Source organism: Diaporthe amygdali (assembly GCF_026229845.1).
Source record: "Diaporthe amygdali strain CAA958 chromosome Unknown NODE_49_length_293705_cov_63_570957, whole genome shotgun sequence".
In the NCBI taxonomy this organism is placed as follows: domain Eukaryota; kingdom Fungi; phylum Ascomycota; class Sordariomycetes; order Diaporthales; family Diaporthaceae; genus Diaporthe; species Diaporthe amygdali.
Genome location: NW_026517069.1, coordinates 1 through 134,916, shown reverse-complemented (window position 1 = coordinate 134,916; position 134,916 = coordinate 1). Strand labels below are relative to the sequence as shown.

The following is a 134,916-nucleotide window of genomic DNA, read 5'->3' as shown; positions in this document are numbered from 1 at the left end:
GAGATTACTCGAAAGCAACTAAGAAACCACAAGGTGGCTGCGTGCAAAGCCCCCTTTCGGACGTGACTGCTTCAGCCTGGCGTTCTTGGCTACACTTCGAGATCACAGAAGGAAGCAGGATTCTCACCCAGCGTGTGAGAGTTAGTGTCATGAGGCACAATAAATGATCAGGTTCATGAAATCAGGGGTAAGCAGCTACTGTGAGATACTGGGCCACATGATTCAATGATGGTATGGCCGGCGATCGTCTACGATCTGTTCAAGTATATAAACCGTCAAAAAGAGCCCGAAAGAAGACACTTGATACCATGTGTTGTTCAGATTCTTCGAAAAGAAAAACAGATATCGATAACTTGCATACCTTTTGAAACATCCACATACTTGATCACAATCACTCATCATGGAATCTGCAGAGCCCTCACCTAAGCCAACTCTGATCAACCCACTCACTCGCTACGAAGACTTCAAGTTTGAGTTTCCCCCGAACACGTACCCTAAGCAGGTTCTTCAAACAAGTTTCAAGTACCCTCCGGACTGCGGAGAGAAGAGCTATGTTGGAAGTGGTCGTCTCAAGGGTCGCCGTGCTCTGGTCACTGGAGGCGACTCAGGCATCGGAAGAGCCGTTGTCATTGCTCTGGCTCGAGAAGGAGCCAAAGTAGCGATTAACTACCTTCCTGAGGAGGAGCCAGATGCGGAGGATCTCACACAATTCCTGGCCAAGGACCATCAGGTCAAACACGACCTGATTCGAATCCCAGGAGATCTGAGGAGCAAATCCTTTTGCTACGAGCTCGTCCTTAAAGCATTCGATAAACTGGGCGGGCTTGACCTCGTCGTGAACAATGCTGGGTAGGTAGACTTTCTCTTCTGGGAACCAAGCCGCCTTGGTGCTGACTCTGCAACAGATACGCTGGCGGCAAATTTGAGAACTTTGACGGTTTGGATCCCGAAGTGTGGGACGACATTTTCAAGGTAAATGTCTACGCCAGTCTGCACATCACCCAAGCAGCTGCACCGCTCCTCCCTCCAGGATCCTCCATTATATTCACTGTGTCTTCGACGGGCAATGATCCGCAGCCTGGGATAGCTGCCTACTCTGCATCCAAGGGCGCGCTCCGCAACTTTGTCAACGGTGCCGGATCGGAGCTTATCAAAAGGGGCATCAGAGTCAACGGCGTCGCCCCAGGGTTCACGTACACTCCACTGCTGGTGTACACCGGTTTGACGGAGAAGGTAACAGATGGGATAGTCTCTTCGCTCGTGCCAGAGGGACGTCTCCAGCAGCCTGCTGAACTGGCTCCCGTGTATGTGACTCTGGCGGATGATCAGGCATCTTATGTCTGTGGCAGCGTTTATGGAACTCACGGAGGTATCTTGGCTGTCTATTAAACTTTTTGAAGAGTTAAGAGGATTCGCGGTTCAAGGATATCAATGACCGTAAGCAGTTCACTTTATGGCTTTAAATTAAAAAGTTCAATAAGCAATTCTAAGATATTGAGCGTATATGAAAGGGCACCATCTGAGAGAGGGCAGTCTGGTAATCAATATTGTGTCGCACAGGTCATTGGTAAGCTGGTTTACCTCAAGGAGTGGGTTATCAAAGCGGCCAGCTACAAGCGACGCTCTGTCTTTCCCAAAGAGCTGGTCAATACATGCATGAACTCAGTGAGCCTTCTGAGCTGGTACTGGCAGATCATCCTGGATGGTGTTGAGGGCAGGGGTGCGCGTACGACCCGGACGAAATAGCTCCTCCTGTCAAGAAGCAGCAGACACAGTCTTGTTCTGATCAAGCCATGAGACATCTGATGCATGCAGTACTGAGGCGAACCAAAAAAAGATTCACAGCCTCTTGAGGGGGGGGGGGGTCGCAGTCGATGGACAGGATGGGGTGAGAAATACCTTTCAAGGCCTGTTGCCAATGACCTTTAGGCAAAGCCTTAATATTGAGATGGTCCCTACGTCGTCGTGGCACGAAGGCTCGATTTGACTAACGAAATAGGAATTCAGATTAGAGTCAGGGGTACGTCATTTAACAGATAGAACTCTGATTTACGACAGCGCGCTTGCGCAGACAGATTAATAGCGCTGAGATGGGGCAACTCCTACGTAGAAGTGTACTGAAGTATCACGACAGACAGCCATTACAATACTCAAATACTATATATAGGGATAGATGTCGGGGAGGGCCTGCCTCTGCCTCCACCAAGGCCCCATCCCACAGAGATCATTGTACAACTCCACGTACGACTGACACGAGGCCAGCATCCATGTCTCATCATTCCCACCATCCTCCTCAAGTATATCTTCATCCCCAATTTCCCTGAGCTCCTCCAAATCCTCTTCAGTGGGAGGCCTTGGTGGTGGGGCGAGACGATCCAGCCCGATCACCATAAAATACGGCTCTGACCAATTCGACTTACCCTTGTTCTTCTCCATCGAGTCCAGACACTCCTTATCAACCATTATGCACGCCTCAAACCGCGCCACAAGCCCCGCCTGACCGATCAGCTCGTGGTCCGCCCCAGGCCCGTCCCGCTCCACTGAGCGCGCCTCGCTCCACTCCCGAAAGCGCAAGCGGACCTCCCCTGTCGGCGCCGCGTCCAAAGCCTTGCGATCCTCCACGATGGTCCACTCGTGGTACGGCGCGAGCATGTAGTCAGACCCCATCGCCTTGAGACCCTCCTCGAGTTCGTTTTCTAGGTTGCTCACGTAGCGGTCTCAGGCGGCGTCGTCGTCGTATGTGCAGCGGTAGATGTGGAAACCCCCTCTGCGAAAGCCTGTCTTTTGCATCGACAGGATGGTGGAGGGCAGACCGTACGCGCCCAGACCATCATTGGGATCGGGCAGTGTAGGGAGTGCGGTGGTGCTCATGATGGAGGTGTTGCAGAGTGGCCGTGCATGGGTGGCCTGGGCATAAAATTTATGGCGTGTTTGTGGCTGGTTAAGAAAGAACGATGGAAACACAAATGTTGGCGGCAGCCATGTATTGTGAAGAGGTGAGACTGTATTGATGTTGCAGGCATAAAATTCGTACAACATGAATCGGGCCCTGAACGTTGAGAAGAGGAGCTTGGGTGAGGTCTGGAGGACCATGGGTGCATACAGATCAAATCCCTAAAAGTTACGAAACGATACAATCTCTATGAATAATACAACATTGACCAACCAATCAAGTCTTGTTTTCTTACGATATATACCATATATTTGTGCCGTAATGTAACTCTACGAACCAGCTACCCAAAATCTGACTGAACTTTGCTATACGGATATGTCTGCACTTGTTGATGTGCACAGAGTTGAAGGACGCCTTGAAAGTTACGTTTCATAACTTTGAGGGTTCAGACCTGTAAGTTCGAAGTTAACAAAAGAAAGCCCTACAAGACCGGAAGAATTGGGTCGCTGGCGCCATAACTTATAATAGACAGACCCAACGGGTTGCAGTGTGGAAAACCTGCATCTGGGCAGGAGATGAGCTTAGTCATACAATTGTAGGCCAAAAAGGCCAAGCATAAGGTCACTACATGCTTGATACTCTCTGATTCCAACTAACCACAAATGTAATGTAAGTGGGGTGGCGCACAATGGGTAAGATTCATGGTTCCAATGACAAAGCGCCGCTATTGGACGGTTTCGCCGAAGGCTTCGCCCGGCTCCCTAAGGTCCGACAGTTAGCAAGCCCGGATCTCCAAGGCACTTGTAGCAGAGATGGACTTGTCCCTCTCCCATTGCCCTGAACTGGTGGCTGGACGGATCGATTCAGCCTCATCGAGTTGAATTTCGTTAACGCCCAGCCCTCCCTAAACCTTGAGACCACTGCCCGATTGCCAATGACTAATATCCTGGCCGGGGCTCTCAATCTCTGAATACCCCGATTCGGCCAAGGCGTTCGTTTGCCAGTACCATCACATGCGTTATGACCATCGAACAGCCTCAGTCCCACGTCCCCCCTGAGGCGGAAACCCCCATATCTTCAACTAAACTGAAATTGAGTATGACTGCCCTAGTCTGAATCACCTTATCGAGGTTTCCGCTGCTCTGTATCGCCTCTGCGGGCGAATATCATTGTTTATCCATCTTCTAATTTCCACCAGGGACCAGAGCCTGCATCACTTGCCACCAACGCAAAGTCAGATGTGATATCCTAACGAAAGGCTCTCCATGTTCCAACTGCCTGGCTCAGAACAAGCCAAGCTGCCACATCTACAAGAACAAGAAGTCCCAAACTGCCCAGGCCCGAGCTGCCCGCCGTCCTCGCCGCATTATTGCTATCCAACCTCGAAACCACCAGACGCAGCAGCCAACACAAGCCGCAACAACATCTCAGAAGGACACCAACGGCCCCCAATGGGAAACTGATACTCCCTTGCGTCAAGTTTCTGAAGACACTTCGAGCCCTTTGACATCACGTGAGCCTCTCAATGAGCAACAACGAGATGCTTGTCGGAACTGGCGGGGCTCTGCGTCTCAGTCCGCCTCGTCTGGTGATCGAGACCAGCTCAACGAACAGACAACCAAGAATCTGGCAGATTTCCTAGACACATAGTGTAGCGAAAGCAAGCGAAATTGGTGCAAATCATCGAATCCACTTTATCGGGAACGAGTTCTCAAACTTGAACTATCTGGTCCGTCAACGTGCTTCGCATGTAAACCAAAATCAGCTTCACTTCGGAAGTCAACATTCTCTCCCGAGACTTAGTTCCGCACCCTCCGAGGCACTCAAACTGCCCGATAAGTCTCTTGCAGACGAGCTGATCCAAGTCTACTTCAGTCGCATCAACCCAGGATGGCCCATCGTTGACGAGGAAGATTTCATGGATAGATACAAGTCTACCGATCCTAGAAAATCGGTTCCTCTCCTGCTCCTCAACTCTATCCTCCTTGTGGGTGCTCACGTATCGGCATCACGGCGCAATGACTACAAGTCGCTCAAGGCTTGTTTCTTCCGCCGAGCCAAGATGCTCATCGATGTACAATTTGAGGATGACAGAAAGGTATACATCCAGGCGGCGCTCCTCATGACGTGGAATTGTGATCACCTCGAGGACATTGTTTCCAACTCGTGGTATTGGATTGGTTTCGCGGCGCGAACAGCGTTGGGTTTAGGCATGCACCGCGACACTTCGCAATCTCGAATGTCGGCCGTTACAAAACGAGAATGGGTTCGGCTGTGGTGGGTGCTGTTCCAGTTCGACGTCTTAGTGTCTGTAGCGCATGGACGACCTCAAGCCATGTGAGTGTTTTCTTCTGTACTGCCTTATTAGAAAAGACTCTAATCGCGCAGAAGACGGCTTGATGAGTCCGATACTCCACCTCTGCAGGAGTGTCACTTCGAGGGAATTCCCGGTGCCAAAGTGGCCTTCGTGACAGCGCATACTCACCTATGCGTCATCCTGTCCAAGTCAATGCGACAGATCTTACAGCTAAAGTCTAGTCCAGCAGAGAGGGCAGATGCGAAAAGGCAGGCTGGCGAATCCCTTGGCCAATTTGTAACGCATCTGCCTGACTGTCTTCGTTTGCCTCAGCCTCAGGCCGATACTTGGCAATCATTTCTCTACCTTACCTACAACAACTTCCTCATCCTCCTCCACAGACCTCCCGCTCAGCCCAGCCCCAACTCGTGTCTAGCAGCTACGTCAGGCGATTCGTCCATATGTGCTGATGCTATTGCGGTTATCACATCGACCTTTGACTTTATCGGAGCGACAAATGCGTTTGGCGAGTTGGCACTACCATCCGTCTACACTCTTTTCACCTCCTTGGTTCACGTCAGTGGCGAAATTGCATCAACCAATCCGCTAGTCGCAGCCAAGTCAAAAAGAATGCTCGATTCTCTATTGAACTCGCTTCGAGAACTCGCTCATTATTGGATATATCCACGAAGTATTCTCCGTGTTTTCGAAGGGCAAGCTGTGTGGGAAAGCCAACAAAGGAATCGGTGCGACGGCCAAGATCAATATTCTGCTGCGGATCATGAACATCACCAAACGGATGGTGTTGATGGGGATAGTCTTGACCTTTTTCTCACAAGGTGTCTCATGGACATATCGCCCAGCATCGGTTTCGGTCCCACAAATGGGCCTAACAACATGATCCTCACTCCGTCCTCCATCTTGTCCAGCCAACCATCCTCGTTCACTACTGCAGACAACCCTGGAGTTGACAGAACGCTTTCTCCAGTGGCAAGAGCCAGGGACATATCACAAGAGGAACAATATAAAGAAGGTTCAAACGAGAGTAATTTGATGGCAGACGAACCCGCCACGATATCCTTTCCATGGACTTTAGATCTCCTATCAGACGGCATGCCTGACGGGCACAACATCTCGTAAATAAATCATCTGATTACCGAAAGTCTTTGTATCACATGCGCTATTAAGGCAAGGTTGAATGTGGGTGTGTTGATTTGGGATCCACTTCTGGGTCACATACCTTGTAGATACCAACTACAACACGAGGTCCCTCTTCACCTGGAGAGCCAATGTCTTCTAGGTAGCGAGGCTTCAGGCGCCCGATATAGTTTCGATGATCCCCGCGCTACAACGAGTCAGTCTACTGAAAGCAAAGACAGCTTATCAAGGCAGATTTTATATAAAAAGACAATCATGCACAGTGTCATCCGTAAAAGATGTATCATCCAGTATGGAATTCAGCCCTATGCCGTTCCGCTAATCCGCTCTGGTTGTACCACCTGGCTCAAGCCCAGACGCCGCGTCCCACATTACTTGGGCTGCTGTCTCATGTATCAAGCTACCAATAGACTCTCTTGACAATTGTGCTCCTGATGAGGAACTCCATGTGAGACTGCTGGTTGTCGTCGATTTCCAATGTTTTACGGTTTGGGGGATTCGTCGGTCGTTGCTAATATCAGCTAGGTTGAGTCAAGTCTGGAGGACGAAGTCCCTGCTGATTGGCCGCCGTGTCCGAAACTATTCGAGAACCTCTTCTGGGTCTGGACCCTCATTGGTCGAGAACGGCCGAGAGGCGTCTTATACAGTTTTGGACTCTACGTCGGCGAAAGTAAGGATGCCGTTGTCGAAAATACCTCGGGAAGACCGTCAAGGAACCTCTTCAATTATCGTTAACTGGTATTCTAGTATTCTTATAAAGACGAGCTGGTAAGGAAGCCATGCCCAAGTACAAGTACTAACGATCAAGAGACCCAACTTCATCGTTTTCCTTTACTGATCGACAATGATATTTCAGAAGATCAAAACCGACCCCGGCCCTGCCCCTGATGGCGAAACGACGGCTTGGCTTCAGGTTGTCGCCGGGGTGCTCATAAATGCCCTTTCATGGGGATACTCGTCCTCCTTTGGCGTGTACCAGCTCTACTACACCACCGCCTTGTCTCTTCCGCCTTCGCAAGTCTCTTGGATCGGCTCTACCCAAGTCTTCCTGACCTTCTTTATCAGCGCCTTCTCCGGGCGTTCGGCCGACGCAGGATTAGCCCAGCAGACGGTGCTCCTTGGGTGCTTCCTGGGTGTATTCGGCACGTTCATGACGAGCTTGGCTACAAAGTATTGGCAGATCTTCCTGGCCCAGGGGATATGCACAGGGCTAGGAATGGGCTTGATGTACATGCCTACTGTCGCCATTATCAGTTCCTACTTTCAGAAGAAGAGAGGGTTAGCATTGACCACATCAGCCTCCGGAAGTGGTGTTGGGAGCATTGTGTTTCCGTTGGTGGTACAGAACCTGCAAGACAAAATGGGTGAATCAACAATGCCTCCGCTTTGATTGTGACTGAGCTGACTAGAAAAGGATTTTCTTGGGCTGTTCGTATCCAGGCTATCATTGCCCTCCTCTTTGCCGTCATTATTCTCACCCTACTACAACCCCGACTACCGTCCCGGAAGGCCGGTCCCATCATAGAACTGCGAGCCTTTCTTGAAGCCTCGTACTCCCTCTTTACGATCGGCATGTTCTTCATCTTCCTGGCTCTTTATTTTGCGTTTTTCTACATCAACTCATATGCCACGACTGTCATCGGCGTTTCCAGCGAGACGGCTGCAACATTTCTCGTCATTATCAACGCCATCACGATACCATCGCGCCCTCTACTAGGTTACTTCTCGGACAGATTGTTCAATGCCTTGCTCACGTTAGCACTGGCGAGCATATTTATGGCTTGTATGCTCTTCACCTGGATCCCGGTCAAGACTCTCGGTGGCATGTACGCCTGGGTAGCGGTATACGGATTTGCTACTGGAGGAACCCAAGGCATGTTTAGTGGTGCTCTGGCTTCACTCACCCATGACCCCGCGAAGATGGGAACAAGGTTCGGCATGGTGTGCTCTGTCCTTGCCTTTGCAAGTTTAGCAGGACCACCAATAGCTGGAGGTCTCATCGAGAGCATGAACGGCAGTTTTGTCGGGGCTCAGGCTTGGGCTGGGACAGTCACTCTCATAGGTAGTCTTTTTATCACCGCAGCACGGTGGTCAGATAGGAAAGCCGTTCACTAGATTGCAATCAAAATGCTTGGTAGATCAAGAGTCGTAATTATTGATATGTGCCTTGACCCCTTTGCCTTTTGTTTGAACTGGGACCTTCGAATATCTTCACACTATGATTGAAAAGACCTCAAATTCCATGTCTACATCGCAAGAAACAAATTTCTCTATCATCGCATGAATCGTTGACCAATCAGAAAGTCTACAGTATCTCCCAATCAAAGCTCAGCCAACGCCTCGCCCATGACCTTCTTCACATCCACGCTCCTCTCCGCCTCGCGTGCCTCAGTAATTACCCTCCTCATAGTCCCAGCCACGCCCTCCGCCTTAGACGCCGCGTCACCAAACACCCCCTTCTTAACAGCCCTCGCCAGCGCGACCGTGGCCTGAGCGCGCGCAATCCGCTGCGTCTCAACGCCAACATCCGGCTTGTCCACATCCAGGCTGTCAAAATACCTCTTGGCGACGTCTCCCCCCTCCTTGCCGGCGACACCATCGGCAGCAGCGTCCTTCATCAGGTCCTCGACAGCCTTATACCAGACCTCCCGACGAATCAGATCGAATCGCGGCTTCGCAAAGAAAGGTCCCAGGACGTCGAGGATCTTCCCAGCCACCTCGACAGGCTGCTTCTTCAACAGCGGGCGATTATACCCGCGGGCAACAACCTCCACCGCCCCGAGCGCGGTCTGGTAGACAAGCACCTCCTTCTCCTTGGCGACCTTGCCGCTGTCCCCATCGACATCCATCCGGTCCTCGTCAGCATACTCGTCCAGGAACGGCCGCACGATGCCCACCACCTCGTCCCACATGTCGACGTCCTCCCGCGCGGCAGCGCACCGCCACAGGCACTTGAACGCGGGCACGCGGTACGTCTCGTTATTCCGCTTCGCCTCGCGCAGGGCGACCTTCTTCAGCTGCGCCGCGATGGCGGCGTCGGCCTCCCAGAACGCCTTGCCCTTGGCGGCGACGTCGGCCAGCGCGTCCAGCAGCTTCTCCTTGCCGGCGAAGGTCTTGAGGGCGAGCGCGCGGTCGAACGCGGGCCACAGGCGCGCGAGGTGCGCGACGTTGACGGTGGACCCGGAGTGGTCGCCCGCGGCCGTGACGGCCGTGACGGCGCTGGCTGCAGTCAGCGCGCCCGCGTGCTTGAGGCTCCATTGTGGTGTGTCGAGTGCCCTCTGCACGAGTGCCTCCACCTCGGGCACGAAGCGCGTCGCCGTCCTGCTGCTGCCCGCATGGGTCTCCCACACCTCCTTGAATGCCTTGGTCACATACTCGTCCACGTCGTGCATCCCCAGGTAGCTGAATGGGAGCAGGCTGCCCTCCAGCGCGTTGAAGTGATCGGGGCTGATCTTGGAGAGCGACAACACCACATCCGCCACCTTTTGCCTGCGCGCTTCATCCTCGGCGTTGAAGTATAGCGTTTCGAACTTGGCGATGAAGCGCTCTTTGGCTTCTGATGGGGCGTGTCGCATTATGTAGGCTGCAGCCTTTGCATATCCTTGGCTCACCTCGTCGTTGCGGTCAAGGCACTGCTTCTCCAGGACCCGCAGGAAACGGTCTGCGTATGGCCGAAAGTCGTTGGTATGCCGTGTCGCCAGCGTGCCCAGCAGCCTCGCACATCCAACCTTCGTAGGCATTCCAAGGGCCGACTTGATGGTCTCTTCGAGGCCAGATGCCAGGTCCGGCATGACGCTCTCGTCGACGTTGCGAAGGCAGTTCTCGATGGCCTGGGAGATGGGGCTCTGATTGACCATCTGGCTGCGGATCTTATCAATCTTCTCCCGATCATCTTCGCCGAAACGCTGATAGTAGTAGTTGATTGCGTCTGGCTCGATGGTACTCAGCAGTCCCAGCAGGTGCGTCACGATTGTGGCGATATACGGTCTCAATGCACTCCCACCGGTCTTGGTGATCTTGATAACCGTGTCGATCGCGAAACCCTTGACCTCGTTCACATTACTCTCAATGCCCTTGTCGGAGAGCAAGAAGGGCAGTGTGGAGCTCATCATGTCCTTGGCGGACGCCGACACGCCACCCTCTTCGAGCTGCCTTGTCAGAGTATTTGCCATGCCCATGCAGAGCTTCAGCGCCTCGTTACGGACCGTCGCCTTCACGTCATCGAGCACCTTGAGCGCCTTGGTCCAGATCTCGCCGTAGTACTTCTCATACTTCTGGAAAGGTCTGCCACTGATAAGATCAGCTATGGCTGAGCAGCTAGCCTGCCGCACTCGCCATTCCTTGGTGTGGATGCTCTTCAGCAAGTCGTTCATTATAGCGTCGAAGTGCTCCTCAATGACCGCATTCGAATCCTTGACCAGGGCCTTCCAGATGTCGTTCATCGACCGCTGGACATTTGTGTTCGGGTCAAATCGGTATCGGAAAAGCTTTGGATAGAGCTTGGGGTCGACTTCGGATTCAGAGAGGATGTTGCTCAGGCCGAAGCGCCCAAACGCCGAACGGGTGGACCACGTCGCCGCGTTCGAGGCGAGTGACATGAATTTGTAAACGAGACTTTGGTCACCGACCTCGTTGGCCAGGTTCATAATGTCCCTGTACGAGGTGACAGATTTCCCTTCACCTGTAGGCAGTGCACCGGCCTCGAAAAGCTCTGTGTCCTCTTCAACCTTCAGCTGCGTACCTGTTCCTGTGAAAGCGCCAACAAGATCTTTGACCAGGCTCTCCTTCAGTGAAGGATCGCCCTTTTCGTAGACCAAAGACAGACCTCTTGACGCTGTCTCCTGCACGAGCTCGTCGCGCGCGCTGAGCAGGCGCATGAACGCAACCTGGCATTCGCGCAGGCGCGCCTGGATCTCGGGCAGGTGAGAGCAATGCTGAATGATCGAAAATAGCCAGATTCCGGATGCTTTCAGGAGGGAAGGCTTGGTGGCTTTGCAATCAGTGAGTATCTTATCCAGGACCTCCTTGATCTTGTCGGCTCGCTTCTCCAACCGGTACTTGTCCGTCTGTGATTCCACATCCACTGTGAGTTGCACGACATCTGAGTCCCAGCGCGCGATGGCAGCCGTGATGGCCTCCCCTATGGCGAAATGAACCTCGGGTTGCTTGAGCTCGTGGAGTTCGTAAAGTTTTGAGAGAATGGTATCAAGGGCAGCGTCGTCGTCTTTCAGGCCGAGCGCAAGACGGCCGAGAGCAGTGATGGCCCGTTCGTTGCCTTTCTTGCACTGTGGTACCAACACATCGATATACGGCGTGATCGAGGCTTCTTCGGGCACAATCAAAGCAGTCCACAGCTGTGTGAGAGTATCAAAAATAACTTCTTGGAAAGAGAGCTGAGCGCTGCCCAGGTCTTTGACCGGGGGTAGCCATTCTTCCGCTTTTGGTTGTGTCGTGTGCGGCGCGTCGCTTCCCTTGAGGTACTTGCTTCTAAGCTCTTGCAACAGGGTTGTGTCGCCAAGAGAGGCATTCTGTTCTCTGTCAGTGAACTATACTGGCTTCATGTGTGCTTCTGCAATTGACAAATCTCACCTCGTTGCCCGCATCTGGGCCATCACTGCCCCCCACAAGAATAGGATGTGGGTAATACACAGCGCGAGACCACAAGTGTCCCAACGCAACGAACGCTCCTTGAACAGCGTTCATCTCAGCACCTACAGCCGTTCGCCATGATTGGCATTGTTGGCGCAGCACGTAGTTGATGACATTGAACAATGACGAGGGGACAGATGGATGCGCAGCAAGGATGCCAAGAGCTCTCGCAGCAAGATTTCGAACTTCCTTCTTGTTCGAGGTAACCACTGCCAACAGCCTCGGTATGCCTTCCAGAATCAGAGGTGTCAGCTCCGACTTGGGCGCCAGAGAGGCAACTTCAACAAAGCTGCGCGCGCACTCTTCCGTGGTGGCCTTGTCCTCTTGGATTCCCTCGAGGGCGGCGTGCAAGAAGGATTCCAATGCATGTCCGCTCTCCTTTCCCAAGTATTTGCGGATGGATTCCCTCGTCTGTTTATCAGACCTCACAAGGGTGTCCAACTGCTGCTCCCAGCCCGGTTCGATATTGAACTCGTCCTTCAGCGCTGCGAGGAACAGCATCCGCTTGCAGTACGTGATGGCAGTAGGGAGCGCGCTCGGGGCTAGGTCGACAAAGTTTTGCGTGATGGACGGCCCGTCTGACATCATGGCGGAAGCACCATACCCAATAGACTCCCTGAAGAAGGTCTGGACCAGCTGTTGCCAGTCGGGTAGGTCATTGGTGACCGTCGCGTCGTTGACTCTGTATGTCCAGGGATCCAGGCCCTTTCGACCCTCTTCAATGACTTCCATCCTCTCCTCGCCACGGCCGTTGATAGCCAGGATATCGACCCACCTTGCTATAGGGTCTGAAAATGCGAGGCACTGGTTTGCCCATTTTGTAGCTGCGTGTCGTACGCTCCTCACAGAATCTCCGCCATCGGCAAGTGTCATGTATGTCAGGATTATGGTCCGTAGCCTATCGACTTCTCCACTGTCGGGTTTGAATATCGATGTCATGACTGATAAAGCGCCCTCAATGTTGACCACGACCTCGGGCGTTGGGTCCTCCGAGAGCGACCGAAAAAGCCAGGCGACCAATTCCAGCAGGTTGGCCTGTTCCATCGACGAACCCCTTGCCAGCACTCCAATGGTCTCGTATGCCCTTGCACGAAGATTTCTGTCGTCAAGGGGATCCAGCGCTCGTTTCTCCTGGCTTGGTTTCGGCCATCCTTGTTCCTCAGTGATGAAACCTCGTAACAATTCAATGAGTGTTGGGCCGATATCAAATTTCCCTTTACCTGGGCCGATGCGGGCAACCCAATTGATGTACTCGAAGAGTGCTTTGTGAAGCTTGGTCAGCTGAAGTCCGTCCACAGCTTCGTCCTTGGGCTTGATGTCCCGCCGTACGACATCCAGAATGTCTTGCGTGAACGTCGTTGACAGTGCTGACTTGGACAGTAAGCCCAGGATGCGTATCCGATACATAGGTGGTAACCGAGCGTGGGCCTCAAAGAGAAGCTTGGCCCTTCCTCCATCCTCCAAGGACACCTGATTTCTCATCAACATGGCGTTCCCCACAGAGTTGATGCGCCAATCGTTACTCGCGGCAGCATACAGTGCGGGCATGAAGCGCTCCTCGTCCGTGAATGCACCACTCTCCAGAAGCTTGGCAGCTTTGATCATGGTTCCGGGCCAGTCCACAACCAGAGTTCCCTCGGGCTTTGGCTCCCCTGGCTTGCCCAGCGTGAGGAAGGCCATGTCTTCGTCGGTCAGGCCTGGCGGCTTCTTATGCGGGCTTGGGGTCAGTAGAAGATTGCCGAGCCATTTTGCGATGAACTCGGCGTCCTTGCCGTCTGTCAGGCCGACCTCTTGTCGGAAGCCCTCGTCTTCCTTGCTGCCTCTGGGTGGGATGTTGATGTCCTTGAGGGTGTGCAGGAACATGTTGAATCTGGCGGGGGTGGTGTGAGTTGTTGCATGGATGCCGTTCAAGATGGTTGGCACGAGCTTCCTCCTCTCGTCGGCACTGATCCTCTCTATGCTGTGCTGGATGAAGGTAACGTCCAGCTGCCGGACGACGGGATGGCTGTTGCTGATGTACTGGTCCAATAGGGCTGCAACTGGCAGGACGACATCGGGAGATTTGATGAAGACCTTGAGCCGCTGGCAGATGGTGACGACCTTCGCGCGAACGGAGGCATGCTCGCTGCCAGCCTTCAGCAGCAGGGCCGGGAGGTAGGGCTTCAGCAGCTGAGTGAGTTTGGGGGCGTCGTTTGCGACATTGAGAATACGTAAATTGACCTTGTCCACGAGCTCGAGCTCTCTCTGTTCGGTGGATGCCATGTTATTGCCGGGCACCCTGATTCATAGACGCAGAGTCGGTGATGGTAGGTGGTTGTGAGATGGACGGCGGGGGGTGTGAGAGCAACTGTGAGCTGTGGAAGCTCGACAGCGATGCGATTGCTGTTGCAGTGTTCCGTCCCATGCAGCTCCCACGAAGAAGATCAGCACAAAAGACTGCCAAGATGATTGTTAATATAAAGAAGGAGACACAGTAGCTGTCGTCATCAGTTGGTTTGCCTTGAGTGGCACGCCTCCTTTCCATGTTCGCCCCCGAGTCGGCCACGAGACGGCGGCTCAGAAGCCGCGTCGAGCGGTTGCAGGCCTGAAATCTGCTTACGTCAGGTCTGGTAAGGTCAAGTCCCGGGCTGCCGGTGTCTTCTCGACAACGATACACATTCCCTCTACTTCTTTTTGCTTCTCGACATGAGAGTCAGCGATTTATAGGTATGAAAACATTAATTGGTGCGATGCAAATATTATAAGGTGACTACTGATTCTTGCAAGTCCACCATGTTCGGGTCCAGGTGTCTTCTGACCGCGGTGCTCTTGTATGCTCAATGATTACGAACGAAGGCACGCAACAGGAAAACAAGAGCCGAACTTCTACAATTTTGCGTGTAACGAGTGTCTATATGGAGTCATGTAGGGCTCTTTTCTATCTTGGGGTACCAATTGGCAGCCTGAGAGCTGAAATACTCCGAGACCCGACCGACTGACCTACAGGTTCTCAGTAATTCAACCCACTCGCCCATTTCACTCCCCTCTCCAACAACTTCGTGAAGAATTGCAATGCATTGATATATGGACGTCCTATTTATACACGGTATTCTTATCCTGCAGGCGCAAAATACCACCCGACGCCCACCATGCACCGTGTCATTCTACCGACGAGCCCTCGCCTGCGCATGCCTCGCGGCACTGCACACGGCCGCACACCCCTCCCAACTGGGCGTTCTGCCCTACTTCCAATCTGTATAGAATTTCGCAGTTGGTCTTATGATAAATCTTCTTTATGGTCTCTGGTATTCTCAGACCCGTATGGTTTTAGCCAGCTTACACGGTCTCCATCTTGTTCAGGATGGCCTTGGTGAACTCCTGCGTCGTGGACTCGCCGCCCATGTCGCGGGTGCGGACCTTGCCGTCGGCGATGACGGCGTAGATGGCCTTGGAGATGCGGTTGGCGTGGTCGTCGAGGCCGAGGTGGCGCAGCAGCATGCTGCCCGACAGGATCAGCGCCGAGGGGTTGGCCTGGTCCTTGCCCTGGATGTCCAGGCCGACGTGTCGGCAGCCGGGCTCGAAGACGGCGACGTCGCGGCCCATGTTGCAGCCGGGCACGATACCGGGGCCACCGACGAGGGCGGCGCCGATGTTGGACAGGATGCCACCGTACAGGTTGGGCATGACCATGACGTCGAACTGCTGGGGCTTGGAGACGCACTGCATGGAGGCGTTGTCGACAATCATGTCGTTGGCCTCGATGGTGGGGTACTCGGCGGCGGTGCGCTGGAAGGTAGATCGGAACAGGCCGTCGGCGAGCTTCATGATGTTGGCCTTGTGGATGCAGGTAACCTTCTTACGGTTGTTGGCCAGCGCAAAGCTGAAGGCGAACTTGGCGATGCGCTCCGACTTGGCGCGGGTGATGATCTTGAGCGACTCGACGACGCCCTGGACAGACTGGTGCTCGAGGCCCGAGTACTCACCCTCGGTGTTCTCACGGATGATGCACATGTCGACGCCCTTGTGGCGGGTCTCGTAGCCGGGGACGTTCTTGATCAGGGAGATGGAGGCGTAGATGTCGAGCTCCTGTCGCATGGCGACGTTGAAGGACTTGTGGCCGGAGCGCTCGAGGGGTGTGTGCAGGATACCCTTGAGGCCGAGCTTGTTGCGGCGCAGCGAGGCGACAGACTCCTTAAACATGTCCTCGGCCGACCTGCCGCTCACGCTGTTGTCGAGGCCGGATGCGTCGATCTGCTCCCACTCGATGGGCACGTTGTCTGCCTTGAAGAGGGTCTTGACGCTCTCTGCCACCTCGGAACCGATACCGTCACCGGGAATCAGGGTCACCGTGTACTTGCCGCCATACTTGGCAGGCTTGAAGACATCGTTCTGGATGGTCGCGTAGGATCGCGCGGCGACTGAGGGCTGGGCCTGCTTGGAGGCTGCTCGCAGGAGGCTCTGGGGTGAGGATACTCGTGTCAGCGACTGTGGCAGCTAGAAGACGGCGCGGACAGTGTTCGGCGCAAGTCTGTTGGGCGTGGCTCACCTGGGCCCCTCGGGTCGAGTTTCTGGAAAGCATCTTGGCTGAGGGGATTCGGCTGGACCTCGGGAGTGAACGGAGGACGAGTCGGCAAGTTGGCGGCTTCGAAGGAATGGACAGTCGAAGGGGTCAGTGACGTCGTCGAGCGCTGTCCAGCAAACAGATCAGGCGGGCGCACACACAAAGGAAACCGGCGGCGGAGAGGAGAGTGAGGAAGAGTAGAGTGGGGTGTGAAAGAAGAAGACGAACGGACTGAATGTAGAGTAGGTATGGGAAGACAAGACAGACAGAATTAGGCCTGCAAATGCCGCAGAGAAAACAAATTGACGATAGCTATCGGCCTGGTGGTGGTCGATGGCTGGCCACAGGGATCCACCAATTCGGAGCTGCTCGGCTTACTGCTCTGCGCCGCTCGCTCCAGACTCGGCCCAAAGGCTCTGCAGAACCCTCTTCCGAGCTGCTGGAGAAAAAAGCTGCTCGCGCCAAGTCATTAGAGCCGCCTTACCACGCTATCGCCTTTCCCGCTCTCAATGCCGCTCAGCTGTTAGTGAGTTAGCGATCAGCAACGCGTCAAGAGCCGCATGTGAATCTGTCCGTATGAACGACCTCATCCTTTTTCCAGGCCGTGTGGGTTGCCATTTCTCGAATGTTGGACAAGGAGGGAAGAGCCGACACGACTGTCATCTTTCAAGGTTAATTTATTTTGCTAAAAATTGCCTGTTCCACTGTGTTCTCACCTGTGCTGTGATCGAAAGAGTTCCTTAGACTCGAGACTCCAATCTCTTGTCTGAAGCCATCATCACCACCCAAACCAGTTGCCCTTGTCCAGGATCTAGGTATATTTACCATAGCTGTTTAGTACAAGTTAAATCCGCCTTGCCACAACAGCAGTCCTCCAATGTCATAGATCTATAATGTCCCATCCCAGGCCACACACTAGCGCCCAGCCTCGCTGCAACCACAAGACCTTTCATCCCATGTCAAGCCCTTGCCGCCCACTTCCTGCAAGCAACAATGCTGCCAGCCTCGTCCATGCTCCCAATGAGGAAGTTCCTAGCCTCGTGACCACATTGAAGCCAATCTAAGCGCGAAAATAAGACCAAGTCTATGTTTACTTCTGGTAGATATCATCTTCGCGGTCTCGCAAGGTCCCCTGGCCAGATACCGCCATCCGAGGATGTAAAGTGACCTCTGCCTACCTCCTCTGGCCTTTCGACTACCAATGCCCAGGATGTTGCCTTTGTAATTTTCTCTACATCAGATAGCATGTTGCATTCCAACCAGCTTTTGTCACCTCTTGTCTGGCTATGATGTTGCAACAAAAATTCTAAATCCAGACACCAAACTGTTAGAGCAACTTTGTTCACAAATTCTGCTGCTTTGCGGCCAAGGTTTCGTAAAGCGTAGAGAGCCGAAGCTCCGAGTACGGTCTCGCCGAATATCTCTACCGTCCTCACGCCTCTCTTTCAGAAATAGTCAGATCGCCTGAGTTCATCTATCAGACCGTACGGAAGGGCAAGAGCATTTTGCAGGACTCGCTCTCCTTTAGAAAACCTGCACCAAAACTTGCTCCATCCAGAGATTTATTCCGAAAGCTCGCTGCACTTTCTTTCTGCTTCCCGTCTATTCACGAATTGCAGCCGCATTCAAAGCGATAGCGGACGGTAATATCCTATATTTGCCTCTGCTATCCTGAAAGTCTTGTCCTTCATCGCCATTCCTCGATGAACTGGGGATCAAAGAGCCGCTGGGCTGCCCCCTCGACACATCCAAGCCGAGAATTGACTCCGACACAATCACAGACCCAATGTATCACCGACGCCTGAAAACCCGCGAGGCCCGCACGGTTTATGTAGTCAACGCCACTTTTTCCCCTCATCGGATTGCCAGGTACAATAACCCTATGCATCGTTCCGTACGAGATGCTCCTGGCACTCCGAGGTTTCAGCCAATGAATGACCGACCAACTTACGTGCCCCTTGAATCAGATTTCACTCCAGTCTCAGTGCAGCTTTTATACATGTTTTTCCCCCAGTCCAGAGAACTTTCGACCCAAAAGTCTACGCGCGCGGAACAAGAAGGAAAAGACCGCTCTGCGCTCTCTTGATCTACAGGATGGGCAGAGAGAAGGGATCGCTCAGTGAATCGCAAAGCTAGACGACACAGAAGAGCGCAACGGAAAGACGACGCTGGGGTATTGAGAAAAAGGGCAGAAAACAAGTCAAACGCACGCTACTTGACTCGGATCGAAGACATGTATAGAAAATCAGAACTCATCAATTTCGAGTCCATCGACGCAATTGAACGAAGATGAAATCAACGCCATAGAGAGCAGCTACACCGCCGCCCTCAACGCACTACCTGACTGAATGTGAAGAATAATACAAATCCCCCTAGAATATTCGCCTGCATGCCAGTGGCTGGTCCCTTTCCATGCGCGGAAAGAGCATTGGGAAGGGTCCAAGCTGCATAGACAATGCTTCGGAAAATAGAAAGATGTTCGTGCAAGGAGAGTTCTTTTTGTTTTTTCGCCTTGATGCCTGCTGAGCTGGAACGCCACATCGCCAACACTCCTGTCCTCCACTCCGCCCAAGTCATTGAGAAATCGTGGCATTGTGATGTTCGTGATCGATCGTGAAGACTTTCGAGTCAGGGGTTGTCGTGAGAATTCGTGTCGTCCAGAGGGGGCAAAGTGACCATAGAAACGATCGTGACAGCTGGAAGAACTGCTTTCAAGGAAGGAATGTCGAGAATCGGTTCAAGCATAACCAGAACGGCAGAACGCAATGAGCATCCGGTACGGTAACTTGCAAGAACTCAAGGGGTATCTCGACGCGTGCAGCAGTTGACGAAAGCGGTCCGCAACGAAAGAAAGGAAAACCGGTACAAGGAGTGTAAACTCCGGATATCATCGTGACTTTTTGTCAGCCGAAACGCCGCACGCCCAACGCCTTCTGCGATGCATCAAGGCAATGTCACGGCTGAAGCAGGACGCGATTTACTGCGACAGAATGGGTCAGCCAAGTATTCTAGTATAATGAGAAATGGGGCGAGGGGGCAGAGGGAAGATTCTCACCGCCATCGGGGGAGGAGGAGGATTGCCACCACCAAAGTGGTGAGGACCGTAAGGGCCAGGACCACCGTGAGGCGTCATGCCGTAATGAGGAGGAGGAGGAGCAGGACGGTAAGGAGTACCCACGCCAGAGTTGTTCTGCGAGCGGCCCCAAGAAAGGCGGACGCGAGAGTTCCCAATAGGATATCCCTGCATCTGATTGATCGCCATCTCGGCGGCGTGACGGTGGACAAACTGAACGAAGCCACAGCCCTTTCCGGGAGGGATCTTGACGTAGGTAATTTCGCCAAATCCCTGGAAGAAGGAACGCAACTCGTCCTCGGTGACATAGCCCGACAGTCCACCGACAAAGACAGTAGTGTTGTTCGGGTCAGTGAACTGGTTCATAGGAGCTTGTCCCATGCCAGCACCCGGGTAACCGCCGCCGCCACCACCATAGAACGGTCCAGGCTGAGGCATGCCCCAACCCATGCCAGCCTGCATTGGGTTCGCCATCATCTGGCCATGGCCACCACCGTTGTAGGGGTTTTGGTTTCTACTGAAGGGAATGACATTAGTAGATATTCTCAGCGATGGACTAAACCGGGCGAGACAAACCGCTGCTTCGGAGTCGCAGTGCTAATACGCATGGGCCTGTTGCCGCAGTACACGCCCTGCATCTCGTGCAAAGCTCGCTGCTGGTCTCCCTCGTCGGCGAAGCGCACAAACCCGTAACCGCGCGACTGTCCGGTGGTAGCATCCGTCATGATCTTAGCGGACTTGCAAGACGGGAAACGAGCCTGGAAGAGAGAGACGAGGACGAACTCGTTGACCTCCGGGCCGAGGTCCCCGACGAAGATCGAGAACTCTGGGCCGCGCTCATCGCTGAATTGTATCGGTCAGTCTTTGCCAGGTAGGAACAAGGGTTGCGAGAGGGGCAACGAACCGTCTGTCAACCAAGCCGCCGCCAGAAGCCCAGTTCAACTTGAAGTGTCGACCGTTGGAGCCGGCAATCGGAGTGCCGTTGAGGGTCAAGGCCTTGTTGGCGGATTCGGGCGTGGGAAACTCGACAAAGCAGTAGCCGGCGTTGCTGAAGCACGACAGTCAGTAATCAACTCAAACAGTTAAAGCACAAGGCTCCAATAGCCCCAAAGCCCAGCATTAACACCGATTGAAGGGCCAGATGTTGAGTGTCCGCAGAACGCGATAGGAAGTAGCCAAAATGCTGAAGGCAGGAGACGAAGGGAAAGTATCCCAGGCAAAGATGTCGAAACAGTTACGAATGTTGAGCAAAATGAAAAACATTGCATGATGAAACCATGGAAGTTATCGTTGGAAGTGGCAGGAAAAGAGACGAGCTTACCCAGTGCCGCGGTCGCGGATGATCTTCACGTTCACGACGTCGCCAGTCTGATTCTGGTAAAGGCTCTTAATGAACTGCTCGTCCATCCACGAGTCAAGCTCTCCCATCCTATTGTCAACGCTGTTAGTACGTCATCATCGCGTGTCAACGAAGAGGGGGCTTGCCAGAGGGTACGAGCAGATTCGCTCGCCTGGTTCTGACCAGAAGGAGGGCCTTGCATGGCAGGAGCAGGGGGAAACTGTCCGTCCATGCCGCCACCGTTAATGGGCGTGGAGCCGTCGGGAAGGCCGTTGTTGTTCTGAGGGAAGGACATATCTGCGCTAGTTAGCTTCTTGTCGATCCCCTGGTACCAGAATAGTAGAGGAAGGCGAGGATGGTCGTCTGTGATGGTAGAGCGTGTCGAAAAAGAGAAATGAACAAGCGTTTCGAGCGGCAAGGGGATAAATCAGAAGTTGTGGAAGGAGAGGCTGGAGGGTAACGCAAATGGAAGACCGTGACACCGATCATAAGAGGGTGACGTTGTTTTGATCTGTGGAGGGTGTTGTGCTGAAGGCAGTGAAAAAGTGAGGCTAGGAATGTCCCCGTGTGCCAGAACAGAAGAGCCTGCGCCAAAACTCTGACGAGGAATATTGTGCGAGTGTCGACGTCGTAGATCAGTGCTGCTGAGTAGGGCAAGGCAAGTTTGGTAGGAGCAGAATCACTACTCAAACTGCTGGGGAGTAAGGCAGGTAAGAGGTTCGAGTTCGAGATTAGGAGTGATTAAGGGCAAGAAGAAAAGAAGTTCCGTTAGGCAGCTGCCAGAAAAGCTCCTCAGTAAGTCCCCAGGGGGAAAAGATCTGAAAACTGGAAGCTGTGAGGGCTCAAAAGACTGGATGATAGCAGGCTGTCTGTCTGCAAAGCGCCCAAGAGTCTTAAGGGTTGAAAGGTGGAATGCGGAGCCGGGCGTGAAAGTGATGGGTAAATATTTTGTGATTCTGGAGGAGACGTCTGGAGACGTGGCAGCCGGTGTTGAGAAGGAGGCAGAACCTTCAAAGCAGTCTGATGGGCGGGTATAGAGCCGGATCCTCACTGAGAACTCCGCCCACAGCAGTGCAGCACCAGACTTATATTTGTCCACCTTGGAGCAACAAGACTGCTTCGTGAGCAATACTCCCACTTGGAACGGCAGAACCACCATGTAAATATCGGGTCACGAGTTGCGGAAACTTTTCCATTGTGATGGGCCTTGTTACTCATTCGACAGCCTATCACTCTGTCTCGTGCATTCCCAGGCCCAACCAATGCACACACGGTCATTGTCGACACATTCCGCGGACAAAGGTCAAGGATAGAATGAGAAGCCGCTTCACGAGATAGAAGTCATGGACCAAATTCAAGGACATTAAGCACATATCACTTACTGGCAGAGAAAGGGGGTTGATTGGTGATGTTAATCGAGGTTTCCGTCTGCTACAAAGTCAGTTCAAGTAGCTCAGAGAGGCAAGGAGTCAAAACAGTCGCCCACATACCTTTCAGGATCTTGAGAATTTGACTTATTAAAAGTGATGGTCGAACTTCAATAGTCCGTGTCGTTTCGGTGTCGGTCAATTGGGTTTTGAAAGCTAGAAATCAAAATTAACCTCTGAACGTCTTCAAGACATACAAAGTTGCCGCAGGACACCTCACGACCCAGCAGGTCCAGCAGGACAAGCAACACGACCAAGCCAGAAAGGACGGCCCCGAGACTGGCGATGAGCCATATTGAACCACTTAGCACTTGCCAAGCAAACATCCCCGGACGAGATCTCACACACACTCGCCGCGCAACGCGTCACGAAATCCAGCCCTCGCATGTGGCCGATATTCCAACGACTTTTACAAAATACAGAGTGTGATTGGTGTAAATCGTATGGCTTGCGGTGGGCGAATCGCAATGGCAGAGGAGAATGGAAAGGCTGTTACCTACCAGGGTAACAGGGGAGTAATTTCAAATCCGATAAGGAGCTGATGTCGAATGACTCCAGAGATACGAAATCAGCGACTTTTGAATACGGTGACGCCACACGCCTGGAAACAAAGTCTTGTTCGAAAGACTTAAGCGAGACAATGCTGGTAGACACGGCTCCAGAGATGAGGCTAGGGTCGAAGAAGACTGCGATCACTCCCGAAGAACGGTTTAGATCGAGTGTCGGCAGAGGGTAACTGAACCGCTTATGTTAGCTAAGGCACGCAGAACCACCCAAGATTCGACAAGACAATCGTAAGAAAAAAACACGAGTCCAGAGACACAGTCCGGCAACAGTCAGCAGGATGCACACGACCACCAGGATCGAGGCAGTCCGAGCCTCTGCATCGTCCGAGGAAGACGTCGCCGGCCGAAACGATCCGTGGGTTGAGCCCCGAGCCAAGGTGGTGGAAACCCCCCAACTACAGTAAAGGAGGCGGTGCGATCATTCAAAGGCTGTGGACTGCTAGAGAGGCTCCAATCCAGTCCATGGCTTGTTTCCCTTGCTGAAGTTGTCAAGTAGATGCAACCCTGGTTTCCGTTCCATCGGCGGCAGACGGAGAGTCGCGTCCCATGTCCAATCCACGGAATCGCATAAACGATAGACACGATGCTTGTACGTGGCGAGTCGCGAAGATGACAGCCAGTGCATCGGCAAGCATCAACTACTATTGACGCCTGAAGACGGCAGGTCCAACAGAGAGATATGTTCCTCATGCTGTGGTTTCTCGTGCTCACAGCACCTTGAGGCGAACCAACGCGGGGCACGGTAGCTGCGCATACCATCCGTGTGGTACGGTCCTGTCTTCGTGCCGCAATAACGCGCAGGCGCCCCGAGATCAGAGCCAAGCCCCGAAAGCCAACGAAGCCTTGGTTGCCGGACATGGACACATCTGTCAGTTGATCCATGTCGCCGTGGAGCGTTGAAAGCCATGAACTCAAATAGAGCATTCCATGGCTAGGTCGGCTTTTCAGATGTCCAATGCAAGACGTGCCCCGATCGAACTCCCGAGAATATCGCCAGAGATCCCCGTCGGAATCAGTCTTCACTTGTTCTTCAAGCTCTTCCAAACCTGTACTCAGGATACCGACAGCAGCAATGTCGGGTGTCGAGGCCACGTCTTTGTCCGAAGCCAAGGCTGTTCCGCTGTATCGCACAGCTCGTCACCGCCTCCAAGTCACATCGCTGCTATTCCGTGCGCTCGTGCCTAGTAGTGGTTGTCGCAGTCGGGGTTGTGTCTTGCTTCGGTTGTGCGCCGTGGTTGCCGAGGCACAGCTTGCGAGTCTTGTCATGCACTGCTGCCCCCTGATCCTGCTCTGCTTGCTGGGTTTGCCATCGAATTTCCCGCACGACAATTCTTTTTTAACGCGAAGTTGGCACTTGGCTACCAAGGTATCCAACTGTCCCCAAGCACCGCTACCGACACAATATCAAGTGGAGCCAGGCAAGTCCAGCCCAGCCGCAAATGTCGAAAACTATCCCTAGGTGCAGACACGAGGCAAGAAGTCGACATGGTCACGGTGTCGCAAACATGCGACCTATGAGTCGCGGATATTTCCTTGTCTGATGGGTCCTTTGGCCTCGATTTGCGCGATGAATCCGGGTCGGGTTTCGCGAATGCGCAGAGCTAAGCTCCACACGTCCAGGACCGAATCGACGAACACGGTCCAGATGTCCGGGATCTCGCGATGACGCACACACAAATGCGGGTGACAGACGTACAAAAAGAAAAAAGAATTGAAAACAATGCAAAGACTTACCTTGGCTGCAAGACAGCAATTCAAGCAGTCTGCCGCTTTTGAGAATGAGATTCGACGAACAAATGATTCAGCTACCGGTGTGGCAGACAGATGAGCGGGCCGAAAACGCCTCGGATATGTTGGCCAAGAGACGACAATAGCCTTTGTAATTTTTGATGGAAGGATATCGAATCGCGCCGAGGGACTGCGGCTCTCGGATGCGTATGCGCAAGTTCGAACGGAGCTAAGACTAGGAGAGGCGCGGAGGATGTGTCGCAAAAAGTAGTGCGGGCAGTGGAATGCGCCGGTCGGGGAAAAGGCTGGCGGTCGGATCGCAAGTCGTGGTTAGCCGCAGAACATAGGTTGTATTTTCGTGATACTGCGCGAAGATAGACTCGTACGATTCTGGATCGTTGTGTTGAGTTGGAATGGGCTGACAGCTCGGGGCAAGGTAGGATGGATGGTCACGACGAGCAGAAGCCTGGTCGCTGAGGAGGGCGCAAATCAGGGCACAACAAGAAGTGGATGATGATTTGATCTGATGAATTTTGCGCCAAGGGGATACGGTCGACAAAAGGCAACAATGACAACACAACACACAAAAAGGATGCTTGTACAAGCAACGCTCAAGGCGGGAGACAAGATCGCGAGACGAAAGATTGCACAACGAGAGGCGTTCGTGATGATGGGAGGTTGGAGGTGGGGGGGTGAAGAAGAGAGAAGGGGAGAGAAGGGCGAAGGCAGAGGCAGGAGCAGGATAGATCCGGATGGATTGGGAGGGGGAAGCGTAAGTCTGGTGGCAGTGGCCGTGTGCGAGTGCGTGTGCCCAGGAGTGCGTAGGTGTGTGTGAGAGCAGAGTGTGTGTACCTGGGATGATGGTCCTATCTGATCCGGTCTGGTCTGGTCTGGTCGTAGCCCAAGGGAGTGTGAGAACACGACTTCGAGTGACTGAGCAAAATTAAGCGCACGACGGAGGCTTTTGCGCGTGCCAGGAGCAACCAAGCACGGCCAACTAAACGTAACGGAGATCGCTAAGAGAGCCTGACGGGACAAGGAAGGGAAGGCACAGCTCGGCAGATGCTACCTAGGTTGTGCTTGTAAGGCAAGGCGCGAAGGAGAAAGTGGTCAAGGCAGCGCGAAAAAGACAGCCCAGAGCCCAAAAGAATAACGAAACAGTGCAGAAAAACACGAGCAAGTGCAAGCAAGTAGCAGGCAACGCACGCACGCACAAGCAAGCAAGAGCAAGCAAGCAAGAGACGGTCCGGTGGTGGGATGGTGGGAAGCCGGAGCGGAAGAGTAAGAAAATCTCTTGAGCTAAAAACTGGATGGGACATCTCCAGGATCATGGATGTGGATGGGTACCTACCTTCCCTGGCACGCCTGTCTCTGGCACAGTACCTACCCTGTCTGATGTCCCTGCCTTCCCCCCTGTCATACCCAGCCCTGCTGCACCTGCCCAGCTGCCCTGGGCCTACAATTTGGTCTACAGTGTATTCTGCACAGTGCAGGTCCGTATGTGTGCGTGTGTCTCTCAGTTTCTGTAAGTACACGGGAATGCGGGCATGGGGAGCTCCTGCAGCAGACTGTGCAGCAGCTGCCGTCGCAAGCAGCTGCATCTGTACAGTACTGTGTGTACATACATCTAGCTTTGCTGGCTTGCTGACTGGCTGGCTGGCTCATCTCAGCATTGTTTAGTCTCGTGGAGCAGGGGGTCAATCTCAATTATCGACTATCAACTGTCCATTCAGTCAGCCATCCAGTTTCCAAGTATTTGGTGGTATGATTCCAGCTATATGGTTCCTGCAGCCTGCAGGATGATACAGTATGTGCAAGGCAAGGCAAAAGCTACCACAGTAGGCATGGTAAGGCACGAGAATGATGCACAGCCGCACGGGTCCTGAGCCAAAAGGTGGGGACAGTGCGAGTAATGCGCTCGAGAGGAGGAGGGGAGGGGGGGCCGAGGTGATTAAGACAAGTCAAGACAAGACAATACAAGGAAAAAAGTGAAGTCAACTCCTCCTCGCTACATTCCTGCCAAAAATCAGACTTTGAGGATCGTCACTCGTGGGGCACGAAGCAGCAGGGTGGCAGGGACCAGGATGCAGTGAACCGGCATGGGAAAGGAGCCTTGACCACGGAGGCGCAATGACAGTGCGGCAGATCGGTACAAATGAGGGAGGGGCAGCTGGCCCTGATCGTTAACGGACACTAGGCGACCATTTGCCATATTCGAGTTAGCACCCTGTATACCGTGCCCTACCCTCTCGTTGTACCTGAGCAGGTCATCAACTTGGGACAGGCATCCAGCTAGCTGGCCCGAGGTCCCTCCCCACGGATTCCAGATGCAAACCAACGCGGTCTTCATCCATGATCACGATGCCCGCCAGCAACAACGCGAACCAACTGCAGGGCTGCTCTGAAGATTGACTCTCGACCTAGAAGCATGCCATCAAAGCTTCTCAGCCGCCCCAGCGGCCCAGCCTGCCAGCTAAGGCGCGTCAGTGGTCAGATTCGGATGCACGGCCGCTCAGCTTTACCACGATGATCCAAGTCTCGCGCGAAGCTACCGTCAGCGCCATGCCACGGCCATTCACCCCATTGTTCGTGCTGTTGCTGTGAAGACACCTCTCCGTTGCCTTGGCTGTGTCTAGGCATCGGGAGGAATCGATCATCGGTCTCGACGGCAAAACACATTAGTGGGAATTGGAAAACTAGGCCAGCTGGCAAGTCTCGACAGTCCTGCGATGCCCGTCCAAGGTTGCGACTCAGCTGACAAGACACTGTACGATGCTGCCCTCAAGAGCACCTCCCTGCCGACAGCACCCTTCTTCATAAAATCTCGCAACACGCACAAGGAAACAAAATGGAACTCTGGCCCTCGCCTCCGAAATGCCGGGCAACCTGACACACATGCACACTCACTCGAATGCGCAGTCGTGAGCTGCCATTTCTGGCTCGCTGCGCGGCAGGCACCAGACAGGCCGCGAGGCATGGAGGCAGTCTGCGAGAAGTGAGTGAGTAAAATAAAATAAAAATCAAAGCACACGAAATTCGGTTGCTTGCACACCAGCTGAGGCGGGCTGCTATTGCGAAACGACCCTGGGAAGCCGGATGACCCCTTCTTGACATTCCGACCACCAACTTTGCTCCCCAACGCCGCCGTCCCTCACGGCCGAAACCAACCAGATACCATGCCAAAAGCCAATGTGTGCCTCACATGCAAGTGATTGCCGTGCCGTCGATGATTCAAATCTGTTGGCCTAACGAAATGCAGCCACCCTTGCTCTACCAACCCCCCTGACTTGAAGAGCTCGGACTGGCCAGGCATCTTCTGCTAGCTAACATTGTCAATCCTATCGCCCTGCTGGGCCTGTCAAATCACAGCCAGATCTTGCTGGGCATCTGAAGGCGGGTCACGAATGGGGGATTTTCTTGGATTGCTGCCCTACGGCCTGCCCTGCGCCAGTGAGTGCTTGCTTTCTGCCCCTCCAGCGTCTCGGACCCGATGCCCGACCGGCCAGATTCCAGGGGCCAGGGCATGTCGTGCGTGTGTGGCATTGCATCATCTGACTGATAGCTGCCACAGCTTTGCCTTGTCGCAATGACCTCCCCTCAGATGCTTCGGCACGCCTCCCTGATAAGTGAAGGTTCACCAGCACACACCGAGACGAATTTGTCAATATCAGTACCGTGCAGCACCGCCTCGACGGTAGCTTCGCATGGCGCCAAATGTCAGCCTCAAAGGGGTAATCTCCGTGGAATAATGCGCATCCTTGCCCATGGCAACGACAAATAAGAGGACGTTCATCCAATGCCATTTGGCAGCGACAATGCCAGCCACCGACAGGAGAGCTGCTGGCCCAGTCCAGTGGAGTCTTCTCTGAATCGAGACCCCCCGGCTCAGACAGACAGCCCCTTTGCGTCAATTGTCAGACTTCACTAGCCCTGGCAGCCACGAGCAATTGCAGGATTGCTGACAATGTTCACCGGGCTTCAGGTTGTCAGAAGATCGTGCACTGTATTTGGAATGCCCATTGACTTCTGAGCCGTTGTGCAGGAGTAGCCAATGTTGCTGACGCTGTGATATTTACACAGCGGTGGGTAGGTGGACTTGCTACCTACCTGAGGTGCTCCGTCTATTTCAAGATACAGCCAGAAGCATCCAATCAGCTTGTCAACCTACCAACCCTCGATCTGGCTCTATCTTGCTCAACGTCCGGACTTCCCTCGGGCCCCAACAGAGGAATTTTTCCCACCGCGTGCCCGGCCACGAACGAGTCAGCAAACTTTGCGCTGCTTGGTGCACTATCGAAATATTCCAACTTTTTATGACACTAAGGAAAAAGATGTCGCCGGTCAATGCTGAGGTGACAGGCAGACCACAATATGCCCCCGAACTACAGTGGCTTTCAAGGGCCTGATGATTCAGAAAAGAATTGAAACGGACGTGTAGTCAAAAATCACGAGCTTGTTAAGCAATGGAGGGGTTCAGATCGCCCAAAAAATCCCCGCGACGCCAACAAGACGCGATGGTCCCGGATCGACGTGGATCCCAGTCAAATGCTGCTTGGGCCGTCCAATGGTATCTGCTCCAATTTGCTGAAAATTACTGGCCCTATAGCTACCACAACGAAGATGCTCGTTAGCAGGTGTGCCTGACGTTTCCAGATGACCAAGACCAAATTCGATGCGAGTCATATTGCCGAAGGTTCACGATGATTTGCTCTCGAAAAGCATGGGGATGCGTCAAACTTTTCCTCGGTGCATCTTTCCAACCGGTTTTTCTGTCACATCATCTCGGACGTGCAGGGCTTGAAGCTCCACGGACGAGGTGCCAGTTGACGCAGCGCGATTCATCTCGATCTTCGCCGATTGCCGGCTTGTCTGAGCTCCTGCACTGTGCTGTCGTGGCCTTCAGCGAACGACAGAAAAAAATCCGGCCAGATGGTCACACAGATGCTCAAATCCGATGAACGGTTTCAGCGTTACTGCATCTGCGAAGCCGGCGTCTTGCCGTCACCAGGCCGAACCCATCCCCGTGCCGGAGGATCCGGCGGGTAAGCGGACCAAAATGTGGGATCGACCTCGGTCCGGCGCAAATTGATCTCACCCAAGGCTGCTAAGGCAGGCTCTTCAGGGACCGCCCAGGCACATTTCTGAACGAGGGTCACCAAGCGACATCTGTTTAATTAAGGTTGTTTAGACGGTTCTGAGGATCGCTTGTATCACAGGCGCTGCTAGTTGCTCCAAGACATCGTGAAACTTGTCCAGCGCACCCCAGCCACATCGGAGCTCTCCATGCCAAAACACTATTCTGGCATTCGCCAAAAGCAGCGTCGTACTGGGAAAGGAACCACCCTTCCCAAAAGATCATTTGCCCCTGCATGCTGCAATCTGCACAGTGATCCTCCAGCTGCACGTGCTGCAAGTCGCACCGTGGATCTCTGCCCTTGTCCGGGCTGGTGTGTGCGGCAGTCGGCCAACCTTGATCAGGCCCCAAAATCATCGAGAGCTTCGTCGAGGTCTCGCAGAGCAATCCCGGGTGTTTCAGAGAGGACCTGCCTCAATTACATATGATCCGCAGTATAACGCAAAGCTGGCAACAACACGTGGCAGTTCGAGGGACCATTATAATTTTCCTATCCAAACCTCTCCATGCGCTTGCGCCCGTCGATTGCGCGTACACCGTTGTCTTGCGCGCACAGGGGCCTTCCTCGCTCTAAATTTGCCCGCAGGCAAACACGGATTGTCGGGCGCATCACCGTCCCATTGATGCGCTGTCTGATGGTTCAAGCGCCTGCTTCTGGCGATGTTAACTTATTCCAGGTCACGACTGCGGACACCGCGAGCTCCCCGGCTGGCCTCGGCCTCAGCAGCCCTGGCAGGTCACCCCCACAGTCACGCCCGGATCGAAGGCTCGACAGGCCGGAGCGCTCGAGACTCCCCGTACCCGAGTCTGGCTGTTCTGGCAACAGGGCGCGGGCGGTGCAGGTTTCCATTTTGCACACTGCCACCGTCGTATCCCAAGGGGCAGTTTCATCCAGCCCTTCGCCCTGTTTGGCGACAGCTGGCCATCTGGTCTCTTCAGCGCTGAGCGACATCCTGGCGCCCCTCGTCCCCTCGTCCGCTCGCCCCAGGGGACATCGCGGCGGTGCAACCTCGTCAACATATCATCATCGTTACGTAGCACGAGCAAACGGTTCCTTCGGATCCCACTACGACCGAAGCCTGGCCCAAAAGAGGTTGTCTCGGCCGGCCGTGGTAAGCTCCATGTACATAGACCAGACGATCCTTTTGGATGGCAGACCTAGATCTAATTGCCAATGGATTTGCCTCTGCATCTCGCAGGAATAGCAGCAAGTGGCTCACATGCTTAGGCGTGCAGGCAAAAAGTCTAGACCCAGACCTTGCCTGTCTAGCGCGACAGGCCGTCCGAAGCTTAACGCGCCCTTGCGCGCCCACATGCAGCATGCGAGACATCCACTCTATCTGATGCCCTCGCGCTGTCGACTAACGCTCGTAGGGCTCACCTGCAATGAATGAATATTAATGCTAGACAAGTGGAATGACAATGCTGGTCCCGATGGGCCCACAGTCCCTCGGTGCGGGTCAGCTCTGATAGCGGAGGTTCCACGCCGATCGAGGGGGGCTGCACTGGCAGACTGGCTGCGATGGATTGGGAAACGACCGGCGATGTGATCTGGCTTGTCCCTAGATGTGGGTGGGTGTCGTACACTCCTATGATGAGGCATTACTTGATTGTCTCAAGGCCTCACGGTGATGTTTGATCTCGGTAAGTGCCGGTGACAGTGATGATGCGGACACTGGGACGAGGTCACGATCTAGGCAACTGCCCACGAATTGAGATGAAGATGGGAAAGTGGTACGGCTGTTCCCAAGAAGGCTCGGAGAGGAAGCATCAAGGGGAGCTCTTGAGAGAATTAGCCCATGCCAAAAAGATGCAACAGTTTTTGGAATTATCTATGCCTAGCTTACCTGTGCCGTCCCTCAGTCCCCGTGCAGGCTTGGGCATACAACACATATAGATAGGAGTACAGGATGGGGGCACCGCATGGCTTGTGGCTTTTAAATGTGCGCCATTCCGCTGTCTTTAACGGATTTTCTTCGGAATGCTTTGAGCATGACCAAATTCGTCCAGAACTAACTGGCAAATTGTGTGTCGATGGTCCCTGATTTGCACAGCGAGCATGAAGCTTGAGCAACTGGTGCCACCCAGCATCCTGACATGTAATGCGTTCTCCTCTTCCCTCGAGAGTAGAGTCGGCCTCGCTCCTTGTGCCACGGCGTGGTGACTGTGCCAACCCTTCTTCCCTCTGAGCTATGTATAAACCATTCCTCTGGATGTGGTAAGCCTGAATAGAAACTCCGGCAAAGGACAAATAATATCGATCGTTGTTCCATAAATTGAGTTACTTTCGAGGGCAGGGGAATCAGAGGAAGCCAAAGCCTGTAAATCAGATGTGGGTCACAATAATTATCTAACTCCTCGGGCTAGTGATTTGAGGTCTACGGCTGTCATATGACAAGCCTTAAGTTTTATTTTGGCTAATAGCAAACGGTAGACACAAAATATGGCAATTGGAGCTTCCCTAGAGTCTCTACAATTTAGGAGCAATATTTGAAAATTTGCCAATAATCCCAACATGTCAGCTGCGTGATCAACGCTTATGCAAAGCTCCAGAGTCGAGCCCATCGGAATTCATTCCTACCCCATTCAGGCTCGGTACGGTCCCAAGAGACGAAGAGATTTTGGTCAAGTCCTCCGCCCTTCTCACCTGCTTCATCCTCAAACATTGAGCCTGATGAGCCGATGTGACGAAGACTATTCACTACAGACACTCGAATAGACCCAGTAGAGGTCATCTCTATCATGGAACTTTGACTTGCGAGTCACCCATTCATGGCAGCGTGAACGTTGTCGATGCCAGTACATATCAGCATCCTGCGATGTTTGCAACATGCTCTTTCACGATTCCTACAGCAGTCACATCATGTCAGCCGTAATCATATTCGCTGTGTCGAACACAATCAGGATCAGCCTTGATCAGTCGGAAGGGCAAGAAAATCCAGTTTTCGTGGAAGTTAAATCACCAGAGTCCGGATGAGATATGTTGGGTACAACTGAATTTCATGAATGAGCTAAAGAAACCTCTGAACAGAAAACTTAAACCTGATACATCTTTTGTCATCGTGAAAGCAAGAGAAATCGCCTCCGCCAGACACGGCTTACAACTTAGCAGATATGCCCCTTACAGAGCCTAAAGCCATGTCGGCTCAATTGTACAAAAGCTATCGATCTCTCAGGGTGCTCTCTAGCCATACTATTGCGCTTGATGTGTATCAAGCGCCGTAGCTTATTTCTCCTCCTCCATACCAGCATTGCCATGAGCTGAGTGGGCAGATTGAGTGACCTTTTGCGGGTAAGCATGCAGATCAAAGCTAGAATCACTGAAAATGATATTCGGCTCAGCTACACGATCAGGACTCACAATCACTGAATCCGCTGCAGAGCCGCTTGGTCCAAGAGGCTGGTCAATACCAACTATGTGACGCCAATCGATCGTTTCAAAGGGGTCATCATGACGAATTGGCGGTGGTGAGCTTGCCACAGCGCGAAGAGGCTGTTGGAAGTCGTCATCAGCCTGAAGAACAGCGCTGTCACTATGAATGGAACCGTCTGATGCGTTGGCCGTGGTTGACCACGAAGGAGAGTTTGCGGGCCTGGCATTGAACCATGGTTCGTTTTGCAAGGTCTGTTGTTGAGGGCCGACTGAAACAGCATGAGGACCATTGTGCCACTTCTGACTAGACTTCTGTAGATGAGGTGTCGCCATACTCGTAGCCTTCGGCTCTGTGGGCACCCTGCGGAGCGCTTTCGGTTCAGTGGGAACTTGGCAAGAAACCTGCTTGAGCGCTCCCGAAGCTTCGAAGGCACCACTCTCGTCGGCTGATCGAACTACATATTTAGATATCAGCGTGGCTACCTCATTTAAGAGCTTCTTTCTCGCTCTTCTGACAGAGTTTATGATTTGATGAGACGCATTTCGAATAACTTACGAGATTGAACGTCATCCAGGCGCTCCGTTTCACGAGCCTTCTCCTTTTCCACTTCGGGGCGTTCCATCTGCTCTCCCAGCTTGGCGTCGTTTACGGCAGCGTCCGTGAGACGTTGTGCTTCGGCCGTCGCTTTCGTGGCCTCATTTTCGGCTTGCTTTCTGGCCTTGGGCTTTGCCTGCTCAACTTCACGGCGTCTGTCCTCCTCTTCCATTTCTCTGATCATCCTTTCCATGTACTCATCCTCAGTCTCGATTGGCTTCTCATCAGCCTTCACAGCATCGGTATTTGTCTGTTTCTTGACCTGCTTCTTGGCCTGCTTCTTGACCATAATCCTTAGCTGCTCCTCTTCCCGGCGTCTGTCTTCCGCTTCCATTTCCTTAATCATCCTATCCATGTACTCATCCTCATTCTCGATTGGCTTCTCATTAGGCTTGGCAGTATTGGTCTTCATCTGTTCCTCGGCCTTGAGCTTTCCCTTTCCCTCCAGCGCTGCACTTCCGCTCGGTCGCTTCAATGTCATTGTGGTGTCCGGGGAGTCCTTTGATTCCGTAAAAAGCGGCTTGGAGCTTTCCAAAGAAGGTGCGTCCTGGCTAGAGACACCAAACGATACTGCGAGTGCTTCGTGGCTCTGGTAATGGCCGTCTTGTTGCTGTGCCTCGATCTGATGCTGGGCTTCGAGGATATTTTCGAATCGCCGCACCTTGTTTCGCAACTTTTCAATCTTCTCGATCTGGCCTCCGACAGTGCTCTCTTCGAGTCGACCGTCACTGTCCTGGAGATGCTTCTCAATTTTTTCGAGCTGTTTCCGAAGCTGGTGAAGTTCCCTGGCGGTAAATGCACTGGGCGGCGGGAGTGGGCCAAAAGCGGCAACAGAAACTCGCTTGCTCGAGGGTGGCGACTCAGCCGCGATGATTGTAGATGGCGAGACCAGATGCTTTTCTCGATCGGTAGTATTTGTTTCCTCGTCGTTCTTCAGCAGCTGGGCATCCAATTTACGCTCAAAACGGCTGATTTGGGCCTTTTGGTGCGTGATCTTCGCCTCCAGATCCTTCACATCAGCATGGTGCTTTGCGGATTCTAAGGTGTCCTGAAGTTGCTTTAGACCAGACCTGAGTCTGCCAAGGTGTTTCCGAGTAATCTCTCTGGCCCTCGTGGAGGGTCCCAGTTGAGCATCAGACGAGCCGTCAAGTGCCAAGTTATCCGAGGTATTGTGGGATAGCTGCCCGCCAACCCTAGTGGAAGGCTCAGGAGCTAAAAGCTTCGGTCTCTTCGCTAAACATAAACGATCCTCGTGATTGACTTCAGGCAGGTCATGTTTCTCTCGGCGGCCAAAAGCAACACTCTTCGGATGCCCGTCAAGCATAATTAGATCACTGCCTTCGCTACCATCCGAGTGGATGTCAATGATCTCTTGCTTGCTGAGCTCCACGGGCAGTACACTTGCCTCCATACGAAGTGCTAGATGTCGACTGATTACAGGTGTATCACGTTCCATTGCAGGCGAGAGAGAGCGCACTTCTCCGGGCTCTCCTCCCATTGCCAGCCAATCACGCTGAGTCTGAGATGGAGGGGAAATTCGGCGAAAGCCTTCCTCCAGGTGCTTCAGTCCATGACTAAGGGCAAGTGTCCGCTGGAACAGTAACGCTGGAGGTGATTCCACTCTCTTAGGTTGACTCGTGAGTGCATCAAAAGTTGAGCCAAGAGTGTTGGCAGTATTTCTAGGTGGGTTTTGGTACATGCTATGCCTTTGAAAGGTGCCTTGCTGGTCTTTTCCTTGGCTTGGGTCGCTTATTCTCGAATCATGGAACCCTTTCAGGATACCAACTGTGAAGCTGAAACGAAGCAATTGGGCAATTTGGTCGAGTGTGGTCCTGTCTTCAAACAGAATGATATCTTTTTCTATACTTATGTCAGTATTGAGTCACAAACTTCGAGGATATCTAAAGGAATTAAGGGTTGTAAGGATTTTAAGCTTGCTTACTACCACCCAGACTAGTTGTGCGCATATCACTTCCTACATCAAAGAAGTCAGCGGCATAGATTCTGCCGCCCTTGTCGAAGCAGGGTCGCCCGATCAACAAGTTGCGTCGAACTTGGTGAATCTGAGAAACATGTCTTTGAAGAGCAGCCTGCCCCTTCCCCTGCTTCTTCGAGATGATCAACTGAGAGATTTGCGTTTCTGCAGGCTTGGCCGAGAAATATTTGTAGAAACGCTCTGCGTTCCCGGGTCCAATCCCGAGGTCGGTAGTGGGAATGACCTGCAGAAAGCAATGATCCCTCCTATCTTTGAGGTAGCAGAACGCTTTCCCAAGGATCGTAACATTTTCTGGGGACAACTCAATGAAAATACAATGCTTGTGCGCGAAATTAGTCAAGATTGTATGAATTGCCATAAGCGGGCGGTACTCAGGGTCACCGTGCTCGTCCGTCGTCCTGAATATGAGCTGTTCGCGCGTGTGCACTTTTGCAACTTTTTGGAAATCCATGCGTAAGGGCCGGAATCTGGAATCAAGACCCCTTTTGTCGTGAATCCATTCTTGGCATTTGACTTGTGATTCCGAGCGAGCAAGCTCCGAGAGCTTGACATCGACGCACATTGCTCTTGCACCCGAATCAGACTCCTCTTTGAGTGCGTCTCGGGGCACCTCTCGGGGCACCATGTGAAACTCTGGATTGAAACCACGTCCAGTCTCCTGTGGACCAGGCCAATGCAAAATCTCTTGCTGATCTTGGTCGATTTCAAATTTTCCGTTTCTGACGGCGGTCCAGATTTCCTTGGTGGCATCCCGCCAGCTTCGAGTGTATTCCTCCAGCTCCAGCAAGCGCTGATTGTACGCGTGCTCCAGCTTCTGTTTGTGCTCCTCGACGCGAGTGATGCAAGCATTCTGGAACAGTCTGGCGACGGTTTCGTTCTTCATCAGCAGCAGCTCAAGAGCTTGGTCATCGTCGAGCTTGTCCAGGTCGATCGATGGCCGAGGGCGAGGCGGTGGCGAAAGGACCTTTGGGTCACTACCCACGCCGCGAGCTTGGAGGCGCGTGAAAGGAGACTGGCTGGTTGTGGCTTTGAAGTTGGGTGTGGACGAGACGGGCAACTTGCGGCTGATACAAGAAAGGGATCAGTCAATGTAATGTCAGGTGGACAATTGCATTGGGCATACTTACCTCGTCTGAGATGATGGCTGTCCAAAGATAGGCGCGTGTACCGAGTTGTTCCTCGCGAGCATCCAGGCTGGTATGCTAGGTTGGGTTGGGGTCTGGAAGGGGTTCGCGTAAGTCGAAGACTGGGGATCAGTCTGACCGGTGGCACCGTCGTCGTGGTCCTGGTTTTCATCCATGATAGGCTGTGGTTGACTGCGGTCGCGAGAAGGTTGGGCTTGGAGAGGCTGGGGGGGGGGGGGGGATATCGCAGAGGCGCCAAAACAAAGGCTACCAAGGTAGGTAGATGGGCGGGACAGAAGATTGGGTTGGACTGCACTTTACAGCGAGCTCAGGAAACAATTCGACCTGCTATGCTGCGCGCCACGAAGGGAAGGAACACCGACTTCTAAGGGGCTGGGGGAGGAGCAATCTAGAGCCTGTGCAGTTTGGATGTGTGAAGGTAGAAAGGAAGGTACCCACCAGGAAAGACTGTGAGCTGGAAATGGTGGGGGACAGACCATAGGCATCGAATGCACTCTGGAAAAGTTTTATGTATCCGAGCTGGAAGGCTGACTGACCTTGGGGGGCAAACACTGGTTTTCTGTTTTCTCGCTCTTGTTGGTAGACGTATGGCTCAAGTCTTCGAACTGCTGCATAGAGCGGAGGCGTGGCGAAGAGTACGAAAGGCATCGCAGCATCTGTGATAGGTATCGCCCTGTCTATACGATCTAGCTTCCTGAGAGAAGGTATGCTGAGGAAGAAACATGTGTGAACATCACGGGATAACCTCAAGTTCGGAGCCATAACACACTAAGGCGGGGCGTATCAAGATATATATCTTTCATTCTCAAAGCTTCATCAAGACTTGACCAAGGACACAGGCAGCGGCAGGTCACCTCGACGACAGCTAATCCCCCCTATTAAGGTAGCCTCCGACCACCACCTCGCAGTGCCAGAGAGAAGGCAGCTACCTATCTTGTACCCCGAAGAAAGAAAGCCCGTCAACCGAAAACCAGCACCAAAACATGTACCTTGGACCTCAAAAACTCCAAACGCCATGCTGCATAACCAGATCAACAGACAAGAGGACACTGATGCCGCCATCCACCTCAAGCACGGGGCTTGCCGTCCGCACCGAAGTCGAAGTTGCCGTAACGAGGCCGAGCGTGCTGACGAGGAGACTGCACCTGCTCATCACCGTGCCGAGGGCTGGCGGGAGAGCCGTCCAGGAACCAATCAGGCCCACCAACAGGGACGGGGCGACCGGCTTCCTGAAGAGGTGCGCTGGCAGGCCCGCTCTCGACATGGGCAGCCTGGGGACCAGTGGCCTCAGCAACGCTGACGAAGGCGCCTCCGGAATGACGACCCTCCAAGACAGCCTCATGATAGGCAGATCCGCGGTTGAGCGCTTGCTCGATTGCGGCGAGACGGGCGGCGCGGGCGCGATCTGTCGCGTCGTCGTAGAGCTGACCACGGCGGCGGAACTCGTTGGCATCGCTGGCCGCAGTGGAGGTAGCAGCAGCTGAAGCGTCGACATGGGAAGAGGGCGTGTCGAGACGAGCAATGCTGCCCACAACGGCGGGCAGGTTGTTGCTGGCAGTGTCCGAGACATGCTGGCCAACGGCCGCATCTGCAGAGGTGCCCAGCTGGGAGGCCGCGAACTGCTCGGTGGTGGGGGACTCGGCGGTATGGGTCGATTCGTTCTGGGAGGGCTGGCCGAAGATCTCCCACTCGAGGTCGGCAATTGACGACTCGGAAGGCATCTGGCTGCGGGTCGCGTGACCAGAGGCTGTGGCCTTCTGAGCACCGCGCTTGACAGCGGTGAATCTAGAGTCTACAACGTTGGATGCAGGCTCCCAAGAGTCGTCAGCCTTGCTGGTGGTGCTGCTGGTGTTGGCAGCTCCCTGGGTGAAGGCCTTGGCCGCGGGGTTCTGGTGGGAGACGAACTTCGATCAGTACCAGGTAACAAAATTCATTTCCCTTCACAGGGCGGCTCAAGTGATCATGGGGAAGAAGACATACCGGGGGAGTGACACCACAAGGCTGGCGGGGAGGGCTGGGCGGTCCATACAGCTCCTCCTCGCGTTTGCGATCGTCCTCGGCCACCTTGGTGGAGGTGAATGCAGGTCCGACTCCCGCGGCGGTGGCAGCGGTGGCAGCGGCCGCGGCAGCGCAGGCCTCCTCACGCTCCTGCGCAAAGCTCTATAGGGAGATATTCAGCATGCAGAGCCCACGATTTGGGGGAAGTTGTCCAAACGTGATGGTGCGGTGAAAATCACCATCGCTGTTTGGAGGGCTGGGGAGTTGCTAAGGAAAATCAACTCACCTTGAGGCTATTCTGAGTGGCGGCATGAAGGGCATTCATCTCGATGAGAGAGATGTCCTCGTCTTCAGAGCTCTCCTCATCAAGGTAATCCTCATCAAGGTAATCCTCATCACGAATGTTGTTTCGAGACATTTTCTGCCGATTCCACACATTTAGCGATACTGTTCCATGGCTGGCGTGTGTGAGTGGTGGACTGGGTGATGGTACTTACGATGATGGGACAATGGATCGAAAGAAGTAGTGATGCTCAAGGTAAGATTCAGCTTCAAGAGGAGTGATGGAGACAGTGGGGAGGAACAGAGAATGGTAAAATCAGAGGAAGGTAGAAGGGAGACCGAATTTAAGTATTTCAGTCAGCACTCAACTCAGTGTTGTGATTTTTGAATTTTTTCCGTCCGAACCCCAACCTCCAGTATTGTTCTGCTGTTGAAGCGTTTGTTTCTCTTTCTTAGCGCAACATATGCACCACTATGGAAACGAGCAACAGAGGAGGCGGTGCAGCTTCAAGCTTGGCCTCCTGGCCTTCTCACATCAAGGGTCTAGCTCGGTAGACACTATCATAACATCGTGAATGTTACAGGCTACAGGGAGCGTAGGCATGAGGAACACAGAGCGTATGGACATCGGTGACACTATTATGGCATGTATATAGGAGTAGACCATTGAGGTTCGAGTGAGAGGGCTGACGGCTAAGTGCTATATTAAAGGATAACACGCCGGTGAAGAAATGATTGCCAGACAAAGAGCACCGCCTCTATGAATTCCTTGCGGCATCTAGGCTGTTTTGGAGCTGGATAATGGGAGGACCGCACAAAGAGCTCTATACACTTGAATTTGGTGATATGATCATGGGAAGAATTCATCCGATGAACAAATGACGGTAAATGACAGCCATCCATGCAGAGCAAACAAAGCCTCACCAGCTAGTGTGAGGACTTGGCTGCGTCGACGTGCAGGCAAACTGCCCGTCTCCCATCATCTTCTGGGTAGCTTGGCTGCATTTCCAGAATCATATTGCCTGATGTGCTGGCATACACCCTTGAAAAGAGAGTGTCTTCAGCCCAGGAGAACAATGTTGTTGAGGATAATGCCACCATAGTTCCACGTATGTGCTGATCGCGATCGAAATATATATATGAGACGTGAGGAGTCACGAACCAAACAGAGAGAGTTACGAACCAAACAGAGAGAGTCACGAACCAAACAGAGAGAGTCACGAATCAAACAGAGGAGACAAGCTAGGGGGGAGCACGAGGAAAGGTCGAATCAGGAGAATAATTGAGGGTATCTTTGACATTGAAAGGAAGCAAGTAGTAAGCCAACATCCGATGACCATCTGAACGCCAAACCATGCAGAAGAAATATGAGCCATGATGTCGTGGAAGGATCGCAGGGGGCAATCAGAACTGCGCCCGCCGTTTCCTTCCAGTATACTTAGAGGTGGCCTTGACGATCTTGCCCTTGCGCTCCATCTGCTCCTTTTTCTTGACGATCCAAGCCTTGCTGCCCTTCTTCAAGTCACCCTTCCCGCTCTTGCCCTGCCTCCTTGAGTCATGGACGTCCACGCCGTCCATACCCTTGACAACTCCAGTGATGTCGCCGCCGACGCCGCCGACCGTAAGCACCAAGTACAGCTTAACGTTCTTGGTTTCTGGGTCGTCCTCGAGGAGACCGGCGCCGAAGCCCGCCTTGACCGCAGCCTGGGTGATCATTTGTTTCTGCTTGTCGTTCTTGGGATAGAACTGGCACACAGCCTTGCCGCCCCTCTTCAGACTGGCGTAGAGGCCGTTGAAGAACCTCGAAAGCCTGCCTTCGGGGCTTGTCTCGCTGCTCTCCGCATTGCAGAGCCACTGGATAGCGCTGATGCTGATCGCCGCGTCGAATGTGCCCGCGCGGAAAGGCACGCCCTGCCCTATGTCGGCTAGCAGGAGGTCGCCCTCGACATCACGCTGGAGCGCTACGTCCAGCATTGAGGCTGAGACGTCCATGCCGACCCAGATGTGTGGGCCGCCTTGGTCTTCGGGCTCGGAGGACAGGATCTCGCCAGACAGCCCGCTGCCGCAGCCGACGTCGAGGATGAAGGAGGGTTCTTCCAGGTCAAGGAGCTCCAGGGCTCGGCGCGTCATGGAAGCTTGGATGTTTTGGATACGACTGCTCGTGGTGTATTTGCGGGCCTCGGTGTCGTTATAGTGGACATCGGCCGCGCTATAGATCAGAGAAGACCAGTGTCAGTGACATTGTGTCTGGTAGTCGTTGGGAGGGGCAGAAGGGAACTCACAGCGTATCCTCGGGCCGAGACATGGTGGGCAAGTGATCACAGATGCGAAAGTATTGCTCTGTTGTGTATGGAGGGAGACTTTGCTCTTCAGGGAATAATATTGCCCGTTTCAATGCTTCAATTACTTCTTGTCACCGTTCCACCGACAGCGTCTCGTTGCCGTTGAAATTTCAGTGGGCTGTTTCGTTATCGCTATCGATAAGGCGTTATCGCCAGCCGAGCGTTCCTGGCTCCCTTGGACGTTTTGCGGTCCGTCGTCATCGGAGCTCGGGCCACATGCGGCAGGGAAGGGAGCAGTTGAGCTCGACGCGATTTGCCAGCCAGGAGATTGAGAACACGGTTGTAATGAGACGGGTGGCCAACGTCACTCGCCTTTTCTACCCAAACAACAGACTCAGATACTGTTAATGATTGTTTTCACCAGACCACCAAGATGTGGATCCTACCTCTAGTCGGCATACTCGGCTCCATCGTGGGCTTCTGCTTCCTGACGCTGGCCATCGGCAAGTCCCCCTCCTCCCGGAGCTTGGGCGCTGGCTGTGGTCTCGTGATGCTAACTGTGGACGGTCTCTGCAGCATCGGGACTCTACTATCTTTCCGAGCTCGTCGAAGAACACACTGTGATTTCAAAGCGACTCTTGACTCAACTGATATACGGCATCATCGGCCTTCAATTATTGCTATGCGTCGTGGACAGATTCCCCTTCTGGCTGACCCTGTTCGGAATCGTCTCCCATGTCGTCTACTTGGGTAACATGCGGAGGTTCCCCTTCGTCACACTGACGGATCCTCTATTCATTTCCTCATGCGGTACGAGCCAACAAAGTCGCGATCTCTCGCAGTCCACAGGCTGACCATGACCATCTGACAGTTCTCGTCCTGATCAACCACTTTGTCTGGTACAAGCATTTCTCCGCCCGACAGAAGAACGCCTACCAGAACATGTCCTCATACTACGAAACCCCTGATGACATGCCCACGTTTACCGAAATTGCTTCGTACTTTGGGATCTGTGTGTGGCTGGTTCCCTTTGCGCTCTTCGTTAGCCTCAGTGCCAGCGACAACGTCCTACCTTTCGAGAACCCGGCTGCGGCTGCGGCTGCGAGCGGCGACGGCAGTAAGAGGAAAGCGCAGGGCATGGCTAAGGCTCTAGTAGATGGAGTACGCAATAGCTTAAGCCAGGCTGGAGACTTGGCAGGTCTGAAGAAACAAGACAAAAGCTTCTGAAGCCCGGGAGCCGTTTGGTCCCCGAAAATATACCAGCTGTGATGGACTGGTTTGTCGGGTCCCTTGGCCCTGACAGCTAGCGAAATGGTGAGTACGAGAAAATCTTGCGCCTTTTATTCTGCTGTCGAACTGTGCTATGACGTTCAGGATTCTTTCCTAAGATAGTATTTGAAGAGCAAATTGCTCCATGCTATGAGCCTTTGACCTGATGGTACCCCCTTCGATTGATGGTCTCGTTATCGTGCGAAACATGATGGGCCATAACGCTGACATTGAGTCAGATAAGATACCCTCATAAATGCATTCACTGATCCTTCCAAGAATGTGCCCGTTTCAATCCTCAGTCGCAATACTGATGACCATCAGCGGTCCTCCGTGTGCCCTGATATGCAAGCAGTGCCCCTGCGTATGAACCTCTCGACTTGTCAGCGCCGCTCCAAAGCTTTCGACATCAGACGTAAATGCTGATTGGACTGACATCCATCACATGAAGCCTGCTGCTTATACTCCTTAGCAAAGCAATGCTAGACTGCATCCCCGCCAACTATGAACCGGACCTACTCAATGGCATTCAGCTCATCAGTGCGCTGTCATACTTCGCCTCGCTTGCGATGTTCCTGGCGGTTCTTGGCCACCGCCTGCCTCATTAAGGCCCTTTTCTTGTCTGACATCTTCCCGGGTCCAGATGCAGGCAGTCGCTTCGAATGCATCTCGACATAAGGCAGCCGTGCGGGCTTGGGAAGCTAGCTTGTACTGTGCCTGAGCGGATGATGGCGGGATTCTTGTCCTCGAGGTGACCCATTAGCAGGCGACGCATTTCTCGCCTTCTTCGCCAAGTGTTCACGTTACCTTCTCCATGGCGGCGGCAAGTAGTAGACAATTTCGATCGTTCGAGGTATTCACCGGATGGAGATGAGTCTGAACGTTTGGCTTGGCCAGGAGTCTGCAGATCTGGGAGCTTTCAATAGCTTTAACCTGCGGGTTCTGCACCGCGCTGGGTCTGGACTCTTGCTGTTGCCTAACTCCGGAACAGCCCCCACGAGCAGAAATTTAAGGATATGCTATCGGACATGTGCATCAGGTTGCACGAACACATGGCGAACAATTTAAACTCGTCTCCACAAGTGAGCTGCTTCGGTCTTGCGATCATGAAGTTAATGGCAAGCGAGACCAATGAAGTCGGGGTTCTATACAAGCTTGTTCGCTCTCCTGCAGGATCTGTGTGACGAATCCCACTGCAACAAGTGAAGTGGCACAACGTCCCATCTGTTAATGACGGCGCTTCGTCGTCTGGAGCAGCGGAGGAGCTCTTCAACAGCCACACCGCTCCTTACGACCGCGGCGAATCAGGGGTCCTCCGCACCGACAGAGTTCATGCAGTCTCGGTGAGACGCCGCCATCCGCAACCACACCCTCAATAAAAGCTTGCTATTCTAAACGCCGGCTGCGTTCCGTTTGGCAATTCGTCTCGAGTGTGTGTACAGATTTGGGCCATTTACTGTTATCTACTTGAGCGACACACCGCGAAGCAGGGCGGACGCTGTGCTTCAATGCCCTGTATGTTCGGAAATGACGGGCCTTTTTGAATTTTCCGCGTATAGCAAGGTCTTGGCATCGACCTATTCACTACACTATCCTGCTTCATAACCCCAAGACGAAGCGCATCTGAGGGACGGCCGATCAGCACCACCCTGGCACTGAGCTGCATTCGCTATCGTTTCGACGGTCTAGACCCAATGATACTAGACATTGCGACTCTTGATGAGCTTATCTTGATTGCCGTCAATGCAAAAGGAACCACAGCGACAAGCTTGGAAACTTGAGGCTACTGTACTACACCGATCTGGGAAACCGATGCGACTCTCAAGTCCTGGTCTTTGGCACGACATGCCGATGTGTGCTCATGTATATTGCACCATATCAAATCCATCTCAAGACACCGAGGAGGTATGTCAAGGAGGACAAACAGCCTCTGCTTGTACAAGTCGGGATAAGAGTCGCACGAAGATCAAATCCTCCGCTCCTGTCTGCACTACAACTGCCATGTGCGCCACATATTCCCGCCCAGCCGGCATGCTCAGAACCTGTTATTGACAGCATGGGTTGGATTACGGACAGATGGCCACGCAGATCATCGGCAGAGGCTGCAGGACCCGTGTGGACCTGCGGGAGACAGAATCCGGTTGCCAGCTGTCTCACATGTGGTGCTGTCGACTCTCAGCGAGTTTACCACAACGTGGATGCAACATGCCGTCAGTTCCACGCCATTACCGGCTTACGAGCTATAACAGCAACGTGCCTTGTTATTATAGCGACGAGTGACGAATGTTCCCGCATGTTTGTTGGACTAGGGCAAGGGGAGGCCTCTGTCGATGTTCGATCTCACAGGCCGGCTTGCCACTTGTTATACTGACGATCAAGACTGTCGGACGAAGAAGAGAAAGAGAAGGGGTCGCAACACGGCCATGTCGAGGCTAATGTTGAGCAATACTGCTTCAGATGGCTTGCTTCGGACAGCGAGACACTACTGGTCCCTTGGAATACCTTCTGGTCCCTGTACCCGAGACAACGACAACCTCAGTCGCAACCATCTTGACCTCAGCATGGGCCAACAAAACTCCCCGACATTGTTCTGGACGGCCGCAGGATCTTGTGCTACTGTACACAACATGAGGGTCCAATTGGACAATAAGCCCTGCGTCTCAGGAGCTTGACGGCACGGCGACCATTGCATGACAGTCACCCAATAGAATCGGCGAAGACCGTTGAAGCGAACGCATGCATGCTGCGGGTAATCATACAGGAAGCAGATCCCCCTCAGAAGGAGGCCGGTTGAAGTTGCCTCCCTCTCACCATGTTGTGAAGTGGCCTATACCATCTCATGGGACAACGGCCTCACTCGTCTACCTACGCATGCCTGGTGAATGAGGGGGCACAGGGGTTTCGGCGCGCGCCGGCTTCATCTGGACCAACGAATTGATGCCGATCATCGATCCACTGCCCTGAAAAGACGGAGGGGAGTGAGTCGATGGCTCGTTGACAAGCTCGCGGCCGCGGACAATCACCCACGATCGCCTCATCTTGGAGTATCACTGGCAATGTGGTGGCGACATCGAGATTCGGGGAATCCTGTTCTCAACCGATCGGCAATATCGGCGCTCGGCTCTGGACTGGAGCTGGCAAACGAACATACACATCATCATCTCAAGCTCCTTTGACCGGGTGGACCCGTGGCATGGCACAACAATGCAGGTCCGAGACATACACCATAACGGCAAAAGTCACTGGTGCATTTGGTTTCCCGGTCGCATGCCATCGTAACAGAAAAAAACCAGGACTCGGCTGGACTGTTCTCTGATGTCCAAGGACTTAAAAGAAGCGCCTTCAATTCTTCGATATAAGGACTATGGAGACTGATGGTACATTTGAGAGGAAGGTTCCACCCATCAGCAGACAACATTTCACCAGGTTTACATACAACAACCCTAAAACATTGATTCTCAGGCTTTGCCTCGATGTCTCACCCAAATTCCTGCTGCACATCTGATCGTTGCGGCAACCTCAATCGATCCGCCTCTTTTTCGCTGAAAACGAGCCTTCAGACAACCAACTCGATCTGTCAGTGAGTGTACAAGCAGCTTGGATGACCCGCATCCAACTTAATTGAAACACCGAATTGTACAAAAGAATTTCGAGACGGCTGCGCGGATGTGGTGCCACAGCATTACCGAAGTGTGGCTCAATGGACCTCGGTGCGCTTCTCTTCCCCTCCCGTCGTCGCGCCCGTGCAACTGAGCACGGCAGGCCACTGCCTGAGAGGGGTCAGATTATTTTGCCCCGAGGAGGCCGGTGCTGCAAGACCGTGCCACGGCCCGGCGCGTGGAAGCTCTCGGAGCCAGCGGGTCATCGGGTCGGGACCGAATTCCGGCGACGTGATCGACTCTCCGGCCTTCTGTCCAGGTGTGAGAAACTGGGGGAGCATCAGGAAGGCAGAAGTGCTGCTTTGCTTCGCAGCCGGGCCGTTTGCCTGCATACACATCTCGAAGTGTTTCGAAGTGAGGGCTTCACATTGAGAGAGACATTGACGGAGAACAGATTGATGGTCGAAAAAGCAATGCCAGACTAAGTTGTTGGGTAGTCTTATGCACTGTCACGTGCTGGTGAAGGCGATGATGCTGCTGCGTCTCGCCCTGGCCGAGAGGCGGGCTTCCGCACGAGAAGCTGGCTCTTTATACTCATGAATGCCTCCTGCGACTATACTGGATTCCCAACAATCCGGCCAGCACCTTCCACGATGTCAGACTTTGGCTGACAGCGCCGGACGCCTTTGAAACAGATCTTGAGAGATGTAATCATGCGGTATTACGCCTAGTCCCAAAACTTGACAGCTGCCGTGCGCCGGAGTGCACAATCCACTCAGCAGTTCATGTTCCTTACCGAGCTCGTCAGAGATAAGGGCTTTCCAAACAAACCGCTGCTGTGCAACAGCAGTGCCCAGCTGTTGATCCACTCGAACTTACCACTACCTGCCTCGTCAATCGCTTCTAAGATCTGCCAAGCTTTAGCCAGCATCCACAGGAAGACCGCTTGGCTGGTCACATGATGGATCTCGCGACTTACACATAGTTCATGCTGTATAGTGTCGATACTGCCAGGACTAATGGAGACTTGTCACGAGCGGGGTTTCCATGAGCTTTCCACAATGACCATGGAGAGGTCGGGAAATCCGCCAATCATGGAGTACACCCCTCGAGAGAACCGAGATGGAACGCGTAGACAAGAAGTGACTAGGACTCATTGGCTACTTGTGCCAATCGCCCTGTCACATCACAGTTGTGCCACAATCCACGGACGGAGGATTATGCCATGTAAGGAACGATGTTCAGACAAGCCAGCCGGTCAAACGTCGTGTGGCGGACTACCTGATGCTTTATATCAGGGTCGAACCGGGACGGTGGCCACCAACAGTGCAAAACACGCGAGGACCGGCCCGGCGGCTGCCGATAACATCCAAGACATGTCCGATAGGCTCACACATGGCTGCCGTCGGACTCTGCCCGAGGAGACACGGAAGGGGTCTGAAGGGTGGTCAAGACCACGCACGGACGGGCGCGTGTCACGCACGTGGTGCGCAAAGCAGTGGCTATCCGCGTCCCATTATTTTGTGCTTCTCAGCGTCAAGCTCGGTCGGGCAACTATCTGCGAGTGTAGCAGCACACTGAGGAACTCGGCGCTTCAGGGAGAAGGCCAAGCGGCGAGCCTCGTTCGTGGCAGAAAACACTATCTCGTCGGGAGGCCTCATATGCTACGTAGGACGTCGCCGACTACCTGAATTCTCAGACGAAGTATGTGTCACTGGTGCTACCTATCATCACTTACATGCCATTGGATGGACGACTGTGTTCAGCAAGGCACCGTTACGGACTGGAATATTTGTACACAATACAATTGTCTTCTTATGTCCTCAACTAAAACAAGATATTTACACTGAAAAGACGTTTCCTCGTCCCAGATTCCACGCTATGCAAGACCAAATCGTACACAGAAACTTTTGAACGGCTACCGTTCCTCTCCTCTATTTACAAGACGCTAGCTGCAAGCTGCTTACAGCTTCCTGGCAGCGCGTCTCCTCTTGCAGTTGGAGCCAGAGCTGCCGGTGGAGGGGCTGGAGCTGCTAGAAGAGGAGGCAGAGCTGCCAGTCGAGGTGGACGAGCCGGAGCTGGCGTTGGTGGAGGTGGAGGCGCCGGTGGTGTCGGCGAGGATGGCCTTGGCGGCGTGCTCGGCGGCGACCATGACGATGGCCTGTGTGTTGCCGGTGGGCAGGTCGGGGTGCATGGAGGCGTCGACGACGTAGATGTTGTCGGTGCCCCAGACCTTGGTGTTGGTGTCGACGACCGAGTTGCCGTCGTTGGTGGCGCCCATGCGGGCGGTGCCGACGAAGTGCGAGCCCGTCGTCATGTTGTCCTCGGCGATGAGCGCCGCGGCCGTCGAGTTGAGCGTGAAGGGCGAGTCGGCCGTGTTGACCATCGTGATGAGCTGGTTCATGAAGTTGGTGATGGCGCTCTTGTCGCCGGTCGTGGTCAGGTAGGGCTGCGTGGTGATCTCAGTCGCGCCCGACGAGGTGACGCCGAGGACACCGGTGGAGGTGATGCCGTGCGTCAGGTAGACCTTGACCTTGACGGTGTTGGCGGAGGGGGCGTTGATGGTGCCCTGGACGTAGTAGGTCTCCTTGTCGTCAGACTCAACGGTGGTCCAGATGTTGATACGCTGGCCAGCCTGAGCGAGAAGACCAGCAGACTTGTCGTTGAACTCAGTGACGGTAGTGTCGTTGGGGGAAGTGAAGGCAGTGGTCGGCAGAGCAGTCAGACCGTCCTTGACGTGGAGGCTGACGGTGAAGATGGGGTGGTCCTGCAGGTTCTCACCGACGGGCAGCTCGATCCAGTCAGCCTCGTCGGGCAGGGTAACCTTGACGGAGCCGCTCTTGACGGTCTGGATCTGCGCCTTGGGGCCGATGCCAGAGTTGATGAGCATACGGGGAGTGGACAGAGCACCACCAGCCAGGACGACCTTGCCGCCGGAGGTAAGGTTGATGATCTGGCGGTTGCCGTTGGACAGCTCAACCTCGACACCGGTGGCAGCGGAGCCCTCGCGGATGACACGGACTAGCTTGGTGTTCAGGGACAGCTTGAAGTTGTTCTTGGCCTGGGCAAGGGGAAGGTACGAGCGGATAGGGCCGCCACGGAGACCGTCTTGAATCAACCAGGGAGGGTGAGAGAAGACTTGCTCCTTGTCGTTGGGGCTCTCGAGTGCGTTGGTCTGCGACCAGCCCTGCTTCTCGAGGAAGCTGCTCATGACAGTCCAGGCGCCCTGGTCGACACCAGTGCCGTTCTCAAGAATGTATCCGGGGGAGCGCTCGTAGAAGGAATCAGCGGACGATGAGACGTCGGACCACTTCCAGCCCGTGGGCCACTTGTCGTCGAAGTCGTGTGCCGCGGGCTTCACGAACATCAAGGCGTTGATCATGGTGGAACCACCGAGAATGCAGCCGGCCATGGAGCCGGTATCAAGGCAGTACTCAGAGGTGTCACTGGCAGTGCTGAGGTAGTAAGCCATGGCGGGAACATCGTACTGGGTGATGGTATCGTTGTAGGAGACGGTAGCGTCACCACCGGTCGAGTAGGTAGAGGCTCCACCGCGCTCAAGGAGGAGGACAGAGGCGCCAGACTCAACCAGACGCTGGGAAACAACCAGACCGGCAGCACCGCCACCGGCAACAATGTAGTCGTATGTGGCGTTGCTGGTGGTTGTGGTGACGTTCTGAGCGCTGCCGCCTGTGGTGGAGTTGCTCGCACCGCCAGTTGTTGAACCGCTTGCGGTCGTGGAGGCCAGAGCAGCCCAGGTCGCGTAGTCGGCAGACTTGGCGTCAGTCAGGCTGTGGCTGTACTCACCGAACGCAGCACCGTGGTAGTTGAGGGTTGCGGCAGAGTCGCTGGTGTCGGTCAGGGCAGTCTTTGACAGAGCGTAACCGAAGACATCGGCCTCCTCATCGATGGTGAAGGAGGCAGTGTCGTTGGTGATACAGCCCTTGCAAAGGAAGGTGTATTGCCAGCCTGTGGAGTTGATGGCGGTACCCGTGGAGATCTCGTACATTCCCATGGAGGAGTCTGTGACAGGGCTGGGGTTGGTGTAACCTGTAGCCTTGCGCAGCGAGCCAACCATCTTGTCGCCATCGGCCCACGCGCACACGAGCAGGGAGTTGGCCATGGGTCCACCCAGGGAGACAGCAGCATAGCCATCGAGGGTGTTGGACTGCAGGATACCGATGAAGTCGCCGCCGGCCTCAGGGTTCTCGGGAAGAGCCAGACCGAAACCCCAGCCAGTCTTCTCGTAGTATGAGAACTTGATGCCGGAGCTCGCATCGGTGTATGTGGTGGATTGCTGACCCAGAACGCCAGCGACCATAGCGGCCGTGGCCAGGAGTGTTCGTGGAACCATTTTGTTATGTGTATCTGTGAAGGCTTGGATCCTAACTATTCTGTTTGTTTCCTGCTTTGATTTTTTCTCGATTCCAAGGCTTCAAGCTTCTCGGATATCGCTTTGGTGAACGGTTTGAGGAAGGAAGGAAGGTTGAAGGAATGAATGTGGCGCTGCCACTGGAAAGAATGTCTTCGAAGAAAAGAATGACTTCGAGGGGAAAAGAATGTGGTGGTTCAACCAAGCAAAGGAAGCTTGAGAAGGAGAATGAGAAGATGGACAGGAAGGAAAGTCTTGGCAGAAAGTCGACGACGGCCTGCGTTTCCTTTATTCTTCTTGCGTCTACCCCCTGATCCGAGCAGTCGGGCCCGGGTCCCGGCAGTGGATGGGGGAGAAGGAGGCGAGCATCCAGAAGGAGTGGCATCGTCGGCATTCTGCAACGGGTCAGGTCGGCCCACTTCACCAACCCTTCATCACAAATGATGGCGGCTGTCCTTGGTGACTAGAGACCCTTGACCATGAGGCTCCGGCCGACATGACCAAGTTGAGGTCCTTGCCTTCGAGGATGAACCCGAAGGGTGGATGGATCTACGAAGGGAAAACAAACATGCTGATGTTCCCAGGCCAATAGGGTGTTGTAGATTTGGGGGGAAGAGACCGAATGCGGTAAGAGAAGGCTGAGAACGACCCACAAGAGGATCGCCCACAGGGAATCTAGGCTTTTTCGGAACACAATTAATATGCAGTACCATTAGCAGAGCACCCGAGTAAGCACTGATCAGGCGCTGGAGGAGCCGAAGTGATTTTTGAAAGCGCCGAGCAAGCCCCGCCGAATTCTGGGTCTGGCGAGCCCCTGGAAACAACGTGCCAACATGACTCGTCGGCCAAGCTCCGAATAGTAATCGCGGCACCGTCAATTGGCCATGTGGCGCTTGGTGAACCCACTCCGGCGGCCATGTGGACGCAGCGCCTCGTCGCGTTTAAATTGAGCATTGGTCTTTTGTTTCAGGCGACTCTAGCTGGGGCCACCCCTTTCCCTTTCCGCCCATAGGCATCGCCCGGATGAACATTCTCGCCAGGCTCGCTCGCATGAACTGTTTCGAAACTTCGCCAACAGTGTGGGGTGCTGCAAAACAATCTATCAAGTCGAGAACCCATTGGCAAGGACAGAAAGGGGTAAGGGGCCGACGGGCGTTTCCTTTTGAGAGCGCAAGCTGGGTTCCTACCCTGGCTTGCTTGTTTGTCCAAATTGGAAGACGTCAGCATCTCCGAGAGGCCCTCAGTTCCCTATTAGCCGATGGGCCATTCCGACCAGATACGATCATAATGTCCCCATCGTGATTCGCTTCCGTGCTCGGACGGGGGTGGTTGGACTGGATCACCACTGTCAGGTCTGCAGGGCGGATGACACTCCTGTCGATCAGCCGCAACCTTGCTGGTCGACGCTCGGTTAAATGAAGATTGAGAAGTTTTAGCCTCGGTGATGAAGACTCGGTCCTTGCCGGATCGCCTGTTGTGTCTGTGGTCCCGACCCGAGGACATGGTGCTTCAGGGGTGAGGCTTACGTATGTCCATGGAGGTGTCTTCCAAAGAAACCCAAAGCAACGCAGGCAGATGCAGATACGCTTTTAGAATCAGGTCAACGAGTCGAGTCCCAGTCTATCTGGTACCGGCCCTACAGCTGCCGTCGGTTCCGGGCTCGCGGGTAAAATGCAACCATTAGGAGACAGTATTAATTTCCCACAATTCTCCTGGGTTTCGCTAGGAAGATAAGTCGTCATTTGACAACCTCCAAGGCCCGCTGCGAGCCGGCTTGTTAAAATCACGGTGCTCCCATTGCCTAGTTGCGAGGCACGACTGCAGATGCACGCTTCGAAGAGCCCAAAAAGTAGACCATTGGTGGTCCGAAGCCCTGTCATCAGTACTGTGCCCCGCGCCTGCTTTGGGCCTCTAGCTCGATCCGGCAACACTCGTCGGCAGCGGCGGCAGGATCTCGCAGATTCGTCTTGGGCCGACCACTGTAGGATCAGCAACAGGATCACTGCGGGGAGCTTCGGACCACAAAGCAACCCCAACCTGGATGAGAGACATGAGAGAACGTAGGATACAAGACTGAAGCCTTGACTTTTTCCCACCGATGATATCGTGAGATCACAAGCAACAGACTATTCACAATGCAGGCATTCAAGGCGACTCTTCTTAACGGCGCAACTGTATCAGGCCACTACTCCCGCCCGGAGACTTCGAGTCCGCCCCATGCGGCCTTAGACGACAGCAGGCGACCCTTATTCGTGGCCATTCATGGTGGTACCTATTGCTCAACCTACTTTGATGCCGATTCGAAACATTCAGCTGTCTTGTGCAGCAACGGCCTCGGGGTCCCAGTGGTTGCAATTGATCGCCCTCTGTACCAAGAAACAACGTCATTCTATCCGATTCCAGAGGGTAAGACTTACCACGAGGGGCTCGCTGTCCACCTTCACAAGTACATCCTCCCCACATTATGGAAAGAATATGGCAAAGGATGCGGCAGCATGGTACTCCATTGTCACAGTCTCGCTACGCCCAGCGCCGTTATCCTCGCGGGGTGGTACGCCCAGGAACAGGCAAAGGGGGAGACACCGGGGTATCCCCTCTCCGGCCTGACCATTTCAGGGTTTGGCAGCCAGAATAGGTCTACTATCGTCGAGGGCGGCAAAGAGACCCCAGACCCACTCCCAGAGTACATCGACATCCCTCTCGACGTCAAGGATAACCGCATGTTTGAAAAGGGAACCGCTGACCCGGCAATCTACGGGCAAACCAAGAGGCTGCACAACCGTATGCCTTACGCGGAGCTGGGTGACTACTTTGCGGTCTGGGCTGGTGACAAATGGCGAAAGCTCTGCGGCGCGGTTGAGGTCCCTGTCATGATCGGAATGGCAGAGAAGGATTCCCTATGGTTTGGCACTGAGGAGCACGTCAGGGAGTTTGCCGGCGGTTTTAGCAGCAGTGAGAGGGTCGATGCAAGCGTAGTCAAGGGCGCGCCGCATTGCATCGAGTTGAGCTACTGGGCCCAGGGCTGGTATGCGAGGTGTTTTGGCTGGGCTCTGGAGTGTGCCGCTGCGTACGCTGCGAAGGAGAGAAAGAATGAGGGTGCGTGATGTTGTGATTATGATGCTTTGTGAATTCCCTGTCGTATCTCAGTCCTCCGGGACTTGTTTCAGCCCGTAGCAAAGTCGCCTCTCCGTCAACCTTTGTGTGTTCGCATCCCGGAAATGCCAGGAGTCCTTACTGATTGATGTAATCAAGACCTCAGAGAGCCCCGAGAAAATCATATTGGATGTGGGAACAATGTTCTGTCTTTGTTGAACACTTCGCTCAATTGCCAAAAAGACCAGCACACGCCCAAGTTTAGACCTCTTTCCAGAGCATCTGCAGAATGTGCACTTACGCCGAGTCGAACGGCTCAATCCAAATCCAGTTTCCAGCCGAGTATCACCTCACTAGACTGCCTCTATTACGATTTCCCCCGGAAGATTGTGACACTTAAACCATAGCAGCGCGTGATGTTTGTTGGATAGATCAATTAACAAAGGGCAGGCGGCAAACTTTCTTTGTTCTTGCAGTTGTTCGGGTGCCCAGCTTGCTCCTGGAGTCCTTTACAATGCCTTTGTGTAGGGGTTGGTAGCACACATAAAGCAGTGCTGGCTGTAGAGCTCTACCTCTATTTAATGAGACCATCAGTTCGTTCCAGGGAAGACGTCATACCAACTGTGCCATTCCGTCGACAATATCTCATCGAGACCTCTATTGGTTATTTTCACCAGGTGTCTGAATAGAGACATCATGTCAATCGTCTTTGAGCATCTGCTGAGCTGCGGAAGCTGCAACAAGGCCCTTCTCGTGGCAGACTTGCGATCGAGCCGGACAAGGGACAAGGATATGGTTGGCCTGACAGTTCGGCACGACTTCAAATGGTCTGGCGGTAGTCTAGGAAATAGTTACTCCCAACTTGCAGTCGTTGTTGATGACGAGCTGTTGGAGGCACCGCCTGAGGCAGAGGCAGAGTCAACCACTTCTCGTCAGGTGCTCTATATCGAGGACTGTGCGACCCCGGAATCTCGTCGAAAGTTTTCTCAAGATTGGGGTTTACGTTGGCTGGCGTTCGAACAGCATTTCGAAACTATTGCCTCTTGGTCAGGCAGCAGCGTGGGTAAGTGTTGGTGCGACTGTCATCATGCTGAGGTTGCCGGTGTTACGGACGGCGGACCAGGATCTGCGGTCGATGCTTGTTCTTCAGCAGATAGTACGCTCGGTCTTATCGGCTTTCAACGCGGTTCTTCTTCCACAGAAATTAGAGGTCGAAAGCTTGGGAGCGGTATCTATAACCCTAGTGGGCGCCCCAGTGAGAGAGGTGGACGCACTCGAGGTGCGGATGTCTCGCTGATCGAACAGAACATTCTGTCTTGGAGAGAGCAGTGTCAGCGAGAAGGCCAATGAGTGGAAGCTGTGAAACTGTCTGATGATTGCGCACGTGTAAATCCTAAGTTTTAGATGGAAAAGTGCTATTGATAAAACAAACTGTTGAATGTTGTCCTGAGCTACTGTTGTGTTGATGGGCGCCTGGAGGGGCGGCGACGGACGCATTTCCACAAAAGGTGCAAAGATTCAACAAGTAACTTCAGGATCATTTGAATTATTTTGATTTTGTATTGCGGACTATTCAAAGCTTCCGAGGCAATGGCAGCTCTCACAGTTCTATTTTAAACGTACAGACAACAACGCTCAACACGCTACGGCAGCTGCCTAGGCCTTCTTATAATATCCGCTCCCCGTTGCCTGAGTCTTTGCTGGTCCAACATATTTAGTGATATAAGTCTGCCACTGCTTGGTAGCGTCGCTGCCCGTAGCATCGGGGAAATTGACACTACACCCTAGAGCCTTATACCCAGGTGCAAGCAACCCCGACACAGCATTCACCACCGTCTGAATCACGATGACTGAATTATACAGCTCCGAAGGAAAGTTGGCATAAATGGCGTTGTAAAGGAAGCAAGAAAGCCCCTGAGCGTTAGTCGGCACGTCAAGCGGGCCCACGACCCAGCTCTGGTCTGCACCAGAGCCACCCAGGGCGGGCAGAGCGTACAGATAGACATCGAGAATGCCGCCCACGGCCTCAAGGACCGTCATCGGCGTAGCCCGGCGGTACCAGTTATCTGGGATGCGCTCCGGCACGTGCGTGTAGGTGAGCTGGGGGTCGTCCCATGCGTTCGCGCGGCTAGGCTTGGCGCCGTAAAAGGAAGTGATGGAGGCCTCGTTGGCAACGCCACCGGCGCCGATGGTCCCGTTTGAGAAGAATCCCGGGACAAAATAGTACGCGCCCATTACGACTCCGGCGCTGGGCAAGTTGAAGTAGAACTGGCTGTTGGCGGCCTTGGACGCCGCGTAGCGGTTCTTGAAGTGCTCCTTGATGGCATCCACGTTGTATGTGCCGTTGCCCTTTGCGAGTGCTTGCTGGTGCAGCTGCTTGAAGAGTTCAGGCTGGAATGAGATATTGTCGCCGGTCAGGTAAAAGTCGTTGCGTGTGGCTGATGCATCTCCTTCGTTGAATTTGCCTTTCCGTTGTTAGTCTGGATTTACTCGCCAGGTCCCACGAGGGTTCATCTTACCGTGTCCGGCAATTCCTGATGGCGTGCCAAATATGCCATTCAGTGCTCCATTCAAAAGACCGACACGATTATCTGGCCCGCCAATGCTCATCTTTTGCGACAGAATGTCACCGCCGTCGAGAGCACCTCCGGTGGCCAACAGAGTCGATAAGTCGGCGCCCATATTGAAGACCCGAGCTGTGGCAGCATTAATCTGGCCGATGGTGGCAATACCGGTTCGGGGAATGTATCCATGATTCGCAAGGGTATTCAACCCGGGGCAAGGACCGCGCTGATCAGTAGAACCAGGTGCCTGGAAAGGGTAGTTGGCTGTGGATATGTCAATACAGAGTATCTGACGGCACAAATAATGAGAGGATTGGTAGAGCATACCCTCGGGAAAACGTTTCAAGCCGTTGACCGACTCAGAGGTAGGAATGAGACCAAGAACGTTGTCAAGAATTGCCCCAAGCGTCCCGCCAAGTAAGCTACCGACGCCACCCACCACTCCAGTACCCAGCTGGCGGGCTTCGTGATCCTCTGTTTGCTCAGGTACTCGGCGTTCCAGTTCTTTCAATCGTCGGTCAATTTCCTGGCGGGCCTCCGGGTGGTTGAGAAGAGTGTTCATCCCCTCCGGAGTCATCCATGGAAAAGCAATGGCAGGAGACGCGCACAGCGCAGCGTAGAACAGAGATGACCGCATAATGGCAAATGTAGAAACAAGGCACGCTTAGTGAATCTGAAGGGCGGAGTCCTCTGGCAATATTCGCGTTGATCCCGATTTTCCCAGATGAGGGTCTGGCGCGTGTATTTATACGGCTTTCATCGACATCTTTTAGTCGTGCCTGCGTCATAACGTACTAGACAGGCTATACGAACCCAGCAAGATGGAGTCTCCGAAGCAATCTTATTACTCCAGCCTGGTCTCTGTGCCCTCTGTGTTAAAGAAATAGTGCGTTGTCATCCTCGCTTTGCTATTGGCCGGTCTCCACCCGGGAAGTTGCTCTCCCGCCAGTAGTCTTTGGCCCGCATGGGATCGACGTAACAATAGCTAGGGTGGCTTATAGTGGCGGCGAGGCGGCGTGGGATCTGCAGTGCATCCCTTTCTCGGTATATACCGCGACAAGCCTCATTCCGCAGTGTAAATACGTTTTATTGTGTGGTGGAATGCAGTAAAGCTGCCTCGGTAGATGCGAGTCCTCATTACGCTGTGTTGACCTCAGCTCACTCCTGATAGCTGAACTTAGCTGAGAAACAAGATGTGGCTAGGTTCCTATTGTTCATTACCATGCATTTTCGAGCTGAAAGCAGACCCACCACAACCGAAAGTGGAGGCATTGGATCATCGAACACACAGCGGATTAGATTTGTCTCCGAAGCCAACCGCATTCGATCAAACATCAACTAGCACGCTCTTGACAGAGCGATGGAGCAATATGGGACAGGGTGTCGATCCGGTTTATGCAACCGATCGTCACAAGCCATGAGAAAAGCTTGATATAAGCAAGTCACCATTGGTTGGAATTATATTGAACGGAATGCTTTCAGCTCCGCACTTGCAATCTGAGTATCCATTCTAGCCTAACACTTCATAGCGACCTGTCTGATGACGAGGCTACTTTACATATCTTCCGTTTTGTCTTTCCAGAAGGTCTAGAATCAAGACACAGTGACCGGCTTGGCTGGCGCCTCAGGCTTGTCCGAGTACTGCAGTTTCGCCCGAAGCTTTCTGTAGTCATCTTGCAGGACTGGCGGATACTTTGGTGGGTTTTGTCCGCTAGCGCAGGCAGGGAGACACTCTATGATGGACGTTGGGTCTGGGCTGACGAAATAAGGGATTGAGTAGCGAGCTCTCGTCAGACCTTTGCCTCCTTCGGGCTGCTCTTTCATCAACGGTGGCAAAGTTACTCGGTGGAGTGTTGACTTAAGGTAGTCTGTTGGGGAAGTTCAGCCGAATTCACAGCAAGATTCAGTATTATGCTTCAATAACTCACCGTTACTCCAGCGCATGAGAAGGTCTCCAACGTTCATAATAAGAGCGCCCTTCATAGGTGTGGCGTCCACAAATTCGCCTGGCCGCTTCGGATGCTCAACTTGCAGTCCTCCACAGTCGTCCTGAAACAGCATCGTAATTGAGCCCCAGTCGGAATGTGCCGGCATCCTTGCCATGGCATTACTGGAGAGCTTCTCTGTCTCAACAGGCGGATAGTGCAGCAGCCGCAGCTGGTTATTCTCGCCGCTGTGGAATCTCAACAGGTAGTCCGGGTCATCAAGTCCTATGCCCATAGCCATTGCACGCAGAAGCTCTTTTGCGGTGTCGAAGCATGACCAGTAGAACCCCGTCATGAATTTCCGGAAACCAGGGAGGACTTCTTCAGGAAGCCACTGGTTGGGCTGCTGGGCAAAAGTTTCGCTGCCTATCTCATACGATTCTTTGCAGTCCTGCACTTTGCGGAGCTCGGCATCCTCGTTGTCTGAATCTTGGTCATCTTGGTGGATGTACTGAGAGACTTTCTCCAGGCCTGGCCAGGAGTAGCCGCGATGGACATTGGGGCCTAGAAGCAAGTGATTAAATAAACATGGTTCCAAAATGACCTACTTCGTAGCTATTGCGTACCTGGAGGGTGGGGTGCGAGCATCTTCTTCTCCTCCGGCAGATCAAACAGCTTCTTCGACCACCCGAAGGCTTCATCGAGAAGCTCGGGAGTAACGCCATGGTTGACGATATAAACAAAGCCAACACCCCGACAAGCTTCAGCTAGATCCTTGGCCACCCTTTTCTTCTCCTCCGGTGAGCCCTTCAGCCATATGCTGAAATCAATCACTGGCAGTGATGCAGCCATGTTTCATGCTCCGGTAAGCTCGGCAATAGTGCGGTATGCCGTGATTGTGCGTACTTCGGGTGTGTGTACTCTTTGCAACAGTATATAAAGACTCGCTATCTTGCGCGCTCTATCCTATCGGGGCTGCACACCTGTGTGTAGGTATATTGTAGCCCGAAACGCGAAGTGAGGAGTGGACTGACTGTCTTACGTGATGCTAGAATGGAGCTTGGCACTGATAGGGCGCGGGGACAGGGTGATTCCAAATGGTTGGCCGCCATCTCGCGTTGCCGATCTTGGAGATTGTCGGGCGTTCCCGACTGAGGATGTTATCTACGGGCAACATAGAGTAGACATATCGCCGCCATCTACGAGTCTTGGTCGCGGGCTTATCAATCGGCACGCAAATTATAGGAACATAGAAGGCCATCTGTTTCGGGCCGTTTGATTACCCAGGGCATGGGTGGTGCTGAGGATATTGGATGGCATTGCCAGTACATAAGCGCGACTGCCGGGCTCGCATGTTCTCTGTTACATCGGAGGTAATAAAGTGACGTTTCCCCAAACCTTCTGTTCTCCTAACTGTCGCTGGTGACAAAACACTCGCGATGACCGTTGGAACAAAGTCCCGCGCATCGTACTGGGCCAAGCGACTCGAATGCCCTGTCGACGAGAATGCCAACTACCGCAACACGTTTTGGTGCAACCGCGACTTGATCCCGATCCCTGAAGATAGGAGAACCTGGACGTGGCAAGGTTTCGCTGGATACTGGGTGATCTGCGGGTATGTAAGCCAGATCGGTCTCCTAAAGCATAATTATGCAGCGCGCTCAGGCTCACTGATCGAGTACAGCATCAACACGACAGCATGGACGGCCGGCTCAACACTGTTATCGCTGGGCTTAAGCGCACCTCAAGCCATAGGTTGCATGGTTGGAGTGGCCTTGATATCCGCTCTCGTCGCTGTCCTTGCAGGATGGCCGGGAAGCCACCTCTACTTAGGATTCACCGTTCTCTCCCGGGCGTCGTGGGGAATGAGAGGTGGTTTCTGGCCAGTCCTTAACCGTATTGTGACAGCATGCGTCTGGATGGGCATACAGGCGTACTGGGGTGGACAAGGTAAGCTCCTGAAAGTACGCAATTGGATCTTCAAGAACAAACTTGTCTGATGCTTTTCCAGCGGTCAAAATCATCCTCAGGGCCATCATCGGACACAAGTTCCGCGACTTACCAAACACACTCCCGGTGTCATCCAACACCGACACAGCCAGCCTGATTTCCTTCTTCGTCTTCATCATCATCTTCCTGCCCCTCCCCTTGATCCCGCCTGAGAAGCTGCAGCTACCCTTTCGGATTGTTTTCGTTATGATCACAGTGACAATGTTTGGCATGGTAGGCTGGTCCGTCCACGCCGCCGGCGGCGCCGGAATCTTGATGTCGACGCCAGCGACAGGCTCCGGCTCCGCGCTCAGCTGGGCTGCTGTCTTTGGCCTCCAATCTATTGTCGGGTCGCAGGCCAGCGGCTGCCTAGGCCAGTCCGATTGGACCCGTTATGCCAAGACACCCAACGCTGCGTTATTCGGGCAATTCATCTGCGCGCCAATCTTCATCGTGGTGACGTCTGTGTGCGGGATTATCATCACGAGCGCTGCGGCTACCATCTATGGGGAGTACATCTGGAACCCATTTGAGCTGCTCTTAACGGTGCAGGAGCACTCGATGACACCGGCAGCTAGGGCAGGGACGTTCTTTGCCGGTCTCGGATTCTTGGTTGACCAGCTTGCCCTGTGCCAAATGTTGAACGGCATTTCAACGGGTATGGATATGGCGGCCCTTTGTCCGAAGTGGATCAACATCCGGCGAGGATGTTACATCCTGACAGTGATTGCAATCGCGATCTGTCCTTGGAACTATGTGACCAATCCAGGGACTTTCATCACCGTGCTTAGTGGTTGGAGCGTGTTTCTCAGCCCTATGACTGGGATCGTTATCTCTGACTATTTTCTTGTTCGACGAGGTCAATACCACATCGGCGATATGTACATGGGGAACAGCCGTAGCGCGTACTGGTATGATTACGGATTTAATTGGAGGTGTTTCGTAGCTTGGATACTGGGCATGGCTCCACTACTGCGTAAGTGCGGATCTCAAGCTTTCCTTTCCCTCAGATTCACAGAGCATGACCCATTCTTCAATTGGTGAGGTACTTCATATTAACATCCCACTCAGCTGGCTTCGCACGCGCAGTACAAGGCGTCTCATCTGGTAGTGGATGGGACCATCTGTACCAAATATCGTATTTCTACGGGTTTTGTGTTGCCTTGACTATGCACTGGCTGCTTCATGCCATATTCCCAACGGCAAGGCAGCGTGGCAGCTCGCCCTTCGTGCTGGAGGCACATGCGGAGATGTTGCATACTGCGGAAAGTGACGCGGTCACAGTGGATAGCTCAGAGGAGGAGAGAAAGGTGACCACTGCACGCCGAGAACGTGACCTGGAGGGGCAAGAAACTTGAGCTTTCGATACCACGGTCTCGATTAGAGGGTTGAAGATCTAATCTAAGGTTTAGTAAGTAATGAAAGAGCCAGACATCATGTCAAGTGTGTCTAAATGGGAGCTTGAATCAATGCACGAAACATTGCGGATGGTCTGCTCCAGATGTCTGGTGCCATGGTCTTCCGAAATTGGAGGTTTGTTGCAATGATTTCGCTATGGGAGAGGCAAAAAAGTGTCTCAAAGATTCGGAACGCCGAATGAAAGCCCCCATAGACAGATAGAGGAATCAATCAAATCGAGTTGAAGCAGTGAGAGCTAACACATCCAAACGTGCCAGGTAGCGATAATCCATTTATGTTCAAAATCAACATTGCGCGCCTGTAACATCGGTGCTACGTCATTTTATGCCGAGCACACCGATCATCAGCTCACGTTTCCCACTCATTCGCGCGCGCGATGGCTTTGAGCTGCACGATGTGGATACTGACGCAAGGATTGTAAAACAGGGTGCATTCAACAAGAATCGTAAAGAACACCGACCCGAGCCCATCATGAGTCGTCCGAGCCATGAATCTCGTTGCTTATCTCGACACACCAGACAGCAGCCAATTGCACACATTGCACCAAAACAGCCCACCTGACTGAGCACATCCCGCCAGACCAGCATAAACTGCACACAACATGCATACAGGACCATATCAAAACCTCGCCGACATGGTGGTCATGCACTACCATAACTCATCCCTCAACGGCGGAGAGAGCAAAGAACACCGCCCCCGATGCCTCGTCGCGGTAGCCGGCGGGCTAGGTAGCGGCAAGTCCACGATCGCAGGGGAGGTGCGCGACCGGGTGGAGGAGCAAGGGCTCAAGTGCCAGGTGATCACAGTCGAGGGCTTCCTGAAGCCGGAGGAGCAGCTGTCGGAGGAGCAGCTCAAGCAGCGCGGGGCGATCGACACGCTGGACGGCGACGCGGTGCTGCAGATGGTGCAGGACCTGCGCGACAGCCGCACGGGCGAGGACATATGCGTGCCCGGGTTCGACGAGCACGCGCGCGAGCCCGTGCCGGCCGGCCAGGTCATCCGCGCCAGCACGCAGGTCGTCATCATCAAGGGGACGTACGTGCTGGCGGACGCGCAGCCGTGGCGGAAGATCGGCGCGCTGGTCGACGAGAGGTGGTTCATCTACGTGCAGCCTGAGGTGGCGCGCGAGCGAGGCGCGGCGCTGTATCTCGACAAGGGCATCGTGGAGTCGAAGGAGGAGGCGTTCAGGAGGTATGATGAGCTGGGTGTGTACACCAACAAATATGTCAACAGGCATTCTTGTCGCGTCGATATTGTCATTGAGAATAATGATGATACTGTACCGCTGGCGGGGTAGTCCATTTCACATTCAAATTACAAGCTTCAATTTCTGGTCATAATACTGATGGCCGCCAGGAATGTATCGTCCATGGGTGATTTACATGTGTGCTGATCAGTTGAGCAATATCGAGACCGGTGTGCCCGCGGATTGTTCAAGTGCAGCGATACAGGTTGGTGGGAAGCACTGCAGGCTTTCAATGTCAGATGTCTACCAAAAACATAAATAATTTGTCATATTATTGTAGGTACGGATATTGAACCTCGTGCAGTACCCATTTCGGTCGAATTTCTTCGGATTATTGGGAACCGCAAGATTGGTCAATCAAACAAATAGGAAATTGTGCACGATATCTAGCAGATATCCCAAGTAGTCCTTCCGCCGCGACCATGATCGAGTCCAGCCGAGAAGAGGCCCTTGGCTCAGTGATAACTCTGAAACCTCAGAGCTTCTTTAGCCTCTGCTAAGCTTCCCACCTGGTTGGCGTCAGGAGCTCAGGGGCTGGCTGTGTTGGCCCGGCAATACTGACATCCTGCATGATGATATCCGAGTCTCTTGCCGAGTCGCAGCGATGCCTGTACATGTTGGCCCTCCACTCTGTGATGAACTCATCTGATCTGTGGAAGTGGTTGACTCGCTGTTCGAAATGCTCGCTAAAGCCCTGATCGAAATTGCCTGTCAGCATCTGGATGGCATCCTGAATTTTGTCCAAAAGATCAATCATGAGATGCAGTTGAGGAAAGCCCCTGGCCGGAGTTTCTGGGTTCGCGAGCGGAAGCAACAGTGGCCGGATCTCGTGGATACCAAACCTAAGCAGTACGCAGAAGACTATCGAGAGATCTTCCGGCGTCCACACCAGCTCTATCCTCTCTTCTGCGAGATTAGGGGATGGCTGGGGAGGAGGAGATGTCCATTGCTGGCGAGATATTTCTGCAGCGGTCACAGCCAGAGCAATGTCGAGGTTTGGCATTCCGTCTAAGCAGAACAAATTTGCCATTCTCATAGCATCAATAATGTCGTCAATCGCCACAGGGTGGCGCATTGGCGGCCGAGCCTCGCAAGATGGCCAGGTGGCACAATTGAGCTTAGCCCGTATGTCGGTCACCAACACAACTCGGTACGCTGGTCCGTCCACGCAGCCGTAGACGAGGTACTCGCAGGGAATATTCGGGCCAATGTCGGGCATGTGGAAGATACGGAAGGGCCTCTCTGCGTCTGACAGAAAAACAGCCGTATCAAGGACGGCAATGGCCCCAGGGGGACTTGCCAACCGCCCGCCCCCGTTGTCGTATCTGGTCGCAAAATCTACCGCTGTCTGGAGGTTCGCAGACCAAGAGCTGAAGGGGGTCTCGAATGATGTGGTCCTCATGCCTGAGACATGGGCTTGGGCGGCCAGAGTAAACGCAGACCAGTCCATAAACTTCACATTGTGCATCGATTCGGGTCGTGTGAAATTCTCCAGGAAAGCATGAGGGGTTATTGCAGTTGCATTGTTGACCAGTTCGTTAAATTCCTCACCGCCAGACTCGTGTGTGACGCCACGGAAAAGAAATCTGGGAAGCTTCCTCCCGGCTTCTGTATCAAAGAGAAATATTGTTAGTCACTACTGTTCATCGATTGTGTCAAGCTGCTGACCTCTAAGATAAGAAAGATTATGGTTGTCCATGGCTTCAATTCGTGATTGAGAGCTGGTACTGGTATTTTGTATCGCTTTTCGTTTGATCGAGTGGAAGCAGTCGTCCAGAGAGCACTTCTTTGAGAAACTGTGAATGTTGTCCGATGAAGAAAATTCGAATATTATGATTGTCCACGATAAAGACCTCTTTCGAGTTGATGAAGATGTGCAGCCATCTATATATCGGGGACAATCGTCTGCATATACTCAACTTTTTCCAAAGCCTACTTGTCAGTTTTCCAGAGTGTGTATACCATGTAAATTGATTCATCCTGGACGTTGTCTCAATCGAAGCTGGCAAGGATGCAATAGAATGGACCTGAAAATGATCTTTGTTCGGGCTATACCAGATCATTTTCAATATATGTGACAGATAGTAATCGCTTGTCTTTCCGAATCTCAAACAATGCTTCCCAGACGAGGCCAAAGAAATACAACAGCGGTTGAACGGAAGCGATCTATCATAGCTGAGTTCTCGTACAGATCTATTCTTGAACGTCTGCCTTAGAGCTTGAACACGGTAAGAAGCAAACGGCATGTCCTCGAAAAGGTCACCGATACATTGGGCCGGTGCCGAGAATCACCACGCCTTTGTAGCGGTGAAACTCAAAACAAGTTTGACAGGGTGACCTCGATCTCATATATCTGAGTAGTCTCATGGATAGGAGTAAGTGTGGTGGTGCAGATTTGCGAGCAAGAGTTGGTTTGACGTGGGCTGTTGAGGCTGAAATACGTGAGCCTGCATTGGTGAAGCCAAGTACATTTAGTGTCTACGACACAGTGGGAATGTAGATTCGGTCATGTTCTTCGGACTAAGAGATTAAATTAGGTTCATCAACCTCGCAAACTTTTTTGCAGCTCGGCACTGTGGCGGGCGGGGCGAAATGGATCAATCTCATTGAGAGGGAGGGCACCGTCACTCGGATTGGAAGCAGCTTCACGCCTTCCAAATAGGGAACATTTCTCTCTTCAACTGCGCTGCTATTTCATACCACAAAAACGAAAAGTCTGATATGTTTGATTGCATGTCTCGGTCGAAATCTTATTCAGCTTCGTTCTTCCCGTTCAGCCGGTGACGAGTGTTCAGAGACGTGTACAAGCTCCTTTCTGCACCTTCTGTGAATCCGTTGTCAAGCGTGCCTTCCACATTTGGGCAATGGCAGGTCCAGTTTTCAAGATGCTGCCAGTACATCAGTTCCTACCCCAACTGAGAGTATGGTTGCTAGGCAGCCATCAAACCTGTGCACACTGCCTGCTAAGAATGAATGCTCGAGGTGTCTCCTAACTTCTTCGATTTTGATCATTTCTCCTCATTCATTGAACGTCTGCATATTGCAGGAAACCCTTCTTGGCTGCTTCAATTGAAATCGTCCACCATCACCTTCCCATCTCAGCATCACCAGCCGGCATGCCGTCCAGGAGCGATCGCCCGCAGATGGAGGCCTTGCTCCAAGCACTCCAGCACCAGTACGGCACCACCAACGTGCTCGAGGTCATTGCAATGCAGCAGAACCCCAACAGCGACCTCCATGCCCCAAAATGGGTCTGAGGCCACAAGCTCCTTCGTGAGAACCCCAGCAAGTGGTTCAGAGGCAACCCCATTGACGACAGAGACCTCGCTCTCATCAACGCCACACCCGTGCCCTGGATCAATATCGGCCGACAGTCTTACTTGAAGCACATGGTACGTGGCACAACCTGGACATAAATCCAAATCACACTCGTGGTGCCAAAAATCTGACTCTCAATCCAGCACCATAAGGTCAAGGGCCAGCCCTTCCAGACAGTGAGTATCCCTTCCTCTGGTCCAGAGATATCTCCACCTTTTCTCACAACATTCCATTCCAGACCAAGTGGACCGTTGAGAATGATCAGCACCTTCGTGCTATGATCTCTGAAGTCGGCGCCGGATTCATCGGCTTCGCCAAGCCTCCCACCAATTTTCCTGCGCGCGACTGGGAGTCCATGATGGGTAAGCTCCTAATCCATTTTCTTTCAGGCTTGAGGAGTAGTATTAAGTCGCGTGTAACAGTCAACATCAGCATCTCCGGCAACATCGCCCCGGGTGGTCACATGGGGTCTGCTTTCGGGACGACCTTCCAAGGTTCGCATCCTGGCAGGACCCTGTGAGACCTGCAACAAGCATCCTTGGGACATCATGATCCTCCGAGACTTCCACACGAATACCTCGCGCCTCGATGACGTTGCTTCCATCGCCTCTCGTCAGTTTGACATCCTCCTGATGAAGATATGTGAGGATTTTGATCGTAAGTCAATTCTCACTACCCTCGCTCCGCAGGAGTGCAACTGATCCACGACTTCAGAACCCTGGGTCGTCCTCGCCGTCAAGGACTCCGGCCCCTTGAAGATGGAACCTTGCAGCTCCGATGGACAGTGCAACCACAACTGTCTAGGTTTCTAAAAAGCTTCGTGAAGAGACCATGTACCGGAAGAAGGAATCAAGTAACGTTGGAGCAGTCAGGCCGGCCATTCCGCTCAAATCATTTTCTTGGCCGTCAGTCATCTCGTGGATGGTAATGAGGGGAACTAGGAATCGATGCTTTGCTTTCAATATTTTGAGCTCTTAGGGATGATCGCATCGTGTTTTGGACCAACTACTTTCGCTTAACAGTCTATTGCTCAGTTACCCAGCATAAATTCATTTGTGACTTCATGAATCAAGTTTATTTGCATCAATCCTCAGCCATAGGACCCATATTTGGCCATATTTGGGGACAGAATTTGTTCTTCAAAGTCTCATCACCATTACCACCAGAGCTGCCGTCGTCATGCAGGACTTTGGTCCCAAGAGTGGCTCGAAAGCGATCACTTACTGCGAAGAGTGGACAGTGACCGGACAATCATCCCGCTCTTAACCCATAATAGCAAGAATATTTTCGTGCAAGACTATGTCTCTCGAATTGAGTTTGAGGTGTCTTTATTTGAATCGAGTCTGCATCCGGGGCTTGCTCGCCCTTTGCCTCTGTGATTATGCAGTCCACCCCTCTAGACAACCTGGCGTCTGGATTTCATGTCGATGACATGTCGATTCAATCTCCTTGGTTCTCTCAGCTCCCTCGTGCTGGTTGTTACAACAAGGTGAATCGATCATCGAGCCGAAAGATGAGCCCGGGCCTTCCCACTTCCACCACTTTCGCTGTCCTTTCAGTATACTTCTAATTCGATCTGGGGTATCTCTTCTAGCGCTGCTTCATGTAGTCTGTATGGTCACCTGTGACCTGTTGGTAGGTGCACCTGTGCATCCTTGCACGCCGGCTGTTGTGCGTTCATTAAGGCTTTGCGGTTCATGCCCTGCAAGTCGCAGCCATTATCGCTTTGGCTATGCGTATGAGTGGTCACAAAAGCCCAAGTCTTCGCAGCCTTTCTGACAAAATATGTCGTCGACCATGTGTGTATTCTTTGGCCGAGTAAGTCGTTCATTTGCTCTGTACTTTGATGGCATAGTACATGTATCCGCCGACGCCGAAGACGATCGTGAGGACTAAGCTAGGATTAGCCAATTTGGCCAGCACAAAGAGGCATGTTCGAAAGCCAGGACTTACCAACTGCGAGAGTCTCTAGGGCTCGATGATCTACAGATCTTGCCACAAAATAGTTGAGGTGCTCGCCCAGCTCCTGGCTGATGGCGCGAGTGTCGATGGCGATGGCAGGCATTATGGATTATTCGTGTAGGATTTTAGCTGTCTTGGCATACTAGATAAAGGTGTGTAGATTGACAGCAAGGTTGTCCAGCATATGCACGATTGGCGGGAGGAAAATAAAAAAGAATGGGTTCGCCGCCGATCAAATAATAAACGAAATCCCTTATCTCCTAGGGCTGCATCTTACAGAAGGGGGTAGAGGAAGCCCGGCCGCCAGGGAGAGAAAAATCCCAGGTCGCGCCCCCGTCGGCGGCGGAACTCGACTCATGATCAGCTGACGGCCAAGCAGCCAGTGTCAGAGACTGTTTCTGACACAGGCTGCGAGCGCCCAGGAATGAAGCCATATCAACCCATTTCGGGTTTCATGGCTTATGTGTATATGTTTCAGTCGCATCCTGCCGCCCCACCGGACTGCAACGCAGGCCCGGCCTCTCGGCTGCTTACTGGACGCGGCGCACGTGCAGGCAAACAAAATTGATACGCATGTAAGCGCGGCCCGCCCATTTTGAATATGTCGTCGCTAAAGCTCGCCGGGCTGGCCCGATGTCCAATGTTGGTATCTCACGATGTTCATGGGTCTGAGGGACAGCCCGCACCCCGAGGTTGACCCCGTTTGCCCCGTGAGACTTCAGATGGGTATGGGCGGCCCCAAGGGCCCCAAGGGGGAAAAGGATGGGGCAGGGGAGGCAGACCGGGGGTAACCAGCCCTGGCATCGTGGCTTGACTTGTCAGAAATCCCGTTGCAGGCGGTGCATCAGGGCTGTTCTGGGCAGGACCTCATGAAAAGCAATGCTGAATCCAAAAAAGCAATTCCAAGGGCCTACGTATGTTGGCGCACTTTTATAAATTCCGTCCGGGCCCTTCAACTATTTATGCTGCGCTGCTCACTGGTCGAACATGCTAGCAGACGGACAATTGGCTTTTGATGCAAATCTGTGACAGTCACATCTCAAGAGATGTGCGGCTCATCAAACGTAAATCGACACTGCAGCTCGTTAATCTCGCTGGCAGTTTTGATGCACTGATGCGAACCGAACGGCGGGAAAAAATTATCTAAAGGCTGCGGGCCGTGACATCGAAGCAACCCCACCACTTCCTTGGGCTCCTACCTCAAAAATGTGCAAGGTTACTTTTGTGGCACTAGGCATTCTTGACTGACCTTTTCAGTATAGATTGGAACTCCGTACCGATGAACATTGATCATGAGACCGATGCTGGCAGAAACGTAGTGTGGGATCCCGCTTCTTGTCGTACATGCCTACCACTAGAAGAGGCAGAGCCAAGTCCTATTCACGCCAACCGAGAACCCGCAGACATTTTCATACAGCTTGGTAAACTGCAAAGTTGGCGCCTCATTGCAAGTGCAAAGTGATGCCAGAAGCTCGGCTTGTTTCATTATGGCCATGAGATAGGGGCGATGTTGCCAACCGCCCTGGGGTGGTCTTGGAGTCTTGGTAGTCTCTTGTCCTACCAGCTTGGCGTGCAGACCATTCCCATCATCATAATTGTGGATCAAAATCCACGACCGTCCTTATGTCGCTCCATTGTCATGGAGCTTGTCAAAGCATACAGTCTCCAAAGATGGTGGCGTGTTTTAGTATCTTGCAAATATTTTACCTGGTAGGCATCCATGGGTGAGCATGCATGTATGTTCAACTTCAGAGGAAATGGGGAAACATCCCCCAATGGGAGCTTGTTCAACTCATTTGGGGCTGTGCCTTTTGTTACACGGCATAGCCCCTGGTGACGGATTACGTGATAGGGCTGCAGGTTGTGGCGGGGATTCACTGCAGTATGACGCGGGGCTCAAGTCTTGATTAGATTACCAAGCACTCAGCTAGCTGAAGCTGACGAGACGCAGCTGAGCGTGTAGGCAGAGAGCCTGTCAGTCTTGTTGTGTGTACTGGAGAGCATCAGCAAGCCAGTCCCAAATACGCGTGCTCAGAGAGTGTTTCTTTCTCAAGACCTTCGTGCTAGAACAGGCGCAGTCTGGCCCTGATCATGGATCCAGTCACTGCAATTGGGCTAGCATCGGCGATACTCACCTTCGTTGAGTTCTCCTGGAGCCTTGTGCGAGGAGCTGGTGATGTCTACAGGTCACCAACCGGTGCTAGCCAAGAGAACACATCGATTGGCACCATCATTGCTGACCTGGAGGACGTCGCAGACAACATCAACACCGACATACAGGGGCGAGGAAAGCACGAGAACGCCCTCACAGCTCTGGCCAAGGGATGCGAGGATCTATCAAAGGAGTTGCTTCAGGTCCTAGAGAAGCTAAAGAAGAGAAGCGACTCCAAACGGGAGGCATTGAAGGCGACCCTAAGAAGCATGAGGAAGGAGAAGGAAGTTGCTTCCATCGAGAAAAGACTTGGTGAATATCGCGCTGAAATTGTGTTGCGTCTGAATTTAGTGCTTTGGTGAGTTCAACATGGTCACTGCCACTATTTCGAAAACAAATTTACTCACGATAATCAATTAGCAACCAGCAATCTGCTATCAAAGAACAACTAGATGGGATACAATACGACAGCAGAAATTTCGCCAGTGAAACAATTAGGGCGATAGGAGATCTGCGATCAATGGTATCTGATACCATGGATCAGCTCAAATACGAGCACGGGAACCCATTGGTGGATCCAATGCTGTGGGAGGCGAAGATTGTCCAGTTGGGACAGGTCCTGCGCGAGTCTCTGCTGGCACTCAATACCAAACTACTAGCACTGCCCAAGGAGACGATAGTCCTCCGCAGGCTTTTCTTCGACACCATGTTCCGACGAGAAGACGACATCTCTGGCCCAGGATACGGGACTTTCGAGTGGGTCCTCGAAGATATTAGACTTGTGAAAGGAAGTCACATTCAACGGCTCAGTTCCAGCTATAGAAGCAAGCGCGATGAGCACCGTTTTGTGGTCGGGAAATCTAGCAGTGCATTCAAATACTATGGAAATACAGATGGCTGGGATTCAAACAGCGAGTTCGACATGTTCGATACCAACGGGACCAATAGTTCCCGAAAAGGAGAGAGTGAAGTCGGCTCCGACAGCAGGGTGAGCAATGACGGAGGTTCGAGCGACGAGCAACATCAAGTCAATAAGGATGATCAAAACAACAAAGACGACGAAAACACGATTGTCTTCGGGCAGACAGATGGACAACAGTTCGTAAAGTTTGTCGCATCCGAATCCGGCACAAATTCCGACCATAGCAGCGGAGATGAGTGGAGATATAGCGATCCCGAAGTTAAAAGGGAAAAAGATGACAGCGTTGGAACCCGAGAAAGCTATTCTTCAGATGAAGGTAGCTACTGTTCGTCAGACTCGGAGACGCATGGGGAAGAAGTGTCCAGCACCAGGAACAGAGGAAAACTGGATACTACCACGGAATCCACGAAGGATACGCCACCATTTGAAGTCCACGGAAATGAATCACCGTCAGCGCAGAGCCTCTCGAGTGGTTGGGCACCTCCACCTCATTCCGAGCATATCGCTTCTGGATCCACGAAGGATACCCCGACGATCAGACTGCACGGTGTTTATTACAGGAGCGGCCCGTCCATCTCGAAGATCCACGGCAGTGAACCATTGTCATGGTACAGTGGTTGGGCACCCCATCTCGAACATATCATGTCAGTCTCCGAGCGTGCGAAAAGACGACAAATATCCACGGCATTTGCATCATTCCTGAGGAAGTCCCAAGGAGTTTTCTTTTGTTGCGGCAAGGCAGGTTCAGGGAAGTCGACCTTCATGAAGTACATTTCTAGTCACCAAGAGATTCGCAGACAGCTGGAAAGCTGGTCAGGAGACAAAAGGCTGGTCATAATCAGTGTATTCTTCTGGAACTCGGGTGATGAACTTCAGATGTCCATGGAAGGCTTCTATCGATCTCTTTTGTTCCAAGTGGTGCAACAATGTCCAGAAGTACTACCAGCAATCTTTCCAGATCATAGTTTGCAAACGGATGACATTCATGAGGGCATTCGTGGACGATCACTTCCCTTCCGCTTCTCTGAGCTCCAGGATGCTATCCGGAGGCTTCTAGAGACGTCTGAAATTCCAAGCCACAGACTTTGCTTCTTCATCGACGGACTGGACGAGTACAAAGGAGACAGAAAGGAACACTTTTCACTGGCTCAATTGCTCAAAAACTGGGCAACGAAGGATGTCAAGATTATATGTTCTGCAAGACCGTATATCGAGTTCCTGGACACCTTCACTGACTCAGGCCGAACAATACAGCTGCACGAGTGGACCAAGGACGACATATATCGTTATGTCTTGTCGGAGTTACACACAGGTCTCGGCTCTGACAAGATGCCATCAGAAGCCATCACGAGACTTGTTGAACTTGTCTCTCGGAAAGCAGACGGCGTTTTCATATGGGCTCGACTTGTGGTGCAATCTCTCTTGGAAGGCATCGCTCACCGTGACTCAGTAAGAGCGTTGCACGGCAGGGTAGATCAAGCTCCCAGAGATCTTAACTCTCTGTACGAAAGAAGTCTTAGCAGCATCGACTCAACAATCCGCGAACGCGCGGATGATGCTCTCTCTCTTGTTGCTCGAAGCCCATTTGGCACACTCAACGCTTTGGCCTTCAGTTGGCTGGATGACCTGGAGGATGAAGACTTTCCGTTGAATCGTCCATTCCAGATATACACCAGAGAAGAGGCGGAAGACCGCGAGGAAACTGCAAAACGGCAAGTTGCCCTTTTGACAAAGGGCCTCGTGGAGATGCGTCGTGTCAAATATCCTGAGAACACTATCAGACTATCGCCTGAGCCACTGTTCAGGTACAAGCTCGACTACTATCACCTGACTGCTCATGAATTTTTGATGAATAGAGTGGCATCTGACCATGAAAGTATCTCTGAGACGCTCAGAGATCGATACGCGCGGCTGACTTTGGCGGAGATCAAGTTTTCTGGATTTCTGAGGAGTCGTTCATCCCAGTTTCGGACAATTTATGCAGCGGGCCAGCACAAGTTCCACGACGTTCCGGACAAGTATTTAGACGAACTCAGAGCGTGCTATCCGACTCGAGGCACATCTCAGAATGATTCACGGTGGGACACTCATGTTGGATTCTATGATGCACAATCACAAGGAAGTTTTCAGATCGGTCTTTGGGGGCGGGGAACCCCTTGGCGACCGGGCAACTCGATATGCCATTTAGTCTGGAAAGGCTCAGATCCAAATTTGATCATTTGCTACGCATTGTCGCTCCACCAAGCCGGCTACGTTTTGAGGAGACTGCAAAATGGCGTTGCTGACAAGCTCACTGAGGAAGAGCTAGCCGTTTGGCTTTTCGCAACCTGGACAATTTTCCCGGACCCCGCCATAACAGAATATGTCTTGTCTCATCGTGGGCTGCCAGAGCGACCCGTTGAGATTAGGAACTTTTTCGAAGGGAAGAATACGGACATATCTTGCTGGTTCGGGTTCCTCATGTCCTTCTCGCGCACCGTACTGACTCAGACAACCGTACATGGGATCAGACTGGGAATGGCAGAGAAGATTCAATCGTCGAATGGGTCCCGCGCTTGGGAAGAATATTGCGAGGGAACAGAGTGGCGCATGTGGATAGAGATGCAATGCCGCAATTTGGAGCATCTTTTGAAGCATGGCGTGGACAAAGATGTGATTTTCCTCCTCGGGGGCATGCCTGTCGATCAGGCTTTGCAACCAGATGAGCAAAGACACTCATGGGATGTTTGGGCGCATCAATGGGATGAGTGGATGCTGGACCAAGGGACCATATTCTATGTGGACCTTTTGACCATGCTTGACTTGATTCAACCACCACCCGCGAACTTGAACACGCTCCAAGGGCTTCTCAGGGCGTCTCCCGCAAGCTGTCTGCAAAGCACGTGCAGCAGCTTTGTAAGCCGTATGCGGGGTTATTTCTGCGAAAGGCCTCGTCACTCACTGCGCAGGGACACTTACAAGGCTCTGAAAGCGGAGGACTTGAAGAGAGGACAATTAAGAATCTACGCTATCGAATCGAAGAATGAGGTGCTCAGTGGCCCAATGACAATACTCGTTTACTAGCGAGTTGACGTTGGTATGACTCTCGAATCAGGAAGCCAAAAATCCTTGAGTGGACCTTTGCTGACGAGCTTTCGCCGTTCTGACAGGCAAGACCAAGCTTCTTAAGCTAGGTCCTGACTGGTTCTTGTAGAGCAAGGATGAGTACTGGTAGTTATGCTGAGGGGCCATCCCAAGAAGTATCACGAAACACTGTCTCTTTGAACAATTGCAGATGGCTTCATGATCTTGTAAGCCCGCCTGTCATTTGTAGAGGACAATCCGAATGACAACATATAATCCCGTCGACTTCGAGATACCGGGAAGGCTCGTCTGATTCCTTGCTGTGGAGCTCACCTGCGACCATTGTATCTAATGCACACGAAGTCATCCAGTACATAATGGCCTCATGATACATAGACTTCTTACAATTCGAGGCTCTTGCTACGTAGACAAGGTTCCCCAGAGACCTCGATTGAGTATCTAGGCTCCTGGTAATCTTCTTGGTGAAACATTTCTGTTGATTCTTCACATCAGGCATCCAGTCGGTGAAATGCTCTCTTAGGACAAATCACCAACCAGAACTCGAATTGAATTGGATCCGCACGGAGACATGAAACGACAATGAAGCCAGAAAAACGACACGTTGATAAGCGACCTGGACTGGCGGCGCCCGAGCCGGACAATAGCCGCGATGCGTTCGGTACGGAAATGGACACCACTGCGTTCTGAACTGGTGCAGAAGGGCGATCTGACGTCTGTAAACCCGTTGTAAAATGACGTGGAAGGCTATTAATATGCTGCCTGAACACGGAGGACGTGCTAGATTTGGATAGGTCAGAAACGCTGCTAATGCATTTTCGTCTCTATGTTTGATGGTGCACTGGCCCTGAATTCGATTGATTCTTCCATCTCATTACAGCGACGCAAAGACGGATAGTGGGCGGAGGATGTAAAGCCATTGAAAATGCTTCATGCCACACGAGTTGCTATGACGCAGGATGCCAGATGAACAACCGTTCCAGTAGATTTTGGATGGATGTTACCTTGACTATAGCTGAGCCTGGAGGCCTTACTTTGAGCCGGCATTGCCGAACTCGACAGGATCCGTGTGACAGGAATAACCAGAAGTCTGGTTGGACGAGGCGCAGACCTGATGCACACACTTTTGGTGGAGCGACTACTCTTCCTTTTGGATGGGAGTATGCTGATCTTAAGCTCTGATATGAACAATGCCGAGGACAAAGATCGTCGCCTTGCGAACTAATCTGTTGCCGGTTTCGAAGTTTCAGCGGCCAAGGCTCAAGGCAGACTGGACGACTATCATGTGCTTCTCAACTACGAAGGCATTCCGAGGCAATGCAACTAGGGCAATCTACGACGCCCAATGGGTGATGAAGTAGTGCACCTCACCGCATCCCAAGGTTTGGCAAGAGATTTTGTACGGACGATCGCGTCTGAGAGCGAGTAGCTTGAGACGAACGATGGTTGCAGTCGCTCCTTATCAACTCGGGCGCGAGATGGAAAACCGGCACCAAAAATCGCAGGCCTCCACTGTTTTTCCACGTGAGTGGCCGTCCCACTCGAAGCCGTGATCAGACGTCAGATGCTGTTGTCGTGTTTCAGATTCAGCCCAGCCCCTGGATCAGGGTTTCGGGACGGCCAAGAGCCGCACTTTATTGGCCCCTTGGCAGATTCCCGACGACGCCTCCACTAGTATGATCCACGCCATCCGGGCTTTTGATACTGACCCCGAGGTGTCAAAACAAGCTTGAATTCTTGGCCCTTTTCTGGCTGCCCTTCTGAGAGACGACGACATCTGCCTTAGGGCTGGCTGCTGGGACGGGGCCTCCAATGTGCCGGTGCTCTCCTTTCCTGCAGAACGAGGTCCCCCACATCCTTTCCGAACGCGGGATTGTGAAGCCAATCGTGTCTCCGATGTGTCCACCCCCATATGCCGTGCAAGTGGGCTGGGCTACGTGGTGGTGCACCAGAGGACTGCAAGGTTAGAGCTTACCTTGAGTCGACGCTGCCCCTGACGATCAGCCTCACACACACAACGGTCTAAATCCGGGGCGGAACACTTCTCCTGCCAAGTTCTGACGTGACTGTGGGCATGGAGAACGGTACAAGGCCACACTGTTGGCATGGCGGTGGCGGGACTTCGGCACTTGTACTGTGTATTTTGGGATTTCCACAGACATCATAGCAAGGTTGGTGTATCAGAATGAGCAGTGAAGAACCCCAGCCGCAATGCACGTTCCTGGAGCTAACTATGTCCAGCCACGGTCGTTCCACACTGTCGTCTATCAACCCAGAGGAGCAGTGAGCAGGGGTCTTGATCGACAGCTAAGAATATCAGGCTCTTTAACATGACACTAGGCGCCCGTCTTCTTGTACAAACCCAAAGTCATTTAATTTATATCTCGACTTCTTTCGATCTTCACTTCTCTACACCCCTCCCTGTGCAGCTGGTCTGTTTTCCCCTTATCTGTTTTAAAACATCTATACACAACAGTCTCCTGGCGAGTACCTAATCGACATCATGTCTGAGAATCAGAATGGAGGGCTTGTGGGTGGGCTGGTGAACGGGGTCGGTGGTCTCTTGGGGGGTGGCCAAAATGCGCGGCCACCACCACCACCACCAGACTCGGCTGACAACAACAACAACAACCAAGGAGATTCAGCCACAAACAACGCTTCAGAACCAGACAAGAATGACGGTCAGGGTCAGGGGAAAAATGGAAATGATGGTGACGGAAAGCAGAATGGCCAAGGAGGCAACAACGGCGGAAATGGAGCAGTCTCGTCGTCATCTTCGGCTTCAGCATCACCGTCGCCAACCTCGTCAACGCCTACTTCCGACGTCGCTCAGACGACGGCACCTGCAAAGAGCGATGCCGGCGGAAACCAGCAGCAATCTACTGCCCTTCCATCGACATCAGCGGCAGCAGTTAACACACCTACGGTCCCAGTGGTCCTCACCCCTACGCCTCCGGCATCTACCCCGTTGCTTGAGTCCATCTCATCCCTGATCTCGTCCACCGGCACCGCATCACTGCCGCCTGCCGCTGTGCCTACCCAACTCTCTTCATCAGCGATCCCGATAGTATCATCATCATCTGCGGCACTCAACCCCGAGACGCCGCTGCCAACCACGCTGATATCATCAACGTTGAGTAGCACGCCCTCAGCGAGCGATGCAGCGTCTACGCCCGTAGCCTCGGCAGCCAGCCTTCAGCAGGAGAGCAATGACGGCGCCATCCAGAAGAGTTCCGGCCAATCCAATGTCAAGACAACCGCCATCGCTGTCGCCGCGCCTGTGGGTGGAGTGATGGTGCTTGGCATCCTGTTCGTCATATTCAAGAAGAACAGAGGTTGCTTCCGGCGCAAGAAGGAGATCAACGGGAGTATACTGGACGATGAGGAGATTTCAAGTTGGAGGACTGTGCAGCACCATGACAAGTTTGATCCAGCAAGGAACTACTAGGGTCAACAGCCCTATTTTGCATGGTACAAACATCATCGGCACACCACGAGGTTATGTTTGCGAAGAGCAACTGTAAGAATCAGGGATGTGTGCACAAGGATAGAAACGGGGCATTAGTCAGTCGCCGACCAAAGGAGCAACTTAGATTGCACGCAATCATTATACATACACAAACACCTACGAGGATAATGATAGTTCATAGTCATGCATGCTACTCTGGGTGTCCTGCCTCGGCGTCCCCGGTGTCCGTGGACAGACCTTCCAGATGCCCGTCTTGTTTCTTCACCATGACCGCCTTCCTTAATGCTGCCCTCGGCGGCCATTTGGCCTCGAATACTGCGTCCAGCTCTTCGAGGGTGCGGCCGCGCGTCTCGACGCCGAATAGGAACCACACGAGACTGTAGATGAGGTTTAGCCCGACGAAGACTAGATAGTAGTGCCAATCGATCGCTTCGAGGGCCACGGCGGTGACGTAGGTGTTGTAGAGGTTCGCACAGTTGGACAGGATGACGTGCTGTGGGTTGTTAGATATCATTCACAGAATACATCACACTTTGTGCAGAGGCTCGGAAAAGCCAGAAGTAACTCACGATGCCCATTCCCTTTGCTCTCATAGGACTGTTCAACACCTCGGCGCAATACGTGGCAGTCAACGGTGTGTACACAAATGAGTATACACAGCCAAACAAGAATATGAACGCCACTCCACCATTGCTGAGCGCAGGTCCGGGATTTGCCTTATTCTCAAAGTGGCTTGAGAACCCAGTTACACCGGCGAAAAGGCCCGCCAGCACGATGCTGCCCACCCAGAGCTTGGTCCGCCTGCCGATGGCGTCGTTCGTCGCGGAGCCGGCAACGGCGCCCGCGCAGGACACAATCGAGTTCATAAAGGTCAATAGAAGTCGCCGCTCGGTGGAGGTAATCCCAAGGAGCGAATACATGGACGGCAGGTAATATGTCAGCACCGAGTTCCCCGAGAGCTGCGCGAACACGGACATGAAGCTCATCATCAGGAACCGCCAGCGGGCGTTGTGGGTGTTGACGAGAGGCCAGAAGTTGAAGATGCTGGAGGACTTCTGCCGCTCGATGCCCTGCTCGAACTCCTGCAGCTCGAGCTTGACCATCGGATGCTCTGGGTCGCCGCCGCCGTGGTATTTGGCTAGAATCTGAGCTGCCTTTTCTCGCTTCCCCCACATGGTCAGCCAACGGGGCGATTCCGGGATGAGGAAGCATCCTGTGATGATGAAGAATGGTGGGACGAGCTGCAATGCCAGTGGGAGGCGGAAGGCCTTCTCCCCTTCGGCTTTATTGCAGGCATATGCGACGCCTGTTGCGAGTATGGAACCGGTGTAGAAGACTCGAGGGCGTCAGCGCGCTGCATCACATCTGAAATACACTTCACTCACAGGTGTTATAATAGCCGACGACTCTGGCCCGCCATTGTGGGGGCGCAAGTTCAAGAGCGTAAGTCGGAGCTGCGCTCGTGCCGATAGAGACACCAAAGCCCAGGACAAAGCGACCGCCCAGTAGGTAGCCATCGTTTCTGGCTGCCGTTTGCACCGCTGCTCCGACCATGATGAGAAGCGAACCGACGCCCATGCCTGCTCGTCTGCCAAACCAGTCGCATATGGGGCCGGTGAACAAAGAGCCAACCATATTTCCGATAGTATAGATCATGAAGATGCTGCGACCATTGTTAGAAGGCAAGTTTCTGGGCTCGATATCTCCCCCCGGCCAGACTTGGTCGCCATACGCACATTCCTGTGCTCGATCCGAGCTCCGTGTGATGGAAGTATGTCTGATATTGCTTCATGGCGTTGATGGAGCTGAAGATTGACTAGACTGTTTGTCAGCCAGAAGTTGAACACAAGAGGACGGAAACATCTTACACCATCGAAGCCTGACGTCGTCGCATTGAGCGCGGCAACAAGGAGTATCAGGTAGAGTTGGATGCTGGTCTTGGACGACGGGCTCAGTGGAGCCGCGGTGACGGTCTCGTAGAATTGGGAGTCGCCCTGCACTTCTTTGATCTTGCCCGCCGCAGTCTTGATGTCCTCGACGTCGTCGTGCTGGTGAGTCGTGGCTTGCGCCATCTCTATGCCTTGGGAATCCTTCGCTTCGGCCATGATTCCTGCCGCTCCTCGAAGACTTATGAAGGGATTGTAGTTTAAAGAATGCCAACCATCATATATGTATGGGGGTAAGAGGATACGGCAAAGGTACAACGTAGATATACAGCAGAACTGATAAGCTGAATACCCCAGGTGACGCCAAGGCGTGAAATCGCATTCACTCGATATTCGTTTGCTCAAACCCCAACTCTACACAAACCAGGACAGTTCGAGGCAAGTTGCACCGACTGTGTGACTGGTTGGGGTCAAGTGTAAACAGACTTGAATGCACCAGACAACATCCTCATTAGCTCGAATAACGGCGGCTGTTGTCGCTGCCCCTCGTGATGGAAATAGCTCGACCGCCAGCCGATTTTCATGGTAAGATTGGCTGGCTGAGAAGCCATCGCATTCCCCTCCTTACTCCGCACTCCTTCGATAAGCAGGCTTGTCTCGTGACGGTGAAGATCAGCTCTGTACCGACTGACGGGCAGAGCTTATCATGCTTTGACAATCTGCATGGAACGTTCCCTTCTCGGCCCGAGCAGCTTAGGCACCGAAGGGCAAACCACAGGAGGATGCCCGTCCTTGGAGAGAAACGGGGAGCTCGGGTAATCGACAGATGAGAACCCGTATCCGGCGATGCTCGGCTCCTTTTAGGTCCTAAGCACGGCAGCCGGCTCGGGTTCCGTTTTGACCAAGAGCCGACTCACACAATGTGCAACCCTGCCCGCTGCCGTCCGACGACTCACGAGAAACGCGTGGCACAAGAACACAAGTTTAGTCGGCAGAGCTCCACTCATACACAAGCGCAGCCAGATAGATATGACCTGACTTCAGTAGGCTGATTAGGTTGACGACAAGTGAGAGAAGGACGAGATCGGGCCCGCTTTGGGCATACAACGGATGCTCTACCAATCACCAGTAAAATCGCAGCATCACGTAAGAAGCCATCACTATGAGGTACAAGCCGGCCGACTAGTATTGAAAAGGCGTGGTGGCGCGCCGGTGGGTGCCCGGCACGGGTGCGACTGATTCATGTTTCAACGCTCCGATCAGCGGCCGGTATCTCGGCCGTCTTGTCATCGTCCTGGCCCGGTTCTCAACACACCTCGGGCACCTATTTACTTGACAGAAACTTCCCAGCTCCATTTAATTTGCCAAATTTTGTTTCGTATCTGAAAGAAATTCCCTTTCAAATTCAAACATGGGTAGCTCGAGTCCTGACTGGCAGCTTCGGTTAGAACAAGACGGCTTCGTCGTTCTTCCTAACAGGATATCCGCCGAAGACTGCGCCGAGTTCCGTGAGGAGGCCCTCAGCTGGCTGGAAAAGTTTCCCCATGGCTTTAAGCGAAATGACCGGTCGACATGGACTTCAGAACACTTACCTTACAGCGTAACGTCAGTTAGCCCTTCTATCGCACACTGAAACCAACTTTTGAATTGATGATTGACGATACTGTTCAGGGGCGGATTGTATAACCGATATTCAATAGGCCATGAGGCGTTCGTATGGAAGATCAGATCGTGAGTTTGCATAGAAGCTCCTCTTTGGATGGTGGCTGACGTATTCGGTTGAAGTCAACCCAAGATAGTTGAGGCCTTCGCCCAGCTTTGGGGAACCGACGACCTCATCGCCAGTTTCGATGGGATAAACATCACATTGCCCATCAATGAGGAAACCGGCAGGACAGACCTCAAGCCAACAGGAGCCTGGCCACGTGAGCGCGCCTATGAGCATCCGAACCACCATCTCAGGTGTAGACACTGACAGCCATGCAAAAAAGACATGGACCAAAACCCACGAAAATACGACCATTTCGAACTATACCAAGGCATCGCCAACTTGGCCCCCAACGGGCCGGAAGACGGCGGCCTCTGCGTTCTCAAGGGCTCGCACCTGCTCCACGAGAACCACTTCGCTGCTATCGGCGGGTACCGGCCGGAGCAGGACGTGGGTGAAAAGGAAAACGGCTACAACTTCAGGCCCGACGACGCGGACTGGTACAAGGCACGGGGCTGCGAGGAAGTCAAGGTCTGCGCCGGCGAGGGCGACCTCATCCTGTGGGACTCGCGGCTCATCCACTGGAACGCCAGCCCCGTCGGCCGCTAGGTCCGCTTCGCCACCTATGTGTGCTACTGCCCGCGGTCGCTCATGCCCCAGTCGGAGCTGGCGCGCAAGCTGGAAATATTCAAGGCGCGGAAAAGCACTACCCACTGGCCGGTAAGCATACTCCGTTCAATCTTTGAGGCGTGAGTCGCTAGCGAATTTCTGCTGACTCGGTCTTGATCAGCAACAAAACGTGGTCCCCGTTGATCGCAAGGATAGCAACGCAGTCCCTCGCCGGCCGGATGGTACACCGGATCCGGCAAATCGGACGCGTCCGTTCCTGGAGCCGGAGGAAACACCGGCGGTTCTGAGGCTTGTCGGTGTGAGAGGCTGATGGCGCCCTCGGGTTTACGGCGTGTACATGAGTAAGGGAATCGTGATCAACTAGATTGTTAGATGATACAAGGGTAGAATAGAGAGACTGGCACCGGCATTGTCACATCGGCTCACGTCTTCAAGGCGCATAGACGAGGCTCTAGCAGTGTCTCGCTCAAGCTGTGTCCCGTCGTACCAGCTTCGTTGTAGGTAGTAAGTGCCGGTCTAGTCTGGAAAATCCAGGACCTGAATCACGACTCTACGATCACGGCAGCTGCCTGGGCCATGGATGTCTGGCATGTAAGCCCTAATTCTTCATCAACGATGAGACATGTCATCTGTCGATCGGCAAATCTGCCCTTCTGCATGGCGTTCGGATGAACCAGTTCATTAGTGCCACGACGAGATGGAGTGCAGTAGGGTCAGGCGGTGACTTGGTTCGGTCTTGGAAGGTTGCACACGCGCTTGGACGATTTCTTCGGTAGCGCCTCGTTTCCCCAGATTGTGGCACGAAACGGTGTGCGGGAATTACCAGCCATATTTCTTGTCTTATGCCGGCAGAGGCAGCGCCACGCCTCGGGATGCTCGGCAGGAACTAGCTCTAGGTCTTGGGGCCCAAAGAAAAGCTTGCGGGGCTGGGTGGGTGCATGCTTAGCAGACTTGTTTAATCAGACGACCTCACCTTGACAGTCAAAAGACGAAGCTCGAATCTCTAATGAGGGTGAAGGACCTCCTGAAAAAGGTAGAGGCGGCCATCCATGATAATAATGTGCTGTGGTATCTCGGCACGGACAGCTGCACGGATATTAGAGTTCAAAGGGGCTTAAATATAGAAAACGTGCAGGAGGCTGGATGCAGGAAAATCTTGGGTGGACCTCCGTTTGGGGAGTAGATGCATGATGCCCATGCCAGTATTGCTTGGAGACCGTCCATTTGACCTGGTCTTGAGAGCAGATCGATATTGGTTTTAATCTCGGATATCTTGTCCGCATAGTCACGAGAGGTCTTGGAACGCGAGTTCTGTACTCAACATGAGGTTCTGCATGCTCCATTAAACCTGATCGAAATCCTGCCCAGGCGGCAAACTCCACCAAGCACCCGCGAGGCGCGTTTTCTGGAGCCTGGACTTACGACTCTCTGCCATGGTTTGCGCGTCAGGGTCCCTTTAATTTCAGGTGGTTCCAGGACACACGAAGCGAAAACATCACTACGGCACCCCGCACCACTACAGAGGACCGCGCCAGATGAATTGGCCTCTAATGGTGCGGAACGTTGCAATGCAGGAGCACATCATTTCTTGGCAGCAGTCTGAACACAGGACCCTACGAGGATGACTGCATAAGCCGGCCATTAAATTGACATCATTGACGCGCTTTGTTTCTCACCAGCATTAAAACTTGTGGGCTTGTCCCGCATGGCTTGCCGGCTCGCCTCGCTGCCAATATTCCGAAGGCTATCCACTCTTCAAATGTCTCCACAGACTAAGACATTGTCTGAGTAATTCAGTCCGATGGGAGATGAGATGAGTTTCCCATACTACCACTCAAGCTCGGCCAAGGTGACGGCTGCAGGGATTTCCCGCATTTATATGGGCCTTCTATAGCTCGCTTCCCTTGGCATCTGGGTCAGGCCCAGTATTCATCCGTGCTATACGCTGGGGCTACCCCAGATATTCTCGGGAAGCCGGTGGGGGCGAGGATGGGGTTTGTAGCCGATGAGATGCACTTGTGTGGCTGGTCAGACCCAGGATGATTTGGAGATTGCTCTACCGGATCTCAAGGTGCTTTGCTTTCCCCTAGCAGAAAGGCTGATGTTATACGGGCTAGAATCCTAAGAAGAAGGCTCTTTCTTGTTTTTGAAACTCTGATTTCTCGGTTATGCATATGCAAGGAGACCAATGGCCATCATTCGACTCGTGGCGCAGACCTGCCTCGCCAAGGGCGTTCATCGGATCGGTCGTTTCCTCCGCAACAATGTCGTACGCACACGAGGTGATCGTCATCTACTTATCCACATCACCAGATGCAGCGTCGCTGCAGGTAATCACTAGACCAAGAACTTCTTGTCTGCCTGTCCATCGTGCCTGGAAGGATCCTGCCCTGCTGACATGTCCAAATGTCTCGAGCAAATGTGTTTTGATGCCTGATTGGAGCCCTCATTAAATTGTCCACTTGGCCCTGCTGCTGTTGTCTGCAAGTACCGGTATTCCTAGTCCTCCCCCATACCGAATCCGGAAAACAGTAACGCTCATCTTGGAACCAGCAGCAACGCGGCGGCGAGCGTACCACTCCTGTTACTCCAACACGCGACAGCTTCCAGCTCGTGCGAAGCTCGCTCTCCTCATGCAGGCCGTGCGCATATGGGCTAACAAGGAGGAGCCATTTTAGAGCCTACAGCTGTTTCTCCAGCGCTGATTTGCCGCCTGCCTCCAGCTCGTCCAGAGTCGCAAGCGTCATGCCAGCGTGATGCTGTCTGACCATGCGGCATTGTAGCCAAGGGCGACACAACCTTTCTGCCTTTCTGGGCGCAATCTACCAGCAAAGCTTCTCACTGTCACGATGATCCCGGCCAAGCTCCCAAGCTCCCAAGCTCCCCTGGTTCCTGCACGCGGGGCGCATCCTGGTAGTCAGGCGCAGCGGTCAGACTACCAGAGTGGCCCAGCCAGCCCAGCCCAGCCCCTCCTCCAAGCTCGTCGTCCCGACCCCAACCGCACATGCTGGTTGCAGATGGAGATTTCAACGTGCATCCCCAATGTAAACACACTTTTCGGCACCAGGGGCCGGGGCCGGCGAACGCTCCCTCACGGCTGTGTGCCCGCCACTATGGCTCGGCACGAAATATAGTCCACATATAAGTGCCCGGCAGACCCGCCCCCTTCTCGAGCTTGTCTAGATGGCCCCAGGCTCCTCGTGCTCTTTGTCTGCGTGCTCGCACTGTTGCTGCCCCTCCCCTCTTTCCTAGACGTGGTTGTTGAGTGTATAGTCGCGAAGGCAGCTCTAAGAACGACATTGATAGGCCCTTGACCTTCGTTTTGCCTTGGAAAGCACCAGGTCCACGCAGACCCTGCCCCTCCCACGTGAAGATGCGTTCCCGAGCCCTCCACCTCCTCTGGCCATTGGCCGTGGCCGCACAGAGCGCTCCCTTCGCCAACAGCAGCTGCGTCGGCTCGCCGTCCACGCCCGTGCCATACGAGCTCCAGGTGCCGCCGCTCGACACGCCCTGGACCGACCAGGTCGGGCTCGACCCATGGCCGGAGCACCCGCGGCCGCAACTGAAGCGCGAAAACTGGCAGTCCCTGAACGGCATTTGGACGTACCAGGGGGCCGGAAACGCCAGCAACGTGACCGATGTGCCGTGCGCGCCGCTCCAGTATGAGACGCTCATTCCGAGCTGCATCGAGAGTGCCATCTCGGGCTTGCAGGTGCTCGACACGTCTGCCATGTGGTTCGCGACGACGTTCCAGGTCCCGTCCGGCTGGGGCAGCCAGAGCGTGCTGCTTAACTTCGAGGCGGTCGACTATGAGTCGACTGTGTACGTCAATGGCCAGCAAGTGAGCTTCCACCGTGGTGGATACTTCAGGAACACCATTGATGTGACGTCGTATCTGAGCTCCAACGGGACCAATGAGCTGTAAGTGCCTCGTGAGGGACTCTCGCTAATCTTGGAGGGCAACCCTCCGTGTGTCACGAGGAAGACCGAGCCGCTGACCCTTGTGGAACTTCACAGGAAAGTATTCGTCTTCGACCCCACAGACCTGGATGGCTATGTCATTCCCATCGGCAAGCAGACCAAGAACCCGGAGCACATCTTCTACAGGCCCTGCAGCGGCATCTGGCAGACAGTGTGGCTCGAGAGTGCCCCAACGAACCGCATCACCCAGCTGGACGTCAAGGCCGCAGCGGACGGGTCCACCACCGTTAACGTGCACGCCTCGGGCAACAGCACGGGCCTGCCGGTAGAGGTCACGGTACTGGACCAGGATGGCAGCGTCCTGGGGACAGGAAGCGGAACCAGCGGCGCTGCGTTCGACTTCAACGTCCCGGGTGTCGATCCGTGGAGCCCTGATTCGCCGACCCTGTACAACCTGACGGTCACCATGGGCGACGACACAGTGTCGAGCTACACGGGTTTCCGCACGGTTGGCCGTGGTATCGTCGATGGTATAGAAAGGCCGCTGCTGAACGGCGAGTTCACCTTCGTGTGGGGGACGCTGGACCAGGGTTTCTGGCCCGACGGGCTTCATTTGGCGCCCAACTATGAAGCTCTGATATTCGACCTGAAGGAGCTGAAGAAGCTAGGCTTCAACGCGGTCCGCAAGCACGTGAGTACCCTACGAATGCTGTGAGCTTGGTGGTTGAAAAGAAATGTTGCTAACGATATACAACTCATCAGATCAAAGTGGAGCCCGATTTGTTTTACTATGCCACCGACTCTCTTGGTCTCATGGTCATCCAGGACATGCCGTCCATGTCTCCCCGTGTGCCTCTCCCCAACGCTGCACAGCAAGCAGAGTTTGAGCGTCAACTCGACATCCTGATCAACGAGCACGTCAGCTACACATCCATTGTGACCTGGGTAAGTGACACCATAACCACTAAGTGCTACTCACTGGAGGCCAATCACTGACGTCTTGTCCAGATTATTTACAACGAAGGCTGGGGCCAAATCAGGACGCCACCGTACCCCGAGTACGCCATCGCCGAACGCATCAGGTCCATTGACGGAACCAGATTGATCGATGCGACATCCGGCTGGTACGACCATGGCGCAGGTGACTTCTCCGACAACCACAAGTACGCCGCCCCTCAATGTGGCGCGCCCTTCTACTCGATCCAATCGTCCCCGTACGACAGCAGCCGAATTGGCATCCAGGGCGAGTTCGGAGGCATCGGCCACAACGTCTCCATCGACCAGTAAGTAATTCCTCCTGGCACAGCCCCAAGTGCATCGGTTGTGAACGACAGCTGACAAACCTCCTCACAGCCTTTGGAACGTGCAAGCGGCAATCGACACGATCAACCAGACATACGAGGTGAACATCGATCTCGAGGCGTACAACTACCGCGCTCACGTCATCTTTGACGAGTACCGGCAGCAGATCGAGATGTTTGCTTGCAGCGCTGGCATATGGACGCAGACGACCGACGTCGAGGGCGAGGTCAACGGCCTCCTGACCTACGACCGCCGCCTCGAGCGCGTCGATGTCCAGCAGTGGCAGGACGACATCCAGAGCCTGTTCGACGCGGCTGCTTCGCGGGGCGGCGCTGGGAACTCGACGGCTTCTATGCAGAAGTTGCGGATGTGAGCCTTTGGAAAGCGGTACATTTTCGCTTGGAGAAGGAGGTAATCTGATGCGTCTGGAATATTCTTTGTACATAGTTTATGGCCTGATGAATGCAATTCTTGCCCCAAACCGCCGCTGAAGAAGATCATTGAGAACATAAAAGTTCCCACTGCGTTGAACTAGTCTCCTATACATCCTCTTATCTTTTTACCTTGAGCTGCAAATTGGAGGCCCGGGTCATATGCTAGTCATGAAAGTTGCAACCTAAAAGGATGCTGGGATAGAAGGACAGTGTGCATCCACGACGATGCCAAAAAAGCCAGATGGTTCAAAAGACACATAAGCATGATTTGGTCCCAGGCAGAAGCATAGTTCGAAATAGTGAGTCGCATTTGCCTGTAGGGCAGCTTTAGGAAAACAGTAGTCTACCTCGGTGCACAACATCCCAAGACGCAGTGATCTTCCACGGGCGGAATGTGAGTGACGCTGCCACAAGGCTTCAAAGTAAATCCAAATAGCCACTGAGCTTTAGGTAGCCCAGAAGCTCAGAGCTTCAGACTCGCTAATCCAGGACAAACACTTGGCCAGTAACCCGAAATCCCCACCACTTTCACTCTGGCGCCAATGACCTAGATCGTAAGATGCCCACATACAATCTGCTGAACTTTCACATCTGGGATGGCTTAGTAGTCAGTCACTTGTCACTTGCAGGCTTATTCACTTTTCATGCACACAACACATCCCTCTTTTGACTTAAAAGCCAAGTCAAACTCAACTTCCTACCACGGTAGCAATTTCACGACAGAACTCTCTTTCCTGACACCAATCATCTTGACATCGTTTATTGCCCATGACACAATGGCTGGAGACATAGCTGTGTCTGATCAAGCCATGGACATTGACATGAATGTGCCCTCTGTTGGCTCTACTGTCGACACTTCCTCAGCCACGCCCGTCAATGGCCTTCCTGCTCGCCGCCGCCTTCCCAAGCAAACGGACAAGCGAGGATATCACAACAGCATCCAGAACCTTCCAAACGCCAAGGTACAGAAGCGCGCACCCAAGGCGAACATCAGTGTCCCAAGAGACTTGACTCGCACAGAAAGGCTGAAGCTCTCCAGTCGCCAGAAGAAGCAGAAGCAGCGCCTTCAGAAAGCCATCGCCGATGGCAGCTTCAAGATACAAATGCCTATACATGTTGGAAGTCTCCCTACGATGGAGCAAGGCAAGGTCGCGCATATCGAGAGACTGAACAAAGACCTCGTGACCCAAGCTCTCTACGCACCTACCCCTGGCTTGACCTTCGACACAGCGCAGCCTTCCCTGGGCAAGTTCGAGACGGGCGACCTGCTCCTGGCTCTGGAAGCCTACCAGATGTATCTCGCCGGGAAAGGCAGGATCATCTTGTCGCATAATGCACCGGTGTTGCTAAAGGCCTTCACCCGAGACGTGCTCTCGACGGCGCTGTCGCTGCCAAAGAAGCTTGACTACCAGGCTGGGATGGGCGACTTCTGGACCCAAGTTGCTGTGGAGTACCAGCAATCAAAGAGAATGAGACGGCTTGTGTCAAAAGTCATGACAATGCTAAAGGGGGTCCACCACGAGCCATTCCCGCCATGGGAAAAGGGAGCATCGGACGCAGCCCGCAGGGCGGCGATCCGTAGTGCTTTTGGGGCTCCGGGTGAGCATCCCTCTATCGACGAGGTATGTTGCTTTCGCCACACAGTAGGCTCCCGTATATTCTGGTACCATACTGACAGTGCGACTCTTCAGGCTATCGCGAGGGTGATGGAGGGTAAGAAGCCCCGTTTCGCCGTGGCCCAGCCGTCCACCATCCAAGCCATCATGAGCCATTTCGAGGCTGCACGCTCTCGATACCTGTCCAACCTCAATACGTCCAACAATTGGGCTAACCAGAGAGACCCTGGCTCCCACAAGCCCACGCCGCCCTTCGCGCTGCCGCCACGAAACCTTGACCTGGACGACTCCTCCGATGACGAGGACTGTGGTGTACGAGGCGGTGTGTCTGACGGTGACATCGAGGACAATGGGCAAGTAGAGGATGGAGAGCTCCGCGGACGGAGCCAGAGGTTCATCATGAAGCTTGATAAGTGGATGGCATTCAAGAATGGCCAGCAACAGGATAGTATTGATGCCGACATGCTCTCCGCTCTGGATCTTGGAAATGCGAAGTAGGCATGTTCAGAGCAGTGGAGAAAGGTGCTGGCATGGCCAAAGAAAGCGTGTTTTAGGGAATCTGGCCGGGAAAGGAGAGACATTAGAAAGTCCTCTTTATCCTGCAGGATTAGGTGACTCACCACCTCTCTTCACCACTGCAGCATAGGGCCATTGGAGTATGTCGTTCTGAGACTCCGAGGGCTTCTCGACTGGTGGGAGACGGCAGACTAGCCACAGATAGGAATGGTCTTACACCGCGTCTAATGATGAAAGCAGAGCCAGATTGAGCGACAAGGATTCTAGAGATTTTGATGAAAGTCATTGACCAATATTAATCAGGCTACCAGTCCTGACATTTCCATTGGGACTCTGGAAGTTGAGACATGGATGATACATGGGTGGAAGCCAAGCCTTCGCTTGTATCCTTTCCAGGACCAAAGCTGCTTTTTTCAGCACAAACACCAAGACCATCCTGTCCTTCAGGAACTCGGAGTGCTTTAGCCCGTGGTCGTCTTCACCATGTAACTATTAGATAATACTAGCTCCTGTTCTATCTGATAATTCCTCCGTCCCAAGGCCCCTTCGATCATGTGATAAATAATGGGTGTGTCTTTGGGGCCATCCCTTCAAGATCTGTGCAGACGATAATGGCACGACTTTCCCAGTCCTCCGATCATAGAAAAGCTTGGATCCATTTCCTTGCTTGCGGTTTCATTGTTGATTCTCTGTGGGCTTGCAACCTGGCATGTCACAATGGTGTCGAGGATCAGGCGAGTAGATACACGTGGGTGGGTCTCCATCCTAGTGGGTCGCTAAATGTGTCGGTGATGCTGCGCTGCGAGGCATCGCGAAACCCTGTAAAGAGGACACGATGCTACGGCCAACGACTAACTCAAGCGGCGATTTTGGCCCAGTTGCGACCTGTTGGGTTAGTTTGACGTTATTGCAGCCAGCGCGGCGCCAAATTAGCATGCCAAGGACACTGAGGCACCCTGGGTGACATCGCGACATTCACCATCATTAAATGTGCGGAGTTCGTCCGCCGGCGCGAGCGGAAGACTGGTCTGGATCAGCTGAGAAGGCCTCGAGGCCAGATAAAATAAAAGACGAGCCCCTCTCCCTTCCCAGCAGACGGACTTTTCTTTGTGCTCTAGATCTGGGCCGAATAATTCCAAGTGGCGAGACCCATCCATCGGTGAGCGCCAGGGACAATTTCCCCATGCGGAGGCACGATGTTGCCGCAAGTCAGCCACACCTCATCTATCACAAATGAAACCCTTTGGGCCCGAGGACCCTGAGACTAACTGCCAGTGGGTAGCTTAAATCAATTAAGGTTGAACCGGGGCCAGCCGAGTTCCCTGGGGACCTGGGAAAAGGCGGGTGAACTGGCCCACCAAAAATAGGCTGCGGTCTGGATCGACAAGCTTGGTCCCAGGGCGCCGGAGTTGCGGGTAGCAATTTGGATAAATGCAACCCAAGCTCGACGGCTTCACAGACTATCAATACTGTGGCGAGAACCTCTCTAAAGTGGAACCATGTGATCTCCAGAGTTGACACTGTTGTTCTCTGTCTATAAAAAAGAGGAGTCTCTTCCTGAAGGCAAATCATGGTTCCCCTGGGCATTGTCAGACAAGCCAGACGAGGATATATCCAAACTCTACATACAGAGATCGCCGGATATTTTGCACCACATTTTCCCTACTAATTGACAGTCATCCACCACTTGAAAGTAGTACACACCCGGCAATGCTGTCCAAACTCGTCACCGCCGCCTTACTCCCCCTCACCGCCTTCTCCTCCCCCTTCCAACACGCCGTCCTAAACACCCGCGATCTACCCGCCTCGGTCGGCAGCGTAACACAATTCCGCTACTCTGGCAATGGGTGCACCCAAGGGTCTAACTCTGTGACGCGGTCCGGCGGCTGGGTCACCCAGACCTACAAATTCTCCCAGTTCGAGGCCGACACCATCAGCACCACTACCCCGAGCACGGAAAACTGTGAGCTGCACTTCCAGGGCGCCGGCCTGACCCCCGGGTGGCAGGTCAGCCTCTCCGACGCGGAGGTCACGGGCAAGCTTGCGCTGGCGCCGGACGCCAAGGTCAACTATTACTGGCAGGTCTACTGGAGTGATGATGCCACCGACACGGTGAGTCTTGACCACGCTATTGCAGACGCCTCGGAAGAGAACAACATGAAGCTGACGCATTCCACACAGCTCACTCTACAAGGCGCGATAGATAATACCGGTGGCAAGAGCAAGATTACCAACAACAATTACACGATCAAGGCCAACGTGACGGACTCGTTGTGGTCTCAGTGCATCGGTGCCGACGGTAACCCGGGTATCCTCAATGTCAACTTCAGGGTCGCGGTTGTGGGCGATGCAAGCTCATTTGACGTTGACACAGAGACACTGAGGTATCAGTTCAGGAGATGCTGATAAAATTGACAAGTTCTGCGGTGGTCTCGGTTAAAGCGTATTGTTGATTTTGTTCTATGTCCAAATATGTGCATTACAAAGAAAAAGAATTCCCATTTCAGATTCAAAATATTCTAGCTCCGCATATGGTGTCTCCATTTGATCTGCTTCTGATCTCATGGGCCGTCTTGGATGTCAGAGGCTTTGCCGTCGAAGCTTTACCTCCAGCTCCTGGTTGGAGAAAACCCCTAGATATGGCTTCTACACACCCTCTTCAACAATTATTGGAACAGTATCACGAAGAGGACTGCACCAGCTATACAGCGTGATTTGTTCAAAAGTCATTTTTGCAGCTGTCGTCTATGCAGCCATGAAAGCCAGACCAGATTGGATGTTGACCTTAAGATCCTTTACTGCCACTTCCAACAGCTTCTTCTCGTCTTCCGACACAGCACCAAAGTCCAATGCTTGCTTAGCACCCTTGGGGCCCAGCTCGATCTTGACAGCAAAATAATCGACTCCAAGCCTCGCGGCAATCTCTTTGCCACCTGGCACACCGGGCAGGTAGACGTAGGCCTCCTCTGTGACGGGCGTGCCCGCCCTGGCCGCCAGAAGAGCCTTGACGAACCTGAATCCAGCGTAGGCCATGCAGGTTGTTGCGCTGCCAGCGACCTGCTTGCTTTGCACAATCTCGTCGCCACCAAACTGAACCCCTATGCTAGAGTCAGCATCCACAAACATCAGCCGTCGACGAGCTTCGGATTGGACATACTGTGGATAACCTTAGCCAACGTCTCAGCATCGACATCGACCTTGGGCTCCGATTGGCTGTAGAGCGGCAGGATGGTGCCACCGCTGTGGCCCCCGACGACGGGCACCTTGAAGTTCTTGGGATCGGCACCACCGCCCAGAGCGTGAGCGATGAAGGTCGAGGCTCGCACAACGTCGAGTGTCGTGACTCCGAAGAGGCGGGTTGGGTCAAAGGCACCTTCCTTCCGGAGGGCTTCGGCTGCCACGGGGACGGTCGAATTGACGGGGTTGGTGACGACGCAGCTAATCGCATGGGGGGACGTTCTGGCAATTTCGGTGAATATGTCGCGGATGATGCTTGCGTTGGTCTAGTGGCGTGTTAGTGCGTTGCTTGGATTAAGTTTATGTGGATGCAAGAAATACTAACCTTGAACAGGTCTAAATGGCATGTTCAGCATGTTTATTTATGATGTTGTATTGGTTTCGATACTGAGCCAGGTAGAGACCTAAAGGAGAGCACACTTACCATCCCTAGTCATGCCAGGCTTACGCGCGATACCGGCTGTGACAACAATGAAATCGGCCCCTTGCAACGCCTTCTTCAGTCCATCGCCTTCGACAAGGTAGCCAGAGACCACGGCCCTGGTGTCGATGTGGTTCAGATCCGTTGCAATACCGGGGGCATGAACGAGATCGTAGAGGGAGATCTCGTCAAAAAGGTCACTCTTCCAGGGTGCCGTGTCAGTCAACGACTATCTCGGCTGTACTGCTACCTCATCAGGACATTGCGACTCACAGTTTTGCATAGCAAGCTCAGTGGTGTGCCTATCTGGCCCGCGGCACCGATGAGTGCGATCTTAGTCATCTTCGAGGCTGGCGTGGGGCTGCTTATGGATCTATATCTTGAAGTTCCAATGCGGCAAGCCTGATAATCGAACCCATATCACTTATGTACGCAAAGACTCCAGAGTGTGGTGAGGTTTAAAGGGCAGAGCTTCCCCGTCTCAGGCTCCACAGTATGTATTACCGAGGACGGCACCGGAGGCGGCACGACTTGGGCGGCTAAAACTTTAGCCATCTTCATGGCTCCGCCATCGCGAGACATGGTTCTTCATGCAGCATAGAGCAGACACGCGGCCGTGGTTCCAATGGTGCAGGGTGCAATAGTGTGAATGGCTACTAGCGACCGCCCCGGGCCAATTTGTTGATGCAAATAAACTGATTTGGCAATCATTACCGGTGTCTACCATTTGCTCGCAGTTCCGTAGGAGCCTCGCCCCTGGTCAAGCAGGTGAAATTCGCGTCAAAACGTCATCACTACTGAGCATCGTGTGATTGAAGCTAGGTCTGATTTGCGAGACGAATTACACTGGTTACCTATTCAACCGCCCAAAGACTATGAGGTAGCGCCACGAACCAACATGGACGGAACCAATGAGGACTGACTGACTGTCTAAGTATTTCGTTCCGACCGCACAAAATAGGCAGTCTACAATAACCAGCTCACAACAAGTAAATCTTATCTTGACATCTGTAGCTTGACGACCTGAAAGGCAACATATCGCAAGCATAGTCTGATGGCAAACTCGTAGTGCTTAATCTGTGATCCTCATCGAGAACGCATGGATTGGTCAAACAAGGAGGCCTGTGAAGTGCACTACAGCCTATACCTACCAGGGGGAGGGGGGGTTTTTGATTGGGTCACGCAATGCACACGTTCTCGCAACGATGTTGACATTAAATCAAAAATTTAAAAATGATAACGAAATGCTTACAAAAGACTAAGAAATACTTGTCAAATGAAAATGGAATCAAAAGGTTGTGTCATATCAATATAATGTCAAGGTTGATATCATGTCAGCGCATGTCAAGATCGATATCATGTCAGCGCATGTCCGTTGAATTGAATGTTATAAGATTTAAATCCGGTCCTATTTTTAGATATTTCCGTAGATCCGTAGACCCTCCCATAGTATATAGTCAAGCTTAAAGATACCTGATAAGTAGTTGGGTGGGTGACGAGTGATATATCATTTTTTTGGTTTTGATGTTGTGGTTGACATGGTGTGACATGATGTCGTGGTTGACATGCTATCAACCACGACATCATAAAGACAGAAAATCTTTTTATAATCATATCAATTGATTGATTTGATTTCAATACTATTGCGACATGCTATTGCAATGCTTTTGTAATACATTCAGAAACCCCCCTTCCCCCTGGTAGGTATTTCTATCTGATGTTCTAGACATGTAGCGCAAGGAGGGACACACTGCCCATGACTTCAATTCAAGATCTTGCTCTACGCTGATCCGTTTGTCTGTTTTGACTGCAACTTGACGTGTTCAGGAACCGGAGACAGAAGTGGTTCGCCGAGGACGGCCCTTCTGGCGTTCTCCATCGCCCACGCCTCCATCTTGGCCAGCGTCTCGGTTGTGTGCGTGCCCAGATGTGGCACCATCAGTGCCCGTTCTTGCCTCAGCAACTTCTCGTTGATGATGGGCTCACGCTCGTAGACATCGAGGCCGGCCGCAGCGACTTTGCCGCTCTCCAGGGCGTCGGCCAGGGCGGCTTCGTCGATGATAGCGCCTCTGGCTGTGTTGACGATGACTACGCCGTCCTTCATCCTGGCGATCTCGTCTGCCCCGATCAAGTGCTTGGTGCCGGCATTCAGCGGCACGTTAACACTGATGATGTCGCTCTCGGCCAGAAGCTTCTCAAACGACACGTACTCGGCGCCGGCGGCCTCCTCTTCCGACACTGGCCGGCGGTTGTGATAGCGCGTGACCAGTCCAAAGGGGTCGCTACGCTTCTTTATTGCGCGTCCGATGCGGCCCATACCCAGGATCCCAAGCACCTTGCCCTGCGGATCGTGGCCAAAGTCTATGCCCTTCTTGAAATTGCCAGCTCTCAATGACGCTAGTGATGGGTTGAGCTGCCGCAGCGCTCCCAGCAGGAGCCAAATGGCCAAGTCGGCCGTGGCTTCGGTGACGGCATCCGGGGCGTAGGTAAGCGTGATCCCCTTCCTGAGACAGGCATCTGGGTCGATCTGGTCGTAGCCCGCGCCATTGTGGCAGATGTGTTTGCAGCTTTCGGGCAGGTGCTGAATGAACTCCTCGTCAAACTTACCGGCAACCTGGTTTGCACTCTGGTTAGAACTGCACATCTGCCTTTCTTGGGGATAAGGACATTGCATACAGCGCCACTGGCCGAAGTTCTATATATGACGGATATGTCCTTGTATTTGCCCTCGAGGTCCTTGAAGAACTCATCTCTCGACTTGCTCGTGACCACTTCTGTTCGCGCAACGTCTTGCAAGCTCTCGTAGTAGGCTTTCGCATGCCTGACGGGATTGAAGAAGAGGATAAAGGGCTTGGAGGACGACATGGTGCTGATCTGGCGGATGTGAGGTCTTACTACTGCCCTGTATAGCATATGTTTTGGGCTGGAAGATGATGCGCATCACCGGCTATTTGGGGTTTCCCTTTGCCTTGGCTTCTTTTCTCCTTTCGACGGTGATATGCCTCCGCGCATGTGATGAAATAGGACTCAATGGACTACCGTTGTCGGTTCTTCGCCCGCTCTATCAGCCTCCGATTGTTCCTATGTGAAAATCGTCCGGTTCGGGCCAACGTTGAGGGGATCTCGCCGAATCGGTTACGGCCGGCGGCTAAGGTTTCTGCCGGACCTCAGCTAAGATCATCAGCAGCGGGGAAACACCTGACCGTTGTCTCAGCCCAGGCCCCTGGCAGTGCTGATATAATTGGGGTTTTGTTGTTTCTCAGAGCAGAAGGGGAGGTCTGCCTCAATCCTGCAAGTCACACCAACAGTAAGTATCAACACAGTAAGACATGGCTCTTGCAACAAATATTTCTCATTTTCACGACAAAAGTAGTTTCTAAGGAGTAAGATAATGCTGAAATATTCATTAATATGGATTGTTTTGAACCACAGTAGACAGATGTAATTTATCTTCAAGCCTCTTGTTTTATCCAACGCATATTGACTTGCATCAGCACTTGTATTCTCTTCTTCAGATTCTATGAGAAGAGATCAATCAATCTATACAGGCCCATCTCTACCCCAAATTCAAAGTAGCGGGTAGGACATCAGGCCATCCAGCGCCACACAGCCCACCCCATCAATGTAGAGACCCGGGAATTCTTGCTGTGAGATGAGGACTTTCACTTTCCCCGGAACCAGGAAGCTGCCCATACCATCACGGGCTCCACGACACAGGTGGGGCAGTCTGGGGTAGATAGCCAGGTCGTGCTGGATCAGATTCAGCTTGACCCAGCGAGAATGCGACCCTTCCCCGTGGGGAAGCACCATACGAATCCGGGGGTGACCACTTGTCAGACCAGTCAGACGAATTCAGTTGGGGGTACCATGGATTCTTGCTGTTCCATCAACTGGAGAAGATAGCAGACTGCAAGCTTGACTCCCGCATAACGTATATAATCGACTCGAGGACTTTGGCTGTGCCTGTGGCCCTTCTCTTGTTTGTACGATCCTCCAACGAGGGTCTTTTGACGAGTTAGAGCCCTCACCATCTGTCCTCGTTAAGGATTACATTGAATTTCGCTGTGTCGTTGTGCATCATCCTTCTAGTCTTGTTCTTTTGAGAAACATCCGAGCAACGTTGGCAGCCAAGCGCCATGGCTATCTTTGGCTTGACAGGCGAGACACTCGCCATTGTCCGCATTTTCCTCGTGGTCGTCCCTGCATTCTGGCTCTTTGGATACAACCAATCCAACCTTGGCGGCGTGCTGGCCTATCCTTCGTTCACAAAATACTTTCCTGAAATCGACTCTACCAACACTGAGGGTGCCCAGGAAGCCCAGAATGCCAAGTTGGAAGGTGAGAAACGCCTTGGTTCCTGCGTCGAACTCAACTAGAATCTGTATTGTTGACTTTTGACGAATAGGGACCGTCGTAGCGGTCTACACCCTCGGCTGCCTCATCGGCGCTCTTGGCATTGCCCCGATCGGAAACCACCTCGGCCGTCGCAAGAGTCTTATGGTCGCCGCCGTGGTGGCCTCGATCGGCCTCATCTTACAAGCGTCAGCCCATAGCCTTGCCCAGCTGGTGGTGGGCAGAATAATTTCCGGCGTCGGCAACGGCGGCGTCAACTCGGTGGTCCCAGTCTGGCAGAGCGAGTGCACTAAGCCAAAGAATCGAGGAAAGAACGTTGTGGTTGTGGGTATCTTCATCACCAGCGGTATCGCCCTCGGCGGCTGGGTCAACGTTGGCCTGTCGCACGTTCAGGAGCAGGAGATTGCCTGGAGGCTGCCCCTAGCGCTGCCGCTCATCTTCACCTCCATGCTGCTTGCCTTCACTCTGTGCTTCCCTGAGTCGCCCCGATGGCTCATCAGCAAGGGCAGGATTGAAGAGGCACGCCAGAGCATGAGCGAGCTGAACAGCGGCAAGCACGCCGAGCCCGAGTCGATCGACGCCGAGATCAGCCTCGTCCTCAGCGTCGTCCAGCAAGACAGCGCTCAGTCCGAGCTCGGCTTCCGCGACTTCTTCAAGCGTGGGCCTCAGCGCCTCTTCTACCGGCTCTGCCTCGCCATCGCCGTCAACTTTTGTGCCCAGATGACAGGGGCCAATGTAATTTCATACTATGGGACTAGGATCTTTAAGCAGTCTCTCCACATGCCCGCCTCCAAAGCCGCCCTGCTCAACGCCGGTGTCCTCACCTGGAAGATTGTCGCCGCTACCTCGGCATTCTTGACTGTGGACCGCCTCGGCCGCAAGCCCCTCTTCATGATCGCCTGCGGAGGCATGTCCCTGTCCATGGCCGGGCTGGCAGGCACCGCCTGGGCCATCGACAACGCCCACAAGTTCGGGGCGAGCGTGGGAGCCACCTTCTTCCTCTTCCTCTACATGGCCTTCTTCCCCCTCGGCTTCGTTGGCGCCAACTTCCTGTACAGCGCCGAGATTGCACCTCAGGGCCTGCGCATCCACCTCGCCTCTGTCGGCACCGCCACTCACTGGCTGTTCAACTTTGTCATTGCCGAGATTACCCCCGTCGCCTTTGTCACCATCACTTGGCGCTATTACATCGTCTATGCTGTCATTGGCGCCTTCTCAGTGCCCCTCGTCTACTTCTTGTTCCCCGAGACCAAAGGCTTGTCACTCGAGGATATGGACCGCCTCTTCTCGGACCCGGCTCACTTCTGGGAGGTCCCGTCGTACGCCAGGAAGCTCAAATCAAGCTCGGCGGCTCAGATCGAGAACGAGGGCAAGGTCGTCGAGACTGTGGAATAAGTCGAGATGGCCTCGTACGACCGGAAGTAGGTGTTATGCAATGTGATCCGAGACCACAGCCCCATTTTTCTGTGTTGTGGCCAGCCTGGAGCTATGTTGTGTCCGGAGAAGCAAGTATTAAAAAAGAGTTGTCAGGATGCTTATATATAGATTGTGTACTACCAGGTTTTCAGATCAGTTAGGTAGTTTCATGGCTTGCAGGAAGGCGCGCTGGGAGATTTGTCCTGCGAAGTCACCACGCTCTGGCATTTCGCTCGTGAGGTTTATTTCTAGGATTCTTCTCAAGACAAACTATGAGACTTTTGTTGTTGCGTCGAAAATCTCGACAGCCTTTTCCAATCGAAATTACTACTATCGACTTCACTGGCCACAGTGGTCTTCATGATCTGCTTCTCACCATAAAAACTCCTTCTGGAAATCTGCAGGGAGAAATGTGCTCGTGACCGGACTCGGCTGGTCTGTCCTGGCCCCCGAATGATGCGGCGCGTGACTGTCTCTACATCCCACCTCGCCAGATGTTGGTTGGACATTGGTAGCGTGATGTTCGACCTGGAAGGTGCGCTCCCTTGTATCAGGGGCTGCGGTCACTTCTCGGACCGGACATGGGGACTGATTGCTCTGGCCAGACATACCGCCACACTGGGACGGCAGACTGTCATCTTCGACAGGGGCGTCTTCCTCTGGGCCATGTGCGCTCGGCGGCCCAGGCAGCTCGGGTACCGCCGTGCGAGACTGCCATGCTCGTACATCCTCGAGGGTCGTCAGGGGATAGAGCTGCCAGACGTCAGGGTCGGCATTTTCTTTATCCTGTGAGCTCTCCGGCGTGACCAGTGGGGTTACGCCACGGACCGATGACTCCAGCTGCTCGTCTGATACATAGCTGAGGACGCTACGCAGCAAGGTCTCGGTGTGCCGCAGCCTCGACTCAAGCTTCCTTATGAAATGCTTTGGGAGTCCTCTGCAAAGATTGACCCGCCTGATTAGCGCACTGTTCCAGTAGGGTGGCCGGGGGAAGGGGAGAGGAGTGTGGAGGGGATGATTTTGTTGAAATATGCCTACCGTTTCTGTTGCCTGGGCCATTCGCAACGGAGCTTGGAGTGTCTGCATTGGCCACAAATCGGTCTTGCTTGGAATATCAAGCACTCAGCGATTGCCCTGCTGAAACGCTACAGTACGGGGTTTTTTCTTTAGAACTCACTTCTCACCACTGCACTGTACTCACGGGTAAGTAAGATATTCGTACTACTGGCAGCAAGGAACATGCTATCCATCTGCCCCTTTCGATGAAGTAGATGAAACCAGGCGAATGAAGGCACTCATGTGGGGTGAATGTACGCAGGGGCGAGGCGTACCTTTCGCTTTTTGGCGCGGCACACGAAGCAAGCTCCGCCGATCCGAACCACGGGGCTCTGGCTAGGAGTAGTTGGCGTCCTATCCATTCGGTCGCCTCGGGAGATCTTGCTTGTGGAACGAGATGATGACAACAACAGGCGGGAATAACTAGCCGTACTGAAGCGAAAGAATCAGGATCACGGCTTGGTCTTGCCGACAGGAAGTGGTGGCGACGGGATATGAAAGGTGGGGGACAGGGCGCAACCCGCTACGGCTAAATCATTTGCCGCTCTGGGACCGGCGAGTCAACCGCCGCATTGACGGGCCCCTGGACTGAGCTACAGTTCCACACCTGGCTGGCAGCAATAGCGCATCAAGCGCATCAAGCGCATCGTGCAGCCAGTCCAGCCCCAGTTGATGAACGCCGACTGACAGCTATCACAAGACCTCCAGATAAATCCAAAAAGGCGACGACGATTGTCCACCATGACCACGAACAAGACCCTTGTTGGCACTGTGGCTGACCAAGGACGTTGGTTGTCCTCAGCTTGATGGTCCTCACAAGCGTGCCGTCTGTCCTGCTGGACCCGGCTGTCTCCAGCTGCATGACCGGGCTAGAAGACGTCGGCTCCTGGCGCCAAAGCGCTGGTGGGAGTGTGGTATGGCTGGGGCTGGGGCCGGGGGGGGGGGGGGGGGTTATGGTGTGAATCCAACACCCCCGTATGGCTTGCAAGAAGCCACCCGCCTCCTCGGCTCTGGTATCGCGCGAGTTGTTGAGGCAGAGGGCATTCCTCGCAGCAAGCCTTGACGGTAATTCAGCGGCATGTCTCGAGGCTATCAACGCGCCTTGTAGCCAGTTGAGGATGTTAGGATCACAGTCCACACCGACTGCAATAACTGCAGATACTCGTAGCTAAGTGTGTGACTACAATTAGAGAAATCCGCCGCGCCAGGCGAGATTGTCCTGGTTAACGACATGGAGTAGCGACTCCCAGGTGACGCCACCGAGTATATCTGGCATTCCGCCATCCCAGTTGCCCGCGGCAGGTCCTCCCATCCAGCCGTTTTCATCGCTTTCAAAACCCGGGGTAGAGAATCCCATCACATCCAAACCCCGAGCGTTCGGCGTGACAGCGATTGGAACATCGTGGGGAGGTAATGGAATCTGCTGTTGTTGGTGCAAAGGCGGCTGGTTGAGAGCTACAGCCTCGGCCGATTGCCCGTCAGAAAGGAATACCGAGTCGAGTCTGCCGGCAGGATCGTTGACGACAGAGCCTAGGGCAGCCGCCTCGCCAGGCCCCGGGGCGCTGGTCTGGTCGGCATGTCGCCTGTTATCATGCTGGCGCCCATTTGGCTGTGGTTGGAGATCGCCCGGGTAGAAACCGGACGGATCACCCGCCTGTGCATCCGGGTCTATCCGTCTCCTCTTCGAACTTCTTCTTTGATCGGGAGTTTGTTGCCCAACCGCTGGTGAAACATGTCGGCCGATGGCCTGGAAGCTACTTCTCGGCGTAGAGGTCGGTGCTCTATGGGACGGACTGTGGAGGAGCGTGTGCCTGTTCAACCGGACAGTTTGTTGGAGATCAGACAGGACAATATGACAGTTCCTCGCCAAGGGCCAGCGGCTCGACATGCTAGACAGTACGTCCAGGCAGAGAGCGATTTCCCTAATGTCCTGTCAGCGTGTGCTGTTGCCCGGTCGGTGAGCTTTTCTACTTACCCTTGGCCCTTGTCCGGAGGGTAGAGTTGCAGGTGACAGGCAAACGCAAGTATGATGCCGGCCATCCAAGCTGCGGACAAATGCCCCGGCCAGAAGAGCGCATACCCTGCGCTGCGCTGCTTTCTCATATTCAGGATAATGTCGCGCGATGAGCCAATGCATATCTGCAGTGCAGACTGAAACTCGGCAGAAGACGGCTCCAGAGACAGCCACGGACGGTGTATCAGGAGACGCAGCTGGTGATGCAGGAGATTGAAGAAGGCCGACGCGCTGAAGAGCTGGCTCTGCTCATCTGACGGCTTATCCGTCTCCGCGACGAAGCCAAAGTCCTGCAGCTCGGACGGCAGCGAGTTCCACCACGCGTTCATATCAGTCCGCAGGGAAAGCACCGTGCTAGGGTCTATGGAGCGGATGTGGATGGACTTGTGGAAGAGCTCCAAAGCCCTGCCTAGGAGGCGAGAGTACTCGACCTGGCAGAAGAGAATCAGATGGCGGCCACACTGTTGGCTCGGTCCGTCGAGGGCTGACCCTCCAGTTTCCTGGTCGCCTGCTGGGGTCGAGGAAGCGTCTTGGCTAGGCTGGCCGTTTGACGCCGCTACATGTGAGTTTTCTGGCGGGTCATGGGGCGGGAAGTGTCGATGATGAAGCTCAGGCCCGGCGAGGGAGCAGACATCGATATCAGAGTCCTGAATCCCCAAGGGGTGCCCGAGAGCCTGCGAAAGGAATCTATCGAGGACGTAGATGCTCCAGAACAGCCTCTTGCGTATGTCGCAGTCGTCGGCCGAGAGCTCTCGATATCGGACGGGACAGCGGTGGAGACCCGCCAAGAAGATGGCGCGTGAGAGTAGGCCGGCGACGACCACGGCGGTGCGGAGGGACATGCGAGCCACGAGAAGGAGCTCGGCTGCGAAGAGAGCTTGGATGGAGATGATATCGCCCTTGGCAGCGAGGCCCAGGAGATAAGGGAGAACTCGAGAGGGCTTGCCGATCCGTGACGCAGCCGGCAGCTCCACGTCGCTATGGAGGCTCGCCAGATTGAACAGGCACTGTAGGATGATGACACGGGCAAGGGGCAACACCAGCCCGTTTGGAGCATCCTGTGTGACGGCCGAATACGACGGCTCCTCGTCTGACGACGAGTACAGCAACTCGAGGTCCTTGCCCAAGGTGGGGCCATGGAGGAAGGGAAAGAATCGGTGCCAGGTCTGGAAGTAGATCATGAACAGCTTCCTCGCGACATCGCGCGGCGGAGGTCGGCCCAGATCCACCGGGATGCCGGAGCCATGCGGACTGGCGGCGCCCGGCCGAGGACTTGGCGCCCGTGATGGTGCCGTGCTGGCCTCGCCGGGCCTCCTTGTTGTGGAGCGGCCGTCGTCTTCGTCCGCAACAATGCAATCCTCCGGGGACGGGTTGTCCTTGTCCTGAAAGACAGACGAAAGGCGCACGTCGGCGTCGGCAAAGGCCCGTCGCACCGTGTTCACAAAGTAGACGCCGCTAGAGCTGCCGATGAATTGGCTCCGGCCGTCGCCAGAGGTCCGCAAAGAGCCGCGCTCCTGCACTTGCGGCGACAACGACTCGTCACTGGTAGAGTACACCGACTTCCCCGTCATTGGTCTCCTGGAATGTCAAAACACTCCCAATTCTTATCAAGTTCCTTTCATGCATGGAGACGCTTCGTCAGAAGGTTCGTGTGCGTCAATCTAGGTTGCAGTTGGTGAGGTTGCATCGTCGTCCGCTTGATGTTTCCCCACCTCCCTAGCGGGATTTACTGCACTGCCAGGGTCTATTTTTTTTTCGAAGAGAAAAGAGTTATCATTACTGGCCTACCGCGTGTCCGTTACAAGCCGATCATTACCGACTTGGCACAGCGATTGTTCACTAGCGCATAGGTGTGAACTTTTCAGTGACACAGACTTAAAGGGAGACACGACCAGTCTTCACCCTCATGAACACAAACATGCGGCCGTCCGTTGGACACACCCGTTGAGTACACTCTACCATGCTCAGAAAAACTGACATAATTAGTGCTCCAGTGACGTAGTAGTCCGACCCTTAATTCATGCCGAGCCTCAACATTGAGCTGATTTTAACCGCCAATGGTCTGGGCTGAGGGCGGAGGCGGGCATTTCTTCTACCGGAAACCTATTCACCCCGAACCGACCGAGTGGCCACGGGTACCTGGGCGCTAACTTATTTACCTCAACGCAAAGCAAGATCAGAAGACTAAAGCTGCGCTGAATTTCGTGACAATTGTGTGTAATACCTGTGACACGGTCTGCGATGCCGCTTTCGTGATTGGCCATGTCAGCCGCGCCGCAGTGACAGCCTCGTAGGTCCTGGGAGGTACCTGGTAGGAGAGCCCTATGGTACTTTTCCCAACTGCCGGACTTCAGATAATTGATGCCTATCCCAAGTACATCGTCGACGCATCGTACTTGGTGACATTTCCGTCCCAGCCTCCCCTTCTATCTGGAATCCACTCTTGTTCATCAGTTTGCCTGGCTTGTGTCCCCCCCGTAACAGTTGACGTGTTGCCTTCCGATTGATGCATCTTAGACTCAGGTGTTGCTTTAGCCTGAGCTAATTTGCTCGCTTCAGCCTCACTCTGAATACTCTCTGTAGTTTTTGCAGCTGGTTCAGGCTCTTCGAGTGGCTGTGGTGGGGGCTTGTTGTCGAAGTGTTCAAGTTGTGAATGTGTGACAGTTCGGAATTGGCATGGTGTGCCGTAATGGATGCGTCTGGCCGTCATCCTGATGGTTGTGTATACCTGGGTAGGTATGGATGAAAGTATTTTGGCTTGTAGGAGGGATGATGATTTGTGTTTGATTTGTGGCGGGTGAAGTATTGGTGGATGAAGTCTTGGTAGATGGTCGCAAATTGAACTGTGGGGAAACTTCGGGACGGATGCTGGGGGAGGAGAACTATATTTAAATGCGAAGTCAAGTCCACCATGCTAAAGAGGAAGAGGTTCCAAGGCTAGAGGGAGCTAGCAAAAGCTCCGGGACTGGTAGACTTAGCATTTCCAGGTGGCTGTCAAGGTGCAACTCAGAATCATTCAGGACTCTAGGAATTCGGATTAATGAGCTAGTGAATCATAATTAGTTATTGTTGGTGGCAAGCTAGAGATCAACAGCAATTTCATTTACCGCTCTTGATGCTTATTCTCCTCAGCGTTGCCACTATTCCAATCAAAGGGACTGGAGCCAACTTCTGAAGACAGTCATCCTTCACCTGCAGCACTCCGGACTCTAAGCAAAGTGATTCTACGATGTTGACAGGTACCACTTCCACATGTACCACGAGATTTGCGATCAGAGAGCGTAACAGTGTGATTCAGAAACAAAAGTTTCCTGCTTGGTGAACATGTTACGGGACTGTTTGATAGAACAAGCGACCGAGCTACATGACTAGCGCTGCTTTATCTGGAGGACAGAGCTCCACGATTTAGTGTTAATTAAGACATTTGAAGCCACCGTCATCGTCATTTAGCTACGACGTGGGTGCAGATAATCTTTTTGGATGCTCCTATCTCCAAATGCTGTTATTGATGAGCGACTTGGCTCTGCCCCCCAGCTGCCGTTATGTCCTCGCTCGAGATCTCCATCGCCTTCCCAGGTTCCGAGAAAAATACGACCCATTTCTTATCATCCCGGGGAATGAGCTCCACCTTGACATCTTGTTTAGGCAAACGAAACGCAGCATTGGCCTCCTTGTATCCCGCAGTTCCCCAGCCACTGCTACCCACCGGCTTGATATCGAAGCGTAGAAGTATAACGCTGGCGAAGGCAAGGATCTCCGTGGAGGCGAAATGGCGGCCAGGGCAGAGCGTAGCTCCGCCACCAAATGCTCGGAACGCCACTGGATTGTGTTTCTTGGTCTTGGTTGGCTCTTTCACAAATCGCTTATAGTAAAATTCATGCACATTATCACCCCAAGCAGGTAATGAGCTGTGTTGAACAGTGCTCGGGATGAGGACCGTGTTTCCCCTGTATGCGTTAGTAAAACTGAGGTCTCCCGCAAGGCTTTATGTTGGCTTAAGCACCACGAGCATAGACTCCTTAGTCGTGTTAAGAAGATACTGTGACTTACTTTTTGAGAAGATACTTTCCGCCAAGCACGTGGTCTTCCACGACTGCGCGGGCAGACATGCCTATGCTATGGAATCGAAAGGCTTCTTGCATCGTCGAAGCGAGAATAGGACATGAAATTTTGATATATGCAAGATCCAGACGGATCTCCCCGTCCTTCTCACTTGCAGCCTTAGACAACTCTCGACGGCAGTCGTCCAGTGCAACTGGGTCGGAAAGCAAGTGGTAGAGGGTCCAAAATGTTGCCGGCATCGTGTTACTGACAAGTCCAATTGAGCCCCCTGCTTCCATTCTTGCGACATCTCTCATTGGTATGCCAAGCTTGGAAGGGTACTCGTATCTGTTGCGCGCGTAGACCGATGAGCCCTCATCGAGACCGCCTTCAGTGTAGTACTTTACAAAGGCCTCAGTCAGGACATCACGCGATCGGAGGCTATCCCTGGCTAACAATGAAGGCATAAAGCCTGTGATGAGTGTAATCAAGCCAGCCTCAAATTTGCTGCACTAATCAGCACATCTAGTCATGAATGATATTGATCGACCAATGAATTCACGTACTAATAAGCGTCCCGGACGGCGGGGTTCTTGAACGGGTTGAGAGGTCCGTAGACCGCATTTGTCGTAGCCAACATAATCTCCTGTGAAGCCCATGCGAACAGGTCAACAGTGGTGGGCTCCTTTCTGACACATAATGCCTCCAGAGACTTGTTGAGGATTTGCACTGCTTTGGCATTTAACTCGTCAAGATTGGGTCCGGGAGTTAGACCTTTGCTGGTCTCTACCGTGATTTGATGCACAAACCCGTGGTTCTCAACAGGATCTTGGCCCATGATGTCAAGAGCCTTGCCACTGATGCCCATGAAATGCGAAAACACCCTGACCATGATTGGAGAAATGGACAGCGTCCGGACTTGACGCTGCAAGACAGGGATGAGAGCTGTGTCATTGATGACATAAAGACGTGATCCTGGAAGTCGTAGTGTGTATATGGGCAGTTGATATTTGTTTCTGATGGGAGTCAGTGAGCTTATCCAAGTACATCTGTAGAGTCCTCATCTCTCAAGACCTTACCTCAAATGACTGTGAAAACTCGATGCTTTGCTGATCATGCCGGCTATTGGAGTAAGGAAGGGGAAAACGTCCTCTACTGAAGGCGGCTCCCTTGCATCTTGGGTGAAGCGCAGCAGAGCCCAGAGAAAGAAGTAACCTCCAAAGAGACCTGCCACCACGACTGTCAGATTGGAAATCATTTCAATACTTGCGCGGTGTCCCGGTGGATCTTCAGCAAGAAGAAACCAATTGAACGCAATCGTGTTATCAAAGGAACGACCGAGACGAATGCCGGAGAAGTTTAATAGGTGGGCGAATTTTGGAGGGTCTCTAAAAGATGTTGTGCGAAGTCAGGAAAGGAGAGAAACAACCAGCCTTTGTCCTGCCAATACTGCCCCGATCAAATGTCGGATTCGCTATGTCTGTGGACTATGTAACGCTGGCGGGAGGGGTCTGCGCCACCAATCATTGCAAATCTTTTTGTATCTTACCAGAATCACCAGCGTCCAAGTCCCCTGTTCACCAATCCGTGCCGCGTTGGCGGTATCTTTCCGAGGCCCAGACCTGGAAAGTAGAATGACGCTTTGAGTGGGTCCGGCTAGCATTATGTAGCGGCCAACAGGAGCAGCTAGTCCACTGATGTAAAGGAAATCTCGTAATGATCTGGCTGTTGGCTCGAATAGCTGAAGATTAACCCACATCCAAATGCTTGCGACCGAGTCATTCGCTACCGGCGACGTTCAAGTCTAACTGGAGGGGCGCGTTGGGAGGCACACATGTGGCACAGCATGCTCTTAGCCGCGCAAGTTAAATCACAGCACAGACAGTGAATGATGATATCTTGATAGCCGACTCCTGTAGTACATTTTGCATCGTGCATTGTGCGCCATAGCGCCTACATGGGTCACCGGCATGGAATACTTCACGATATAGTGTTTCATAGCATCGTGGTATCTTGCGGCAGATCAAATAGATGGAAGTTTTCACTAAGTAATGTTTTGAGTTTAGTATCTTTTGTGGAGTTCTTGATGATAACAGTAGATAAATGCTCTCGTTCGATGCTTACGCACATTTTCCAATTTCTTCATCTTCAACACAAGACATTTCCGGTGACACAATATTGCCCATATTCCTCACTTACGCTATAGCGGCGATATCACAACCTCTAAATGAACTCCATGGACTTGCATGAAGTCCCAGCCATGGAGCCGCCCGCTGGGGGTTGTGCCAAACTTCATCAACCGAGTGTCACTTGCCCTGATCTGTCTGAATGTTATTGTCCCCATTTTGCTTTTGATGTTGTTATGTTTTCTCTGGAGATATCCCGGTGCTCTTAAAAACTCTATCAAAAAGGCGAATCAGATGCTATCACATTTCGTCTAATTCTGCAAAAGTAAAGTTTGATAACTTTCCCAGGCGAGGAAATGCCTGAGCTAGGGAACACGATAGTCCTCTCTACAATTATCGAAGTCATGGATCAAAATGCCAAGGGTCTTGTGCTGAGACTAATTGGTGATCACGGAATGTGCGCTTTCCACTCCGAACCGCGAGGTTTGGGAAACATCACATACCGCAATAGGAAATCTCCGTATTGCTTAGCGATCCCAGGAGCGTCTGCTAAGTTACGTGTTGCTAGGCTGATTATGCTAGTGGCTGGCCTGGGCTGACGTGGCTGACTGGGCTGACTGGTAGCGACCGTAGCAGTAAGTATCTCCTAAGTATCTCGTCTTAGCGGGTGCCCTGAAGTAGTCGGGACAGTCAGGCAGAATAGCTCACTACCTGATTTGGAAATACGGGCTGGGTGCATGGCTACGTTTCACAGCATCCTCAAATTCGTCAAGCCGAATTGACGATAACACCTCAGCCACCAGCGACATTAAAAGAATGTACGTCCCCTCGTCATATGATTTATGTCCTTCTATAAGTATGATCAAAGTGCCCCTGTTCTCAGCTAGAAAATCAGTTGCAGCATTCTGGCGATTACTTGGTCTGATCCAACAACATCATGTTCCTGCCACTGCAGTTGCTTTTGGCCTTCCAGGCTCGCGCGCACATTGTTCCTCCCACTTCTGCAAACACATCTCCTGTTGGCATTGTCTCTAAAGACATCGCAGGCGCCGATGCGCTCGACGAAGTTGTGGCTGCCATGGGTGGTGTGGAAGCCTTGAATAAGATCGACTCCTTCACCTACCACGCAAATGAGTGAGTCAAGCAGTACAAGCCTCATCGAGCCAAGTTACTAATGCATTCCCTAGTATTTACCGAAGCGCAACTTTGACTCAGACATACAATCTTTACTCGTTGGATCAGTCCGTTGCCTCTGCAGGCTCCCAAATTATATCATTTGAGGGCAATGGCACAATGCTCAAGTCGCGCATCGATCGCGCATACATATACAACGAGTATTGGACCTGGGCATTTCCTGATCTACAACCAGGAGTGAACATGTCGCTCATTGTGCGTGACGATGCCGACCAGTACGCCTGCTTTGTTCAGGGCCAGAACAACTTCTTTTCACCGAATCTTACATTCGCCCAAGGTTATGCTGACGCATACCTGACCGACTACCTCATCCACCAGACTCATCAATTTGCGATACCGTGGATGGTACAAAGATTCATGTCTGATAAAGCAAAAGTTCAAGCATACGAAGTTTGGGATCCCTACAGCTCCGCCATGTACATCGCCATTACGCATGGCCAGCTCAACCTTACCATCCTCGTCGATAATACGACGAACCTACCACACGCTATCAGATCGACCGAGGACCATCAAATTTACGGCCCGTCGACGAGCGACCTGGTCCTCACGGGATATTCAAACGTATCTATCGGCGATGACGCGTACTTTGCTCTCCCCCATCGCTTGCAGACCATCTACAACTCTCGATACGTCCTTGAGGATATCCTTGTAGACACCATCACAATTAATGATCGATATCCGGACTCATTTTTTGATGGTCGTGCACCACTTCCCAACCCGGAGGACCAATCTCAGAGCGGAGGTATGACACCAGCCAAGCCTATACAGAGCCCTGAGTATCCTCGTTCGGAAGTCCACGAGTTCTTCGAGACTGGTCTCTGGGGTGGACCATTTGGCGATTTTTTCAATGCCACCGATGTTGTCGTAGAGTATCCGGACCCTACATTCACAAAGATTATGTACATCTATGTGGGCTTTCCGGACTATGTTCAGCTCCTCGTTGAGCATACCGATGGGTTCATCATTACGGACGCCCCAGCTCATAGATCGACGATCATTCTGGAGTGGTTGCAACAGTTCAGACCGGATAAAATCATTACGCACGTCGTTCCGAGTCATCATCATCGCGACCATGCCGGTGGTGTCGGCGATTATGTCGGGGCTGGCGCGACGCTGGTCGTACCAAAGGTCGCGAAGGACTTCTACAACCAGACTGGTCAGCAACTTAAGATAGCACTTTACGATGCCGAAAACCCATTCGTGCTTCGTGACGATGAAGTGGAATTCCGTTCTTTCTGGAAGGAAAACAATCCGCACGCGGAGGACTGGTCTTTCGCTGTTGCAACAAGAGCGCAGCCAAAAGACGGCGACGTGTTCGCCCTCTTCAACGCCGACGTTGTAAATCCAGGAACAGAAGCCCTGCGATGGGATACTGGGTCAGCAAGGGATTTCTTGATCGAGGCTGTTCGCGCAAACGTTCCTCGGTCAGCCATTCTCGTGGGCGCCCACGGTTCCACCAACAATGCCACAAGCACTTGTCAGGCGCTCGTTGAAATAGCTCGGATTGTGGGCTTTGATTATCCATCTTTGAATTCAGCAGACTGGGTGAGAGCACAATGACCGCAATTTTGACATTTTGGTTATTTAAACGTTCGTTGGATAAAATGGGAATGGTGATAAAGTCAACATGCCCTCGTAGACAGCAAGTATAGAATCGATCGTAGTTAGAAAGCGGGCACGGGTTAGTGATTGATTCCACTGCGGACAATTCTCCACTCGTCCAACTCACCAGCTCTGAAATCAAGTATACCACGAACATATAGACTCGATAGATCTGCGGACGGACCCGCACAGGCTCCCGTAACCACGGTTTCAGACGATCGACGAATAGACCTTCGTTTGCCGGTCGGAGTGCTGGAAGATATGAGAAAACGAGAGACATCGAAATAAACAGTTGGGAAAAGAGAAAGGAAGAATGCGGTCCTCGAACGACTCGTTCCATACACACAACAGCTTCAATTTAGGAAGACTACATGGTAGATAGCGATCATAATTTAATAAACTAGTACACATAACCTTACCCTGGCGCACGCTGCACCAGTGAGTTTCATTGTCCCGTTCCCTTAGGCTCCCTCCACAGCTGCCTTGCCAATAGTCCTTCGCATTATAAATTCAGATGCCTGAGCCGCTCTGAGAACCGTCCTCAAGGCGTGTCGCTGGAGCAGACCTGTCGAGCTGGCGCTCTCTGCATTGCGCCTAGATAATGCGACCGCCGCATTTGCATACTCGCGCATTCGGTGTTCATAGAAGCTGATTGCATCCTCCATAGACTGATCGCGTTGAACACATTTTGACAAAACTTTTGTCAGCAGCTCCGCATCGCGTAATGCAGTATTGGCACCCACGTCAGCCATCGGAGTCATGCTGTGTATAGAGTCGCCAATGAGGGTAACGTTGTCTGCTTTCCAGTGCCCGAGATGAGGAGCCGAGCGCAGGTCTATTCGAGTGACCGTTTCAGGTTCGGTATTCTCAATAATGTGTGCCACTTTTGGTGACCACTTCTGAGTACCGTCTTTGGCGCTTGCGAGCAACTGACCTGCTGAGAGCTGTCTCAACGAGTCGTTCGTGCCCGACTTTGGGACCACATACGCCCAGACCACTGACTTTTGCCGTTTTTGATCATTGTTGCGGGCGCTCTGGTCCTGTTGGGCCTCCCATGACGATACGAACATCCAACCCTTTCCTGCAGGGACGATGTTGTTCAGTGAGCCGTCTGTGAAAGCTTTGGGCAGCCGTGGAAGCTCGTCGTGCCCTGGCATGTACCGGCCAGCAATGGCGTTGATCCCCAGATCAACGCGATTCACAGAGGGAAGCCGCTGCTCTCTGACTTTGGATCGGCATCCGTCGGCACCAACAAGTAAATCACCGTCCACAAAGCTACCACCCGTGAAGTGTACCCGAATGCTGCAATCATCTTGATGTTCATATCGAGCAAATTCCCTGTCCCATTGGATGATATTCTTGTCCGAGGCTGATAGCCCATCCAGAAGAATGTCACGGAGCTCGATGCGTCCAATCCCACGCCGCTCAATCTTGTCCGACGCCTTCCCATTCAACAAGGCATCATCACGCTCTGCGAGAAGACCAAGGCTCTCGTCTCGGAAAAACATCTTGGTGCCCGCAGTGGTGCTCAATTTCTGAAAGTGCTCCCACTGTGCTCTAGGTAGACAACTCTGAAGAGCTATCCTGCCCGGACCGTTGATATGGATACCGTATCCGCTCAGACCTTCCTCAGGAGACAATTGCTTCTCGAAAACGAGTATCTCGATATCAGACTTGCATAGACCATTTGCAAGACAGAGACCGCCGAGGCCGCCGCCAATGATGAGGACCCTCATGCTGGACTGAGGTACACAATAGTTTCAGTTGCTTCGGATGTACTGATAAGCGACTGCTCTAATTCTTGTCGAGAGACTTTATGCCAAATCGTGTGGAATGGCCAACTGGACGTCGTGTTATCTTGGGTGATGACCTTTTATACTCAGTACGTTGGGGATGTTCGAGACCCATGTGTTGCCTCGAGTCACAGAATCGATTATGACCGAGAGCGAGGACAGGAGCCTGGTCGGCCTTCGGGGATTTGATAGTATGAGCGAGAGTTCGTCTAGACAGTACACAACTTTGAAAGATGAACAGTAGTTAACAAAGTATCGTTCCCTTCTCCATATTCAGCAGTACTTTGTAGGTACATCTCCAAAATAGCAAGCCCACTAAAGCAGTCAGCCGTCAAAACCGGCTAGGCCACTCAGACATCCTTGTATACGGGTGTTTCCTCAAATGGCGCGCTACTGCAGAAGGTGCGCGGCGCTTCAGAAAGAAAGCTGCGTCAAATGACATCAACACGATGCGTGAGAAAACATAAATGTATTCAGAGCCTTGTTTTGTTTTGTTGAAAGTATGGAAAACCTTGAACTACTAGACGGTAAGTAAACTGATCACCGGGGAACATATGACTTCAGAAGTGATTTGGACTACCAGGTAGAAGAGCCGTTCACTGCGCACTGAAGTAGGGCAAAAGGAGGAAGCTAGCTAGCCTCAGCTAGGCCCATTGTGGGCAAACTGAAATGCTGACTGTAACTGCGGCTGATTGGATCGTGTTGGTTCGCACCATAATGTTGCGGCTGAGCAACTTCAAGCACATCCCGCAATTACGTTTACGCACTTCAAACCTCTCGTGAAACTTTCCGACAACAGCATTCACACTTAGTGCTAACGATGCAATCCGTCTTCAAGGTTGACTTGGGCCGGCGGCGGGAGCGCCCCTTCTTTACCAGACGAGCGCACAGAAAATCCCGCGGCGGCTGCGTGGAATGCAAGAGGACAAGGTACAAGGTATGTGTTTTCGTGACGCACTTACTCTATTGAAAACCGTTGTATTTCCGCGGATGCTCATAAACGGTAGTGTGATGAGTCAAAGCCGAGCTGTGGAAGGTGTTTACGCAGTAATCGTCTTTGCGTCTATGCCGAAGCCCAAGCATGCATCCCTGCCAGGAATTCTTTGCAGCCTACTATACGCCCCGAGCACAGCGACATGGTTGTGCAACAAATTCAAACCAGTATGAGTATAACTCTTGGTTATTCCAACGAAGAGAGCCCACCTGGCATGCAAAACGATGCCAGTTTCCGGGCCTTGCAGTACTTCCACGCTGCTACCGCCCGCACGCTTGGTGGTAGTGCCATAGCACAGGTGATCGAAGCAATTGTCCGAAAGACTGCGGGAACTACACCTTATCTTCTACACATGGTTCTTGCCGTCTCGACAGCTCATTTCAGACGCCTGACATCAGCACATAGAAGTTCGAAGAATTTGCGGTGCCTTAGAATCACAGAAGCAGTGCACTGGCAGAAGGGGCTGCAGCTCTACCAGAAGAGACTCTCTCTCGCCGCATTCGGCCACGAATTCGACTCGATAGTCGCGACAACATTTCTTGCCATTCTCTTCACATTCGCAATGGATGACGAGGTGCCTTCCGATGCCTATACCGCATCCGATGCCAGGTCCCGATCCCTTTCATTCGGCCCATGGGTAGCCATCACAGGGTTTCGGGCTCTGAATTGCGTTCGTGGAGCACTGAGCCCAGAATCTGCGTTCTCACCAATAGTAAATTGGACTCATGATGTCAATGAGACTCTTGAGACCGTCTCGGGTGTCGAAGGCATACCAGCGGCGTTTACGGAGCTTTGTGAGCTCACTCCATCTTCAAACGAGTCGAACAACCCCTATTGCAGAATTTTACATCTTCTCGCACCATTGCTGCAGATAGAAAACAAGGCTGAGAACACGACGAAATTGCTGGCATTCATCGGTCGAACATGGGTGAACCTGCGACCCTTGCTGGCGCAGAAGGACACTCGGGCGCTGCTCCTGCTGTCATGGTGGCTGGTATTACTGGAACATGTAAATCAGTGGTGGGTGGTCACAAGGGCTAGGACGGAACGCAAAGCAATCGTGGAACACTTGTCGACGTGTTCGGACCCAAGGGTACAAGCCCTACTAGTGTGGCCAGCTTCTCATGGCTCTGTCGATTGCTCTTGGATCTGGACATAATACTGGTAACATAGCAACACCAACCAATGCACAGAATTAAAGAAAACTTATATTTTCGATTGCAAGCAGCCGACAATCATGGAAAACATCACAAGTAAACTACACAGAATCTCCGCCAGGACATCTTCTAACAATTAAGCGCATCCAAGTCGAGTTCCTCTTTCCGTCGCCTCATCAAAAGCTTCCCGCTGGGATCGGGGATCAAAGACATACCAATGGCGAGGATCTTCGGGTCATCACCTTTGGGCAGCTTCCAATCGTATTTCAGCAGGAGGTGACACAACGCGATCTTGATCTCGTTGGCAGCAAAGAACCTCCCGGGACAGGCGTGCTGCCCATGCCCAAAACCGAGATGCTGCTCACTTGTGCTGACCAGATGCGCCATCTTGTCTTTTCCAGGAACGTCCCTCATGCCCAGAAATCTGTAGCCATCAAACCTATTGGGTTCATCGTAGTACTGTGACTCTTGCATGTGGGCACTCGAAACCAATATTCTTGTGCCCTTACGGACGACATAGCCATTCGACAATTTGACATCCTTGAGTGCCTTTCGTCGCCAGGTTGCTTCGTAGTGAGAAATTAGTGGTCAGCTGCCTCGTCAAACCTTCCTTATAGTCGATACACGGAGCTGTGGGTCCTGTAACGTACCCAAGAGAACAGGCTTCATGCGCTGCGCCTCTTTGATGACACTATCCATCAACTTGAGGTCGTATAATGCCTGTTTGGTGAGACCATGCGATCCGAGTACTTGGATGACCTCCTCACGGAGCGGTGTAAATAGTTCTGGGTGACGAGCGACCGAGTACATAGTCATCTGTAATAAGTCGCTTGTGGTGTGGATGGCGACAATGGAGAGTGTAATTTGCGCAACCGCCGGATCGTACGCGGTCGTGTATTCCTGCTCAAACCATTCAAGCGAATCATTGTATACTGGTGGCCTTCTCCCTTGCGCCATAGCCTCGGCTTTTCGCGTTTGGCGCTGCTCAAGTAGTGGTTTGAGGGCTCGGCGTGCTGAATCGAGTTTCTCGCGGACCTCTTTAGCCTCTGGCATAAACCAATGAACCAGAGGACGAAGAGAGCGCGGCCAAGCTCTCAAATTATCGCCGTATGTAAATGCCGCGGTTGTATACTCTGATGATGCTTTGATCCATTCTTCGTTGCGGCAAAGCTCTTCGCCTATAAACACCCGCGAGGACAGGCGAGCGATGAGGCTCAAAATATCGCGCGAAGGAAGAATCTCATGCCATTCTATTGACATTAATCACCAATGTCAGGTTAAAAGCGTATGTCACTGGGTGTCCGATAATGCCATAATTACGTACCAGTCGAGTCAGTCAAACCCTGCTGAAGTGCTACAGTTGCTTCTTTCGACAGAGGCATCGTAAGCTTAGCTGTTGTCTCCGATAATCAGTGCTCGCAATCCTTGAGAAGATTTCAATCGGGTTTTAGGTTAGTGACTTGCTAAGAGCTTTTGTCAGGTTCTTCATCACAACGGTTGTAATTTTATCGTCCGACTTGAAAGGTTCCCATCCAGGTACATAAGCATGAGAATCCTGTGAAAGTGTTAATATTCTAGCCAGGAAGCTCACTCAAGTGGTGTCTCATCAAAGGTCTCGACAGATCTACTTACGTCTTGGGCGACCTTCATGAAGTCCAGGTCGGGATGACTCTTCAGTTCGTTCACAAACTCTGGAGGCAAGACTAGTGCCTCACCCCAATCAGTGTAAACCCTGTACGGTGTCTCGGGATACATTGATCTGCCTTTGGTCATGACCTCTTTGCTACCTGTCATGAACCTGTTCACGGAACTCAGATGAGAAAGCTCCCCACGCTTTTTGGGATTCAGAATGGGTGCCGCATGGCTGCTTTGCTTGTTAAAGTGATATAACACCATGATAAACAGCAACAAAGGAGCCACGTATGACACATGGTGCTCGAAAGGCGTTGTAATGGACACAGGTCCAATGCCTTCCTCGAACTGCCACCGAAAGGGCATGATGGGTAAACAGCTGGACACAGGAAAGAAGAGGAAAGAGCAGGATTTGTAAAGGACGAATTCCAGTAGTAAGGCGTCGGCGTTGACAGGCAGAACATCGTCCAAGTGTTAGAGAAGGGGTGAGCCTCTATATATACCTACTCAGTCTACATTGCTGGGACAAGTCAAAACACGGCCTTTGACGGTCTTTGACAGCAAATACATCTATTACCTCACTGGAAATTCAGAGCCGTTGCGGTGAGCCAATATTCCAACAGCCACCCAATTGCTGACCACATCTGAGTCCCGTTACAGTGGGTCGTTATTCACCGGGACCGTCTCGGCGCCGTGTCGTAATCGTAACCGTGTCTCGGAGTCTCCAGAATCGGGGTCTCACTGCAGCCCGCGGCCCTTTCCGGTTGGTGCTCTGCGCTATAATGTTGAAGCCAAGCTGTATTTCACGGTATTATCTGCGACGATCACGTCTGACCCAATTGAGAAGTTGAGGAGTGGTCAAGGCCAAGCCTACCTCATGATGTTCTCTTGCAGAATGTTCCGCACAGGCCATGATTGTCAATGTCTACTTTCCACCATTGTCTGTACATGTGCTTCGGAATCCGAGTGACATATGCCGAGCACACCAAATTCAGAATGAAGAACCTACGTCATTGGAACATGGTAGTCCATTGATGAAACGCATTTAATCTAATTACATTGACCTGTCACGTATCGTTAAGCAATTGTTTTTCACTCGCTGGTTCTGGGACGGGCTGCCCTTTCTAGATTATCGTGTCCTGTCAGTGATGATGGGCGGACTCTCCATTCTTGTGGATGGCTGGGCTGCCAGAAACCTGGCTGATCCCAAAAGACACCTTGCCAGTTCGCAGAATGTGTGACATAACCCTGACAGCGATGATAATATAGAATCAAACAAGAACATAGAGCCGAATGTCCAGCTAGAGATAGCACCGGCAATGCACCGGCAATACGACATTGAAGCTGCCGCTTACATAAACCACTATATCTGCAAGCTCGCATACTGACAGCAACGTTGCAGGATTCCTACTCTCGATGCTTCACCTACCGTACTGCAATTCAGATCCACCATGAGGCAGGTAGAACTAATAGCAGCCAGCGGAGTGACCACCGCAGATTCTCCCGCAGTTCTCAACGTAAGCGACCACGCGTTCTCAGACATCGATGGAAACTGGACTGGTTTCCCAAAACAGTCAGGCCAATCTTTATCGTACTGGCTACAGGGTGTTCGATGTGATCCTTTGCTCGACCACAGATCGACACCAGATCTACCCACGTCTGCAGACATAGTCGTCATCGGATCCGGCGTGAGTTGCTTCTTGATTCGATGCGTCCTCGGGCTCGACTGGGGATGACACACCTGAGTAGGATATTTGTCCTTCTAACGAATGCAGATAACGGGAACGCTAGTTGCGAAGCACTGCCTTGAGACATGGCCTGAAAAGAGCGTCGTCGTTCTTGAGGCTCGCGAGTTCTGCAGCGGTGCTACTGGAAGAAATGCCGGCCATTGCAAGCCAGACCAGTGTGAGTTAGGGATGCCATGACAGTCATTCCTCTAATTGACGGACAATTGTAGGGCGAGGTTTCGGCAAGTATGAGAAAGCGTTCGGCACAAAACAGGCCCTGTCTGTAGGTGTTTCCTCCCGCCGTTCTCTTTGGCAATTAGTTGACAGCACAAAACAGATACTGCAAAACGAGCAGGAGACATGGGAAAACCTTGTACGATAGTCAGTATAACCCCTTTCTCGCATGGTTGCGTACCTGTCTTGCATGAAGGCCTTCCAAAACGTATCGCTTCGGGCTCTGTAGCAGGCAACTAACATATAATAGCGTCCGCAAGAATGATGTTGACTGTGATCTCTGGGTGGGAGATACCCTCGACGTCGCCATGACTCCGGAGGTCGCAACACTAGCCAAGGACGTTTTCGAGCGATGTCAAGCCGCAGGAGGAAAGGTCGATCACATCAAAATCACACTTGACCCAGGCGAGGCCAAAAGAATCTCCCGCCTCAAGGGAGCACAGGCGTGTTTTGCGTGGCCTGCGTCGACCTTGCAACCGTGGAAACTAGTGGCTCACATCATGCAGAGGAATGTCGCACAAGAGCCCCGTTTCAACCTACAGACATATACTGTCGTTCGGAAGGTCACAGCGAGTAACAAGCCTGGAAATTGGATCGTACATTCTGACAGGGGCGAGATCGAATGCTCTCGCGTCGTCCACGCCACAAACGCGTACGGCGCGGCAGTTGAGCCCTCCCTACGAGGTCTAGTCATCCCCACACCGCACATGTGTAACAAGGTCGTTCCACCGACGAGTCATGCCGGTTCGAAGGCATTGAAGAATTCGTATGGGGTGTTGTTGCCCGACGGGGCCCTCTTTAGCGTCAACCCACGACCGACCTCCGATGGGGTCATAATGTTTGGAGGATCAAACCCCGGACAAAAGAAGTTTCAAGAATGGCTGAAGGAACATCCTGAAAGGTGGACTGACGATGGCCTGTCCGAATTTCCGGAGATAACGGAAGCTGTCAAGGCACTCGCTGAGGAGCACCTCGAAGGCTGGGCAGCCGCGGTGCCGGGGCCTGGAACGCTGTATGACTACAGCTGGAGTGGGATCATCGGTAACACAACTGATGGTGTGCCCTTCATAGGTGAGCTACCGGGGCTCCCGGGGCAATGGATATGCGGGGGTCATAATGGGCATGGAATGGCGAGGACATTTACAGCCGCTCCTGGGCTTGTGAAGCTGATGAATGGTGCGTCGTGGGAGGAGGTTCGTTTACCTGACCCCTACCAGATCACAGCAGGAAGGTTGGCGAGGTTGAGACAATCGTCGAAAAAGGATGTTATTGCTATCTGACCTGGCTTAGAAGCAAACATGCCTAAGAGCTGCTTTTCTCAGCCAGGGTGGCGCGCAGCGCTACACATATATGCACGAAAACGCATGTTCAGAGGCGCTGTTGAGTACATCGTATAAAGCCTCTTTACTCTTGTCACTAGGGCCGTTCGAAGTGCTAGATTGGTGACATTTACCCCAGGTGTCAAGGTATCCAGCCTACAACTATAGAATACCTGCGACAGCAATGAAAATGCTGACGCAATAAACTAGACGATTCTCGATTATCGTCAGCTCATCTATTTCGAATACTGAATCCAGAGTCCCAAATATTTACCATCTTGGTTGAAGAAGTTGAGGGCCACCATGATGGATACAGCTGTTCAGGAGTAGTAACAGGCCGTGAAAGGGTAAGGGTAGTCTGGCAAGCACTCAGAACTGAGATACACACAGTCACTGATAGAATGGTTACGGATTTTCGGATATACGTTTGGGCACGGGTAACCGGGCAGTCTTTTCGGCTGTAATCCTTGTTGAACGAATGAAAGTGTTTAGTACTATAACAATGCTAGACACATGCCGGTCTGTCGTATTGGTGCAGGTAACGTTGCTCTACTGCTTCTTGTCACAGGATATGATTACTTGGACAAGCTTTGATGATTTAATTGCTCTCTGCCACACTTTCCAGCAAACTTCTCCGCGAGTACGAAATGATATTAATCCTGGGAAAATATCGGTTACACAACGCGGCAAGATCCAAAACCCTGGAATTGTGTGGACCTCGACAGTTCATATGAACACCTGATATAGAAACGACGGCAGGCCATGTCACTCACTCCACAAGGTCAAATATTTATCACATCACGCATTAAGTGTGCAAGCTGTTGGGCAGCTACAGTACCACCCAAGGTGCAGTCGCCAAGCAGGCCCCTCAAATTCCATACATGGTCAATCATTTCTGGACTCCACCTAGGGCCCAAATAGTCCGAATGGGAGCCACATCCTGGCCCATTGCTACTGCATCTGGACATAAACTCGATCACAATTTCATCACTTCAGCTCATGCATGGACGGTCAACACCCCACAACTACCGGCATCCTACAGCAGCCGATGAGCCAAATAAGCAATGAATTATGCAACTTGCGTCGCGTCTTCGGCTGTAGCAAACCCTATTACCCCTACCCACCATACCGCTCCGTAATCAGGGCGTTTCCGAACCACGGCTACTGCGGAAGCATCACGCGTCACCGCAATACAAAATTTGTGCAGCCCCGATCCAGAGTTATGTGGGTAAGATCCTCAGATTTATCGCCTTCTCTCAATCGACTACTAAGCAGCACACATTCTCATCAGAAAATTATGACGCCGGCCGTTCTTTCCATTCAGAGTGCCACACTTGTCAAAAGTGACCCATGCAATCACTACAATGATTTCCTCATCGAGAAGCTTCATTTCGACGTTCCCCTACGACACGATCGATATAACGCTGAACGATTGCTGCTGGTTGCTCACATGGTGTATGGAGAGGCGCTCTCCGACAAGCTGGATGCTTGTGACGGAAAAAAGCTCACCGATCCCAGCACGCGATTTAGCCTCCAGGACCGGCCAATTATTCTCTATCTTTGTGGAGGACCAGGCGCCGACAATCCCCCTTGCCGTGTGCCAGATATGAATCGATGGCTACTAAATAGGGGCTACCAGATACTCTATGTGGACTACCGTGGCTGTGGGGAGAGCAGCCCGGTAAATGCTAGGATTCTGAAGAAGCGAGGAATGAGTGACATGGAGATGGCGAATTATATCAAACAATTCTGTCAAGACAATATTGTCCGCGATCTCGAGGCGATTCGGCTTTGTCTCTCAGTCAATGCCAAGAGCATTGAAGGCGAAGACAGCTCCTCGATCAAATGGACAGTTCTCGGCCAATCATACGGCGGTTATATCAGCCTGACATATCTTTCCACACATCCCGAGGGCTTGTTGGAAGTTTTCATCACAGGAGGCTTGCCTCCATGCGGAATGGACATAAAAGACTATTTCAAGGTCGAGTATACGAACATCGTCGCTCAAAACAAAACATTTTACGCAATGTACCCGGATGCCGCTCGTCTGGTCAGAAGCATCCTTCAATTGATTGCACAAATTGGGCCACGAAACATCCATATGACTGGCAGAGGGTACATGACTGGTCAGAAACTCTTGACTTTGGGACGACAGTTTGGTTCCAAGGTTGGGTTCCCAGAAGTGTATAACTTGCTTCAAAGGATGCACACCAACCTGTCGACAACAGGAAAGTTGTCTCCAGAAACGATCAGAGAGTTCGAGGGAGTCCTTCATGTCGATGAACGGCCGCTGTACCCTATTCTTCTCGAGCAAACATGGTGCAGTGAAGGGGCTACGAGGTGGGCGGCTGAGAGAGTAGCATCAAAGCTAAAAGGTTTCGAGTATCTGAGGATGGATTCCGACGGGAACTATCCTGATCCTGCACAGACGCCACACGGTCTGCCAATTTATTTCACGGCCAACACCTATTGCAAGTTCCACTACGACACGCACGAAGAATTGATAGACCTAAAGGGCGCAGCCCAGATCCTTGCAGAGCATCCATGGGAGTGCTCTTACGACTTTGAGCGGCTCGCCGAAAACCAACTTAGTGTACCAGTATATGCTATGAGCTTTGTCCAGGACATGCACCTTGATCTTGGCGTTGCTGAGGATACGGCAGCCAAGGTGGGCGGCCTAATTCTTGTGGAAGATGCAGGGTGGCATCAGGACATTCGTCACAAGCCTTCTGCGGTGTTGGAGAAATTGTTTGGAGCTCGCGACACTATCAATGAAGCATCGGGCAAAGCTCAGTCCGGGTAAGTCGCTCGTGACGGCAAAGAGGGAAGGGAAAGCCTGTTGCGTAGTCAGGTTTGAAGAAGCACACATAGGGGTCTGCCTGGTCTGCACTTTCTCAGCTCTCAGAACTATATTTCACAGTGTTTACCGAATCTCACCATTCGAATTGTAATCCTGGCCAGCAACTTATTCACTTCGAACTTTCTGCCTCTTAGGGGATCTGATTGGGAACCTTCGAATGTTTGCCCTAGCCATGGTCATTCACTTCATGCAATGCGGTCATTGCTCAAGTGACAGCAGTTGAGAGCCCATTTGAATTGCCAGGCCCACTTCTTGCAAACGCCCACCTCAACACCAACATTGAATGGAGCGCCGACAGCAGGGCGCATTCACTTTGTCTCCCTCGATTTAAAGGTGTTTCCTTCCACATCAACATTTTTTCCATCCCGCCCAACTTCCTTCCACTACTCCACAAAGCGCAATTCTTCTTCCACTTGGATCACTTTGTAATCTTTCAACACCGCCCACCATGCCCACCCCGGACCCAATGGCCTCAATCTCTGGCCCTCCAGCCTATCCCGAAGGCTTGGCGTCGAGCAATGAGAACTACTACACCGAGGCGGACATGAGCGATTCCAGCTTTGTCACGGCGCCTGAACAAGCGGCCTGTAGTGAGAATGGTGAAAACGACCACACGATTGACGGAGTCAATGAAGATACAGTGAGTCTAAGTGCCAGCCAGGCATATCCTTCCTTTGCATGTCTCACTCTTTGATTTAGGAGGTTACGATCGAATCCCCAACGTCTCGAGCATTATTGTCCCTCGGCGATCACGTTGGACATCATGTCGGCTCAATAGATCAGTACTATTCTTTTCCTACCGAGGGATACGACGGAGACGACGAGCATGTCGACGAACAAGAAAATACGGCAGACGAAGATTTGACTAGAGATTCTTGCGCCAACCTCACAATCAGCGACACGGCCAATGACGACTTCTCTGGCGCGTCCCAGCATTTGATGAGTGTCCTGTCCTGGGAAGTGACCCCATCAGACATCGAAATGTTGGAGAACGACAACTTGAAAGACCAGCGGAGAACCCGCAACCCGTGGCGAACTCTCGCACGCTTTCGCACATCGAAGAAGACCACACGGTGCCGCTCGCACCGGGAATTCCCAATCCAGCGTCTTCCAGCCGAATTAATTATAGCCATCTCGCAGCACTTGCCTATCGAATCGACCGCCTGCCTGGCGTTGGCATGTAAGGTAACCTACTCGGCCCTGGGGACGAGCTCGTTCAAGATGCCGAAGTCCAACCGATGGAAATTTCTCCTCCTCATCGAACACGAGAAGCAGAATTCCTTCGCCTGCTTCGCATGCCTCAAGCTCCATCGACCTTCTCGTTCGACTGCAGACTTATTCTGCAAGTGTGCATCACTCTCTAGATTCATGTCAATTCTGTGCGTGCCTCAGACTATTTCAACTGGTCTAGTCAAGTTGATTGGGCGCAAGTACCTTGAGGATCCAGAATCTTGTCACGAATACCTTTCTTGGGCTACGTTGGCAAAAAAGTCGACGAATCGATATATGAAGGCTGCGTCGCATGTCATCCCCAGAATGGTGGACGGAAATTTGTTGATTCGACAGGAGATTTACATGCATCCCTTCCACAAAGGCAAGATTACGGTACGTTCTCTGATGGAGCTGAAGGAGTTGCTATCAGCAAATTCCTCCATTTTCTTCGCTAAATTCCCACCACTATGTCTCCATCGGACATGGACATCCCTCATCACGAATTTTAGTGTGCTGGATGAATGCGCCAACCCGACCAAATGCGTTTATTGCGCACATTATAGACACATACCACGGTGTTATAGCAATGAGGTTGTGCCGGAGACAGCACGGAACGGTCTTTTACCGCCTATGAAGGCTTGCTTCCTCTTTCATGACCAGCCCTGCGAGGCCTGCACGCCAAATTCGGAAGGCATCTGTGGAGGCAATATCGAGGGCTGCAGAAAATGTAGCACGGATTTCTGCATTTCGTCCCGTGATGTCCTTGGGGTCGGGCATTGCCTGGTACTCTCGTGCTGGAAGGACATTGGCGGCGTTGGGCCAGGCCAGGCTGCTAAATGGGACGACTTTGTCGTGCCGAGCCGCAAGCGGTGGATAGAACCTGATTGCATGGAAGACCGTCGACCACAGAGCGAGGTGGGCCAGGTATACAAGGCTTTTGAGAATATCGTCGGTGGCAAAGCTGGAAGTGGTGGAGAAACGAGCCCATACCGCCCGCAGCCGGACTGGAAGATGGTTCGTGACCTGACCCGCCGAGTACGCAAGACCTTTGATTACGACGGCACTACTCACAGCAGGGAGGTGACGGAACTTGAGGAAGATGACAGTGATAGTCTGGGATCCAGTACAGATTTCTGATTGGGGAAGGTGGTGCATTCGACGAGGTAAGGTGCAAGGCACGAATTGTCTATGGTGGACTGAGATTTTGTGTGTTTCGGCTAGGAAATGCACGGCGTAAGCTGGGAGCAGGCTTTGCATGACCTTGGTCAGCCGTAAAGAAATAGCAATTCGACTAGACCTGTCTGGTGCTCCTACAAAAGTCATGAATGAGTGTGCAAAGTCCTCGTCATCATTGTGAAGTCGTATTCCGTTTCCTGTAGACAAGTATCGGCGCTGTTTAAGGTATGGTCCGCAAAGGAAGAGGTCTTGATAGACCATCGTGTTGATTAATCAAGATTGCGGTGGTGAATTGATGCTTTTCTTGTGTCAGAGGCACAATTGGATGCGGGAGATCATGAGCGCGTGGCATCTGAATGGCCGAGGAGTGTTGATGTCAATGAACGGTCGCCGTCAATTTGTCGGTATAGGCTAAATTAGATCATTGAAGCTGTCTCTAGCCTTGTTGCAGTCCTCGTTCGGAAGAGGGAACTGTGGGAGGCTCTTGCAAAGACGGCGAGCAGGCTAACCCTCAAGGTACGTCGTTGAAAGCCGACATGCACAATTAATCATGGCCAACTTAGCGCCTTGCCTTTTCCTCGCCCTTGTGACGTCCTAGTTTATTGCACAAACTCGGGGAAAGACTAGTAAATAAAATACTTACCTCTAAGTTCTCAAGTAAGTTTTTATCGACGCAAAAACCAGTAGAAAACTGACGCATTAGTGAGTACCTCAATGTCATCTGTTTTCATCTATTTAAGAAAACGGACCTCCCCCTTTTTAAGAACTCTTCTTGCTCTTAGATATGTTCGAGTACCTAGCTATAAGACTAGTCTCACTTGGACATCATTTTTTGACCAAGGCGATCTACACACATTTAAAGTCGAGTCATCCCGCAAAACTCTCACCAAATTGCACCCCAAAAAATCAACTTGCAACAAACAGACACACCAACACAAGAACACAAAAAAAACACAAAAAAACACAAAAAAGGAGTTGAAAAAATAATCCTACAGTCATTACTCCACCCGACCATTCCGCCACTATTGCCACCGACTAAACCCCGGATCCTAACCGCACAAGCACACAAAATGTTGACAGGCAAAGGAAAGCAAGTCGCCGCCAAGCCGGATTGGAAGGAACAACTTGCAATGCTAGATCAAGACGTGGGCTGGGACGCGCCATCAGGCTTGGACTGGGCGGAAAGTGGCAACCCGGAGAAACAAGAAGTATTTACCCCGAGTCCACACCCGAGCAGGCACGACCATAACGGACTTACTCACGATCCGCAGTCAAAAGAAAATGACCACCATGTCTTCCTGGCAGAAGCCGAAAGTGGAGATGCTTCAACAACGATGATGACCGACTACGCTTACGCCGCTTATTGCAGTGACTTCGCAGCCTGCTACAATGACTACGCTGTCTACGACGATACATCACAATACCTCGATAGCGACAAATACTTCGATGCATGGGGATGTATCCTGGAAGATGACCCAATAACATCGCTAGAGGTGCAGCAGAGCATTTGGGAGGCAGCTGTGGGGGAGTCACGCGGCGCAGAGAAGGGCCAGCACCACCACACCAGCACCCGCAGCACAGACGACGGACGCCAAACACATTTCTGCTCACAAGCCAAACAAGCACAAGAACAATGTGTCCAGCCAAAGAGCCAGCTAGTGGCCTACCTCTACCACCGCTTTGGAGAGGACATTCGTTACGAGAACCGGTGTTGCTGCCACGAGTGGCTGTACGACTGCGTCGAGGAGGACAGGAAGGCTACCAGAACGGAGTACTCCCTAACGGGCGGGGGCCTGCCGAAGGACGATTGCGTGTTGCTGCCATACCCGCAAGAGGAGATGCCGGGGACGGAGCACGCCGACAAGCCGGTGCTGATGGTGACGACGCCAGAGGGGGAAGCATTGTTCCCTCACGACATGGGGGACTACCCGGAACCAACAATCTCGAGCGAACGGCCGATTGGAGGGGAGATGGTGGCTCAGGTTCGAGACTACGTAACGCCGTATGAGGACGAAGACGGTGCGGACATTTGAGAACACTGGAAGACGTCGGGCATTTCAGCAACGTGCATGAGACGCAGGGTGGTGGGCATCTGGATATAAAGGCCTAGAATAGAGAGAACTCGACACATGAACGAGCTTGATGAAATTAACAAGAGCATTTCATCAAAATGGCACTCTCCCAATTGATTCTCGATTGTGCAAACCTTGCCGCCCTCAAGGTTCATCCCTAGCTCGGTGCTTGTGTGCACATATGCGGATCACGAGATCACTGAGGAAAGACACTAATAATTATCGCCACGAAATCTTCAGGCCACATATGATTCATTGATAGGGGTTATGGGGGCTAAGCAGTCTGTATTCCTGGTGTTGTGTAGGAGCTGTCTTGTTGCCTTCCTTCGTGTCGTTCGCTCAAAAGTCAGGACTCCAGGAGATTCCGTAGATGTCTGAATGACCGTTTCCTCCAACTGAAATATCCCCATGTGATCTCCTCCTCCACAATCTAAAGGTCAGAATCTTCGTCGGGCAGCGGTGTCTTGACGGCGCTCTTGAATGTTCGGGCGAACGTCAGCCACCAGTTGAGGTCCTTGTCCTGAAGGTAATTGTTGCTGGTCTGGAGTGCCGCAGTGCCAGAAGACATGCCATCTCCTGATTTGCTCGTCGGCTGCGATGCTTGTGAGGGATTTCCCTGCGACTGGGAGGTGGAAGTGCCGAAAGGGCCGGATCCTGAGAATGACGACATCTTGTGCTCGTCGTCGCGCAGAATGACGGTTGTATGGTGTTTTGTTGTGGACTGTAATTCGGCAGGGATCGAGGTGGTGTGGTCTGTGAACAGCCGGATCGAGGTTAGCTTGCGAACAACAAAAGGCCTTATAAATGAGGTTGGATTTACCTGTGTGCCGGGGAGGGGGCCACTCTTGACTGGGCCTCAAAAATTCAGTCGGTCATGTACTTAGGGACCGTTTTATGGTCAAAGGCGAGAGTCGTGGTGCTCAGGATGTGGACATGGCGTTGCGTAGCAGGCAACCGTCAAAACGGGGGACAGAAATGGCTGCCTGGGGTTGACGGACGCACGACAGCTGTGGGCGGCGAGTCTTGGTGGCTAAGGAAAGCTCCAACAAGAAATAATTATTGGCTACAGCCAATTCAAGGCGACCTGCCTCCAAGCACCAGGTCCAGAGATGCTGCCGGCCGCCTGGATCCTTGGCCAGGTCGAACATTCAGGCATGTGGCCCGCAAGCGGGCGTCGGTCTTCGTGATTACATATCCGAACGTCGAAGACTCTAAGCCCTAGGTTCTGGGCGCAGGGCAATCCAAGTGCAGGACGAGTATGAATTCAAACATGGTATCCCCCCCCTCCCCAACCCCCCCCCCCCCGAGTAATTGAATGGCTGATCAAGTCTCAAGAATCTGTACTCATGTAATGATCACGACAAACTTTTACAGGGTCTGGTAGTGGTCTGTAGGGTTCATATTAGCAGTGACGCTATCGAAGTAATTAATACTCAGATACTTGGACTAACGACTGAAAGGCAGGTATGAAAGCTGTCCACTGGTAACGATCGTGTTCCGTATGTATTAAGCTCTTTAGTTCTTTTCTTCTTGGACCGCTAGTGTCGCTGCATGTGGGCGGTCACTGCAGTCCACCCTCATGTAAAATATCCTGCCGAGGCCCTATTGGTGCGACGGCGCTGCGGGCAGGCTCAGTGACTGTAGTTGGGCCACAGCGCACAGACCACTTGCAGCCCCAAGGCCCTCTGCTTCTAAGGCCTGAATACAATCGGAGACAACCTTTCCTCCTATTCTTTTCATCTAATAAGTCAAGATCTTACTCAGAATTCTACAATAATGAGCAGGACTTGAGATTATAGCCTCTTCCATGTCACTCTTGTGATAATCGATGACCTATTGCTGATTAATCGCAGGTTGGATGGCTTAGACCCTAAATTGGACCACCCCTTCACGTACAGCTGTCTCCTACTAAAAAAGCCTGAATACTTACCCACTTTATGTACTTTTATGAGAATTGGAGTAATATATTAATTGCATAGAATCTCTTTTTTAATTGAATGACGCTCTATAGGTCGTATTAAGATTGCTTAAAGAAAATAAATAAAACGTTTTTACTAATTTAAATAAAATATAATTTTATTACTAATGTATTTATTCGATTTTGTTTTTGAAATATTGTATATATAAATCTTACATGGAAGAAAAATCATCGCGGTTTTGATTATTTAATTGGAAAAGTTTCTGTTAGCTGGGTTACGTATTCGAATATAATACGCGTTTAGGGATATTAATATTTATTTAGGTATAAGTTGCTTATTTAGTTATAGAAAGCAGCTAAAGGCTACATTCCTTTAAAGCTTACTTATAGTTATAAGCTTAATAAATTAATTAGCTTATTATAAATGCTAATACTATAATTTATATATTAATAGTTTTTTATTAAATATATATATATATTTATAAGTATTAAAAACCCTTTTAAAAACTATTTTTTATATAATTTAAATTTAAAACTTTAATAATTAAAATAATTACTTATATACTTTAATTAAATGCTTAAATAATTTAAATATTTAATTTCCTTAAATTTATTTAAAAGTTTTTAAAATAAGCAGGTTTACTAAATTTAAATAAAAGTTACTATAATACTTTTATTATTAAAATTATTTTTTAAATTAAGATTTAATAATTACTTTTACTTTATAAATAACCTTATTTTAAAATAATTTATAAACTTATAATTTTACTATTTAAAAAATAAATAAATAAAAATAAACCTTTAAATTAAGCTAATACTAATTAGCTTAATTAATAATACTAATATAACCTTATTTTAAATATTAAATAATAATAAAATAAAAAAAAATAAAAAAAAAAATATAATTAGCAAATTTAATAAACTTAATAAATTTAGTAAATAATAATAAATAATAAAAATATAAAATTAATTAATTAATTAATTAATTCTTAATATATAAATATTAATATTATAAAATTTAATTAAAAATATTTATTAAATACTAAATAGTATTTAACCTATAAAATAATAATAACCCTTATTATTTAAACCTTTAATATATAAGCTATATTATAAAAACTTATTATAAAATATATTTTTAAAATAAATTTAAAAAAATATAGCTTAAAAGTATAAATTATTAATTAATATAAACTAATTTAAAAGCAATAAAACTAATTTAAAATTTTACTATTTAAATTTAATATACTTTATTATTATAAATTAATTCTACTTTTAATAATCTTTTTTTTTACTAAATTAATTAATCCTAATTTATATAACCTTTAATTTTAATAGTTAATTTATTAATAATTATAAGCTATTTAAATATTTTATTTAAATTAACTTTAATAAATATATTTATTAAATTATTATTACTATTAATTTAATATAGCTTATAAATCTTTTATTACTTATATAACTATTAAAATATTATTATATTTATTATTAATTGCTTTTTTTTAATAATTTTTAATTTAATAAAATACTTATAAAAAAAGTATAAATTTATATAAATTATTAATAATATTATAAAAATATTAAAGTAAGCTATAATTTATTAAAAAATTATAATAAATATAATTTTTATATTAAAACTATTAACTATACTATAAATTTTTAAAATAAATATATTTTATATAATTTTTTTATATTTAATTAAAAATTAATATAAAATATTACTAATTATTTTTTATTTTATAAAATTAATACTTTTTTTTTATTAATTAAAATAATTAAAAGGCTAATTTAAAAGCTAAAATCTTAATTATTTATAAAAAAATTATTTATAAAAACTATAAATTTAATTAAAATAAAGTTAATAAAAATATATTATAATTTATAGCTAAAGTTTTATATTTATTATTAAAACTAATAATTAAATTTAATATATATAATATTATTTAAATTTTAAATTTAAATAGCTATAAATAAATTAAAAGCTATTTTTAATTAATATATAAATATTAAATATATTTTATAAATATATTATTTAAAATATTTTTAAATATAATTTAAAAATTTAATATTAATTAAATTAATTTTTATATTTTAACTTTTTTAAATAAAATTAATAAATTTATTAAAATTTATAATAATTTTTATATTATTAAAGTTAAAAAGGTTATTAATTATAAATTTAATCTTTAGTTTATAATAAATTTATTTTTTTTAAATTTATTTTTTTTTTAATATTAAAAAAGTAAAAATAATTATTAAAAAGATATTATTTATTTATATAGCTATAATATTAAAATAATTTTAATTATAAATAAAAATTAAAAAATATAAATTATAAATAAATATTTTTATATTTAATTTATTATAATAATAGTAATAATATATTATTTATTAATAAATATTTACTTTAGTAATATTATAAAATAATTTAATAACTTTTATAATAATATTTGTTAAATATTTATTTTAAATTTTTAATAATAAGCTTATAAAAAATGTATATTTTAATACTATTTTAAATTATAAATAAGTTTAAATAATATTTTAAAACTTAATAATTATATTTATTTTTAATAAAAATAATATTAAAATTATAATTAAATATTAGTTAATTCTTTATATAGTTAATAATTATATTAAAATATCTTTTTTTTTTTATTATTATATTTTTATATAATAAATTATAACTTTTTATATAGCTTTTTAATTTTATTTTTAATTTTTTAAATTATATAAAACTTAAAAAATTTAAATATATTATATTTATTAAAATAATAAAGTTTAAATTAAAAAATATTATATTTAATTAAATTTAATATTTTTTAAATATTAAATTTTTTAAAAAAATTATTAAAAATAATAATTATTTTATTATAATAAAACTTAAATATAAGCTTATAATTATCTTTTTTTTACTAAATAAATAAAGTTTTAATTAATTTAAACTTATTTTTAAATCTATAAAATTATCTTTATTATTAAAACTAAAAAAGCTTAAAAAATAGTTAATATTAATCTAAATTAAATTTAATTTATAGTAAAACTTATTATTATAATTTAATACTAGCAACTACTATTATATTATTTTTTAAATCTATATTATCACCACAATAATATAATTAAACTAAAATTAACTAAAAAATAATTAAATTATTAAATAAATTAAAAATTATATCATAACTATTAATAGCTAAAAGCTTATACAAGCCCTACCAGCCCTCCTTCTCTCTCCAAACTTAAACATTACTCTACAAAAAAAGTACTAAAATATCTAATATTACTAGTCCATTCCAAATATTTAAAGCTATATTAACTTACTATTTAATAATTAACTTCCTTAACACTTTTATAGCTTTCTAAATTACCTTAACTTTTTTTAAAATAAATAATATAAATAAAAAGTTAAATATTATCTAAAAATAAACTTTAAAAATAAAAAATATAAATATAAATTTATTTAAACTAGCTATATTATTAATAGCTTTAAAAGCTATTTAAAATATAAACTTTATAAAAAACATATTTAAAAGCTTAATATATAAAATCTTATATACTTATTAAATAAAAGTATAATATTACTTAACCTTTTTAATAAACTAATAAACTTTAATAAATACTTATTTATAAATAATTTTTATAATTTTAATAATACTTTTAAACTCTATAAAAATAAAGTTAATATTAATATTATAAATAATATAGTTAAAAGGTTTAAAATAAATATTAATTTATATTAAATATAAAGCTTTTTATATATTTTTTATTAATAAAAATAAAAAAAAATGCTTAACTTAAAATAAAATTACTAAATTAATTATATATAAAACTAATTTATTACTTAAATATATAATATTAATAATAAGCTTATAATTAAAATTTAAATTATTTTTAAAATTAAATTTAAACTTTTTTAAAATTAAATTATAAAGTTAATAATAATAATAAAATTTAAAAATTATTTTTAAAATAAAAAGTTTAATAATATACTTAATATTAATTAATAAATAAATTAATTACTTAATAAATAAATATCTAAAATAACAGTATAATTATTTAAGTTTAAATTTAATTAAAAATATATTTTTAACTTAGTTTTTAATAAAAATAAAAAACTATAAATATTTTTATTTCTACATAATAAAAAAAGTTTTTTTTTACTATCCTAGCTTATATTAAACTATTTTATTTATAGTATTTTAAAAAAAAATAAAAAGTTAGCTTATATTTTAAATATAAAATAGGAAAAAAGTAAATATATTAATTATATAAAAAATAATTATTTTAATAAATATAAAAAAAAAAACTATATTAAATAATATAAACTATAAGCTTTATTTAAATTTAATAAAAGCTTTATTAGCTTAAAAAGTATTTATTATTATAAATAAATCTTTTTATTAAAAAGTAAAAAATTACTTATATTTAATAATAAAGAATACTATTATTTTAATATTTAGGATAATATTTTAAAACTTTATTATTAAATATTATTTTTTTAAAATAAAAATATTAATAAATTTTAAAATATTTTTATTTATAAAAATATTTATATTAAAAAATATTAAGTATAAAAAGGCTTAATTAGTAAAAAAATAAATTATTTATTTTTTATTTTTATTATTTTTAATATTATAGTTTTTAAAATTTAAATTTTTAAAATTAGTTAAAAATATTATAAAATTAGTATTAATAACTTTTTTATTATTATTTTTATAAATAATAAAATAAATTATTTTTATTTAATAATATTTTTTAAAGTTATATTAAATTAACTAGTATTTTTTTTTATTATATATAAAGCATTTTTTTTTTATTATTATTATTTTAATAGCTATTTTATTATAAAGCTTAATAGCTATTATAGCTATAAAAATTACTTTAGTTACTATAATAATTATTATAAAAACTATTTTAAAAATTATTATATTAAAAGTAATTATTATAATAATTAAAATTATTATATTATTAATTAAAATATAATTAGTTATTAGCTTTTTTTATATTTTTATTATTTATATTAAAAAACTAAATATTAATATTTATATTAGTATTAAATAATACTTATAAATTAAAAAATAAAATTTTAATTAAAATTAAAGTAATATATAAAGTAAAGTTAAATTTTAATATATTTTTAATAATTTAAAATATATTATTTTTTAAAAATTAATTATTATATTTATTATATTTAAATATTTAAAAATATAAAATTATTTTATTAATTAATATTTATAAAATTTTAATATAGCCTTTATTTAAATACTTTTATTAAAAACTAAAAAAAATTATAATATTTTAATTTATATAATAGTTTTAATAATTTATATTAATATTAAATTAAAATTTAACTTTATAATAAATTTTAATAAAATTATTTAATTTATTAATATTATATAAATAAAAAATTTTAATATTATTTTTAAATATAAATAAAAAAGCTATTTTAAATTAATTAAGCTTAATTTTTAAATTTTTATAAATATTAAAAAAAATTA

General features: G+C 51.0%; 42 protein-coding genes across 42 annotated transcripts; 21 read left to right on the top strand and 21 right to left on the bottom strand.

Annotated features, from left to right (window-relative positions):
* Positions 1-400: 400 nt before the first annotated feature.
* On the top strand, positions 401-1,746 carry J7T55_007593 (uncharacterized protein; the record flags this gene model as incomplete). Its single annotated transcript, XM_053134882.1, has 3 exons — positions 401-849; positions 906-1,338; positions 1,561-1,746. The coding sequence occupies 3 exons, from the start codon at positions 401-403 to the stop codon at positions 1,744-1,746; spliced, it is 1,068 nt and encodes a 355-aa protein (XP_052987386.1).
* A 209-nt stretch (positions 1,747-1,955) lies between these two features.
* On the bottom strand, positions 1,956-2,871 carry J7T55_007592 (uncharacterized protein; the record flags this gene model as incomplete). Its single annotated transcript, XM_053134881.1, has 3 exons — positions 1,956-1,987; positions 2,220-2,704; positions 2,795-2,871. 3 exons carry the CDS (start codon positions 2,869-2,871, stop codon positions 1,956-1,958), a joined length of 594 nt encoding a protein of 197 aa, XP_052987385.1.
* Positions 2,872-3,913: 1,042 nt separating this feature from the next.
* Positions 3,914-6,090, top strand: J7T55_007591 (uncharacterized protein; the record flags this gene model as incomplete). Its single annotated transcript, XM_053134880.1, has 5 exons — positions 3,914-3,989; positions 4,152-4,476; positions 4,697-5,230; positions 5,282-5,765; positions 5,902-6,090. 5 exons carry the CDS (start codon positions 3,914-3,916, stop codon positions 6,088-6,090), a joined length of 1,608 nt encoding a protein of 535 aa, XP_052987384.1.
* A 1,101-nt stretch (positions 6,091-7,191) lies between these two features.
* On the top strand, positions 7,192-8,462 carry J7T55_007590 (major facilitator superfamily transporter; the record flags this gene model as incomplete). The annotated part of the gene is made up of 2 exons (XM_053134879.1): positions 7,192-7,600; positions 7,762-8,462. 2 exons carry the CDS (start codon positions 7,192-7,194, stop codon positions 8,460-8,462), a joined length of 1,110 nt encoding a protein of 369 aa, XP_052987383.1.
* Positions 8,463-8,668: 206 nt separating this feature from the next.
* Positions 8,669-14,258, bottom strand: J7T55_007589 (uncharacterized protein; the record flags this gene model as incomplete). The annotated part of the gene is made up of 2 exons (XM_053134878.1): positions 8,669-11,875; positions 11,937-14,258. 2 exons carry the CDS (start codon positions 14,256-14,258, stop codon positions 8,669-8,671), a joined length of 5,529 nt encoding a protein of 1,842 aa, XP_052987382.1.
* Positions 14,259-15,311: 1,053 nt separating this feature from the next.
* On the bottom strand, positions 15,312-16,554 carry J7T55_007588 (uncharacterized protein; the record flags this gene model as incomplete). The annotated part of the gene is made up of 2 exons (XM_053134877.1): positions 15,312-16,433; positions 16,522-16,554. The coding sequence occupies 2 exons, from the start codon at positions 16,552-16,554 to the stop codon at positions 15,312-15,314; spliced, it is 1,155 nt and encodes a 384-aa protein (XP_052987381.1).
* Positions 16,555-19,439: 2,885 nt separating this feature from the next.
* J7T55_007587 (uncharacterized protein) lies at positions 19,440-21,243 on the bottom strand (the record flags this gene model as incomplete). The annotated part of the gene is made up of 6 exons (XM_053134874.1): positions 19,440-19,469; positions 19,592-20,123; positions 20,186-20,452; positions 20,514-20,657; positions 20,931-21,038; positions 21,170-21,243. 6 exons carry the CDS (start codon positions 21,241-21,243, stop codon positions 19,440-19,442), a joined length of 1,155 nt encoding a protein of 384 aa, XP_052987380.1.
* Positions 21,244-33,029: 11,786 nt separating this feature from the next.
* J7T55_007586 (uncharacterized protein) lies at positions 33,030-37,067 on the bottom strand (the record flags this gene model as incomplete). Its single annotated transcript, XM_053134873.1, has 5 exons — positions 33,030-33,631; positions 33,733-35,376; positions 35,554-35,631; positions 35,714-36,831; positions 36,895-37,067. 5 exons carry the CDS (start codon positions 37,065-37,067, stop codon positions 33,030-33,032), a joined length of 3,615 nt encoding a protein of 1,204 aa, XP_052987379.1.
* A 912-nt stretch (positions 37,068-37,979) lies between these two features.
* J7T55_007585 (uncharacterized protein) lies at positions 37,980-39,328 on the bottom strand (the record flags this gene model as incomplete). The annotated part of the gene is made up of 3 exons (XM_053134872.1): positions 37,980-38,801; positions 38,893-39,072; positions 39,197-39,328. The coding sequence occupies 3 exons, from the start codon at positions 39,326-39,328 to the stop codon at positions 37,980-37,982; spliced, it is 1,134 nt and encodes a 377-aa protein (XP_052987378.1).
* Positions 39,329-40,596: 1,268 nt separating this feature from the next.
* On the bottom strand, positions 40,597-41,497 carry J7T55_007584 (bud site selection protein; the record flags this gene model as incomplete). Its single annotated transcript, XM_053134871.1, has 2 exons — positions 40,597-41,401; positions 41,475-41,497. 2 exons carry the CDS (start codon positions 41,495-41,497, stop codon positions 40,597-40,599), a joined length of 828 nt encoding a protein of 275 aa, XP_052987377.1.
* A 410-nt stretch (positions 41,498-41,907) lies between these two features.
* Positions 41,908-43,351, top strand: J7T55_007583 (uncharacterized protein; the record flags this gene model as incomplete). The annotated part of the gene is made up of 5 exons (XM_053134870.1): positions 41,908-42,021; positions 42,107-42,284; positions 42,346-42,635; positions 42,778-42,788; positions 43,195-43,351. 5 exons carry the CDS (start codon positions 41,908-41,910, stop codon positions 43,349-43,351), a joined length of 750 nt encoding a protein of 249 aa, XP_052987376.1.
* A 3,089-nt stretch (positions 43,352-46,440) lies between these two features.
* On the bottom strand, positions 46,441-46,740 carry J7T55_007582 (uncharacterized protein; the record flags this gene model as incomplete). Its single annotated transcript, XM_053134869.1, has 1 exon — positions 46,441-46,740. The coding sequence occupies one exon, from the start codon at positions 46,738-46,740 to the stop codon at positions 46,441-46,443; it is 300 nt and encodes a 99-aa protein (XP_052987375.1).
* A 1,565-nt stretch (positions 46,741-48,305) lies between these two features.
* On the bottom strand, positions 48,306-50,696 carry J7T55_007581 (gmc oxidoreductase; the record flags this gene model as incomplete). The annotated part of the gene is made up of 1 exon (XM_053134868.1): positions 48,306-50,696. One exon carries the CDS (start codon positions 50,694-50,696, stop codon positions 48,306-48,308), a length of 2,391 nt encoding a protein of 796 aa, XP_052987374.1.
* Positions 50,697-52,849: 2,153 nt separating this feature from the next.
* On the top strand, positions 52,850-53,818 carry J7T55_007580 (uncharacterized protein; the record flags this gene model as incomplete). The annotated part of the gene is made up of 1 exon (XM_053134867.1): positions 52,850-53,818. The coding sequence occupies one exon, from the start codon at positions 52,850-52,852 to the stop codon at positions 53,816-53,818; it is 969 nt and encodes a 322-aa protein (XP_052987373.1).
* Positions 53,819-55,463: 1,645 nt separating this feature from the next.
* Positions 55,464-57,008, bottom strand: J7T55_007579 (uncharacterized protein; the record flags this gene model as incomplete). The annotated part of the gene is made up of 3 exons (XM_053134866.1): positions 55,464-56,272; positions 56,327-56,635; positions 56,699-57,008. 3 exons carry the CDS (start codon positions 57,006-57,008, stop codon positions 55,464-55,466), a joined length of 1,428 nt encoding a protein of 475 aa, XP_052987372.1.
* Positions 57,009-57,964: 956 nt separating this feature from the next.
* On the bottom strand, positions 57,965-59,148 carry J7T55_007578 (thymine dioxygenase; the record flags this gene model as incomplete). Its single annotated transcript, XM_053134865.1, has 3 exons — positions 57,965-58,239; positions 58,300-58,860; positions 58,923-59,148. The coding sequence occupies 3 exons, from the start codon at positions 59,146-59,148 to the stop codon at positions 57,965-57,967; spliced, it is 1,062 nt and encodes a 353-aa protein (XP_052987371.1).
* Positions 59,149-59,735: 587 nt separating this feature from the next.
* Positions 59,736-61,643, top strand: J7T55_007577 (uncharacterized protein; the record flags this gene model as incomplete). Its single annotated transcript, XM_053134863.1, has 4 exons — positions 59,736-59,911; positions 59,981-60,246; positions 60,308-61,261; positions 61,357-61,643. 4 exons carry the CDS (start codon positions 59,736-59,738, stop codon positions 61,641-61,643), a joined length of 1,683 nt encoding a protein of 560 aa, XP_052987370.1.
* Positions 61,644-62,305: 662 nt separating this feature from the next.
* Positions 62,306-63,001, top strand: J7T55_007576 (phosphoribulokinase uridine kinase; the record flags this gene model as incomplete). The annotated part of the gene is made up of 1 exon (XM_053134862.1): positions 62,306-63,001. The coding sequence occupies one exon, from the start codon at positions 62,306-62,308 to the stop codon at positions 62,999-63,001; it is 696 nt and encodes a 231-aa protein (XP_052987369.1).
* Positions 63,002-63,446: 445 nt separating this feature from the next.
* On the bottom strand, positions 63,447-64,649 carry J7T55_007575 (uncharacterized protein; the record flags this gene model as incomplete). The annotated part of the gene is made up of 2 exons (XM_053134861.1): positions 63,447-64,558; positions 64,619-64,649. The coding sequence occupies 2 exons, from the start codon at positions 64,647-64,649 to the stop codon at positions 63,447-63,449; spliced, it is 1,143 nt and encodes a 380-aa protein (XP_052987368.1).
* Positions 64,650-66,066: 1,417 nt separating this feature from the next.
* On the top strand, positions 66,067-67,080 carry J7T55_007574 (uncharacterized protein; the record flags this gene model as incomplete). The annotated part of the gene is made up of 6 exons (XM_053134860.1): positions 66,067-66,150; positions 66,217-66,342; positions 66,412-66,444; positions 66,507-66,630; positions 66,701-66,925; positions 66,983-67,080. 6 exons carry the CDS (start codon positions 66,067-66,069, stop codon positions 67,078-67,080), a joined length of 690 nt encoding a protein of 229 aa, XP_052987367.1.
* A 1,806-nt stretch (positions 67,081-68,886) lies between these two features.
* J7T55_007573 (uncharacterized protein) lies at positions 68,887-74,367 on the top strand (the record flags this gene model as incomplete). The annotated part of the gene is made up of 8 exons (XM_053134859.1): positions 68,887-69,017; positions 69,128-69,144; positions 69,493-69,651; positions 69,733-69,878; positions 70,058-70,112; positions 70,182-70,204; positions 70,298-70,740; positions 70,803-74,367. The coding sequence occupies 8 exons, from the start codon at positions 68,887-68,889 to the stop codon at positions 74,365-74,367; spliced, it is 4,539 nt and encodes a 1,512-aa protein (XP_052987366.1).
* A 2,521-nt stretch (positions 74,368-76,888) lies between these two features.
* J7T55_007572 (uncharacterized protein) lies at positions 76,889-77,833 on the top strand (the record flags this gene model as incomplete). The annotated part of the gene is made up of 1 exon (XM_053134858.1): positions 76,889-77,833. One exon carries the CDS (start codon positions 76,889-76,891, stop codon positions 77,831-77,833), a length of 945 nt encoding a protein of 314 aa, XP_052987365.1.
* A 211-nt stretch (positions 77,834-78,044) lies between these two features.
* On the bottom strand, positions 78,045-79,959 carry J7T55_007571 (uncharacterized protein; the record flags this gene model as incomplete). The annotated part of the gene is made up of 5 exons (XM_053134857.1): positions 78,045-78,347; positions 78,424-79,190; positions 79,240-79,517; positions 79,591-79,670; positions 79,723-79,959. 5 exons carry the CDS (start codon positions 79,957-79,959, stop codon positions 78,045-78,047), a joined length of 1,665 nt encoding a protein of 554 aa, XP_052987364.1.
* Positions 79,960-81,151: 1,192 nt separating this feature from the next.
* Positions 81,152-82,388, top strand: J7T55_007570 (uncharacterized protein; the record flags this gene model as incomplete). The annotated part of the gene is made up of 6 exons (XM_053134856.1): positions 81,152-81,345; positions 81,412-81,471; positions 81,526-81,665; positions 81,732-82,045; positions 82,109-82,168; positions 82,239-82,388. The coding sequence occupies 6 exons, from the start codon at positions 81,152-81,154 to the stop codon at positions 82,386-82,388; spliced, it is 918 nt and encodes a 305-aa protein (XP_052987363.1).
* Positions 82,389-85,451: 3,063 nt separating this feature from the next.
* J7T55_007569 (glycoside hydrolase family 2 protein) lies at positions 85,452-87,674 on the top strand (the record flags this gene model as incomplete). Its single annotated transcript, XM_053134855.1, has 5 exons — positions 85,452-85,999; positions 86,096-86,690; positions 86,762-86,944; positions 87,008-87,282; positions 87,353-87,674. The coding sequence occupies 5 exons, from the start codon at positions 85,452-85,454 to the stop codon at positions 87,672-87,674; spliced, it is 1,923 nt and encodes a 640-aa protein (XP_052987362.1).
* Positions 87,675-88,511: 837 nt separating this feature from the next.
* Positions 88,512-89,849, top strand: J7T55_007568 (uncharacterized protein; the record flags this gene model as incomplete). The annotated part of the gene is made up of 2 exons (XM_053134854.1): positions 88,512-89,357; positions 89,427-89,849. 2 exons carry the CDS (start codon positions 88,512-88,514, stop codon positions 89,847-89,849), a joined length of 1,269 nt encoding a protein of 422 aa, XP_052987361.1.
* Positions 89,850-91,577: 1,728 nt separating this feature from the next.
* On the top strand, positions 91,578-92,273 carry J7T55_007567 (uncharacterized protein; the record flags this gene model as incomplete). The annotated part of the gene is made up of 1 exon (XM_053134852.1): positions 91,578-92,273. One exon carries the CDS (start codon positions 91,578-91,580, stop codon positions 92,271-92,273), a length of 696 nt encoding a protein of 231 aa, XP_052987360.1.
* Positions 92,274-92,612: 339 nt separating this feature from the next.
* J7T55_007566 (uncharacterized protein) lies at positions 92,613-93,867 on the bottom strand (the record flags this gene model as incomplete). Its single annotated transcript, XM_053134851.1, has 5 exons — positions 92,613-92,965; positions 93,025-93,370; positions 93,430-93,440; positions 93,553-93,727; positions 93,799-93,867. The coding sequence occupies 5 exons, from the start codon at positions 93,865-93,867 to the stop codon at positions 92,613-92,615; spliced, it is 954 nt and encodes a 317-aa protein (XP_052987359.1).
* A 1,438-nt stretch (positions 93,868-95,305) lies between these two features.
* J7T55_007565 (uncharacterized protein) lies at positions 95,306-96,390 on the bottom strand (the record flags this gene model as incomplete). The annotated part of the gene is made up of 2 exons (XM_053134850.1): positions 95,306-96,139; positions 96,202-96,390. 2 exons carry the CDS (start codon positions 96,388-96,390, stop codon positions 95,306-95,308), a joined length of 1,023 nt encoding a protein of 340 aa, XP_052987358.1.
* Positions 96,391-97,661: 1,271 nt separating this feature from the next.
* On the top strand, positions 97,662-99,273 carry J7T55_007564 (uncharacterized protein; the record flags this gene model as incomplete). Its single annotated transcript, XM_053134849.1, has 2 exons — positions 97,662-97,863; positions 97,931-99,273. 2 exons carry the CDS (start codon positions 97,662-97,664, stop codon positions 99,271-99,273), a joined length of 1,545 nt encoding a protein of 514 aa, XP_052987357.1.
* Positions 99,274-99,666: 393 nt separating this feature from the next.
* On the bottom strand, positions 99,667-100,353 carry J7T55_007563 (uncharacterized protein; the record flags this gene model as incomplete). The annotated part of the gene is made up of 1 exon (XM_053134848.1): positions 99,667-100,353. One exon carries the CDS (start codon positions 100,351-100,353, stop codon positions 99,667-99,669), a length of 687 nt encoding a protein of 228 aa, XP_052987356.1.
* A 1,183-nt stretch (positions 100,354-101,536) lies between these two features.
* On the bottom strand, positions 101,537-103,935 carry J7T55_007562 (uncharacterized protein; the record flags this gene model as incomplete). The annotated part of the gene is made up of 2 exons (XM_053134847.1): positions 101,537-102,272; positions 102,326-103,935. The coding sequence occupies 2 exons, from the start codon at positions 103,933-103,935 to the stop codon at positions 101,537-101,539; spliced, it is 2,346 nt and encodes a 781-aa protein (XP_052987355.1).
* A 1,931-nt stretch (positions 103,936-105,866) lies between these two features.
* On the bottom strand, positions 105,867-108,749 carry J7T55_007561 (cytochrome P450 oxidoreductase; the record flags this gene model as incomplete). The annotated part of the gene is made up of 8 exons (XM_053134846.1): positions 105,867-106,311; positions 106,415-106,912; positions 106,972-107,421; positions 107,485-107,632; positions 107,856-107,892; positions 107,955-108,146; positions 108,289-108,318; positions 108,648-108,749. 8 exons carry the CDS (start codon positions 108,747-108,749, stop codon positions 105,867-105,869), a joined length of 1,902 nt encoding a protein of 633 aa, XP_052987354.1.
* A 719-nt stretch (positions 108,750-109,468) lies between these two features.
* Positions 109,469-111,285, top strand: J7T55_007560 (uncharacterized protein; the record flags this gene model as incomplete). Its single annotated transcript, XM_053134845.1, has 2 exons — positions 109,469-109,665; positions 109,719-111,285. The coding sequence occupies 2 exons, from the start codon at positions 109,469-109,471 to the stop codon at positions 111,283-111,285; spliced, it is 1,764 nt and encodes a 587-aa protein (XP_052987353.1).
* Positions 111,286-111,788: 503 nt separating this feature from the next.
* J7T55_007559 (FAD/NAD(P)-binding domain-containing protein) lies at positions 111,789-113,063 on the bottom strand (the record flags this gene model as incomplete). Its single annotated transcript, XM_053134844.1, has 1 exon — positions 111,789-113,063. The coding sequence occupies one exon, from the start codon at positions 113,061-113,063 to the stop codon at positions 111,789-111,791; it is 1,275 nt and encodes a 424-aa protein (XP_052987352.1).
* Positions 113,064-114,283: 1,220 nt separating this feature from the next.
* J7T55_007558 (uncharacterized protein) lies at positions 114,284-115,273 on the top strand (the record flags this gene model as incomplete). The annotated part of the gene is made up of 1 exon (XM_053134843.1): positions 114,284-115,273. The coding sequence occupies one exon, from the start codon at positions 114,284-114,286 to the stop codon at positions 115,271-115,273; it is 990 nt and encodes a 329-aa protein (XP_052987351.1).
* A 127-nt stretch (positions 115,274-115,400) lies between these two features.
* On the bottom strand, positions 115,401-117,269 carry J7T55_007557 (cytochrome P450; the record flags this gene model as incomplete). The annotated part of the gene is made up of 4 exons (XM_053134842.1): positions 115,401-115,837; positions 115,922-116,521; positions 116,596-116,659; positions 116,904-117,269. The coding sequence occupies 4 exons, from the start codon at positions 117,267-117,269 to the stop codon at positions 115,401-115,403; spliced, it is 1,467 nt and encodes a 488-aa protein (XP_052987350.1).
* Positions 117,270-118,354: 1,085 nt separating this feature from the next.
* Positions 118,355-120,144, top strand: J7T55_007556 (uncharacterized protein; the record flags this gene model as incomplete). Its single annotated transcript, XM_053134841.1, has 5 exons — positions 118,355-118,591; positions 118,679-118,808; positions 118,861-118,913; positions 118,968-119,011; positions 119,115-120,144. 5 exons carry the CDS (start codon positions 118,355-118,357, stop codon positions 120,142-120,144), a joined length of 1,494 nt encoding a protein of 497 aa, XP_052987349.1.
* Positions 120,145-121,480: 1,336 nt separating this feature from the next.
* On the top strand, positions 121,481-122,986 carry J7T55_007555 (Alpha/Beta hydrolase protein; the record flags this gene model as incomplete). The annotated part of the gene is made up of 1 exon (XM_053134840.1): positions 121,481-122,986. One exon carries the CDS (start codon positions 121,481-121,483, stop codon positions 122,984-122,986), a length of 1,506 nt encoding a protein of 501 aa, XP_052987348.1.
* Positions 122,987-123,491: 505 nt separating this feature from the next.
* Positions 123,492-125,392, top strand: J7T55_007554 (uncharacterized protein; the record flags this gene model as incomplete). Its single annotated transcript, XM_053134839.1, has 4 exons — positions 123,492-123,683; positions 123,743-124,364; positions 124,455-124,648; positions 124,916-125,392. 4 exons carry the CDS (start codon positions 123,492-123,494, stop codon positions 125,390-125,392), a joined length of 1,485 nt encoding a protein of 494 aa, XP_052987347.1.
* A 1,109-nt stretch (positions 125,393-126,501) lies between these two features.
* On the top strand, positions 126,502-127,464 carry J7T55_007553 (uncharacterized protein; the record flags this gene model as incomplete). The annotated part of the gene is made up of 1 exon (XM_053134838.1): positions 126,502-127,464. One exon carries the CDS (start codon positions 126,502-126,504, stop codon positions 127,462-127,464), a length of 963 nt encoding a protein of 320 aa, XP_052987346.1.
* A 469-nt stretch (positions 127,465-127,933) lies between these two features.
* On the bottom strand, positions 127,934-128,651 carry J7T55_007552 (uncharacterized protein; the record flags this gene model as incomplete). The annotated part of the gene is made up of 3 exons (XM_053134837.1): positions 127,934-128,256; positions 128,324-128,352; positions 128,437-128,651. 3 exons carry the CDS (start codon positions 128,649-128,651, stop codon positions 127,934-127,936), a joined length of 567 nt encoding a protein of 188 aa, XP_052987345.1.
* Positions 128,652-134,916: the final 6,265 nt, after the last annotated feature.